The following is a 144,179-nucleotide window of genomic DNA, read 5'->3' on the forward strand; positions in this document are numbered from 1 at the left end:
GAAGCTTCTCTTTTCCTTACTCTCTGGCAATGGGATTGTAGGCTGGCACTAGACTGAGGTCTGGGAGGCCAGCATGGGACTGATCCAGACCCCTGAATGTGGGTGTCAGTGAGGAGGCCTACTTAATCTAGGGGCCTTGGGTACTAGATCAGTTTTTATCCCTGGCATACAAATGGACCTTGGGTGCCCATCCTACAATAAGGAATGTTGTCTCAGCCTGGACTCTTGGGGGAGGGCCTAGGTTCTGCCCTGAATGTAATGACATACTCTGGAGATCCCTCATAGAGGGCCTCACCCTCCATGGGGAACAGGGTAGGGATTGGATGGGGGTTGGGGTGCCTGGTGGGAGGGACAGTGTAGGAGGGGAGGGTGAGGGAGCTGGTATTGACATGTGAAGCAAGCTTGTTTCTAATTTAAATAAAAAAGTGTGGTACAGAACTAAATAGAGAATTCTCAATAGAGGAATCTAAAATGGCTGAAAGACACATAAGAATGTGCTCAAAATCCTTAGCTACCAGGGAAATGCAAATCAAAACAACTCTGAGATACCATCTTACTCCTGTCAGAATGACTAAAATAAAAAACACCAATGGCAGATTATGCTGGAGAGGAGGTGGAGAAAGGGGAACACTCCTCCACTGCTGGTGGGAGTGCCAATTCTTACAGCCACTTTGGAAACCAATATGGCAATTTCTCAGGAAAATGGGTATCAGCAATTCCACTCTTAGGCATATACCCAAAAGAAGTACATTCATTTTCTCCACCCACTCTCCAGTTGAGGGGCATCTAGGTTGCTTCCAGGTTCTGGCTATTACAAATAATGCTGCTAAAGACAAACATGGTATGTACTCACTCATACATGGTTTCTAGTCATGGATCAGAATAGTGCCAGTCTGCACTTCCACTGATAGAGAGTCTGGGAAACAGGAAAGAACCTAAAAGATATGCATATATGCATAGTACCCAAGAGAAGAGGATTGAGACAAGATCCTCTGAATGGATGGGGAACACGGTGAGGGGTGAGGGGGAGTGGGAGCTGGGAAGAAGAGAGGGGGAGAAGAGAAAGAGAGAGTAAGTCATGGGGGAACAGGAAGTTGAGTGGGTGGGAGTAGAATAGGAGGAAGAGGGAATCATAGGTTAGAAGACAGATCAGGCGCCAGAGTGACCTCTAGTGATCTAAAGGGATAACACCAATTGGCAAGCTAAGTAATAGTGGAGAGACCACCTCGAATGCCCATTCCTGATAATGAACTTGATGTCTATAACCATCTGGGAGCCTTCATCCAGTGACTGATGGAAGCAGAGGCAAACACACAATTAGACACTGAACTGAACCCAAGGAACCCAGTGTCAGAGAGAGAGGAGTGATGAGCAAATTGGCAAAGAATGGGCTGGCAAAACCAGCAGAGATAGCTGATCTGAACAGGGGAGAGCTCTTGGACCCCAGACTGACAGCGGGGAGGCTAACATGGGATTGATCTGGACCCCCCCAAATGTGAGTGTCAGCGAGAAGGCCTGGGCAACCTATGGGGCCTTGAGCAGTGGATCAGTGTCTATCCCTGGAATACAAACAGTCATCGTGTGCCCATAGCACAAAGAGGGATGCTCTCTCAGCCTGGACTCTTAGGGGAATGCCTGGACCCTACATGAAGTGAAATGACAGATTCTAGATATCCCCTAGAGTGGAAGGAATTGGCAATAGGGTGGGAGGCTGGGGGGGGAAGGGGAGTCCGGGAGGAGGGAAGGGAGGGGGAACTGGGATTGACATGTAAAACAAGCTATTTAAAATAAAAATAAAAATGATATAAAAATAAATAAATAAATAAAATTAAAATAATAAAAAAGGAAGTACATTCATACAACAAGGATATCTATTCAACCATGTTCATAACAGCATTATTTATAATAGCCAGAACCTATATTCATCCTAGATGCCCCTCGATGAAGAATGGATGGAGAAAATGTGATACATTTACACAATGAAATATTACTCAGTAGAGAAAAAGCAATGGAATCTTGAATTTCTCAGGTAAATGGATGGAACAAGAAGAAACCATCCTGAAAGAGGTAACCCAGTCACAAAAAGACAAACATGGTATGTAGTCACTCCTATATAGATTTTAGACATAGAGCAAAGGATTATCAGCCTACAGTCCACACTGCTAGAGAAACTAGGAAGAGTTTCTTAAGAGTCCCTAAGAGAGACATACATGATCCCCCGGGAAAGGAAAGGGACAAAATCTTTGACCTAATTGGGAGCATGGGGAGAAGGGAGAGGGACTTAGGACAAAGAGGAGGTGAGAGGAGGACATGAGAGAGCAGGAAGAGTGAGTTGGGGGAAGATTATAAGAGAACAAGAAAAGAAATACTATAATAGAGGGAGCCATTACAGATTTAAAGAGAAATCTGTCACTAGGGAAATGTTCAGAGGTCTACAAGGTTGATAGCAACTAACAATCTAAGCAATAGTTGAGAGGCTACCTTAAATGCCCTTCCCCAATAATGAGGTTGATGACTACCTTATATGCCATACTAGAGCCTTCATCCAGTAGCTGATGGAAGCAGAAGCAGACACCCACAGCTAAACACTGAGTTGATCTCTGGAATCCAGTTACACAGAGGGAAAAGTGATGAGCAAAGGGGGTCAAGACCAGGCTGGAGAAACCCACAGAAATTGCTGACCTGAGCAAGGGGGAGCTCATGGACCCCAGACTGATAGCTGGGAAACCAGCATAGAACTGATCCAGACCCCCTGAACGAGGATGTCAGTTTGAAGATCTGGTTAATCTATTGGGCCTCCGGTAGGGCATCAGTATTTATCTCTAGTACACAAATGGACTTTGGGAGCCCACTCCACATAGAGGGATACTCTCTCAGCCTAGACACATGGGGGAGGGTCTAGGCCCTGCTCCAAATGATATAACAGACTTTCAAGATCCCTCAAGGAAGGCCTCACCCTCCTTGGGGAGCAGAAAGGGGATGGGATAGGGCGTCTGTGGGGGGCAGGGGAAGAGGGGAGGGAGAGGGAACTGAGATTGACATGTAAAACAATCTTGTTTCTTATTTAAATTGAAATAAGGAGAAAATGTGCACCAAAAATTGTGAAATTATTAATGGAACAAAGAGGTAGCTTCTTCTTTGTGGACTAGCATCCTTATCAATTTTTAGAAGTCATTTTCTAAAATTAAATATTCTATGAGTTTTTTTCATTTTTACAAGATGATTAGGTTAAAATTTTTATCTATAAGCCCCACTTTTGATGTTTCACAGATATTCTAGTATCTCAACCAGATCTCATTAAAAACAAAAATGATATTCAGTGTCTATTAATCAATTGCATGGAACCACTTTATCCTCTGAATGTAAGATGTTGAAATGTATCTCTTAAGGATCAATATTGTTTCTAAGTAACTAAAGCTAAATCAATACTGGAGCCACACTTCACTTTGGTAACAGATCATTAGATTCTAGTGTTTCTGAATCTGTAGCTACAAATATAGACTGCCCAGAAAAGAGTTTTCAGAGTGAGAAATTTTCATATTTGTATTTTTAGATCTTGACTTATTTGCATATTTGTTATATGGTGAATCCCTTTTTAAAATGTTATTGCTGAGGAAAGGAAAATTTTCTTAGAGGAATTGCATTAGATGTTTGCTGTGTGTATATGTGTTTGGGGCATGGTAAAGTTCAAAGATCTTAGTATAGCCCTTATATATTCAAAATCATAGATAACAGGTTTTAGTTGTATTATGTATTATTGATTTCTACTTACTCATTTTGGTGTCAATGCACACTGGATTTAGGTAATCAACATGCATTTTTGTTAGACTTTTAAGTACATAAGACAGATTGTCGACTATAACATTGTTACATTTCATAGTCTTAGGAAACCCTAAAGGTATGTGTTTTAATTTCTTATTTGATGTTTGAATTAGTTCCTTGTATGGAATATGGGAGTCTTGGCAATTTAATTTAATCTTAGGTCGAATTAAATAACATATAGAATTTAGAAACAAGGTGGTTGAATTAGGTAGAAACCTGGCAGGCAACAGATGGACAGTTTCTTAAGACAAACTGAAGGAAAATTTAATTAAAGGATGGTTTACAGAGGTATGGGGAGCTAAAGGGATATTAACAAAAGAACCTGGATCACTGTAAATAGTATAGAACAATTCTTTGGGTCACAGGAGAAAGGGAAATCTAAGAAAGTAGCTTAGAGAGAAGATTTACTGATAGAAATGTGCCATTTGGTAGAGAAATACGATTATAGCCAACACTAGATTCTGTAGGTAGAAGTCCAGAGGAATAAATTGTCTTCTTTTATACCCTTTAAAAATACTTTTATTTCTTCTTTGAAAATTCCATATATTTATACAGTCTATTGATCATATCCATCTACCAGTACCTCCCTCCAACTACCCAGGCCCATCTCCCTCCCAACTTTATGTCTTATTTTTTATAGTTATTAATAGCTCACAGTCTCATTAACACTGCATACATGCACATGTGTGTCAGTAGCCACTGAGACATGAGCAAACAACCAGCTGCCATGTTCTCAAAGAAAGTGATTTTCTCTCTCTCAGTAGCCGTCAACTGCCAATAGTTCCTCTGATGAGGTGGAGCTTTGGAGGCTATGTCCTCATCCATGATGGAATTTTGACAGGCTTGATTTTGTACAGGTCTGGTGCATGTAACACCAGATGCTATGAGTTTATGCATGCAAATACTACATAATGTCCAGAAGTGTATATTTCACAGCTCTTCTCCTGATCAACTAGTTTTTACATTCATTCTTTTCCTCTTCCATGATGTTCCTGAGCCTTGATAGCAGGTAGTGGATATAGATAAAATATCTGCAGCCAAGCTCTCCAAGTTATTGATGATTGGTATGTTGACCACTTATGAGTCTCCGCATTAACCACTAACCCCTGTAGAAAGTTTCTTGGTAATATGGTTGCCTAAACAAGACCTGCATGACACCAACACCAGTGGATATGTCAATGCTGATGGAAGGAATTTCACAAGTGCTTATTCCTAGATGAAGATAGACAGGCAATCATTGGCTGCTGGGACAGGGTGAATCAGTAATCTCCAGGGGTTATGCACCTGATAGATTATCCAGTCCCAAATGGTCAGCACTAAATATATGTATATAAGAGTAACACTAATGAAGCTCAGTAGGTCTCACATATATGCATGTGCATCTTTCTCTCTCAGGCACACATGTGTGTGTAACAATAACAACTATAGAGGAATTGGTCCTGAATTTTAGAGGGACTGAGAGACACAGGAGGAGATAAAAGAGAAAGGCTGGAAATGTAAATGCAGTATTCATGTATGAAATTCTCAATAAATACAGAAATACGTTTAAGCAGAGAAGCTTTCCTGAATAAGATTTAGAGCAGAATTAAACTATGCATAAGAATATAAATATCTGGTATGCAATTTGACAGCATAACCATTTAGTAAAACAAAACTAAGTTCCTGCTAAGACCAGTGATCTTCCAGTCATGGGATTTTGAACATGTTTACATTATCTGTATGAATTCCCTCCTGTGTACTGGCCCCATATTGAATCATAAAACAGTCCATTTGTCCCACTATTAATTACATCAATGGACAGCATTGGAGCAAGTAAGATCATTGAAGTCTTTTCTACCCCAAAAGCCTACATAGCACCTCAGGCACTGTAAACTAGCAGGCAGGGAGAGTGTTTCTCAATTAGTTCTGAGTTGATTTCTGTATTCCTTGCAGTGAGTGTATACTATGGTTTTCAATCTTTTTCATTGCAATTTCTATACTATGTATTGGAAGACATAGATCAAGGTAACTCAGTTAATGCTGCACAGAGAAGTAAGTTTTGTAGAGCACATGTAGATTAGGAACCTGTTTTGAAAACATTAGCAAAAGATGTTTTACAGGGTGGTGGCTTATTTCTGCCTTGATTATTGCTGCATGTTTAGAGCACAATATTTAGTTTTGAACAGAAAACAACCATAGTGAACCAAATTCTTTCAAGGAAAGCAAAATACTATAATGAGAAAACTTCAAAGCATTACATATAAACTTCAGGGAAAATAGCACTTATTATTACTGCAGTAAGAAAAATTTTGACAGTCAATTATAACTTGGTAGTTAAGGATACAGTCAGTGAAGCAAGCTCCAAACTTGATACCTCTGTGACCCTGGGAATGCGATTTCTTTCAGCTTCCATTCACTTATTTGTAAAATTAAATATTCCCTTATAATATTCTGAATTTCTTTGATGTCTATTGTAATGATTCCCTGTCCATCCTTGATTCTGTTAATGTGGATCTTCTCTTTCTTCCTTTTGATTGTTGGGCCAAGAGTCTGTAAAATTTGCTTATTTTCTCAAATAACCCACAACTTCTTATATTCTTTATATTGTTTTGATTTCATTGATTTCTGCTCTTATTTTTATTATTTCTTGCCATTGACTGGGTTCTTACTTGGTTTGTTCCTTTTTTTCTCATTTTCCAGTTTTTATTTATTTATTTATTTATTTTATTTTAATTTTAAATAGCTTGTTTTACATGTCAATCCCAGTTCCCTCTCCCTCCCCTCCTCCCGCACTCCCCTTCCACCCTCCCTCCCACCCTATTGCCAAATCCTTCCACATAGGGGATGTCTAGAGTCTATCATTTTACTCTTGGTAGGGTCAAGGCACTCCCCTAAGAGTCCAGGCTGAGAGAGCATCCCTCTTTGTGCTATGGGCACACGAAGACTGTTTGTATACCAGGGATAGACACTGATCCACAGCTCAGAGCCCCATAGGTTGTCCAGGCCTTCTCACTGCAAACTCAGAATCAACACAACCAAAGACTGTAGACTGAAATCCCTAAAACCAGGAGCTAAAATAAATCTCTTCTTTATATCAGGGAATTTGTCAGAGCAATGTAAAGTTTCACTAACACACACAAAGGAAACCATTTTAGACACACTTCTATATCATAGTTTCCATTTTATCCTAGATGTGTTCAAATAAATGGCATGTTTTACAGAAATTCATGCTTGACCTTGTGTTAGAAGACCTTTAGGATTCACTTTAATTTTGATGTAGCTGTGATTCTTCACAAAATCATGCAAATTGCATTGCATTATAAGGATAACATTTGCTCAACCTCTGCCCTGGAGGATTGACTGCCTTGTGGAGTGCACATTGCCTACATGTCATTCTTAGGTTTCAGGAAGTACATGAAAGCATGTTTTTGAAATTACTTTGTGATTATATCATACTCCCCATCTCACCCCCATCGTCTTACAAACATCTTACTCCAATTCTGTTTTCTTTAATGAAAATTAATGAAACAATTTTAATAGTCTGATACTTAAGCCTGTAAACTTTATAGTTATAGCTTTGAGATTTAAGTTTAGCAATATGAACAATTTCTTGGAGCAAATTAATCTTTCTTTTTAAAAATAGTTCATAAACCATTTAATTGAAAATAAATAATGTATTATAGCACACACACAAACAATTAGAGACTAGTATTCCCCAAGGATATAGTCTCGATATTACAAATTCAAAGAGTGAAGCTTCATTGTGTTACAGGGTGCCAAAACTGAAGACTCAATCCTCACTGTTCTGCTCCTTGAATGTGAGATGCTTCTTCATGGGGAGGAGTGTTTTTTGTTTTCAATGCTTAAGTCAACAAGTTAAGTACAATATTATCCTTTGGTTACTCTAAATTTACAGTCCAGATTATTTTATTCTCTGTACTTGTGCATGTGAAAAATACAAGGACCTTTGATTAAAGGGAAAGATTCCTTTTATGAAACAAGAGGTTAATCTACTATGTACTATGCATGTTTTAAAGTCTTTCTGAGTAGTTTCTAAACCTAGCCTAAATGCATCAGGAACCATGGAACTGAGTCCAAGAAGGAGCTTTCTAAGGATCTAAGAATTTTCAACCTTTGGAGAAGAGTGCGTCATCACCTGTCCCACGCGGCATGACAAAAAGCTGGAAAATAAGGTGCATTTTTTACTTACATATCACCAGATACAATTTGTACCTTTTAAATATATTGTGTGCACATGGGGGTAGGTATGAGATCAGAGAACAGCTTTGTGGACTTGGTTCCCTCCTTCCTCATTTTGGGGTTCCAGGAATCAAAGTTATGTCATCCCTCAGGCTTACACAGTAAGCGTGTTTTTACCAGTTGCATCATCTCTCCAGCCCATAACTACTGAAGAACTAAAGGTTTTCAGAGTTTTAATAACTTAAATATTTAATACTTCACATAGCTTTTAACTCCTTACATGAGAGGTGCTAAATAAATTAAATGTTCTTTGTTGGAGAGAAAAAAAGGAAATCAAGTCCTTGTTATGCAGCCACTCCTCAGAAAGGGCCATCATCATTTGCAGTAGTAGAGGACTCATTTCACTTCCTAAAGTCAGTCCTTTCAAGTGGAAGTTACTTAAAATATAAGGAAAATGAAAAAGGAGATGCATGGCCAATGGAGATTACATCAAAACCCCAATGTAAAATATAATTAAGTGAAGTTATCCCAAAAGGAAGGAAACATTCTCTATTCTTACTCTTAAGGAGATAAATTGTACAACAAATTTTACATGGCCTGACACATTTTTCTCGCTTTAGTGTATGCAGATAAAAATAAAACCCATGTTGTCTAATCTGGGAAGTTATATAGTTAGAAATATATAATTCAATCCTTATGGACAGGTCACCAAGCTGAAATAAGTTAGCACAATCGTTTGCATTGGTTGTCTGTATACTGAGCAGGCCTTATTCCTTTTTTAAGCTTCTTTGCACATGGGAAACATGATAAGACATGTCATGCAACCGTTTTTTTTTTGCCACCCTTGACAAATCACACATGGTTCAATGGCATTCAAATTAACTTTTCAAAGCCTCTATTTTCACCACTGTAAAGTGGAAGCGATTATAACACCCATTTCCTGAGAAGGTCATTGTGATGCATATTGAGAATACTGCTCACAATGTTGCTAATGTGTAGCGAACTTTGAGTAAATATCACTTGTTATAATAGCACTTAACATCTGTTTTTCCTATTACAAGACTAATTTCCGACACAACTTAGGTGTGACTGATTTGCATATTTTACTTGATAGGAGCCCATATTTGCCTGTTAATTTTGGAAGGTAGGAGCCCATATTTGCCTGTTAATTTTGGAAGGTTTCTGTGAGATTGTTATATAAAATAAAAAGCAGGGTTTTTTTCCCTTTTGGAATGAGAAATTGTTTCCTCCAAGACCATTCCTATACTTACACAAGTCATACACAGCAGAAAATCAGTCTTCCAGCTGTATGGTGGTAACCTTGTCAACAAAGGGATTCTTATGCCACTTAGAAGCCAAGAATGCAGCTTATATTTGGATTTTCACTTGAATAAAGCTTCAGAAATTAGAATAGCCAGCTGCAAAAGGCCTGACTGCTCTTGATCTGTGGAACAAGAGCTTACAATAAAGAATAATAAGAGAGAGAGAAAAATACCACCTTTCCAGGCTTTGGCTATATAATGAAGGAAGTTTTCAAACTTTTTTTAGTGGCAAATAATTTCAATTAGCATTTTGAGGGGGCTGAATGTAAATACCCACTTCTCCCAGAAGCTGGAGCCTGTTGATTAACCATTGTATGAAGTGCTATAGCCTTCTATTTGGGGCGGAGAAATTGCACTACAGGCACTCTTGTTTGGCATTCTGTTCTAGCCCCAACTAGAAGCACTGAGTCTAATCTTCCCTGTTCACTTATTCATCCACCCACTCTAAAATGCAAATTGATTTTTAAGCATCTCAATGTGAGAATGACAAAGAAAATAGATGTGAGAGTACTGTGAAAGATTCATCCATGTTTTCCCATCTGGGTTTTAGCCTTGAATGGTCCTTGTCTTATGTGTCCGTCAATCTTAAGTCTTATGTATTCCAGAGTGACTGGTCACTTTAAATGGAACTATCAGTAAATAACATGACACTATTACATGAGGCACCTGTGAAAAAGCTTGTGAGACTAAATGGTAGGTAACTGTGTTAATAGATTTCCTTAGCTAGGGAACAGTGGAACATAATATGTATTTGCTTTGAGGCAGAGTGACTAAAATGAAGTACATGAGTTAGAGGAAAAACAGTATCAAGGATGAAGATGCAGGAAGGAAGAAAGGACAATTACACAATGCTTTTTAATTTAACCCATTTACAATTGCTCAAGTAAATATCTAAGGAAAAATGACTGAAAAATGAAGGAAGGTTTATTTCATCTTACAATTTTAGAGGCCTCGTTCCAAGATCCATTTGATTTCTTGCTTTGTGCATGGACTGAGGCATCTCACCTCCAAAGACTGATGCTGACTCTGGAATCTGCATCATGCTTTGGCTTCATTCTCAAAACTCTACCCTTTTACCCCCTCAGGAATTTGACCCAATAACATATTATGTGTTCTCTAAGATTTTCCCTTAAAATCTTGGTGGAAGCCTCCAGGATTCTGGCAAAATAACTTGAATTGTTGATCTGAAAGACTAGTATCACGTGCATGACCATGGTTTGCCACCTGTTTTAGCATTATCTGAGCTGTCTTAAACCATACCTTCAGTGGCCTCTGTGTTCCTGGATGGCTAAACCCAAGGAAACACTTGCTTAAGTAGTCCTGTATCATCAGGGTACCCCAGAGCTTTCTTATCAAAACAAATGATTTCAAATCAGTTTGCAACTTTCTGTCCTTAAAACTGAGATAAGAGTTACCTTGTGTATTCTTGTGCTAGGTTTTTGCATTGCAGCAATGTATATAGTATACATATATATGACCTATTTTCCCATTTCCCCATTCTTAAGGAGATTCAGTTCATCAAAGTGACTCATATAAACTTGGATGTTGTATTATTTTGATTTCAAATAATTATAGTTCCAGGAAAGTCTGTCATTGTAACAATTTGAGACAGAATGTGGTTTGTGTGTGTGATTGTGTGTTTGTGTGTTTTGTGTTATTTACTAATGTTAATGTTTCCACGGTGATAGAGAGTAGGCTTTTTTGAGAGATAAATTTAAAATGCTAAAGTGAACAGTTCCTGGTGAAATAGGAAATGATTGTGATTATTTTGTGTCAGTTTCCCATTATACATTAAACAGAAAGAAATTGTTCAACAACATGTGATGATGGTGTCTCTCTGTGATCCAAAAGATATCTGTTAATAGATATAACACTCCAATTGCAATTCTAAAAATATCCTCTGTCAACAACTTTTGAGGTTAATATCTAGTTATAATTCTATAAAACATGGTGGGGGTTTGTGCCTCCACAAATCTATATCTTTCCCTAAAGTGGACCATAGCCTTATAAGTCTTATCAATTTCTATTTCTGAGTCTATGAAACAAAGGAACAAAGTCAAAATTTGTATTACCCATTAAAAGCAAAAGGGATTGTGCATTTGTAGGGTGAGCTGAGTTGAAATTTCAGCTCCTTCCATTCAATTTTTTGGTTAACATAAAACTACTGTAAAATTAACATCTATTAATATATATATATATTGCCTCCTCTTAGAATCTTCTTAATTCAAACATAGATCAGGGGTTCTTACCCCTAGCCTGAAGATTAACTACAATGTAATGCCTATTTTTGTACAACCTATGAAATGACATTGATTTTCATGCATTTAAATGGTTTAAACAAAAGCAAGTGAAGAGTATTATTTTTGGAATGCAAAATTACATAAAATTCAAATTTAAGTATCCATAAATAAAGTCTTATTGGAACATATCCATGTTTATTTCTTTATGTAGACAATCTATGGTTTCATTGCTGTTACTGTGACAAAGCAGTGACGTATGATCTACAAAGCCTATACAACTACTTTTTCATCCTTTATGAAGTATACTGACCTCTGGCCTAGAAATCAGGCTTTTCATGTAGGTTTCCTTATGACTGATGGGAACCCTAGACAAGATGCTGAGTCAAATAGAAAGTAAGGAATGATTTACTTCTTACTATCTGACTCAAAACCGTGACTCTAATTTTTCTATAAAGCAAAGCAAAGCAAGAAATATAAAGAGATTTCTTTGATACTCAACTCTCCCCTACTCCCCGAATCTCTCTTTATTTCTATAAGTTCCATTATCTGCTATGTTGAAATGATAAGTTCAAAATATTCAGTTAATATGTTCCTGTCACTAGTGGTTTAATAAATCAACCCTGGAAATTGAACTATTAAAATTTCAAAACGTTCAACCGCCAAGTGGAGATGTAATAGAAGAAAGATGAGGGGGAAAGGAAATTACCGTATAAGAAATATTTACCCTTCATCATAGCCTCTGTATAACATTGCAGATTGAGATTCTATCATTTGTTACAGAATAATATAGAAAAGTAAATGGATTGCAGTGTAATTCTTTTCAAGTTGTCTTGGATGCTGTGGAGGTGAACTGAAGGGGTATGGGTCAAAGGATATTATAAGGAAATGGGATAAGACTTAAACACTCTAATCACCGAGGAAGCAAAGTGTGATCTTGGAAGTAAAATAGACTTAGGTTTGCCTTCTGGTCCTGGCATTGAGGAGCTGAGGGTACTTAATGGACTTTTCTTATTTCTAATCTGGAGATATTAAAGCTACTTCCTTTATGAAATTACTGGGAGATTTTAACATGTGTAAATGTGTAGCACAAGGGTTAAATGTACTTATTTTATTTTTATTGTTGGGACAGATACTTAATGAGAAAGTACTAGCTAAAAAAATCACTGCAAATCTCTTTCTTCCTTGTAAAGAAAGGAAATGAATGTAATAGGAAAGTTAAGAGACCTGTGATTTAATCTGGTTAATCACATTAACATCACAATAGGAAGATATTTATTTACAAGAACACCATGCAGATGTCATTATCCTCATTTTAAATATGAGGAATCTGAGACTAGAAAAAATTTGGCTGCTTGAGTTAGTTAACATAGTAATGAGGTCTAAACTTTGGCAGACTGACTATAGAGCTTTTATTTAAAAAAAAACAGTGAGAATACATTATGTTTCCAGAGACATAACAGGCCTGCAGTACATTTGCACAGATTCTGTATTGCACAACTCAAGAAATGTTCTATTTGTGTTGCTATATGAAGCAAATTGCCTGCAATCACATGTATTGGTTTGCTTTCTATTGCCATGATAAATATCACAACCAGACAACATTGGAATAAAAGGGTTTATTGTGGCTTACATTTCCATAGCATACTCCATCATTTAGGGAAGTCAGGTCAGAAACTTAAGGCAGGAACTGAGGCAGAGAACACTATTTACTGATTGATCCTCATGGCTTCCTCATACTGCTTTCTTTTAGGAAGAGGAAATTTCTAAGTTTTATTTTATGTTATTTTTACCTTTTATTATTATTGTTTATTTTTTCGTACAATATAATTTGATGTTGGGGCCCATAAAAATGGCTTCGTGTTATTGTGGCTTAAGGTCAGAGGTTCAAAACTATCCTTCTTCTTTCAAGGTTAAAGTTATAAGACCTAAAGTTCTAAGGCATGGCTTCTGTAGGATGTTTGGTCTTGGTCGTGGATGTCTTTTTTTTTTAAAGATTTGTTTATTTATTATGTATACAGTGTTCTGTCTGCATGTCTGCCTGCAGGCCAGAAAAGGGCACTAGATCTCATTATAGATGGTTGTGAGCCACCATGCGCTTGCTGGGAATTGAACTCAGGACCCCAGGAAGAGCAGTCAGTGCTCTTTACCTCTGAGCCATCTCGTGGATGTCTTATCTAAATAACAAGAGACTTTCTCTGATGTGTGATTACTCTTAACCCTCAAGGCCAGATAATCAGAGATTTAGTCTAAGGCATGGTTACCAAATGTTTGGAGAATTAAGGGAGAATCTATTAATTCCCTGTATCTTGATAAAGAAGTATTTTGCCATTTCTCCCCTTTTGGCTGGGGTATTTAATAATGTTGAAGAATAAACTTCAGGCATTCAGTATTCAGTTGATTGCCCTCCTGACTCTGGTCTCTCTCTCTCTCTCTCTCTCTCTCTCTCTCTCTCTCTCTCTCTCTCTCTCTCTCTCTCAGCATTTTTACCCTCGATTTTTCAATCCATACTTTCCCTCTCAGGTATGACTACAGGATTATACAGACTAGTGCCACAAAGTAGGACTACTACAGACGAGTACAATATTTTGATCATGATTTTCCCTCCTCACATTCTCCCATCTCCTTGCCACCTCATAAGTCAGCAAATATTAAGTTGTTTCTTTCACTCTAAAAATCATACGAAGCAAAGCCAAAAACGCTAAGACACAAAAAGTCCACATAAAAATGCAAAATAGAAAAACAAAAGCAAAACACCGATATGAGCATCTCTCATCTATCTGTCTGTCTGTCTGTCTATCCTCTATCAAATTCATGTTTCTTTGATGAAATTAATTTCAATAACCAATATGAACATGGCTTTGCAAAGATTTAGACCTGGTAGACTAGGAGAGAGGCCTTCTTTGTCTATCATGGTTTCTTGCTCAAGTTTCCCATATCTAAGGAAGCAGTTCATATCTGAAGCTGAGGCTAATGCAGCACAAAACCAAATGCCTATTTTTCAAACATTGCTAGGTGTAGGGTTATAGTTAACTGAATAGAGCTAAAGGCTCTTTTTTCTTCATTTGACTGGGATATGAGCTGTATAAAAATTAAGTGAAAATAACACCAGAGATGCGAAAGCAGTTAGTCAAGTAAGTTGAGTGTTTTCTATAGAAACCGATTTTTAATGAAGCAATTCATTAAACAAAGACTATATATGCTATCCATCTGTGAACTTAAAAGCACAAATTTTACAATTATATTGTGGTTATATAGGTTTGTACATACAAAATAGATATAGTTATTAGTGTGGTACTGTCAATGTATTGGAAAATCACATCTGTTCTACTCATGTGTTTTGCCTTGTGTCAGTTAACTGATAGTTTATGTAGGCAGAAAAGATAGATTAACGTGTTCTGCTCTGTTGTACTATACTCCTGTCTTCAAATTTTAATTGAAAATATGCATCACCATTAAATGAATGCTGTTAAAATACATAAAGCTTAAATATAGAGCATATATTCTTATTTCTTCTATTGTTACACATGATTTGATTTCTTTCTGTTTGCTTGCTGTGTTTCCTTTGATTTGTAAAAGATTTTAATTGTTTGTAAAAGTCACATATAACAGTAACAAAAATAATTACTAGTTCTCAGTAACTAATCATTTATACACAACAGTCTGCAACTCAGGCATATAGTGTTCAAATATCTCAGAATAAATTTACAAAAAATTCACTAGAATAACAAAATAACAAAAGTGATAAACAAAAGGCATAGGAGCATGTAAGAAATGTGCTAAAACTTATCATTTCCTCTTATTACTTGAACCATCACTATCTATCATAAAAGGTGGGTTGTTTCCCTGACTTCCTGAGAATAGAGCTATGATAGCCAGTTTGCTGAATGTTTGCAGGTCCTGGATATCATCTTATGTTCCAGTCGATGGTCTCATACCCTGTACATATAGACAGCATTAAATAGACCCAGTAGGTATTAAATTAAAAGAGAGAGAGAGCACATAAAATTGAGAAAAGTATGTGTGTGCTCTTCCCTTGAAAAGTCTATTTCTTTCACTGTCAACATTCCCTTGTTGCCTGTGGTTCTTTGTATGGGGTTGAGGCTTCAGGAGCTGTATTGTAGATGTATCATACACACACACAAGTAATATTATATATACTGAACAGGTTGTATTTGCATATTTAGGAATATACATATCAACAGTGAAAGAAAAAGAGGTCATGAATTTGAATGGGTGCAAAGTAGGAGTACCTGGGTTGGGAGGTTGGGGGAAGGAAAGGGAAAGGGGGAGATGAAGTAATTTTATTCTGAAATGGTGTGTGTGTGTGTGTATGTTGGAGGAGGAGGATATTGAGTAGTGTTTGTTTGTTCATTCTAAACCTTTTTAGTTATCAATTTTCCCCATCCTCAAGAAACAAAATGTTAATGGTCCTTAGCCTTTCTTCCTATGGAGATAGTCAATTTTGCATAATTGAGAAAAAGATAACCACTTGTTCATAACTAATTAAAGCTTGGGAATTCCTATAATTTTCCTGTGTTTTAAAATGATGTTTAGAGTCTGATTCTAGTCACACTGGTTTATTCACCATTGCTTTTTTCACCACAGACCTTCTGGTCTAAGATGATATTTCTCTCAGGCTTTATATGTTGCATAAAATCTGTTTCTCATCCACTCATTTCTGACTATCCCTGAATTATGTTCTATCATTTAAGTTCTAAGGCAAATTGTACTCCCTCTAAAAATCATCCCTGTCAACACCTTTGTGTTTTCTGTAGCCCAACAGAACGTTATACTTTAGTTATTTCAAAGGTTGACTGTGTTTTTGCTTGAGTTCTTGCACTGAGAACTAGAATCTCTGTGTGAATGAAACACGTTGAAGGATAATTTGAAAATGGAAAAAATTGTGAACATTTGTCTGAATAGTAGTACTCCTCATAGTCTGCCATGCATTATTCTTAATTCTTTCTTTTGATCTGTCCTAATGTTTTAAGTAAATACTGGATGTTGTATGTTGTATGTTCTTATACCATCTCACACCTGTCCATTTTCTTTGTTTTCAGTAGTCATTTCATGAAGTCCTCAAAGAAGTAATAAAATTAATTAAATTAATTTTATTAATTTATATGATTACAATCCCTGTGTTAAATACTGGAGATAAAATAAGGACCTTACTTGTCATGAAAACAAGTCATTCCAACTCCAGTACATTGAAAGAAGTACATTGTATAAAAGACCAAGACACAGAGAGGTCAACTTGCCTAGCTTTAAGGAATTAAGGAGGCCTTAGGGAAAGTGATGTGTAAGAAGAGAACTGGAGTATGAAAATTGTTCTGCCCAGAAATGAACCTTAGGGCATTAGTGTTAAAGGAATGTATGCAAAAAGTTCCAGAGGTGGGAGAAAATGACTTGTTATAGAAATTAAGTTTCCTCAACACTATACAATAAATGAACTTCAGGAGGAATCACCATACCTGACTTCAAGCTCTATTATAGAGCTATAGTCCTTAAAACAGCCTGGTATTGGCACAAAAATAGGCAGGCAGACCAATTGAACCGAATTGAAAACCCTGATTTTAAACCACACACCTATGAACACTTGATTTTTTACAAAGAAGCTAAAACTATACAATGGAAAAAAGAAAGCATCTTCAACAAATGGTGCTGGCATAACTGGGTACTGGTATGCAGAAGACTGCAGATAGATCCATGTTTATCGCCTTGTACAAAACTTAAGTCCAAATGGATCAAAGATCTCAAAATAAATCCAGCCACACTGAAACTTTTAGAAGAGAAAGTGGGAGATACTCTTCAACGAGTTGGTACAGGAGACCACTTCCTGAACATAACACCAGTGGCACAAACACTGAGATCGACAATTAACGAATGGGACCTCCTGAAACTAAAAAGCTTCTGTAAGGCAAAGGACACAGTCAAAAAGACAAAAAGGCAGTCCACAGAATGGGAAAAGATATTCACTAACCCCACATCTGACAGAGGGCTAATCTTCAAAATTTACAAAGAACTCAAGAAGCAAGTCTCCAAAACACCAAAGGATCCAATTAAAAGGTGGGGTACAGAACTAAACAGAGAATTCTTAATAGAGGAGGCTAAAATGGCCAAGAGACACTTAAGAAAGTGCTCAACATCCTTAGCCATCAGGGAAATGCAAATCAAAACAACTCTGAGATACCATCTTACTCCTGTCAGAATGGCTAAAATCAAAAACACCAAAGACAATTTATGATGGAGAGGATGTGGAGAGAGGGGAACACTCCTCCACTGCTGGTGGGAGTGCCAACTCGTATAGCCACTTTGGAAATCAGTATGGAAATTCCTCAGGAAAATGGGAATTAATCTACCACTAGACCCAGCAATTCCACTCTTAGGCATATATCCAAATGAGGCAAATTCCTACAACAAGGGCATCTACTCCACTATGTTCATAGCAGCATTATTTGTAATAGCCAGAACCTGGAAGCAACCTAGATGCCCCTCAACTGAAGAGTGGATAGAGAAAATGTGGTACATTTACACAATGGAGTATTACTTGGCAGAAAAAACAATGGAATCTTGAAATTCCCAGGTAAATGGATGGCACTGGAAGAAACTATCCTGATTGAATCAACCCAGTTGCAAAAAGACAAGCACGGTATGTACTCAATCATATATGGATTTTAGACATGAATCAGGATAGTACCAGTCTGCACTTCCACTGATAGTGAGTCTGGGAAACAGGAAAGAACCTAAAAGATATGCATAGTACCCAAGAGAAGAGGAATGAGGCAAGATCCTCTCAACAGATGGGCAACATGGCGAGGATTGGGGGTGAGTGGGAGCTGGGAAGAAGAGAGGGGGAGAAGAGGAAGAGAGAGTAGGTCATGGGGGAACAGGAAGGTTGACTGGGCAGGATAGAATGGGGGAAGAGGGAGTCATAGGTTAGAAGCCAGATCAGGCGTCAGTGTGACCTCTTCGTTATCTAAAGGGATGACACCAATTGGCAAGCTAAGCAATAGTGGAGAGACCACCTCGAATGCCCATTCCTGATAGTGAACTTGATGTCTATAACCATCTGGGAGCCTTCATCTGTGAGGAGCCGCCCTCGCTATCGCTATTGCCGTTAGAAGATGGCGCTGACATCTGCTGTCAGTTGGAGTTAACCGTTTAAGCTGTGCCTCTCCCGTGGTGTCATCTGGGGTGATGTGCAAACCACCAATCCCGGCTCTACACGTCTCACTCGGAGCTCCTAGGCTTATATAAGGGGCTGGGTTTCTTAGCTTGGGGTCTCCCTTTCAGAAGCTGATCATCTATCTCTCAAGATGCATTAAAGCTTTACTGCAGAAGGATCCGAGTGTTCTGCGTCGTTCTTGCTGGCGAGACGGTAGCGCGGGACATCTGGTGCCGAAACCCGGGAACTCTTCAACATCGCCGGCGCCGCGGGAGACCCCTCGGAAGACGGGGCGGATTCAGAACTGCAGGGACGTAAGTTCAGAGAGGTATGCTTTATCCTGAATACCCCCTTTCTCGACTTTGACCTTAGTTTGTCATCACCGTGGGACGGGTCAGTGGAGGCTTTGGTGCTAGTCCTGTTTGTCCTTCTCCTTCATCGTGGCTGGTGCTGTCAGTCTGGTGCTGTCAGTCTGGTGCTGTCAGTCTGGTGCTGTCAGTCTGGTGCTGTCAGTCTGGTGCTGTCAGTCTGGTGCTGTCAGTCTGGTAACGGAGTTGAGCGCCGTTTTTTAGATAAGCCGCCAGCGCGATGGGGTTGTCACAGTCAGTGGTTACTGCCCTACAGACTGTGCTAAAACAAAGAGATCTTAAAATTGCACCACGAACACTTCAAAATTTTGTGAAGGAGGTAGATAGAGTGGCACCATGGTATGCTTGTTCCGGGTCCCTCACTGTGGCCTCATGGAACAAGCTAGGTAAAGAACTAGACAGGAAGCATGCAGAAGGAGATCTCCACTTAGGTACCAAAGCCATTTGGAAGCTAGTTAAAAACTGCTTGGAGGATGAGGCCTGTCACCCTGCTATAGTAGAAAGTCAGGGAACCTTAGAGGAAGTTCAGGATAGCATGTCAGAAACTGAACGGAGTGAGAGAATGGGAGCTCGCAAAAGGAAAGACATGTCTAAGAAAAAAGGCCCTCCCCAAGAAGTTAAGAAAGGGGGAGAGAGAGAAGGGAGTGATCATTCACCCCCTAACAAATCTAAGAAAAAGAAAAAGCCAGAATCTAGTCTATACCCTACAGTAGAGCTAGAAGCCTTGGAGCTAGATAATTCTGATTCTGACACTCTGTATTCTAGCGAAGAAGGTGGTCTAGAGGAGGAGGTGGCACGGTATGAGGAAGAAAGATATCACCCTGATAGACACCGGCCACTGAAAACAAAAATGAATGTGAGGCCACCGCCTATAAATCCGGCGGGCTCACGCCCCTCAGCGCCTCCGCAGTATGAGCTTCGGCTGAATACTGGTACTGACTCCTTTTTACCTTTAGAGGAACGGAGAAAAATACAAGTAGCTTTTCCAGTATTCGAGAATGCGGAAGGCGGAAGAGTACATACCCCTGTAGATTACAATCAAATCAAAGAATTGGCTGAATCCGTTCGTAATTATGGGGTCAATGCTAACTTTACCACATTACAGGTGGAAAGGCTTGCTAATTTTGCCATGACTCCCACTGACTGGCAGACGACAGTGAAAGCAGTGCTTCCCAACATGGGACAATACATGGAATGGAAGGCTCTCTGGTATGATGCAGCCCAGGCGCAAGCTAGAGTTAATGCCACGGCTGAAGATGAGAATCAGAGGCAGTGGACATTTGAAATGCTGACAGGTCAGGGTCAACATGCCCTTAATCAAACCAACTACATCTGGGGTGTCTATGGTCAGGTGTCGGCCGCCGCTATTAAAGCATGGAAGGCCCTCACAAAAAGGGGAGAGTCCAGTGGACACCTTACAAAGATTGTCCAAGGACCCCAAGAGCCATTTTCAGACTTTGTGTCCAGAATGACAGAGGCCGCCAGTCGCATCTTTGGTGATTCAGAACAAGCTATGCCCCTGATTGAGCAACTTGTCTATGAACAAGCAACCCAGGAATGTCGAGCGGCTATCGCCCTCGCAAAAGCAAAGGTTTACAAGATTGGCTCAGAGTGTGCAGGGAGCTGGGGGGACCCCTAACCAATGCAGGACTAGCTGCCGCCATTTTACAAACGCACAGGCGTGGAGATTTATCTAATCGAAAAGCTTGTTTTAATTGTGGGAGAATGGGGCACCTTAAGAAAGATTGTCAAGCCCCTGAAAGAACAAGAGAATCGAAGCTTTGCCATCGTTGTGGTAAAGGTTATCATAGGGCTAGTGAGTGCAGGTCAGTCCGGGATATGAAAGGGAGGCTTCTGCCCCCTATTGAAGAACCCAAGGTACCCCAATCAAAAAACGGGTCACGGGGCCCATGGTCCCAGGGCCCTCAGAAATATGGGAACCAATTTCAGAAAAGCAATCAAGAGGAAGTAGAGGCTTCCGAGGAACCCCCGGAATGGACTTGCGTGCCGCCTCCGACTTCTTACTCATGCCCCAAATGAATGTTCAACCAGTCCCAGTCCATTCCCCTGGACCTTTGCCCCCTGCCACCATTGGGCTTATTCTGGGCCGTGGCTCCTTAACTTTACAGGGACTCATTATATATCCTGGAATTGTTGACCCGTATCATAAAGAGGAGATTCAAGTTCTCTGTTCTAGCCCTCGGGGTGTATTTTCTATAAAGCAGGGAGATAGAATTGCACAACTGGTGTTGCTGCCCTCCCTCGGGGATGGAGAAACCTACACTTTACAAAAAAGGGCTATGGGATCTTCTGGAAGTGATTCAGCCTATCTGGCTATACCCCTAAATGAGAGACCTACAATAAAATTGTTAATTAATGGAAAAGAATTTGAAGGGATAATGGATACGGGAGCAGACAAAAGCATTATTTCACTCCATTGGTGGCCGAAGTCTTGGCCCACTGTTGTTTCATCTCATTCTCTACAAGGTCTTGGATACCAGTCCTCTCCTGCCATCAGTGCCTCAGCCTTAACCTGGCGGAACGCTGAGGGCAAACAGGGATGTTTTACCCCCTATGTGTTGCCACTCCCTGTAAATTTATGGGGACGAGATGTGTTACAAGCCATGGGCATGACCCTAACTAATGAATACTCCCCCAGGCATCAGCCATTATGGCAAAGATGGGGTATACAAAGGGTAGAGGCTTGGGTAGGCAAGAACAAGGCAGAATAAAACCCATTACGCAACACGGAAATCGGGGTAGAAAAGGACTGGGTTTTATTTAGGGGCCGTTGAGGCTTCACGACCCATACCATGGAAAACAGAGGAGCCGTTATGGGTCTCTCAATGGCCTCTATCCTCTGAAAAATTAGAGGCTGTCACAAGATTAGTGCAAGAACAGGAACGGCTGGGGCATCTAGAGCCTTCTACCTCCCCATGGAATACACCAATTTTTGTTATTAAGAAGAAATCTGGGAAGTGGAGATTACTCCATGACCTGCGGGCCATTAACAATCAGATGCATCTTTTTGGCCCTGTTCAAAGAGGCCTTCCTTTGCTTTCTGCACTTCAAGATTGGAAGCTTATTATTATAGATATTAAGGATTGTTTCTTCTCTATTCCACTTTACCCACGGGATAGACCAAGGTTTGCCTTCACTATCCCTTCTCTTAATCATATGGAACCAGACAAGAGATTTCAGTGGAAGGTACTGCCGCAAGGCATGGCCAATAGCCCAACAATATGTCAGCTGTATGTGCAGGAGGCTTTGGAGCCAATTAGGAAGCAATTTACATCTTTAATCGTTATCCATTATATGGACGATATTCTTATTTGTCACAAAGAGTTAGATGTTTTACAAAAGGCTTTCCCCATGCTGGTGGCTGAATTAAAACAGTGGGGATTAGAGATTGCCTCAGAAAAGGTTCAAATTGCAGATACAGGGCTCTTTTTGGGCTCAATGATTACCCCCAAAAATATAGTTCCTCAGAAAATAGAAATTCGCAAAGACCACTTACAAACATTAAATGATTTTCAGAAACTTCTGGGAGATATAAATTGGTTGAGGCCCTTTTTAAAAATTCCATCTGCTGATCTAAAACCCCTCTTCGATCTCCTGGAGGGTGAGCCTCATATCTCCTCACCCAGAAAATTTACCCCTGCCGCCCACCGAGCCTTACAGATGGTGGAAGAGGCCTTACAGGAAGCACAATTACAACGTATTGAGGAGTCACTACCTTTTAATCTGTGTGTTTTTAAGACAGCTCAATTGCCAACTGCAGTCCTGTGGCAACATGGACCATTACTTTGGATTCATCCAAATGCTTCCCCTGCTAAGATTATTGACTGGTACCCTGATGCTGTTGCACAGCTCGCGCTCGCGGAATAAAAGCAGCTGTTACACATTTTGGCAGGGATCCTGATTCCTTGATTGTGCCTTATACTGCTGCACAAGTTCAGACCTTGGCAGCCACATCTAGTGATTGGGCAGTTTTAGTTACTTCCTTTTCAGGACAAATTGATAATCATTTTCCAAAGCATCCAATTTTACAGTTTGCCCTAAACCAGGCTATAGTGTTTCCACAAGTGACAGCTAAAGACCCACTCCCAGATGGGACTGTGGTGTACACTGATGGATCAAAAACTGGTATGGGAGCTTATGTGGTCAAGGATAGGGTTATATCTAAACAATATAATGAAACTTCACCTCAAGTTGTAGAATGTCTGATAGTACTGGAGGTTCTTGAGGCTTTTCCAGGACCCCTCAATATTGTATCAGATTCCTCTTATGTGGTTAATGCAGTTAATCTCCTTGAGATAGCTGGAATAATAAGATCCTCCAGCAGAGTTGCTAACATCTTTCAAAAGATACAAGCTGCCTTGTTAAATAGGAGATTTCCTGTTTTCATTACCCATGTCCGAGCACATTCTGGACTCCCAGGTCCCATGTCCTTAGGGAATGACTTAGCGGACAAGGCTACAAAGCTGGTGGCCGCTGCCTTGTCTACCCATGCACAAGCAGCAAAAGAATTCCATAAGCGCTTTCATGTGACGGCTGAGACCTTGCGCCGTCGTTTTGCTCTATCCAGGAAAGAGGCTAGGGAAATTGTTACTCAATGCCAGAATTGCTGCGAATTCTTACCTACTCCCCACATGGGAATAAACCCACGTGGCATTAGACCATTGCAGATGTGGCAGATGGATGTTACTCATATTCCCTCTTTTGGAAGGCTTCAATATGTTCATGTTTCTGTTGACACCTGTTCTGGCATAATGTTCGCCACACCCCTAACAGGGGAAAAGGCCTCATATGTGATTCAACATTGCCTTGAGGCCTGGAGTGCTTGGGGAAAACCCAGAATTTTAAAAACAGACAATGGACCAGCATATACCTCTCAAGAATTCCGACAGTTTTGTTGGCAAATGGATGTTACCCATCTAACTGGCCTACCTTATAACCCTCAAGGACAGGGCATTGTGGAACGTGCCCATCGTACACTCAAATCATATCTGATTAAACAAAAGGGGAGTATTGAGGATGTTCTACCCTCGGTACCAAGAGTTGCTGTATCCATGGCACTTTTTACCCTTAATTTCTTGAACTCTGATGCCCAAGGCCACACTGCGGCCGATCGCCACAGTTTAGAGCCTGATAGGCCAAAAGAAATGGTAAAATGGAAAGATGTCTTGACTGATCTCTGGAAAGGCCCGGATCCTATTCTTATAAGATCCAGGGGAGCTGTGTGTGTTTTTCCACAGGAGGAAGAAAACCCCCTGTGGATCCCTGAAAGACTCACTCGAAGAGCTCCTTCACAACTCCAGAATAAGAAGGATGGAGGCCAAGTGGGTGATGAAGACTCTCCTACTCGGGATGATGGTTCCTAGTATGATGGGAGAGTTACAGTGGGCCATCATGTCTACCTTCCCCTACCGATGCCAGTGATGCATAATGCCCAGGAGTTCCCTAGATTTTTCACAACTAATAGAGAGTTGGGGCTTGCCTTTTTGCCTTTAGATCCTCAGATACAGAGTTTTCAGGATGAGAGAACCTTGTCATTAGTAGGAAGCTTGTGCTTTACTGTGATTTCTTCATTAAAGGATAATTTTATTCATATGGATCCAGAAAGATCTAATGCTAATCCTTTTGAATTAATGGAAGCTGTACTGATTTTTCTCCTATGATAGTGAGAAGGGACAGATTACTTTTGATTGGAAAGGGGCATTAGGCAACAGTCTGAGTGAGGGACAGAGCTATGGATCATCTGATTGGTCCTCCTCCAATGTTAAGTATACCCCTTTTAAGAGAACTAATTATTCAGCTGCCCTTTATTTGGGTTGTGAGTAATGATACCTTAGGTAAGAATCAGAAAGAAATAAATTGCTCTGCTTAGAATTGTTTTTATGCATTATGCTGGGATGCTATTAAGCACCCTTTTGCTTTGGTAATGCGCATGCCTCGATTTGTTCCAGTTCCTGTTGAGACGCCAAGTAGTTTGAGTTTGTTTAGGGAAAAGCGAGATTTTTGGGATCTCTGCTATTATTGTGGGCCTGATAGCCACCGCCGCGGTTACTGCTTCGGTTACCGCCTCGGCCCTTGCACTTTCTGCCACTGTGCAGACAACTCAAACCATTAATGAACTATAGGCCACTGTGACCATGGTCCTAGATAAACAGGCCACTGCCAATTCTCAGATACAAGGAGGCCTGATGTTGGTAAACCAACAGATTAATTTGGTTCAGGAAGAATTGGATATATTGTGGCAGATGGCCCAATTGGGATGTGAACAAAAGTTGCCTGGCCTTTGTGTCACTTCAGTACAATATGAGAATTTTACAAGAGCAGCTAACCTGTCACAAGCTCTGTCTCAACATTTATTTCAGAATTGGACTTTTGAGTTTGAGCAGACACTCCGTGAGTTGAGAATGGCGATCCTGCAAGTGAATTCGACGCATCTGGATCTTTCTCTGATGGAAGGCCTCTCCTCCTGGATTTCATCTGCATTTTCTTATTTTAAGGAATGGGTGGGGGTAGGATCATTTAGCCTAGTTCTCTGCTGTGGAATAGTGTTGATGCTTTGGATGGTGTGTAAGCTCAGAGCCCAAACAAAAGAGACAAAGTGGTGGTGGCACAAGCACTTGCTGCCTTAGAACACGGAGCCTCCCCTGACATTTGGTTAACCATGTTAAAGCAATAGGTCGCTGGCCTCCCAGCTCTTGCACCCCACGAGGCTAGTCTCATTGCACGGGATAGAGTGGGTAGGCTTCAGCAGCCCAAGGAGTTGCAAGGCTAAGCACTGCACAGGAGAGGTCTGCGGTATAACGACTTTCTCCTGGGAGATAAGTCATCTTGCATGAAGGTTCTATGTCATGATCTCCTTCCCCCAGAAAAACGACATCGGACTGGTCAGGGCTCTCTCTGGGGATAAGACCCTGGAGAGGAGCTTTGTACATGTTCCGAATTTGCACATGGGGATTTGACCTCTATCTCCACTCCAAAGTTGTGGGTGTCCTATTGCTTCAAAAATAAATGAATAGGGGGAGATGTGAGGAGCCGCCCTCGCTATCGCTATTGCCGTTAGAAGATGGCGCTGACATCTGCTGTCAGTTGGAGTTAACCGTTAGAAGATGGCGCTGACATCTGCTGTCAGTTGGAGTTAACCGTTTAAGCTGTGCCTCTCCCGTGGCGTCATCTGGGGTGATGTGCAAACCACCAATCCCGGCTCTACACGTCTCACTCGGAGCTCCTAGGCTTATATAAGGGGCTGGGTTTCTTAGCTTGGGGTCTCCCTTTCAGAAGCTGATCATCTATCTCTCAAGATGCATTAAAGCTTTACTGCAGAAGGATCTGAGTGTTCTGCGTCGTTCTTGCTGGCGAGACGGTAGCGCGGGACATTCATCGAGTGACTGATGGAAGCAGAGGCAAACGCCCACAGATAAGCACTGAACTGAGCCCAAGGAACCCAGTGACAGAGAGAGAGGACCGATGAGCAAATTGACAAAGAATGAGCCGGGAAAACCAGCAGAGACAGCTGATCTGAATAGGGGAGAGCTCTTGAACCCCAGACCGACAGCAAGGAGGCCAGCATGGGACTGATCTGAACCCCCCGAATATGAGTGTCAGTGAGGAGGCCTGGGCTACCTATGGGGCCCTGAGCAGTGGATCAGTGTTTATCTCTGGAATACAAACAGACATCGTGTGCCCATAGCACAAAGAGGGATGCTCTCTCAGCCTGGACTCTTAGGGGAGTGCCTGGACCCTACCCTGAGTGAAATGACAGAATCTAGATATCTCCTATATGGAATGAATTGGCAATAGAGTGGGAGGCTGGGGGGGGCATGTGGGAGTGCGGGAGGAGGGGAGGGAGAGGGAACTGGGATTAACATGTAAAACAAGCTATTTAAAATTAAAATTAAAAACTAAAAAAATAGAAATTAAGTTTCCTCATCTCATTTGGAAAAAGACTGTGAAGGTGAGAACAGACGAACAGAGAAGTTAAAAAGGACAGACAGCAGGTTACTGGGCCAGATGCCATGGATAAAGAAATGGCCTCTTTGCTTCAGAGTAGTTTACATTAAATAGAATACAGAGAAGTAATGAGGATGTTTTGGCATGATATACAGGTACACATTAAGGTACCTCAAACAAATAGAGAGAGCACCCATCAGGTGTGAGTTTTATTGAAATTCAGGTACTAAATGAAAGTGCTTGCTTGTAGTCATTTCCCATTTTTTAATCTTAGCCAGAGGCAAAAAGAGTAAAAGAATGAAAGAAGGGTATCTTCTCTTTGTTTCCCTGATTTTCTCTTTGCAGTTATGCACAGTTGCTGAAATAAATTGATTGCATAAAACATAATCCCTCTTTTATTCTTCCAATAAGAAAGCAGTTCCTCAGCCAATTTATTAAATGCCTTGCAGTTTCTGCTCTTTTCTGATCAATATTTTAAAGGAGTCTTATGTAAAATGTAATTTACATTCAGGTGTTCCCTTAGCAACCATAACAAAATCAAATACATCTGCTTTCAGAATGAGTTCCTCTTTTGAAAAACCCTTGTAGTTACACAATCTTCTTTTATTAGCAGAAATGGCTTTCTAAATGGGCTACCATTTCTTTTTAAAGCAAAGTACTTTTAAAACCATGTTTAAATAGAACTTGCAGGGTTTTAAAATGGAGATGTGGAGTGCTTCTTTCCAAAATTTTACGCACTTTGATCAATTAGCCAATAAACTATCATTAGTGCCTGTAGGTATTACATTTAATGCTGTGGATATATAGGTCAAAAATATGTGATCCTTGGTTCCCCAAAAGCTTGTAACAGAACTAAACCTGAGAATAATCACAATATAAGATTTTAAAATGGTAATATAAGGATATCCCGTGTGTGGAAGGGATTGGGGATAGGGTGGGAGGCTGAGGGGGATGGTGGAGGGGTGCAGGAGGAGGAGAGGGAGAGGGATCTGGGATTCACATGTGAAGCAAGCTTGTTTCTAAAAATATGTAATAAAATATAATGAAAAAAAGATTTAAGATTGGTCATGTTCATTAAGCATCATATGAACTAACACAAAATGATCTTTAAGCCCTTTGGATTAATATAAGAAGTATCATCTGTTAGTTAATGATGGGTGATGTTGTAATTCAAGAAGAGAAGTCTAAAGATATAAAAAGTCCTTCATGCAGGAATTCTCACATTGTTATAGGAATGTCAAAAAAAATAACATGAAAATAACACAGGGAACTGCCAGAAATTAGGTGCTACATTAACTCAAGTAAGGTCATAAAAGGATTTTTGGATTTTAATTTTGTAGTGAATGAGATATTTTAATTAAAAATATTATTTTAGAGATCATAATATAATTACAACATTGTACTTTCTTTGTTCAAAAACACTCCCATATACCACTCCTTTCTCTCTTTCAAATTCATCGCCTCTTTTTTACTAATTGCTATTACATACATATTTGTGTTTTTAAAAATTTTATATGTGTACTTCGTTTATATTTACGAATGTACACATATATCCCTAAATATAAACTGATCAATCTGTTTAATGTTACTCAGTACCAATGGTTACAGCTATTAAACACACCCATACCTAAGGATCAGGGAATATTATGGAACAGGGGGCAGAAAGATTTTAAGAATCAAAAGTTAAAAAAAAAAAGCTGGGCGGTGGTGGCGCCCACCTTTAATCCCAGCACTTGGGAGGCAGAGGCAGGCGGATCTCTGTGAGTTCGAGGCCAGCCTGGTCTACAAGAGCTAGTTCCAGGACAGCCTCCAAAGCCACAGAGAAACCCTGTCTCGAAAAAACAACAACAACAACAAAAAAAGAATCAAAAGTTCAGAAGTCTCTTAGAAATGTCAGAAGCTACATCTTTAAAACCTCACCAACATGACTGCTAAACATGGGCTGAATAAGGATAATAATAGCTATGCCAAAGTGGATGGGTAAAAGTCCAGGAGGCCTCAATAAGAACTGCAGGAAACTAGGAAATGTTGAGCAAAAGACGTAGTCTTTCTCATGGAAGAGTACAACAATTGCTCATCCAATACCAAATGGTCAGCTCTGGATGTAATATTCTTGCCAAGGAAAACCTGGATGACTAAAATGACACAAAATGTCCAAAGACTACTGCCTTAAGATGGTATCTAATATATAATATTTTATTTAATACAGTTATCGTTGGCTTATATTCTTTGATCAAAATGCTATGTTTCATGAAAAGGCTTTCTTTCCTGTATATCATGTACTTTGGCTATTTAGATATTTAGTTACATCATTTTCTCTTCCTTTTCTTCCCTTCAATTCCTCACATATATTCCTCCTTGATATCTTTCTTTTCATATTTCATGCCCTCCCCTTCCTCCCTTTCCTAGCGCCACTAGTATCCTTCATTAGACCAAACTTCCTTCTGCTTTCATGTCATTCAATACACACACACATACACATACACTGTATTTTCTTTTTCTTTTACTCCAGCTTTAATTCTCCAATATACAGGATTTGGCTCAGTTACCCATGATTCTGTGCTGTCTTTCTTTACTCTTTACCCTTAAATGAAAGGCTGTAGCCTGGTTTTCTGTTCCATATCATTTTATGATCTTAATTGACACATATCAAAAATCTAAATTAGTTCAAATTCTCAAATTTACAATTTGGGTTAATTAATTGTCCTCCGTATGAGCTCTGTAAATTCATCTTCATGATTACTGTCATTTCTGTTTTGGGGTTTACCATATTTTCTTAGATACTAATTAGTACCATAAGTAGCAATCAAAGTACCCTCCCATAATGCATTCTGTAAGTAGTTTGCTCACTCCAAGCATATGGCATATATTTAAGGATTATTATATGTTTGACGATTCATATTGAGGGACTATGTTGTGTTTCACTATACCAATGTTATTCCATGATGGTAAGTTCACTTTATAATGCTCACTTGCCTCCAAAGTCTTCTTCTTTTGACATGATATTTTGACAATATTTTGATTTCTCTAACAGGTAGAATGATGAACCTTCATCTAATCTCTGTATCTAATAATTTAACTCCAAAATATGTAAAGTAGATTTGACCAAGTTCCAAGGGAAGTGTTACTAATATATAAACATAGTGAGATATTTACACAATTTTCTTGATAAATAATAAGATAACAATTTCAATAATAAAATCATAGAATTTATTTCATATAATAAACACTTCGACTCAATAGATACAGACAGTACCAAACTGGAACTAGTTCATCCTATGTGTATAATTCTTTCCAGCTTCATGTATGTGCTATTATGTTTACAGTTTAAAATTGGCCCTGGTCTTAACATCATGGAAATTGGGCCAATACTACCTTTCTAGGTACCAGATTTTTGGGTTTTGATGAGCCAGTTATTAAACATTTGCTACCACTGTGTATACAAAATAGTGCATCTATAATTTCTAGAGTATATATCTTTTAATTAAAGATAAAAATCTTTCTGTTACCTATATGCCAGTTATAAACTAAATATGAGTAACTTTCAATGGATTTAGCATATACTGACTATATTATCTGACACTGTTGAGTTCAAAATAACAAAGCAGCAAAATAATAATTATAAAATAATGATGTGTTTGTAAAACTAGCAGCATATTTTCAATCTGTAAATCAAATAGAAAAATAAACAATGAGATTTAATAATTTTATCTGAATAGTAAATATATTTTAATACTTGTTAGAAATATTTTTAAGCTAGGCATAGAGTTAAATTTAAAGACAGGCAGAAAAGTTAACATAACTGGATAGAAATAATCATTTCAAGAATTCAGAAAAGAGCAAGAAATTAAACTCAGGGAATAGAGTAAAAACTAAATAGTAAAGATCAGAAATGAAGTAGAAACAAATATACAAAAGAAAAATTCAATATTGCCAAAGTTGATTGTTTGAAATGACAAATGAAATGTTTAAACTTTTCTCAGTATTATACAAGAAGAAAATCAAGGAAGACATGAATAACAATGTAAATGGTGAAATAACTTATTTCAAAATATATTTAAGTATAAATCTCAATGAACAACATTTTATATTTTTTATTTATTTTTTTCATTTTATATACCAACCACATTTCCTCCTTCCCCCTCACTCTGCCACCTTCCCCTCCCTCAATTCCACATCCATTCCTCAGTAAGGGTAAGGCCTCCCATGGGGTGTCAACAAAGTTTGTCACATCAAGTTGAGGTAGGACCAAGCCCCTCCCCTCTGTTACTAGGCTGAGAAAGGTATCCTTCCATAGGGAATGGACTCCAAAAAGCCAGTTCAAGCACTATGAATAAATCCTGGTCACACTGTTTTGCTAGAAAAATTGATAACCTAGATATTATGGGCAAAGTTTTAGGAAAATTAAAGCTTGCCAATAATGGATTGAAATAGCAAAATATTATAAGCAGTCTTAGACTTGTAAACATATTTTTATTGGCTACTTACTATTTTGTGCTCTGATTTGTTTCACAAGTCTTTATATATATATATATATATACACATATATATGTGTATATATTATATGAACAAAAATGAGAATAAGGGAGCTTCACGTTTATAATTACGTATAACAACATAAAAATTATTAAAGTTTTTCACTTTAGGTGCCTTTAGAAAATATTCATTAAGACTTTAGAACTGTTTCTTAATTTTGATGATAGTTTAGTGATTACCCTGAGAAAATTTTAACGTATGTTGCTTTTCCCCTTTGATGACTCCTTGGGGGGTAAATTCCCTATAATGGAATTACTAGAAGACATATTATATATGATTTCTTTATTCTTTTTATGTATTTCCATGTTACTCTCTTGCAAGGCTAAATTGATTTACCATACCACTAGCAATGTTCAATCATACCCATTTTCTCAAAGCCCCAGCAGCAACTGTCTTTGTTCACTGGTGTTTTTATAGTTTAATAGATAAGCAGTGGAACTTCTAGGACATTTTAATTTGTATTCATTTAATTGCATTTGAAGCTTTATCCTCTTACATGATGATATCTTATTTCAGGTTCTCTTCATGAAAAGTCCCTGTTCATCATCTTTGTTAAATTATCAAATAGAATCTGAATATTAGCTTGATAGATGTGCATTCATTTTTTATTCAGCTTGGTTAGTGAACCCTTATAATTTACATTTTTCTCATGAATTTTCCCATTATAATGCTTTCTTTTGATATCCATTATATTGAGTTTCATAGCTTAACAGCCTTTTATTTTTAAGGCATTTGAATACATTTATCTTGTATGAGATGATATATTCCATTTGTTTAAATGTCAGAAATAACTCTCCCTATAGAGATGGAATAACATATACTATTCTGTAGTGAGTTAGCAGGCTTGCTATCCCTAAAATCCTTAAATCCTCATAGCTAGAAGCATTTAACCTCTAGTTGTACATAAAGCCTAGATTGGATTAATCATTCTTTTACTATCTCTTCTTTTCATCATCTTTGCAGTTATGTTTCTTTCTTGCTCAAGACTTTTTGACAAGGCCTCTGCATTGATCTTCCTGAGACTGCATTCCTGTCCACTGTTCTTTTGAGAACTTGAGTTGTGATTCTAAATTCAGGAATAGAAACTAGTACTGCAAAACCTGCTACCATAACCCTAGATACATGTACTCATCCAGATAATGGCTGTTTGCATTTAGCACTCACTGATTTTCCTCACCCATCTACTGGACTGACTACTAATACCTCTTACCCATTCCCTCTGCTTCCTTAAGGCTGACTGCTTTTCTAAACTGTCCTTTACAGTTCTTGTATGTTCTAGACGTTGGTCTGCATGTCTCAATTTTTTCATCCCTAGTTTGATAAATTCTATTTTGTTCCAGTCTAGGGAAAATCTTTAATTCTAAGGTCCTAGCTTGAGAAGCATGACTGCCTATGAATTTTAACTTTGAAAACTTTATTTCTGAGATAGTTACTTTTCATAACTTGTAATTTGTTCTATATATGTGTCATAAAGTATAGATTTTAGTTATTTATATATAGCCAATTTGATACTTATCATTATTCTATCCATGGATATATTTTTTATACTTTTACAATTCCTTTAATTATTATGAAAATAGTTTGATTTTACTTTTGCAAAGTCCACTTTGATATTCAGTCTCATTGAATTCTGGTATACTGTTAACAGAATTTGACCTCTATGGTTTATAGTTTATATTAGTGATTTTTGAGTATTCATGTTCATCCAGCCTTTTTATCAACAAGCAAGGTACACGTTCCCATTTACTTATATATGCCACTTTGTATTCATTGGAATCTAAATTTTCTTTAGGTCAAAAATTTAACTGATACATTGACATTTAATATTGCTAATAATTATTGTGAATGGCTGGGTGGTGGTGACACATGCCTTTAATCCTAGGGAGTCAGAGGTAGGTGGATCCTGGTAAGTTTGAGACCAGCCTGGTCTACAGTGTAAGTTCCATTATAGCTAAGGCTATTCCACAGAGAAACCCTGTCTTAAAATAACAGCTAAGTACTGATCTGAACTCCTGGAATCCAGTTTTAGAGTGGGAGGAGTGATGAGCAAAGTATTTAAGACCAGGCTGGAGAAACCCACAGAAACAGCTGACCTGAACAAAGGGGAGCTCATGGACCCTGCACTGACAGCTGGGAAGCCAGCATAAGCCCAAACCAGGCCCCTGAATGTGGGTGTCAGTTAGGAGGCCTAGGCAATCTATGGAGCCTCTGGTAGTAGAACAGTATTTATCCCTAGTATAAGAATGGACTTTGGGAGCCCTTCCCATAGAGGAATGCTCTCTTAGCCTAGATACATGGGGAAGAGCCTAGGCCCTGCCACAAATGATGTGACAGACATTGATAATCCCCCATGAAAGGCTTCACACTCCCTGGGGAGCAGAAGAGGGATGGGGTAGGGGGCATGAGATGATGGAAGGAGAGGGAACTGGGATTGATATGTAAAATAAGATTGTTTCAAATTTAAATTCAAAAAAGAAAAGAAAAAATAACAAAAATTGTTGTGAATGAATATTATTTTCTTTTCAGGTCATTAAGTCTATTTTATGCATTATTTCTATATAGGCATGATTTCATTTTATATTTGTGGATGTTATTGCAGAACTAATTAATTCATTGTATATTACCTATAATAATTTTGGATGCAGTTTCATTTTCTAGATACATATTTGTGTCATAGAAAAAACTATTTTTATTTGTATTTTCCTAAACATATCCACCATTCTTCTTTCTTATTAGTAACCATAGTCAATATTCCATTAAAAGATAGTGAGTGTTAAGAGAAAAAAAAGAGACTACAATATAATTGGCACATTATATTAGCCTTGTATTGTAGAAAAAAATTCTGGCATGACCTGGTCGCCCGCTTATTTGGCATACTGCACTTCTAAATAAGAAGCATGTCACACCACACCTCAGAAGTGGCATGAGTAGCCAGTAACTGGCAAATAGACAAGTCTGCTTTCTCCCAACAGTCTTTAATATGCTTTTTCTGCATAGAGACCTTGGTGGTAGGAGTGCTTACTATCCAATCTGAGGTAATGTGCTAACTATATAGGTGGTTGATCACTTGTAATAAAGCAGATGCTGTTCCCTGAAACTTTCCCCAAAGTGGTTTATCTCACCATCATTTACTGACCCATGGGCATTGCTGTCTCGATTGGGAATGCCTCATTAAGGATATTATTGTATTTGAGGAAAAAATAAAAGTTATCATCAAGATATTTTTTACAGTAAAAATTACACATCTGTAGATTGAACCCCCTTTTGTGGTTTGGATTTGAAGAATTCACCATCAAAGGATCATGTGCTGAAAACTCCAGTTGGTTGTTCCAGGTTTTGAGAAGTTACTAGATTATGGCCACTCTGATAGAATGATTGGATTGATAATTAGTTGGCATTGTTGGAAGGTGATGGAAAATTTCTGAATTGAGGCCTAGTTGGAGGGCATAGATGGCTCGGGCCATTGTCTTTGGGGCTGTGTCATATCTCAGGCTTTTCTCCCTTTTCCTCCTTCCCATTCCTCTTCATTCCTGCTTCCCGGCTGTTAAGCAGTGAGCAGCTCTGTTTTACTATCCCTTCAACGCTAAGATCGTCTATCTTATCCCAGATACAAAGCAGTGTAGCCAGTCTCTAAGGCTGAAACCATAGAGACAGGGAGCCAAAATAAGTATTATTAACATAATGTTAATGAGATATTTTAAAATTATTTTTAAAAGATTATAAGAAACATTGATAATTTGCAATGTCATTTCTTGATTAAAAATAATGTGTTTTTGCTAGGTGTTGGTGCCTCATGCCTTTAATCCCAGCACTCAGGTGGCAGAGGCAGGCAGATCTCTGAGTTCAAGGGGACCCTGGTCTACAGAGTGAGTTCCAGGACAACCTCCAAAGCAATACAGGGAAACACTGTCTCAAGAGACCAAAATACAAAAAAATAATTTACTTTCACTGCAAATATGGAAGGAACATGTTCAAAACTAGTACCAGTAATGTATTTTTGTAGAACTGTGACTGTAAGTACTCTATGAAATGAAGGATAGGTGAGTTGCTTTGGAATATTTACCACAGTGATGAAAATGTAACTAGTAGACCCTGTTAATTTTTTTTACTTGTGTAGGTACATTATTCTTGACTGTAAACTCAATAGTATAAGCAAATATCTAAAAGTTTTTCATTGTTTTTTTTTATTGAGACAGGGCTTCTCTGTAGATTTGGAGACTATTCTGGCACTCTGTAGCCCAGGCTGGCCTTGAACTCACAGAGATCCTCCTACCTCTGCCTCCTGAGTGCTGGGATTAAAGGTGTGCGCCGCCAATGCCCAGCTAAGTTTTGCATTTTGCATAACTATTTTCCCCCATTGCACTTTTTCCTTACTAACAGTCTCTGGCAACCACCTGTCTACTTTCTGCCACCATTAGTTTGTTTTATATAGCTCCTATGAAAGCAATGATGCAGCTTATGCTCTTTGTTACTTATCTTACTATAATGAACTCCAAATTCATCTATTTTGCCACAATTGACAGTATTTTCTGAGTTTTAAAAGGCCAAATAGCATTCACAGGCATGGACACAAACACATATACCCACATGACAACAGACAAAGTAAAATTTTTCTTTATCCATTCATCTGGTGGAAAATACTTAGGATGTTTACTTATCTTCATTATGATGTATAATGCTACACTGAGCAGAGTAGTTCATATCACTTCAACATACTGGTTTTGTTTCCTTTGGATGTTTTCTTAGTTACTTCCTCATTACTGTGATAAAATGCCTTTAGCAAAGCATGTTAGAGTGAAAGGATCTATTTTGGCTCATAACCACAGAGAAGTAGTGTCCATTGCAGCAGGGAAGAACTGGCAGGAAGCAGGAAAGGCATGATGGCAAGAGCAGGAGAATTTCTTGTCACATTGTATCCACACTCAGGAAGCCAAAACGAATGCATACAGTTGTTTACCTCCCTTTTCCAGCCTAGCTATGATACCAGCAAACAAACCTAAATCAAAACAATCAATATAATTCCCATGGGCACGCCTAGTTATGTGCCTGTCCACAAGAGATTCTAGATTCTGTTAAGCTGATAGTTTACAATAAAGATCACAGATTAATATTAAGGTATGGTTATATAGATTCATATAACAGTTGTTTTTACAACTATACATTTTATTAGTATATACTGATTCTACAACATATTTACCTTTATTTTCAATATGTACATAGTATATTTTCATCATATTCTCATTCATATCCCATTTTATTTATTCCAGGTTGATTTCATAACTTATTTACTGTAAGTAGGGTTGAATAGGGCTACTTTATGGTGACTTAAGTCCTTCCAATATATGTGTGGAATGTGATGGCTAGGTCATACAGGAATTCTGTTTATGTATTTTAAGAGAATTCCACACTGGTTTCCATTGTGGCTGGATTAATCTTTTATTCAACATCATTGCATGAGAGAAAACATGAATAAATGAATAATGGAAGGATCCTACTGCAGTATAATAAAGTCCATATATGACAAACCCATAGCCATCAGAATGCTGAATGGGGCAAAACCGAAAAAATTATTTAAGTCAGGAAAAGGAAGAGGGCACCTGTTCTCTCCACTTCTACACAAAATAGTTCTTGAATTCTTACATAGGTCAGTAAGTTAAGAAATCAAAATTAAAGATGATACAAATAGGGAAGCAAGAGTTAAATTACCCCCATTTTCAGATGTTGTGATCCTATATCTAGAAGACCTAAAGAAGTGATTGGAGAGAAATCTCATTGTTCAGGAACACTTATTGCTCTTTCAGCGGACTTTGGTTCTCTCCCCAGCATCCACATGATGTGGAGACTCACAACTCTCTGTAATTTCAGTTGCAGGGGATCCAGTGCTTTCTTCTGTCCTACACAGCTACCAGGCACACACATGGTGCGTGTGTACATGTTCCAGGCAAAATACTCAAACACATAAAACTAAAACTGCAGTATGATTTATATACCTAGAGACACTCTATTGGAGAAAAGTGATTTTACATTTCCCAGTAGGTAACAATCACAGTTAGCTTTCTTGGTGAGTATTGGGACTTTGTGTGTACTTTCCCATCTCTGTGCAGAAATTTTAAATGATTTGAACAAGACCCCACATACAGGGATAGTTGGCCAACACAAAACAGACTATTTTTTTGTGTGTGTGTTTTGTTATTTATTTATTTTTACTTTGCTTGTTTTTATTTTCATGAAATTTGTTGAGAGAGAGAGAGATGGAGAGAGACAGAAAAGGAGGGAGGGAAAGGGAGAGAAGAACTTGAAGTTGGGTGGAAAGGGAAAAGAGGAGTGTCTGGAAGGACTTGAGGGTGGGGAAACATGATCAAAATATATGGTAACAAATTTAAATAAAATAAATCAATGGAAAAAATCTTTTTAAAAATACCAAAAGACTGCACAAGAATATAATTAGTTTTCATATACAATTTTAACAAATTAGAATAATACAAAGTTTACATTAAAATGAATGTTTTCAATATTTTTACAAATAAAATAATAAGAAACCTATTGAGAAAGAAATTAGAAAAACAATTTGATAAATAATAGATTAAAAATAAAATATCTAGAAATAAAACTTAAAAGGGGTGGAAGGACTTAATAATGAAAATTACAGAGCATTCCAAGATTTATTTTTAGTTGTGCATATGTACCTGTGTGCAGGTATGTACATGTGAATGCTAGAGCTTACAGAGGACAGAAGAGGATGTTGAATGTCTTGAATTACAGATGGCTGTGAGCCACACAACATGAATGCTCGGAACTAAATGTGGATCCTCTGTAAGTGTGTTGCACTCACTTTTCACTTGAGTCATTTGTCTAGCCGATAAAATTTTTGTATTAACAGCATCAAGTCATGAAATCTTATGACTCTAGAGATTACCTCAAGTATTCTTGTGGTACCATTATAAATGTTAAGATTTGTTTCTTTCATTCCAGAAAAGTGCCATTAGAGAATCAAATACAATGTTATTATATCTGCAAATTGCTTTGGATAGAATCTATATTTTCATAATACTACCTCTTCCTAACCATGAATGGGAATAGCTTTTAATTATTTGTATATTCAATTTTATAGAATTTTATACATTTCAATATATAGGGATTTTTACTTTTTTGCTAAGTTTAATTCAACTTGTTTTATTTCTTCCAATAAAGTAATTGTAATTGCTTTTCTTAATTTGTTTTTGTATATTAGTATATGGAAATGCAACTGATTTTTATGTTAATTTTGTAACATGCCATTATCCCTAATTAATTTGTTAGCTTTTTGCCACAGAAAGCTTAGGATTTTCTATATATTTCATCATGTTACCTGCAAAGATAATTTTATTTCTTCCTTCCTAAAGTAGATGATTATTTTGGTTACCTAATTGTTCTCTCTAGGAATTCTAATATTCTGTTTAGTTAAAGTGGTGAATATTTTGTCTTGTTCCTGATATTAAAGGAAGAGCTTCACTATGTAATACTGAAAATTTTGTTACCTGTGGATATGGCACATATTGCTTTTATTAACTTGAGACTCATCCTAAATTTAAAGTATTATAAAAGGATATTGGATTTTTGTCATAATGTATTTTGTGCATTAATTGAGATGTTCTTATAATATTTATTTCTCATTCCATGAATGTGATATCTCCTGATTATTAATCAGATTATGTTGAAGCATTCTTACATCCCAGGGGAAATATCACTCGACTAAAGCACACAATTCTTTAAATGTGATGTTGGCTTTTATTCTGTAGCATTATATTTAAGGTTTTCATACCTGTATTCTTCAGGACCATTACATTGAAACAATTTTATATCATCCTTGACTGTTTGTGGAATCATGGTATGCTGGATTCATCAAATTTGGAAAATTCATCTCTCTTTATATGTTTTGGGGAAAATTGAAAACATTGCTGGTTAATCTGACTACTTACCATTGCTATGATAAAAACATCATGACCAAAGCAATTTATATAAATGTTTATTTGTAGACGAAAGTGTCTGTCCTGCCCAGTCCTGCAGTCACTCAGTCCCAAATAAACTCACAGAGGCTTATATTAATTATAAACTGCTTCGCTTATTATTCAGGCTTATTACTAATAAACTCTTACAACTTAAATTAATCCAAACTTCTTATCTATGTTTAACCATGAGACTTGGTACCTTTTCTCAGTAAGACATCTTGCTTCTTCTGCTGTCTGTCTGGCGACCTCAACTCTGCCTTTTCTCTTCCCAGAATCCTCCTAGTCTAGTGGCCCAACCTATACTTCCTGCCTGGCTACTGGCCAATCAGTGCTTTATTAAAGCAATAGACAATTTTTTACCGTATACAAGAGCATTATCTCACATCAGTTTAGAGGTCTAAAAATATGTCACCATCCTGGCTTGGAAGTGTGACAGGAGGAAGGCCTGTCAATTGGGGAATCAAGCTGAGAACTTATATTTTAATTGCAATAAGGGAGCAGAAAGATTAAAGTTGGAATGACCCAGGTCTTTTGAAACATCAAACCCTGTCCTCACCCTCAGTGATGTAGTTTTCCATCAAGGTCAAATCTAAATCTACCCAAACAGCGCCAGCAACTGGGGACCAAAGATTCAAATATCTAAGCCTATGAAGGACATCCTTATTCGAAGTAAAACAGTGATGCCTATTTAAATGATTGTGAGAATTTGTCAGTAAAGTCATTAAGATTTCTCAGGAATTACGTATACATCTATTTTCAAAGGAAGCATCTTTGAAGGATCCAATACTGGAAGCTCTTATTTGCATATTGATTTATATCACTTTCTAAACATTTTCTTAAAAATAGTGACTATTGCATAATTAGATTTTGGTAACTGCCAGGAAGTTCTAGACGACTCACTGAAATTTTTGCAATATTGGTAATTCGCACATTTGTAAGATTTACGTGGAAAATCCCTATTAAAATAGCTGAATTATGATGAAATTTGCAGAGTGACTCAGAGAAATAAGACATCTAAAATGCATATTTTGATCTTTTATTGATTGTTTGTTTTGTCCTTTAGCCCTACATCCTGTTAGTTGGTGGAGGTGTTGTACTCTGGCACATTGTGTTGAACTTTTATTTTGAATCATGTTGGTTTAAGAATAATTTTATTTTTGGATATCATTAGTGTCTATAAGCTGAGTTAATAAGTTGTTGCATTGATGTAAGCCTTACTGAGGTAAAGTAGAAATTTTGAGGCATACTCAGGAAAGAATATAGGAATAAACTCTTGATGAGTATGATCAAGGAGAATTATCTTACTGAATGAGGATTCCTTAGTGTTTTATATTTTTTTACATTTCAGAACTTTGGGGTAAATTTCTTTTTCATTTAAATAATATTAGAAGTTGTATTTTTTGGGTGTGTGTGTGTAAATGTCTGTATGTAGGTGTCAGAAGATAATTGGTGATAGTTGGTTCTTTCTTCTCTCCTTCTACTCTGTGCCTTCCATTTATTGAACTCAGGTTATTAGTCTTCGCAGCAAGTAACTGTACAAGATGAATTACTTCATTTACCTGCAGTTAATATTTAAATTGATTTCTTATTTTGTAAAAGAACAAGCAGACTTATAATAATAATAATATATTTATTCGACAATTTCATATATGTACATAATGAATTTTAGTCAGTTTTAAATGCTTTTGCCCTGTCATCCCCTTCCTTTTACCACCGAAGACCCTTTTTCCAATTCTCACTGATACATATACTCATATATCTGCATTTACGTACACAGTTTAATGCATGTGTATAGTAATATTATTGGTATTTTGTTCAAGTCAACTTAAAAATAATTTTTCATTCACCAAACCAACAAAAAGACTTAGAAAAGTTTTGCTACTACATATGCCTAGAGTGTTCTGTTTACTAGATTTACTTTATCCTGTAACATAATTTGCTCTTCTTTCATTTGTGGATTTTTTGTCATTTGAATTAGAAATATCCCCCCATAGATTCAAGTATTTGAACACTTTCTTGCAAATTGGTGACACTATCTTGAGGAGTTTATGGAGTCTTTAGGAAGTGGAGCTTTTCTGGAAGGAATATGTCACTGAGCGTGGACTTTGAGGGTTTACAGACTAACTGCACTTCCTGTTCTTTATCTTCTTGCTTTCTATGTGTAGATGAAAGACTGATGAGCTACTTTCTTCTTCCAGCCAACATGCTTGCCTTCTGTCATTCCCTCTGTGCCACTGTAATCTCTATAAGTCAGATAGCCATGAGCTAAGTAAATCCTTTCCTCACTAAGTTGCCTTTAGTCATGATATTTTATAATAAGAGTAGAAAATAACTAATACAATTTTTCATGTATTAGCTATATGAAACATATCTATAATTAACATCAAAATAGATGGCTCTGTGTGCAAAGATGTAAATGTTTCTGCTCTGTTAAATACAGAACCATACTTTCTTTCAAGAAAGAATTGAAATTTTATAAATTTGTTGGCTACAAACAGTCTTAATAACTATTCATTACCAAAGTTGCTATGTAAATTATTTTCTCTATACTCCAACTTTGAGTAACAGATGTTTTTCATTTTTGGAAATAATAAGTGGCAATAGCTATTTCCTTTTATGATTACTTTCTTGATTTGTAAATTCTTTCTTTCATTTATTTTTATTTGTGTATATGTGTGTACATCTCTTTGTTAGTATATGTGTGTGTGTGTGTGTGTGTGTGTGTGTGTGTGCGTTTGCGTGCGTGCGCGCATATGCAGGCCAGCAGAGTCCAGCAGAAGGTATCTGATACTCTGGAGCTAGAGTTTCAGGTAGTTGTAGGCCAGTCAATGTCGGGGCTGGGAAGTAAATCATAATCCCATGCAAGAGTAGCAAGCACTCTAAACAGCTGAGCTATGTCTATAAACCATGATCATTTCTTTATATATTCATTGATCATTTGCATTTCTGTTTCTATAAATTGACTGAGTAAAGGATATACCTGTTTTAACTTAGTTGTCATCTGCATTATAGAACTTAAGTTCTTTGATTATTCATTATTAGCTAAAAGCCTTTAAGATATCCTTTCCCTGAATGTTGCATGGTTTAACTTAGATTTTTATACTTCTTTGCAACTCATTTTTACATTGTGCTATCATCACATTTAAGATTCTATTCCTTATGGATTTTGTCTACATTTCAAAATAAAACAAGCCCTATTATAATCTTTAACATAATTTCTTTAGTATTTTAATAGTTGTTTTACTACTTTTTTATTTTAAGGTTTAATATATTTGAAATTTATGAGTGCATGCTTCCATGAGTATATAGCCATATGTCTATTTGATATTTAATTTTTCTAAACTCACATTTTTCATATTTTTGCTTTTGAACTTTTTCTTTTTTCTTTTATCACTATTTTACCTCATTCCTAGATTTTCTATTTCTGTATATGTGCTTGCTTTATGAAGAATACTCTACAAGACTATATATTTGTTTTGAGAGTTGATTTCACTATGTAACTCAGACTATCCTTGAATTTATTATATACCCCAGAAAGGCTTCAAACTCTTCAGAACATCCTTCCCTTCCCCTCAAGGGCTGAGATTATGGGCATGTGATACTACTGAACCTGTTTACATATTTAAATAGAATAAATTACTATTCAATATTTGTCAAATTTCACTATTTTTATTTGGGATACTCTAACTGTATAGAACAAATGATTCTTGCTCTCAAAGACTGGCAAGGACTAGAAAATTACCTTATGTCTGAACAAGAGGTCAAGGTTTCAGTATCAGAGATACATCCAAAGGAAAAGAAAATATTATATATTAATTTTAAATTCTAGATTGTTTTAATATTATCAATATCTTCTTAATATAAGTTGTATTACTCTCTTTTCTATATCAGTGAATTGAATTTAGGGTGATAAAAAATTTGTCTGAGGACAGCAGTCTGACTTCAACAAAATACAACCAATAAGGAGATAATAAATCTACATAATATCCGCACAAACACCACAAATTAACATTAAGCATAGTCTGTAGATGGAAGTTTCTGTCCTGCCCAGGCCCACAGCCCTCTAGTACAAAGTAAACACACAGATAACTTATATTAATTATAAATTGTTTGGCATATTGCTCAGGCTTATTACTAGCAAACTATTACAACTAAATTAACCCATAATTCTTATCTGTTTTTAGCCACATGGCTTCATGCCTTTTCTCAGTATGGTATTCTCATCTTGTGTTCTCTGCATCTGGCTGGTGACTATGTCTCTGCCTTTCCTCTTCCCAGAATTCTCTTTGTCTGGTCACTACACCTATACTTCCTGCCTGACTACTGGACAATCATTGTTTTATTAAGCCAGTATGAATGACAAATCCTTACATTGTACAAGAGCATTATCCCACATCAACAGTCTAGCCAACCTGACACAAAACCCATCTGTGCCAGCTACTTTTATGTCAACTTGACACAAGATAGAGGCATTTTGAAGGGGAGGTTCTCAATTGTGAAAACATCCCTACCAGACTGACCTACAAACAAGCCTGTGGTGCAGTTTCTTGACTGATCATTGAAATAGGATAGTCAAGATCACTGTGGATAATGTCACCCCTAGGTCTTGTCATCTCAGTGCTATACGATGATATATTTCCAATATCTCCTCATTTAAATGTATGACTCCATTCCCACTTCATGTCTCCATGCTAGAATTTTATCTGTTTGGAATCTATACAAACCCTCAAACATTGCAAGCTATTGTTAATATTCTTGTTTAACCTCTAGAACTTGATAGTAAGAGTCTGTTGCTGAAGATACCATAATCCTGTTTCATTAAACATGGAGAACTCAAGCTGGTCCTACTCTGGGAGCTTCATTCCTATGTTTTAGTGTTTCTAGTGCTGGAACATACACACTAGTAGAGGAAAAAAGTAATAATCAACCTGAAGCAGAAGGGAACCCTGTGGACTATAATAATGGCTGGCCTGGCAAGATGAGTGTACTTGTACAATAGTGGCATGAGCATCAAGGGAAAAACCAATGACTTTTTGATTGGGTTTAAGTCCATTCCATAACATGAAACTAATGCCTGGCACCATTATTGAGCCAAGAACAAATGACTAGGCAAATCATGGCCCCCTTGGAGAGAACCTATTATTTTGCTAAATGGGCATAGTTTTAAACTTATTCCTAATGTTAAATCACTATACCTATAGGTTAATGTATCTTTGAACCATATTCATATTCAGATAGGCTCTTTGTTGTAGTAGAGAGCAATTAACAAGAGACCCACAACTGATCAAGGTACAAAGAGTGAATTACTGTGGACACTAAGTCCTAAATGTATCCTTTATATCATGCCTCTTCCTCCCAAGACAAATGGATCATTATGTATACATATATATATATACATATATATACTATATATTACTGAACTCCACTCATCAAAATAAAACTTTGTTGGTTACCTGAAATGCAGTTTCCCTGAGACTAAGCATTTATTTTAGTCTATTTCTTGTTCAAAATTACTATCTCCCTAGTTTCATACCTTAAGATTCTTAAAATTACTTCACTTTTCACTTCCTTGTGTATGTATCCTTCCTTACAGAAATAACTAAGTTTTATCATCTCTACCTCTCCCTTATGTATAGTAAAATTTATGATATTCAGTTTCATATACCTGGATTTTCTTGTCTATAAATTCTACTAACTAGTTCTTGGAGTACTCTGTTCCATTATAATTCAAACCCCAAGTCATACTGTCAAATCATAATATGAACTGTGATGGAAATCAGAGGTCATGGTCCAGCATATATGGCTAAATCTATATTTACTTAAGAATTTCCACTGACATTTGGTTTGTTATTTTTGCTATTTTTAATAAATCTGTGATGAAACCTTAATTAACAATCTTTCTACAAAAATATGAACACAGGGAAGAATGGTCTAGTGAAAAATATTAGTTAGACTAGAATTAATTGAGATTTTTGTGGAATTTTTCATAATGTAATTGTCACCTTGCCACTATCTTATTTAATATCTGCTCTAATCCTTGTTGTGAAGTGAATTAAATAAATGATAAAGAAGTTCATTGTAATTCATTAGCTCTTATGAATTAGTGAGAATATAAACAAGTATGGTAATAAATCAAACTCCCTACTTCCTAAATGGAGGATAATTAATTTCAAGCACTATTCTTTTCTCTACACTATTTTGGCATCATATAGTATCTTGTTTTGAGTTCTGAGAAATCAGGAATGAAACTTAACACACATAAACCTAGCTCTATCTCTCTTAAGTGATTAGTTTCTATTAAGTGAAGTGATCTGTATCTATTTAAATTTAGCTCTTGATAAAGAAATTTATCATTATAATGGACAAAGAAAAACACCTCACTCTCCCTGGGGAGTGGATGGGTGGTTGGTGGAGTAAATGCTAGGACAGGGGAGGAGAGGGAACTGGGATTGATATGTAAATTAGAACTGCTTCTAATTTACATAAAATTTTATAATAAAAATGTAAAATACATTTATATATGGAGAAAAAAAAGAAAAATTCTCCCCAAAGAATCAGTTTGGAGTGATTGTTTCTGAAGACGACCTGCCTTAAATGGTGTCTTCTGTATGTTGTGTCTGCTATTCTTAGTGTTGTCCATAAAAAATCTTTCCTAACACTAAAGCGACTAAACATAAGGGTGAAGGCTCTATGCTGACAACAGCTCCACCTCTCTATGTTCAATGATATGTGTGTATGTTGTCCTCAGCAATGAAATAATGCCTAATTATATACTGCTATACTTATTGATTGGAGAATTGACATCCTCTGGTAGCAGATGGGAGCAGGTGCAGAGACTCACAGTCAGGCATTATATGGAGAGAATCTAAATTGGAGGTCTCCATCAGGTTCCTCCCCTTGGAGATCCACAGAAAATGGGGTGGAGTAGGAGTCTGAGGGGATGGAGGACATCAGAAGAGTATGGTCACTGAGTCAACTAAGCTAGGCACAGAGACTGAAGCAGCAAATACAGGTCCACTATGTTAGCTTAGTATTTTTATGGGACTCATAGCAGTGGGAACGGGTTTATGTCTGACTCTTGTCTGCTTTTCATACTCTTTTCTTTCTGTTGGGTTGCTTTTTAAAGTCTCAGTGTGTGGGCTTTTTGCCTTGTCTTATTTTGTTTTGTTGTGTTTGTTTGTTGTCTCCTTAGTTTTCTGAAGGGAGATAGAAGGGGAGTTTAATCTTCTTGAGAGGGAAGGTGGAGAGGAGCTGGGAGGAGTGAAGAGAGGAGAATTTGTAATCAGAATGTATTATATGAGAGAAGAATTAATTTTCAATTAAAAAAGAACATTCCTAGAAATTCTCCTAGAATAAGCCTGGTCCACAATTGCCATTCTTTTTGGCTCACAATTGTCTTACAACTTAGCACTGCCTTGTTATTTATGAAGTTGGATCCAATTCAGTAATTTAACAAGGATTGATTGAATGCACAGTACTTCCACAGAAAATCCTAGGAATTTTGGTGTATAGGAATATAGAGTAGGGTCTTTATACTCAATTTAGCTTTCCTTACCCAGAATAAATCTTATCTTGGTTGCTTTTCTAACACTGTTGCTTTACCGTGAAACCAGCTGCTCTAGTGAGATATGGATTCCCTCCTACGTTGTCCTTGAAAATGTCTCTTCTTATCCTGAGGTGCAGCAGAGTCAGAAAGTGGTCCCTAATTGTGGTTATGCCATTTTCCTAAAGAATATATATTTATTTCAATTCTTATCTCTGCAGTTCATACAATATCTAAAAATTCTGTTTGTGACAGAGTAGAGGGCAATAAAATTCTGAGATCTGAAAACAGATTAATCTTGGGTCTTTGAGTTTACTCTGGGTATCCTACCTTGGCAAAGCTACTTTATCTTTCTGAACATTAGTTGCCATCAGAAAAATGAGAAAAATATAAATTTCCTCAGAAGAGAACAATGAGGAATTAATTTGAATCGTGTTATTGTACAAGTAAGCTGCATACATGAAGGCTTCATAAATGATAACCATTGCATATGTATATCATTGCATACATTCAAGAAGAAAGTGATAATTTAGCTGGTAGATGTGAGGAGCAGGGAATACCAAGGAAATTAGTCAGTGTAACTTCCCATGCTTTTGATTCTTTTCCCATTCATTAACTTGATTTACAAATCTGTAGGGCCTCAAAACTCTATCTGAGTGGTGAAGCAATTCTAAGTATCTTTAGTCTCTATTTTGCAGTGGCTATCTCTATGCTAAATGTTGTAAATGATGAATTGTTGAAATAAGATAAATAACTCATTTTGAAGGGAAACAAGTAACACAGCTGACATTGGTCAGGAAATTTTTTTGGAATTATGTGGTCCTGGAAGTACACATGATTTAGGTGAGATACAATAGAGCAAAGGTGGGGATGATGGTAACTGATCAAGGTTTTTTAGGGAACTGTACATACTTCCTGCTTAGGCAGAAAATCGAGACTTTTCTTTTGATTAGGTGCTAAAACCATTCCATAGTTTTAGGTAACATACTTAAAAGTCAGGGGATGGAAGTGACAAAGAACAATAAAGTAGGAATGATGAGCATAGGGGTCAAGACTGTGCTGGTGAAACCCACAGAAACAGCTGACCTGACAAGGGGGAGCTCTTGGACCCCAGACTGATGGCTGAGAGGACAGCATGGGACTGATCCAGACCCCCTGAATGTGGGTGTCAGTGAGGAGGCCAAGGCCATCTATGGGGTCTTGGATAGTAGATCAGTGTTTACCTGGCATACAAATGGATTTTGGGTGCCCATCCCACAATGAGGGTTGCTGTCTCAGCCTGGAATCTTGGGGAAGGGCCTAGGCCCTGCCTTGAATGAAATGACAGACTCTGGATATCCCCCATGGAGGGCTTTACCATCCCTGGGGAGCAGGCTGGTGGGGTAGGTGGAAAGAGGGGAGGGAGAGGGTGCTGGGATTGACATGTGAAGCAACCTTGTTTCTAATTTAAATAAAAAAGCTAAAAGAACAACAAAATAAGCCAAGAGATTTCCTACTGATTCATATGTCCTTCAGGTTAGCTTCAAAGAAAGTTCAATGGGGACATGATAAATACCATCAACAGGCAACTTTATTAAGTAACTTTAAGCTAGAAGAGCTAGGACCAGTTGTTATAAAGAAGAGTAAATATAGTTTTAACTCGACAAGAAGGATAAATATGAACAAGGAAATATCCTTTAGTACTATAAAACATGACGACCTGAGTTTGAATCACCAGTACCCACAGGAGTTAAGACTGGGCTGTTTTAACCCACAGAAACAGCTGACATGAACAAGGGGGAGCTCTTGTACCCCAGATTGATGGCTGTGTGGAAAGCATGGGACTGACCCAGATCCCCTGAATGTGGGTGTCAGTGAGGAGACCTATGTAATCTATGGGGCCTTGGGTAGTATATATCTCTGGCGTACAAGTAGACTTTGGGTGCCCATCCCACAATGAGGGATGCTCTCTCAGCTGGGACTCTTGGGGGAGGGCCTAGGCCCTGCCCTGGATGAAATAACAGTCACTGGAGACCCACCATGGAGGGCCTTACCCTCCCTGGGGATCAGAATGGAGATTGGGTGGGAGACTGGGGGACCTCTTGGGGAGTGTTGGGGAAGAGGGGAGGGAGAGGGAGCTGGGGTTGACATGTGAAACAAGCTTGTTTCTAACTTAAATTAAAAAAATTAAAAACAAGAAAAGAAAAAAAAGGATTTTAAAAAAGATAGAATGACTGCCAGATGCCTGTAGCTGTATCCTTGAGGATATGAGTTACTTAGATCCTAAGGGATAACTGGCCAGACAGCCTCACCCAAATTAAAAGTTTGCAACTACTACCAGACCCTTCCCACCTCCAGACCCACCCAGTTATAGGTCTTTCTCACTTTTTTTTAGAAAACAAGCAGGGACACAAAACAGCAAACCAGAGTAAGAAATACAAAGTGTAAGAAATACATACAGAAAGACATATACATCCAGAATAACCCAAACCCTATAACAATACAAGATCAGAAGACATAATATACAAGTGAAAATTAGGTCTTATTCTTGAATCTTTAATCCATATTCCATTGATTTTTGCAAATGTTGGCACAGGAGTTTAATTTCATCTCTTCAAATGTGCATATCAATGTTCCCAGAATCATTTATTGAAAGGATTGTACCTTCAATATTTAAAAAAATTTAACTCAATTGATTGTAAGTTTGTGGATTTACTTCTATGTTCTCTATTCTGTTCCTTTCCTCTGTATATTTTTTCTCCTTTAGTTTTGATTTTTTTTATGTTTTGAGATAATTGGGTCTGACTCTATAGCCCACATTGGCTTGAAAGTCACTTGCGATCCAAGACACTGTGGCTTCAATGCCAATGTGTTCATTTCTCAACTTCCTGAGTACTGAGATTACAGCCATGATGGAGTCAAGTGATCATTGATGGATACCCCCTGAACTGTAAACTGAAGTAATTTTCCTCCTATAAGTTGAAGTTCATCATGTGTTTGTTAAAGTAATAGGAAGATAACCGATAGTAATTTCCTTTTTTCTATTTCCTTTCTTAATGTTCTGGCTAAGATTTGAGAAGTAGGTTGAAAAGGGATGAAGGGGGCATCTTTGTGTTTTTGTGGGTATTTATATGTGAGTATATGGGTTAATGAAGGCTAGCAAAGGTCAGTGGAGTCCCTGGAGCTAGAGTTACAGATTTGTGAAACTGGCTTCAGGCTAGGAACCAAATTCCAGACCTCTGCAAGAGTAGTACACACTCTTAATTGTGTAGCCATCTTTCCAGTCCCCAGGCATCTTGCTGCAGGTATTAGAGAGAAAGCTTTAAACTTTCCCATGTCTACTATGATGTTATCTCTTTGTTTAATATGTGTGACTTTTGTCATGTTGAATTATTCCTCTGTTATACAAAGTTTATTTAGTATTTTCATTTTTATGTGATAATGAAGTTTGTCAAATAATGTTTCTGTATTTATTGAGATAATCATAGATTATAATTTTCTTTTCATTCTTCTGAAGTATTTTACCATGTAAACATATGTTTTGCATTTGTTGGGCCATCTTTGGACATCTCTGGAGTGATCATGGTACAAAATTTTTTATAGTGCTATTGAAATTGATTTGCAAAAATTTTGTTGAGGATTTTTATACCGAAGTTCATCAAATATTTGTGATTATCCTTGTTTTCTTTGTCGTATTCTTATATGGTTGTGATATCTGGGAAATGCTTGCCTCATAGTATCTTTGGATTTATTAGAATAGTTTTTAAAATATTGATAATAATTTTTATTTAGGTGTTTTGAAGGACATTAGCACTGAACATATCCAGCCTTGACCTTTATTTGATGGGCTATGTATTAGTTACTTTTTTGTCTTTTATTATTAGTTTTTATTTTTAATTAATTTTTTATTTAAATTAAAAACAATCTTATTTTTCATACTAATACCGGTTCCCTCTCCATCATGTTCTCCCATTCTCCCCACCATCTCCCCATCAACTCCTCATGGAGGGTGAGGCTGATGGGGGATCATCAGAATCTGTCACATCATTTGAGGCAGGACCTAGGCCCTCCCCTGTATATCTAGGCTGAGACAGTATCCTTCTATGGGGAATGGGATCCCAAACACCATTTGTGCACTAGGGATAAATACTGGCTCCACTGCCAGAGGCCCAAAAGATATAATTACACCACTTTCCCCCTTCTCTTTCCTTCCTCTAGCTCCTCCCAAGTCTCCTCCCTCCAACTTCTTTTATGCCCTGTTGCCACTCTCAAATTGATAACATCATTTTCCCCGATTATTTTTTGTATTTGCACATGTATTTGTATGCACAAATATTTAAATACAAGCTTCTTAGTCCATTTTTGTTGTTTGTGTGCATATGGTTTCAAGGCTGACCACTTTGCATTAGCCAACCAATTAACATGGTCTACTTTGTATTGGTCAAGGAATTAAAGCTCATCACTGAAACAAGAAAACTCATCCTCTCTCGCAGCCATCAACTGCCTGTAATTCCCTGTCTGGAGGTTTGACCTCATGAGATTTTACCCCCTTTACATTAGCATGTCTATTTATATTTATATTGAACTTGTCAGATCTTTTTATGCAGTCTATTCTCCCTCCCTCCCTCCCTCCCTCCCTCCCTCCCTCTCTCTTTCTTTCCTTTTTTAATTTTGATTCTTCAAAACAGGGTTTCCCTGTGTAGCCCTGGCTGTCCTGGAACTCACTCCGTAGACCAGGCTGGTCTCAGACTCACAGAGATCCACCTGCCTCTGCCTCCCTGGTGCTGGGATTTAAGGTGTGTTCTGCTGCCACCACCACCATCCAACTGATTGTGCAGCCATTTCTAAATGACTTCAGTTATTCTGGCTCTTGCAGTCTTCCTGCTTCCATCTTCTGCCATGTTGCCTGAGCCACAGATGCAGAAGCTGTACTTGTATCTATCATGGATTTGCTCCCCACAATCCGTTGACCTCTGCACTGAGTGGCTTTCTTTGATGGTCTCCATTTGCTGTAAAGAGAAGCTTCTTTGATGAAGCTGCACTTCAATGTCTATATAAGATTTAGAAAGTTGTAAGAATTATTCTGGTCTAGCAAAGAGTTGGCAGGAGATCCTAATTTTTAAAGGTTTTTCCCTTTTATTAAAAAATAGATTTTTCTCATGTGATATATCTTGAATACTGCCTACCTTCCTTCTACTTCTCCTTGTTCCTCCTCACCTTCTGGCCCAACAGGATAAACTCTATTTCCATCTTTCATTAAAAAACAGGATTCTAAAAGATAATAACAAAATATAAGATAAAAGAATACACATTAGAATTGGGCAAAACAACAACAAAAACCCAAACAAACAGAAGAGCCCAAGAGAAAGTAAAAGAAACAGAGACCCACCCATTCACACACTCAGTAATCCTATAAATCCACGAAACTGGAAGCTATTATATATGTAAATGTATATGAATATGTATATGCATGTATACACACACATATACACACAGAGGGCATGATGCAATCACTTGCAGCCCTGTACATACTGCCTGTACATGCTTCGAACCTGGTCTGGCTTTATTTGTGAATGTTGTTATAGAAATTAACAGCAAACTGCCTTTTCTCTCCACAGTTAATCAGTTTCTCTGTCTCAGCACAGAATGATACCCAGTTCCTGGTTTAGTAGATATTTGTGAGATTTGTATTATTTCTCCTTACCACAAAACAGTATGGTTTTAATCCAGGTGTTTCAAGGCCAGTCATGGTTGGTGTGTTATAAATTATGAACCAGATGTGTACCTATGGAGCAGTGTCTTACCGTAAAGCTTCTTGTGCTCTAGGATAAGCCAATCTACTTCATCAGTCATTGACTTGTGGTCAGACTCTGTGGTATTCAGCCTTGCTTTGGGATTAATCATTGGAAATGGATTAATTTCATTCTTCTATACTATGTCTGTGGCTACAAGTGTAACAAAACATTGTCAAATGTGAAGCATACAACCTATCAAGACAACTAATGCTGTGGGGAAGGACCAAGTTCCATGATGTCAAGAGTTACTTACTGATGAGTTAAACTTGTGACCCAAGCATGTAACAACTAGCCACAGATGATGTCAGTTTGAATAAAAATCTAATAGTGTAGCCCTGTGCCTTTGCCTGGTCTTGTAACTGTTCCAGAGACTCTCTCTGCAGATAGTCTGGAGGATTAGAACCCTTAGAATCTACCAGTGTTTTGTTTCAGTCCATCATTAAGTTATTTAGGGCAATCACCTAAGATTAGTACCCTATCCTACTGCCAGAAATGGAGTCTTATTTCACACTATAATGCTAGAGAATGGGGTAGTGTTGACAAAAGCAATGTCCTGACTACCTTGGCTGAGAGAAGCTACATGCCATGTGATTCTCTCATCATCAAGAATCTTCACAGACTCAGTGGGACACTGAGACTATTATTCTAGCTGTCAGGCAATAGTGGAGACCAAAACATGAGTCCATCCCTCTATCTCTGCCTGTTGTCAGGACCGTTCGAGAATATGTCTGTGAAAATATACCTGGCAACAGTTGCCCAAAGTTAGAGATGGATAGTGGAAATAGTCCTTCGGCTACCGTGGCTTAATAAGTTGGGTCATGCTTCAGTCTCACAGATCCAGGGGCTTACATAGTCTCAAGAAGAGAATGTGAGTGTTGCTATCTCACCTCATATATAACAGTGATGGAGGATGAAACAAGAGCCTTCCCCACTGCTCCCAGGGTCTACCTGATACCATGAGAGGTTAAAACACTATCCTTGACCTCTGGCCTGTGTACAGGGCCTTTGACTACTAGTATTGAATCTCACCTCACTGAGATAAGCATGATACTCACTTTCACATGTGTGACCTGGATTTTATTCACTCTCTCTCCCCACACAGAGAAACTTCTCTTTCCAACATAAACCTCTTGGAATGGAATGAGGAGTACAGAAGCAACTCTTTCATTTCAGTCTTTGTCAGTGAGGCTAGTTTTTTCCCTTTTCTGGTTCTTTTTAAATTTTGAAATATTTTGTCAATATCTATTCATTGTATGTAATGCAGACTCTCATAAAGACAAATTAAGTTCATGATACACTTTGACCATACGCATCAATTTTTCTCCCCATACTGTCACGACCACCTTGACCAGCAAGGAAGACGCAATGCTAGGACTCTTCTTTAAGCAGTTTATTCAGGAACCTTGAACAATCTTCTTACCCCGGGGGAGTGCCCGCCCACAGCTTAAAGAGGCCCTTGGGCGGCCAACCCCAGTAAGACATGTGACAACAGCAGATAGGTTCACATACGAGGAAGCAAGCCTGATAGATAGGTTCACATACGAGGAAGCAAGCCTGATATCCAGCCTTGACCAAATAAGGAGTTGTTTATCATAGAGAGCACTTGCTGTCGTGCTAGCAGAAGGCTAAAGCCAGCACCGTCTTAAGGGTGCAGCACTTCGCAGCTCTCTACACCATACCATTAGTTTTCTTCCTTTGGTTTCTCTCTGCTTTTATTTCTTAGGTGTATAACAAAGCATGTACTGCAGTCCCTCATCTGGTTTTCTCCTCCCCTAAAGGTATCTTGGTATGTGCATAACTGTTCTACTTAGTGTGCTAGTGTCAGAGAATTGTGGTCATATTGCTCCACTTTTATCAGAGACTTTGACCTAATTTGGCATTTCTAGTTGATTCTGTAATTTAACATTGGAGAGAAGTTATCAATTTTCCAACAGATTCTCTAATTTCAGTTTGAAAGTGATAACAAGAGGTGTTGATGAACAATTTCACTGATTGTCTTATTTAACAACCCATACAGATGTGACAAATAAGGTTCAGTTGATTCTTGCTTTCCCTTTTCTCTTCTCTCTTTTTAAAATGAGATATTCTGTATAAGTCAATCAATGACTTCAATTTTGTTGTTCCAATACTTTTGCTGGCTGGTTTTCATAGTCTTATCCTTTTACTATATTTCTATATTCTCCCTTAGTCTTGATTTGGATTCTGAAAAGAATGCAATTTATTAAGATAAACTTAAAAAGGTATATGTTTCCTCCTTACAAAATGGTAAAAGAGTGCTGGAGAGATGGTTCAGAGACTAAGAGCACTTGTTGCTCTTGCAGAGGTCCCAGGTTCAATTTCCAGTCTCTAGATGATGGCTCAGAAATATGGATAACTCACTTCAGGCAATCTAACAGGCACACACATGGTCATATACATGCATGCAGATGAAACATTCATGTATATAAAATGAAACAACAAAACAGGAAAAGACTTCAGATACGACTGTCAGTATTTTCTATTTTTAAATAGATCCCACATATGAAAACACAGGTTCATAAAATTAATGAATAAGAAATTGCTTTTAATTAGATATGGTTTCATTTTTCCCAAGCCTCCAAGGAAGAAATTGGAGATGCAAGGGAGATAAGTTATTTGCCCCCAAACTGATAAGATATTTCTGAATTCTTGACACTACATTTTTTTCTTTTTGTAAAAAATGTTGATGACTTAAGAAATAAAATTCCACTTACATGAAGTAGCTACAGAAGCATATTGTGCAATATGAAAAACAAATGTCTATGAATGTATCCAAGAGTATATAGATTTGAGATCCCAGTCTAAAAGGAAAGTTTTCAAAATCTTTCTTTTTTTCTCCAAGGTACTTTTCAACTAAATATGTTGTGATTATTGCTTCCATATAGCTCCTTTATCTTCTTTTCTATTATTGTCAAATTGTGGTAAGATGATAAAAGATACACATGTCCAAATATCTACTTTTTGGTACTATTGATTGAGCACATTGATGTTCTGTTTCCCGAGAAGAAAAGCAGGCATTACTTTCTCATAACTCCCCTCCTGAAGCTAATGGATACTTTGTTCCTTTTAAATTGCAGATGGGCAGTTTGTCAGAGTGCCTTCTCTGGCTTTTAGTATTGGAAGAGTGTACAAAGTAAACTGAAAGATTAAGGGACTGTCAATCAGTGCATGGGACAGAAGTCTCCTATTTGCATCTGTGGTAGCATAAGCTGTAATCTTCATCTCTCATTGTTAAAGATGTAGACAATTTATAAAATGTTTCTGATATGCACTAGTAATGATACAAGTTTTGGGAGAAATTAAGTTTAGGCTTTCTGTTTTTCTCATATTTTGTGGGATGACAATACTTTAAATGCCTTTCTCCAGGCAGTTCTTTCTTTATATATTCATTACAGCTAAAACATGCTATGTAAATAGCTCACTTGTATATATTTTTCACATATGAAAAGAACACACACTGTGTTTGAACCCTAAGAGAGACATGTATGGATCTGCCTAGGAAGGGGAAGAAGAGAACATTTCCTCAGTAAATTGGGAGTATAGGATCAGGGTAGTGTAGAAGGGGAGGGGGAGGAGGGAAGGGGAGTGGGGGAAATATATAGCTTAACAAAAATAAATAAAAATAATTAACATAAAACTCTAATACTGAAACTGTGAGTTTTATTCAACTAGTAGAGCCATTTTTCTTTTCAATTAATGTTTTAATTTGTTTTGTTTTAGCTTGGATAACCTGTCAGTCTGTTGAGGTTACTTTCTGGAGGAGTATGCATGAAAGGCGACTCACAATGAGTGAAGGATTTAAACACGACCATCTCTTATCTCTGACAACAAATTCATATTTCTTAGTAGCAAGATAATCCATCTCTAGTCCTGAGAACAGGGTTTGGGATACCTAGCTCAGGGGTTGCAGACATTACCGCCCTGTGCTTTATGGGGCTTTTTGGTAGCAGTACAAGTCTGCTGTTCACACAGCTTCTGCTGTATGTAAACTTTTAAAAATCAACTTAATAGTTAGTACCCTCAGGAAACATTTGTATTTGTACATGGCAAGTTCATGGTTCAATCAGTTATGTGGAACCTCAGAGTTTTAACATTTACATTTCTGGACCTATTATAATTGATTAATTTTTCTTATATTGAAAATAGATTTCTCATATAATGTATTCTGCTTATGTTATCCCCTCTCCTAACACCTTCTAGTTCCTCCTCACTCCCTTTCCCATCCACATCTGTCCTGTACCTTTCTGTCTCTCCTTAGAAAACAAGCAGGCATCTAAGGGATAACAATAAAATAAAACAAAATACAGTACACTAGAACAAAAACAAACAAGTCAGAATGACCCAAACAAACAACCATGAGAAAAAGAGCCAAAAAAATCCTCAAGAAATGCATATAGATGTAGAAACACACATGCTTACAAAAAACAGGAATCCCATAAAAACATAAAACCAGAAGCCATAATATATATGTGAAGAACTTATAAGGTTGAAAAAAATGCCATGACTCAGAATTATGAGACAAAAAATCTCTAAAGATATCCTTGAGTTCATTTTGTATTGGCCACGTACTGCTAGACATGGGCCCTACCCTTAAGTGTGGTGTGTTTTCGATGTAACACTCCCTAAACTAATCTTTCATTTGAAAGTGTCTATCAATCGGAAATACGTTCTGGTTTAGGGGTGGGGACATGTGTTGACTTCTCTTTTCAGTTCTAGGACCCCATTTAGTGTAAAACAGTCTCTGTGAGTTCATATGTATGCCAGCCCTGTTTTGTCTAGAAGGCCTGATTTCTTGGTGTCCTCAATCCCCTCTGGCTCTTAGATTCTTTTTGTTTCCTCTTCTTCAGATTTCCCTGAGGGGAGGAATTCATTGGAGACACATCCCTTTTAGGACTTAGTGTTCCGAAGTCTCTCATTCTATGTGTTTTTTCTGGCTGTGGATCTCTGTATTTGCTCCCATTTGCTTTAGAAAGAAGTATCTCTGATGATGCCTGAACAAGGCATAGATCTGTTTCCCTGACCTGTGTAGCACTGGGTTCTCCTGGAATGCCTGTGGGAATTAGTGACTAGTTCAAGGGATTGTGTGATAAGAGAGGCTGTAGGAGAAGATCTGTGTCATTTTAAAAAATTCTACTTGAATAAGATTAAATTTTTCTTGACTCAGTTATGTATGTCCTTTAATGAATAAAAGAAAGAGCAATGCAGTAATATTGGACTGGCTGAGTGGAGATATGAGGTAGTTGTGTATGTTTAAATTGACCATTGTACTATACACAGCAGCCTTTCTGCAAAAGTCCTCTGTGGATGTGCTAATGTGTGTATATTGTGGGGCAGCAATGCATCTTGTATGGAAGTGATTCACAAAGATGGAAACTATAGCTGTGTAATGACAACAGCCCTATTGATACTCTAGACATGTTTTAATCGCTATTTATTTAGACGAGAAAGGAGTTCGAACTCCCTTTTCTCACAAATCAAACACTGTATTTAGGCCTGACAGCACCCTGACTTGAACCTCAGTGCTAAGAACTTTTGTTATTTGCTTACATTTCCTGGTTCTGGACAGGAAGCATCTTTTTGAATTTAAAACCTTTGGAGAGTGCTCATTTCAGTCTTTGCTTGCCATTTTGACATCACAGGCCTGCAGGTCTAAGTCTTGAATCTAACAGCTTTACAAGTTACAGATATACTGCAGATGTAGGTTTTCTTCCTACTCCTACCAATTGGGAAATTCTATCAAATATTCAGCATAGCTTTATGTATGTTGTTTAGATGTTGTTCTAAACGAATTCCCTTTTTACATTGCTGGGAAATGATTACACTATATATTTCTGCTTAAAATTTTCATTCAAAATGTGAGTGGGGGAGGGAAGAAATGATTTCAGCAAATATCACTAATATTTATGAATTTTATATTCTTGCAGTATAAAATAATCTCCAGCATTGTAAATATTTTCATCTTGTAGTCTGTTAGACCTAGCAGCATTTAAATTATACTTCCATGTGGCAAATCTTTCACTTCACCAACAGTCGTTGTTCCCTTTACTACTCCATGGCGAGATTTTGTTTTTCTCTGAGTTAATTCCTCTCTTTGTCAGGAATTCTTTATCCTCGTGTTAAGCAAATTTGCTTGGTTTAAAGTATACTGCCAACTTCTCAAGTTTTTCTTAGAAATGTAGATTTTGCACTGCTCTTATAGATATAAAAATCTGATTATCTGAGGGTAAGACTAGGTATGCAAACCCATAAGGGGAAGGAGAATAGCATATACCCCTCCTACATTAACACCATGTTCCCATACTAACACCACAAAATAAATCCAAATTATTTTTCTTACTGATTTTGATTAATATTTTCATTATATAAGAGTTGTCTTAATTTATGACATTTCCATGAATATATACAAAGTACTTAATTGGGATTTGTATTGACATTTGTTTGAATTTTTCTAGCCTTGATGTGATTAATTTCCATAGACAGTCAGCACTGCAACATGTTTGTATGGTGGAAAGAAGCTGACTCATTTCAGTTCAAGAATAAAAATAGGGAGACCTAATATCCACAGAGTTTTTATAGAACTTGTCCTCATGTTGTCATTGTTTTCTTCTCCATGTCTCTTTTAAATAAAGGGATTTGCTCTCTCCTGGCCCTTCCCAGAAATTGTTCATGCATTGAATAGGCAGATGGTGAGTTGAGCTTTTAGAGACACGAAAGGGCACATTCGTGCCTCAGCAATTTTCTCTAGCTTGGTAGCACAGATGCCTATTTGTGAGCTGGCATGCAGTAAACTTTTATTACTTCAGTCAAATGAAGTAATGGGGGTGGGGTTCAAGACAGTATTTCTCTGTGTGACTGCCCTGGCTGTATTGGAACTAGCATTGTAGGCCAGACTGACCTGCAGCTCATAGAGATCCACCTGCTTCTGCCTCCCAAATGCTGAGATTAAACTTGTACACCACCACTGCCTGACCAAATCTTAATTTCTAATACAGCTCTCTCTAATATTTTTGTTGCTATTCTTATAGAATGATTTTTTTCCTTTTTTTGAGTTCTTGAACTTGTTAACCTCCTCTTTTAGTATATCTGTTTACCTTCATTCACATAACCAAATCATATAATCAGATGAATTGAGTTTGAGTAGTTGTAAGACATTTTAGTACTATTTTGCTCAAAGTTTACATTGGCTGTTTGTTCTAAACTTATACTTACAAACTTTTTATACTAATGAATGTATACACATTATACATATTTTCTTTTTTCCAACATTTTACCTCCCTGTTTTAGTACAGTTTATAAAAAAAAGCTCAAATTTTTAATTTAATTGTCTTACTTTAAGCCTTGCCCATTCTGATTAAAATCTGTGTGAATTTGAGTAATTTCATCAATAATTTTGTATCTCAAGTTCTCATTTGTAAAATCTACCTGTCTTATTGTGTCCTTGAAATCATGAATGAGTAATTGCCTATAAAATACAGAATACCATGTGTCATGAAGTACCTTTTCAAAACTGCTGAATATTTATTATAATCTATCAGATACCAGAATATTTGGACAGGAAAGAAAAATAAGTATCCAATTATATACAGATAAAAACAGCAAAGTATGAGAGAAAAAATGTATTTTCAAAAGAATAAAATACCATTTAAAGTATGAAAAAGCCATGTTTGACATTTAAATCCTTGCATGGATGAAATACTGGCAAAGACTTACCTGAAGGAATGCTGACACATCAGGGAATCTAAATATTACGCTGGGGAGCTAGCTCATTTTGGTGAAATGACTACTGCGTAAGATGAGGACCTATGTTTGATACCCACATAAAAGTTCCATGTGGTATTTTGTGCTTGTAGCCCCATCACTGAGAAGGTAGACAGTTGAGTCTTGGGGACTGAGAGTCCAGCCAATTTAGCCAAATCGGTGAATTATAGGTTGAAGCTAGACATGCTGCCTTTAGAAAAGGAAAGTGGGGGGAGATAGATGGCTCCTGAAGAACAAAACCCCAATGAACCAGTGCTCCCTCAGAAATAAAGTATAAAACATCAATATTCATCACGCAAGAAAAATAAGACTTGATTTTAAATTAAACATAATATTTAATATTCACAAAGGATGTAAAAGAAAATAAAATATCCCTCAGCAAATGAATTACAATTTAACTGTTGAAAGGAATAAAATACTTATAAATGCTACAAAGAAATTTTGAAGCATTATTCTTTGTGAAAGAACCTATGTAAAAAGGTTACATGTGGTGTTCTTTTAGTTCTATGAAGCATAGATAGGCAAAACCATAGAGACAAGGCAAGGAGCAGAAGGTGTGATGGTAACAAAAATTTGAATACTTTGTGGAAGGCAGAACTTGGGGACCATGAACTAGACTATTTAGCAGAAGATATCTGTGAGCAAAGTTCTAAAGGTTCTTCGGACTTATTGCAAAATATAAGAAGACAAAATAATTAAAGCTTCCATTTATAAACAGAAAAGAAGCAGATCTTAAATACTCATAAAATTCTCAGCCTAGCCGTTACCTTCCCAGCTGTGTCTAAAGAGGGACCCATGCATAACTTTGGCCTTTGCTTTAGTGGAAACAACTGATAAACCTCAGTAGCACACTGATTGTGGAAACATGACTTTTGCCACCCATATTACAAAGGATGTCCAGAGAAACCTCAGGATTCAGGCTAGAGATATGGTATATAGGTATGGATACTAGCAGACCTGCCAGTGCTCAGTGGACCTGTGGAGTCAGATGACTACAAAGACACTTTAAAGTTTAGTGTTGTGTGGAGTCATAAGAGCTGTCTTCCTCCTCACCTACTAAAAGTCCCAGAGGAATAAAGGCTATGTGTGAGTATAACCTAGGAAATCGTCAGACATGTGAGTCTAATATAAGAGAAATGCTGCATGGGCTGAGATCAGTGAAGGCATAACTCAGAGTTGCCAGATACCTCACAGGCCCAACATTTCTGGTAGACAGGACATAGGATCAAAATATTTAGAATTAAGCCTAACAGTTAAATGCAATCTGTATTGTAGTGTATTGAATGTACTTAAATTGTGGTTCTTAATTTAATTTCACATTTCACCCCTATGGATTGTATATTTGTCCCATTGTCCACTATATTTTAGGAACACATCCAATATTATTGAAAGTTCACAGCTTGAAAGATGAGTTACCATGGAATGAAATATTCCTGGAGTCTCATCCAGTTCTGCTTTGAATGATAATCAGATTAAATGTTGGCCTTGAAGTTTATGATGAGATGAATCATGACTTCTGACAATTTGGGGATATAATGGCTGGGCAACATTTATTTATGTAAGAAGATATCATCATGTTTGACCATAGGGATAGTTTTATTTCTGAATATTTTAAGTTAAGGATAATTTATTTGTTATATATATATATATATATACACATATTATTTTTAAATTTAAATTAGAAACAAGGTTGATTTACATGTCAATTCCAGGTCCCTCTCCCTTTCACTCTCCTCCTTCCTTGCCCTCCCACCAACCCCACCAATATCCCTTTATTCCCCTAGGGAGGGTGAGGCCCTCCATGGGGGTGTCCATAGTCTGTCATTTCATCCAGGTCAGGGTTTAGACCCTCCGCCAAGAGTCCAGGGTGAGAGTACATCTCTCACTGTTGGATGCGAGTCCAAAGTCCATTTGTATACCTGAGATAAATACTGATCTACTCCCCAAGGCTCAATAGATTACCTAGGCCTCCTCACTGACACCCACATTCAGGGGGTCTTTATCAGTCCCATGCTAGATTCCCAGGTTTCAGTCTGGGATTGAAGAGCTAACCCTTGGCAGGACAGCTGTTTCTGGCGGTTAAACCAGCTCAGTCTTAATCCCTTTGGTCATCAGTCCTCCCGCTCTGTCACTGGATTTCTTGAGTTCAGCTCAGGCTTAGCCGTGGGAGTCTATCTCTGCTTCCATCAGCCACTGAATGAAGGTTTTGTTTCTCAGACTCTCTGGCCATGGGATTGTGGGCTGGCACTGCCCAGAACTATGTTTAAAATCCATATATGAGAGAGTACATGCCATGTTTCTCTTTTTGTGACTGTGTTACCTCACTAAGGATGGTTTCATCTAGTGCAATCCATTTGCCTGCAAACTTCAGGATTCCATTTTTTTCTGCTTAATAGTACTCCATTGTGTAAATGTACCACATTTTTTCTATCCACTCTTCGATTGAGGGGCATCTAGGTGCTTCCAAGTTCTGCTGCTATGAACATAGTGGAACAGACATCCTTGTTGTATTGTAAAGAGAAGCTTTTTCCTTGAGAGGAGCCTTCCCGCCAGCCTGGTTCTAGATCTGCATCAGTCCCAAATAAACACACAGGAGGCTTTATTCATTATGAAGCTGTTGGCCTTGCTTGTTTCTTACTGGCTAGCTCTGACTTAAGTAATAACTCCATAATTGTTAATCTAAGTATTTCTCTTACCGGAGAATATTTACAGGCTTCCTACCCCATGGCGGTTACATCTTGCCCTCTTGTGTATCTCCTACCCAGAGTCCTTCTGGACTCCTAGTCCCTCCTATCTAGATTCCCTATTGGCCAGAGAGTGCTTTATTGACAAATACACAGGACTTCCCCAACATCTCCTCTTTTCTGTTTAAACAAAAAGAAAGGTCTTAACTTTAACATAGTCAAATTATATATAACAGAACAGTTATCAAGTAAGAACACAGTTACATTTTTTCTATCAACATTTAGTAAGATTTAAAGAAAATATCATCTATCTCATTCTTGTGAGTCCAAAGTCCTATATGTAGCTTATCTTTTATCATAACTAAGGAATACTATAATTATAACTATCTGTCTTCAACTCCATCAAAGACCACAGAAGGATAATATATAAACACTAGGATTGATAGAGACATCTTACTGCCTGGACAGTCACCCGAAGTTCCACTGTAACGTTAGGGCATCTATCTTCAGCCCATAGGCCACAATGTATCCAGAAGATTTCTCAGCCAAGCAGGAAATTTCAAAACTGTCCATCTGCATCAGCAGTCTGTCAGTCATTTTTCTGTGTCCTGCAGACAGTCCCGTAGACTCTTCCATGAAGCAGGAACCCTGTTAGACTGAGTTCAGCAGTCACTTTTCTGTGGGTCCTGCATGTCCAGATTATACAACAACAGTCAAACAGTCTAGGCAAGAGCAGTTTCTTGCCAAAATGGCTAATCTTGCCATGTTGAAAGCTAACTCCATAACGAGTTTCTTTAATGCCCATCTCAGACGTAATTGGTGCTGCCAGGAGCAGACATTTCTCATTGTCAAGAAAAACCCTAAACCATTTTAAATGTCATTTTCTGAAGGTCTTTGAAAGGTTTGAAGACTATCTATATTAAATATATTTCTGTATATCTAGAAAACCTAACTTACCTAACTATAAATTCTATTATAAGTAACTATCTATAGTCTGTATTCAATTATGCATTACATTTTAAAAGATTAGTATAAGTACAATACTTAATCAAGAGGAGAAATATACACATTACAAAATTGACCTTGAATTTGTATCAATAAATGAAAAACCATACCCATACCATAATTCCCCTTTTTACCATTAAAAAAGATATCGGCTGTTATCATTATAAACAACCCCATTTAAATAAAAACAAAGATTTATAAACAAGATGAGAATTAGGACGTCACTCATTCCAAACTGCTTCATGATGGAAGGGGGCGCTGTTCATACCATGGGGATCATGACAAAACTCAGAAACCTGTATAAGTCCATATTTTCGGGGTCTGTAAGACTGCATCATCTTCGCTGTTTCAGTTGTTGGAACACCTGGTCCACTGCTTCCGGTGGTCTTGGTTTGTCAAACCACAGAAGCCTGGAAGGAATCCTCAGCTTTTCATTTTCTGTAGAAACATACATAAAAACTCCTTTTCCAAGTAAAATATCCTTATACTTAAATTTTGAAGTCAAGGCATTTTTAAAAGATATAAGTTGAATTAATTCAGCAGCATTTATAATCAAGTGTACTTTTGTAGTTGTTTCTTCCTTAGTAATGAAAAAACTGAAAAACACAATAGCATACAGTATCCAGACTCTCTGTGTATTTTCCATCTTTACGTGGCTTATTTATTTATTATTACTTTATTTATTTTACTTTTATTTATTTTCTTTGAGACAGGATTTCTCTTTGGACATCTGCCTGCCTCTGCCACCACAAGGCCAGCTTTTGTATTTATTTACCACTTTGTCGTTTCATTTTCTCTCTCAATCTCACGTATATTTTTAAACACACTGTAAACCTTTGGAAATCTGCCTGCCTCTGACTCTGCAGCAATTCCTACTGGAGTGTGCCACCACAGCCGGATTTTCTATTTATTTACCACTTTGCCATTTCTTTCTGTCTCTCAATTTTATGTATATTTCTAAACACACTGTAAACCTTTAGAGGTTTTGCTCATCCAAGTCGGACTTTACTGTAAATCTTTACAGTTTTCTGGCCACGTGTCTTTTATGTAAAACCGCGGCTGTTTTAAACTGCCATTTCCAAGATGGCGGGCATAAGCGTGACTCCAGCTTACCGCCTCAGTCCATGCTGACATCCAGCAAAAGCTGCCACTTCCAGCTGTACGTAAACACCTTTCAATCGTTAGCAGAGTCTCTTAAAACAACCTTGCTGTTTTTTTTTCTTTTTATGCCGAGTCAGGAAGACTCCAGTAAGTGAGCCATGTGAATCTCGGCTTGTAGCTTGCAAAACAGAGCCCACCTGAGAAAATGCTGCTACCAAAAATCTGTGCTTCTCTCCGTTCTTCTGTTTCTAAAATTCCTTTAAATCGTTTGTTATTTTGCATGGAAATCCAATCCCGCTCTGACACCATTCTGTAAAGAGAAGCTTTTTCCTTGAAAGGAGCCTTCCCGCCAGCCTGGTTCTAGAGCTGCATCAGTCCCAAATAAACACACAGGAGGCTTTATTCATTATGAAGCTGTTGGCCTTGCTTGTTTCTTACTGGCTAGCTCTGACTTAAGTAATTACCCCATAATTGTTAATCTAAGTATTTCTCTTACCAGAGAATATTTACGGGCTTCCTACCCCATGGCGGTTACATCTTGCCCTCTTGTGTTTCTCCTACCCAGAGTCCTTCTGGACTCCTAGTCCCTCCTATCTAGATTCCCTATTGGCCAGAGAGTGCTTTATTGACAAATGCACAGGACTTCCCCAACATTGTATGAATGGGCATCTTTTGGATATATGCTTAAGAGTGGAGTTGCTGGGTCTTGTGGTAGGTTTATTCCCATTTTTCTGAGGAATCTCCATACTGATTTCCAAAGTGGCTGAACCAGTTGGCACTCCCACTAGCAGTGGAGGAGTGTTCCCCTTTCACCACATCCTCTCCAGCATAAATTGTCATTGGTGTTTTTGATTTTAGCCATTCTAACAGGAGTGACATGGTATCTCAGAGTTGTTTTGATTTGCATTTTCCAGATGGCTAAGGATGTTGATCGATTTGTCAAGTGCCTCTCAGCCATTTTAGACTCCTCTATTGAAAATTCTCTATTTAGTTCTGCAGCCCACTTTTTAATTGGATCCTTTGGTGTTTTGGAGACTTGATTCTTGAGTTCTTTGTAAATTTTGGAGATCAGCTCTCTGTCAGATGCGGAATTAGTGAATATTTTTTCCCATTCTGTGGGCTGCCTTTTGTCTTGCTGACTGTGTCCTTTGCCTTACAGAAGCTTCTCAGATTCAAGAAGTCCCATTTATTAATTTTTGATCTCACTGTCTGTGCTACGGGTGTTATGTTCAGGAAGCTGCCTCCTGTAACAATTCTTTCAAGGGTACCACCCACTTTCTCTTCTAAGAGGTTCAGTGTGGCTGGATTTATGTTGAGGTCTTGATCCATTTGGACTTAAGTTTTGTGCATGGTGATAGACATGAATCAATCTGCATTCTTCTACATGCCAGCACCATTTGTTGAAGATGCTTTCTTTTTTCCATTGTATATTTTTAGCTTCTTTGTCAAAGATCAGATGTTCATACATGTATGGCTTAATATCAGGGTTTTCAATTCGAATCCTTTGGTCTATCTGTCTATTTTTGTGCCAATACCAAGCTGTTTTCAGGACTATAGTTCTATAACAGAGCTTGAAGTCAGGGATGATGATGCCTCTGGATGTTGCCTTGTTGAACAGGGTTATTTTGACTATCCTGGATCTTTTGTTTATCCATACAAAACTGATTATTTTTCTTTCAACATCTGTGAAAAATTGTGCTGGTATTTTAATGGGGATTGCATTGAATCTGTAGATTGCTTTTGGCAGGATTGCCATTTTTACTACATTGATCCTACCTATCCAAGAGCATGGGAGAATTTTCCAGTTAAGTCACAAATAAAACCAACAAGTACTTGTCACAAATTAATTGGTTTATTGCAACAAATACAATACAAAAAGTCTAAGCAAAAAAAGTTTAAGCAAAAATGAGCAAATGGAAATACATACAAATATAATTATAGAGAGAATTTTAGTGATAAACCAGTCACTGGTAATCCATGGACTAAATTGTCCAATGGCTTTGTAATGGACCAGCCACCTGCTCTCACAGTGGTGCAATGGGATTAACTGATTATAAGGAACCACCACTAAAGTGAAAGCCAAACTATGCCTTTTCAATTTACATGTTGGTTTTTCTCACATAGTTTTTTTTAACATTTTTTATTTTAAATAGCTTGTTTTACATGTCAATCCCAGTTCCCTCTCCCTCCCCTCCTCCCGCACCCCCTCCATCCCCCACATCCTCCCACCCTATTGCCAATTCCTTCACCATAGTGGATATCTAGAGTCTATCATTTCATTCAAGGTAGGGTCCAGGCACTTCCCTAAGAGCCCAGGCAGAGAGATCAACCCTCTTTGTGTTATGCACACACGATGTCTGTTAGTATTCTAGGGATAAACACTGATCCACTGCTCAGGACCCCATAGTTAGCCCAGGCCTCCTCATTGACTCTCACATTCAGGGGGTCTGGATTGGTCCCATGCTGGCCTCCCAGCTGTCGGTCTGGGGTCCAAGAGCTCTCTCCTGTTCGGATCAGCTGTCTCTGCTGGTTTTGCCAGTCCATTCTTTGCCAATTTGCTCTTTGCTCCTCTCTCTCTGTCACTGGGTTCCTTGGGTTCTATTGGAAAGGTAACGAATCCCCCAGGAATCTACTTATACATTTCATAAGTGTATAAGTGAATACCCTTGTGCCTTTTGTCCTTAGATCACATATGCACCCTTGAAATCAAGAGAAGCCCTTACTAGACCCAGAATCTGCTTGTGACTTTGTTACAGACTTCCCAATTTCCAAAGCCCTGACAAATTAATTTCTACGTCTAATATATCTTGTCACGGCAACAGAAACAATCTTGCATGCACTCATTTCCCACTTCTCTTGCTTAGCTTCCTTTTGGTCTTTATTTAGGAGGTAAAATACCACTAGAAGTCACTCAACACATTTCAATTATGTTTGTTCTATCTTTAAAGAGTCTCCTAAATAGTCTGTATTTTTTTGTTAAAGTTATCTGAACACATTCATGTTTTATGCTGGCACAGTAAGCCATAAAATCAGAGACTACATCTCTATTTTCTGTCTCCTGTCCTGCCCTTCCCTCTTGTAAAAAAATGCATGTATTCAGTGGACACTGCTGTGTCAGATGTAGTGTTGGTTGCTAGGGCTATCAGAAATGATGATGAAAAGAAACAATGCCTATCCATGGATTGACCCTACTTGTTACAGGGACATAGTAAACAAGAAAACAGGTCTGTGAAAAAATTCATCTCTTTGATTGTTTTCAAAACAATATTTTGAGGCAATATCCCTGCAGTGTTAGAAGAAAATAAAATAAGGACAATCAGGTGGGTTAGTTCAGGTTAGGAGCTGAAACAAAAGTATGATTTAGAAGTGAGTTTTGTTAGGTGAAAGGTACGGCCGCTGTTGAAGTCATGACCTATCTTTGTGATGGGAGAGCATTAGAAAAGGATGGCACACTGTGTCAGAACCAGCATTACCAGTCTTTACAGGGAAAATGGAGCTTTACTTTCAAAACTCAGAGAAGACTTTCATTAAGGAGGATGACTCAAAGGAAAAGAGGCTGGGAGAGTTGCTATGAGCAACATGATGGGAGGGAGGCACAGTGAGGAAAGTGAGCCTTCAGAGAAGCTCCAAGAAGAAAGGAGAACTTCTGAATTTACAGGACTCATAGGAAGGCACACACCATTGGATTAATTTGATGTCTTTTATAGGATAAAAAGCATAGAGATACTGGATACTGGGTTGGACCATAAAGTAGAGACTGTTCAGTTACAGCACAGAATGGCATGTGACTCTGTCCTAAAAGAGAGAGCTAAAGCAGGGCATGGCTTGATTTCTTCAGGCTGTGGGATTTCATCTATGAGAATGTCTAGGAAATATTTTACAAGACCTGACCTCAAACTTCTGACATGTACCTGGTTGTTTTTTGCATTCCCATATTGTCTATGCCATTTTCATGTGTTTCATCAGGATAAAAAGCACTCTAGCTGTATACTAGTATTCTAGCTCAGCTATGCAATAGTCAATACATGAAATGGCAATGTATGTTATGCCTTATCCTTCTTGCTTTGGCTATCTAAGGATCAATATGGATGTTAATATATCAAATCTTGAAGTGTTTTTATAATCAAAACTAAATAATACCTTGTATATTTGTAGATTGTGTCTATTTACTTCTTAGTAGTCTTAATGTTGATGTTTCCTTGGTAGTTGTGATTTTCTTTTTGGAGGAACAGTGATAAGAAAAATCCTCAAATGAGTTACTCATGAGCACACATCATCTCACACCATAATTATCTGGTCCTTACTAGAACATGCAATCTTTTCTTCCCTACCTCCTCTGCCTTGGAAATCAGTAGTGAAGTGTCATGGTAATTATATGTAGCATAAATTGTCATCCTGATAAAGGCAATAAGTAACATTTACTCTCCTAATTGCAAAGAAATGTTAAAAGCTACCTATTTTGATTAAAATCACCCTTCAAAATTCTGCTAGTATCTGAAATGTGAAGTAGCCCAGGGAAAATGAAGTTCAGAAGAGAAGGTGGAAGGGTTCTGTGAGTTGCATAACAATGGCCTCTTTTCTTCCCAGAGCTCACCATAAATGATTAAAAATCACCCCTCAGGGTCTTGGCTTGAATTTCCTACTTGTAGCAGCAGGTTTCTGTGTAAAAGAACAGCTGCCCATCTGCTAGAAAAATGAAAAGAAATAAATCAGACTTATCTACTGATGTTGAAGCTATCTTTACCTCTGTTTGTGTGTCACTATTGTTTCTATCCTGGTTGCCGCAAAAATAAAAGTAAAAATATCCTGAAACTGTATTAACCTTTGAATTGACAGTGATTTCATTAATATTAAAAATCAATCTTAAAACTGTTACATGAGTAATGCATGTGAATTTTCTGCAATTATAATTGAGAGAGAGGGAAAATGGAAGTTATGTTCATCAGGCATTAATAACCAATGATAACATTTTGGTGTATGAGCATGTGATGCTTGTATTGGTAACAAATACTGGATTGGCTATGGTTTGTAACATAACTTTATTCTCTCAATGTTACATCATGAGTAGTTTTTATTTTGCATGTTAGTCACTTTTATGTAACTATGACAAAATTACCTGAGAAAATCTTAAAGGAATAAAGGTATGTTTTTGGCTCATGGTTTCAGAATGGTGTAGAGCACAGTTGCTTGACACATCCATGTACCTGGACTGAAATTTTGGTGGAAGAGCTTCTATTTTGTTGGTTATTTTTTTGTGCTTTGGGGATTAAAACTAGTGCCTTGCACACTCCAGTTAAGTGCTCTGCCAGAGAAAGTTTTTTAATCTCATGGTAGACAGGATGCAGAGAAGTATGGGAACAGAGAAAGAGACAGGACCAGACACAGCCACAGTGACCTCTTTCTTGACTTTTTGGTTGTGAACTTTATCCTTTAATGGCCAAGCCATTTCTCCAGCCCAATTTACTTCTTCTAACTAGGCCTCTTCTCCTAGAGTTTCTGCAACATTCCCAAATGATGACAACAACTAGGTACCAGACATTGTAAACATGATCCTATGGATGCCATTTCATACGGAAACTATAATATTCTAGAACTTGGTCCCCAATGGTTATTTTATATTCCAAGATCCATTTAGTCTATCCCAAAATCTGTCGTTTTAACAGTTTCAACATTGTTCAAAAGCCTGAGTTCTCCAAAACTCAAGCAAACTATTAGTTATAAGCCCCTTTAGAATCAAAAAGAGAATTACATGCTTCAAATATACAATGATGTAAACAATTTCCTTTCAAAGTGGAACAATAGAATCATAAAAAAGTAGGAAGCTGATCAGAGTAAAAACAAACCCCAGCAAGACAAATATGAAATCTTATAAACTTGTATCTATCATCTGAAATGGTGGTAATATGTTGTAGACTCAAATAAGTTTGAGTAGCCCTACATATATTATTTTTCCTTTACAATCTATAGGATCTCACACTTGGGCTGACTTCACTTGGAGCCTGTGGCTTTTTTGGATGGATATTTCACATTTTGTTCATTTCTAACTTCTTAGATTTTGCATTTCAATTTAGGATCCATTCACACAGTTTCATCCGTCATATACTCAGGATTCATTGCAGGGCATCTGATGCTGTTAATAGATTACCTGACCTCCTAGACAATCCTATGAAATCCAAGTGGAGGCGCTAATGACTATGCAACACATATTTTTCATGCCACTTATATTTTTCACACCTGAATAACCATGTAGACAATGCCAGGATCAGCTACCAATTTGAGCATTAGGTGGGACTTCTTGAACTAGAGCAGCAGAGTTTGGAGTTCTAGGGAAACAACTTCCTTAGGGGCCCAGTGTGATCAAGGCACACAGAGGCATTATTCTTCCATTGTAAAATAATTCTTGGCTTGTTACTAAGTAACTCGGGCTAGCATCCTAGTCATGGCAGTTCTACCTCAACCTCTCAAGTACTGAGATTACAGATGTGCACCACCAGACCCTGTGATCTTTCTGATGATTTAACTTTGTCAACCCTTTGGGCCAGGCGTAGATTTGACCAGTCCTATTCCTGAGATGTGCTCAAAGAATCTTTCCTATTACTCTTATACAAAGTGTTTGACTCTCACAAATCATACCTTCCTTGGAACTAACTTTACTCAGGATTATTTTTTTTGATCAGACTCCAAGATGTTAAATCTTATTCCTATGCCTTCTTTTGGTCATTTCCACTCTGTACTTGATTAAAAGAAGCCTGAGATAATCATGCCACCACCTGAATGATGGACTGCCATAAAATTTCTTCTGTGAGACTAGTTATTCCATTGCTTTTATACTTCATCTGCCATAAAGTCTAAGAAAATGCAGGAAATATGGACAGATTATTTGCCATGATGTAAGATACATTGCTAGTCTCATTCCCAGTACAGTCTCACTTCCATCTCAAACCTTATTTGCCCATGCAGTCTTTACTGTCTTCATACTGTCTGTATTTTTGTATGTGCTCCTGCTAGACAAACCCATTACATTTTGCATGCAGCATTTTAGAACATCTCTACATAATTTCTCCAAATGTTTCTGAATTCATCCCACTTACCACTTACAAAACTTTCAGATCCATACTGTCAGGCAGTCACAGCAATGATCCTATTTTTTGTGGTTCCTATTTTCTATATAACTATTTTCTGTATAACTATGGGTAAATGACCAAAAAGAACAACTCTAAGGAGAAAGATTTACTTTTGTCTCACATTTGCAAGGTGTGCAGAATGAGGTTGCCTGACCTCATGCACTTGTGAAGAACATTAGGATAGTTAGATTGGGTGGCAAATGACCCTCTTTACTTCACAGTAGACAGGAAGCAAAAAAGTGAATACAAAAAGGGTGCATAGCGAAGTACAGTACCAATGGCATGCCCACAGTAATTTATTTCTTTCAAATAAGATTTACCTCCTAAATGTTCCCAACATAGAACTCCAGGAATGTAAGCTTTTCAACATGTGAGAATCTCTAAATGCTATACATTTCATATTCAAACAACAATGCTCATCAGTAAATGAGTACAATATAATTTTTAGTATGTTTGTGTGTATGGTGTGTGCTTATGTGTGTGTAAGTACAGGAGCAAGAGTGCCGTGGTGTGTGTGTGTGTGTGTGTGTGTATGTGTGTATGTGTGTGTGTGTGTGTGTGTGTGTGTGTGTGTGTGTGTGAAGGTCAGAAGACAACCTTTTGATGTCAGTCCTTACCTTTGTACCTTGTTTGAGAGATGGATATTTGTTGTCTGCTGCTTATACCAGGCCTGTGACTTTCTGGGGTTCTCCTGCCTCTGCCTCCCATATCCCTGCAGAAGTACTGGGATTGACCGTGTATGCTACTGTGCTTGGCTTTGTGTAGGTCCTAGGGATTCAAACTTAGATACTCATAGTTGAGTGACAAGAAATATACTCACTATGCCATTTCCACAGCTCTAGCATAATAAATCTTTTAATATTCATATGCTACTATCTACTTCAAAATTTTGTTTTATGAGATATTTGGGTTTCTATTTTAGTGGTTATTTTTAAATTTCCTTATGTACATTCATATTAATTTTAACAACTATATGTCAATCTGGATAGGTTAGGTTATGCTGTGATAACATTCTGAAATTTCTGTGCCTTAAAACAGTGCTTTCTTTATTGTTACTGTCACAATTCCGTTGCATGTACATTGAATATGCTTATTAAGTCTAGACTCAAACTTGCTGAGGATCCTTTACTGCCCTCTCAACACGTTCTCTCATGAATACACTGGCAGGGAATGAGAATAAAATGATTTGCTTGCTGGCTTTTAAGTGCTCCTGCCTAGAAATGAAATATTCATGCTCATATTCACTGCCCCCAACTCCTCAGAGGAGTAGAGGGAGTCAAGTGTTACCATTTACCTCAAGGGAAAGAGAAGCAGGCCTTCTCTCCCATGTTGCTAAATGCTGAATTAAATGCTCAAATAGCTGTTAGGGCATGTATAGTTCATAAATGCTTGTGTTACATGTTGCAAAATGCTTTCCAGGAGGATTATACCATTTCACATTCAAACTGTGGTAATTAAGTAATGTCCTACAGTCTTTCTCTTCAGTTTACACATTTTAAACTGTTAGTGGTAATTTTATGAGCAATCCTGGCATTTTTAATGTTTTAATTAACATTCCTTTTTATTATAAGAGTATGACCATTTCAACATACTCACAGGAACTAGTTACTTGGTCTTGATGGCTTTGAGGAATGCCATGAAAGTGTGAGTTTTTATTTATAAAACAGTACAACAGGAAAATATCTCTTAAAATTGTACTTACTGTTGATGTGGTGTCCTTCTGAAACCATTTTCCCCCTTTTACATTCTGGGTACAACTGAGTTTATGAACAGAGTTACATTTTGAATGAATGCAGCTTTTTAAAGAGGACATGATAAGTCATTTGAAAAGTATTTCCACGTGATAATTGAAAAAGTAGATTTTCACCTTATACTCAGACTTTATGAACATGGTATTGTTATTAATCATTTCATACAGAAGCCTCATGTTCTTTATAGTACTGTAAGTTAGAAGGTTAGCTCTTTGATGCAGTGACTTACCAGCTCACAGACACAGGATTTAAAGATAATGACATTAGTTGATTAGTGCTTTTTGATGTGGTAGACTGTAAATGGATCAGCTTGAGTTCCAAATCAGAGTTTAAGGTTAGTGACCTATATTAAAGCAACCTCAAGATTTTTTCATTCCAGGGGAGCATGTGAAGAATGTTCTTATCCTTTTTCTTATTTAACTTTTCAACTTTGGGGCCCCCAAATCCTTATACATATTCTAGCATCTCATATGCATACTTAAAATAGAATTACGTCTAGGTAAATTGGACTTCTGGGAAAATTGTACCATTTTTCCTGTACCTCCCAACCCTGGAGCAGACTCAAGAGAGGAGAGATAAAAGCCCTTTGCCTACTAGGATCATGGCATTACTGCTTATCTTGACCTGCTTTATTTGCCTAAACAGTGTATCCTTGATTCTTTGTTTGCTCTACTTAAACTTTTTTTTATTTTTCTTGTTTATTTATTTATTTATTTTTTGAGACAGGGTTTCTCTGTGTAGCTTTGGAGCCTATCCTGGCACTATCTTTTTAGACCATGTTGGCCTGGAACTCACAGAAATCTTCCTGCCTCTAATTGAACTCTTGTTCGGCTGTGTTTTGACTGAATTCCTCTGACTGAATTCTTCTCTTTCTGGAGTAGAATTAAGATTACAATTGCACTTATCCAGAAGAAACTGGGGACCTCCACATAGGAATTCTAGGAACTTATAAATTGTAAAGCTAGTGTCTGTTTTCTTTGGCTTCCCAATGTGTGTGATCGACTTCTTGGCATGCATGTAGGAGCCTACTAGATATGTATGGTAGCATATCTTTGTTCATAGTGGTAAATTCCAAAAGTTATAGTAGAAGACAAGAATCCCACAGAAACCTCACATACACACATTTTCCCTCTGTGTATATAACTCTGATGAAACTCTATAAATAAGGGCCTGAAAGAAAGGAACACAATAACTAATAATGAAGTAGAAAAATTATAACCATTTACAGATGATTTCTAATTTACAATACTCTCACTTCCTGTGTTTGGATTTTGTAATGGCATGAAAGTGATACACATTTAATAGAAGACATGGTTTTATCCTTCTCTCATACAATAGATCCTGACCACAGCCTCCCCTCCTTGCACTCCTTCCAGATACCTTCTATTTCTTCTCTCCTGAAGATAAACTCTTTCTCCATTTCCCTGCAGAAAAGAGCAGACCTCTTAGTGATATCAACCAAATACAGTATAACAAGATGGAGTGAGACTAGGCACAAACCCTCATATCAAGACTGATTTAGGCAATCCAATAGGAGGAAAAGGGTTCAAAGAGCAGGCAAAAGATACATAGATACCACATTCTCACTGATAGGAGTCCCACAAAATGCCAAACTAACAATCATAACATTTGCAGAGGACGTAGCATAGACCCATACAGGCACTATGATTGCTGCTTCAGTCTTTGTGAGCTCCTATAAGTCCGGCTTAACTGATTCTATGGGTTGTGTTCTCTCAGTATCCTCAACCATTTAGAAATCATATTTTGAACTTTTTTTTGTTTCTTTTTCCAGATGAGTGATATGTGCTAGGTTACCTCTTTGTGATGTTGAATAGCACCACCAAGCCATAGCTCCCTGTTATCCACTAAATCATGAAGAGAAACAACTGATTATCTATAGTGTATCATGTTCCAGAATTATTAGATGTAAAAAATAAATACATTACATCAGCTATTCAGCATTTTATTATCACATAGGCTTGTGTAAATGACTTTTCTCAGCTGGAAGCTAATGTAAATGTTCTGAGTTCACATAACAGGCAATGAACTAAGGAGGAAAATCTACTCAGACGAGGGACAGCAATGATGTATAGTTTGGGAGGCTGGGTAGAACAAAAATGGAAGAAGGGAAAGCTCATTTGAACATGCACTCCTCTTAGATAGTTGCATTGTATTTGCTACTGCCATAACTAATAAATACAAAATTGGGGTTTCTTCAATGCTTGAATACTGAATTGCATGAATTACTCATCAGTGTGCTCCTGAGTGAGATTCCATCATTGGCCCCTCATGTTCTGAATCTTTCAGTCTTAATGGACCGAGCAGTCATGATTTTCTGGATTTGCAGCTTGAAGAGGACCGTTATTGGACAGCCATCTAATAACTCCTGTCTTATAACATATCCATTGGTTCTGTTCATTCAGAAAATCACAAGTTACAGGCCATAATTTTTTGCAGTTTTAAGTACAACAGCAAGAGTATTACTACATGTTCATATTTTCATGTACAGAGGATTTGTTCTTACCATAAATAATACCCACCTTAGTACTTTTTGTTTTCCTTGTTAAGCTAAGGGATTTCATGTTTTACCTTAAAGGAAACACTTTATGCCTTTTCTTGGAATAGTTAAATTGCCAGCATCTCTGTTTTATACTGTAAAACAAGGATCATTTGGATATGAGTGGAGTAAGACTGTGAGAGCCACCCTGATTACTAAGACAACTACTAAATGAGCAATGGGCACATAACCTATATAGCATGAATATGCTCATCCTTATTAGGTTAGAATTGGACAGTGCCAAAGTTCACTATGTTAATCAGAACAGTATATAATGCAAATATTATTCTTACCCGAATTCCATATTAATATTTTCAGACTTCTATTGATTGCACACAACTGAAAATAAAAGAAAAAATACTGTAAATGTATATGGTTTTAATATATGATATCACATAAAATTGGAAGCAAACTTATTTCTATTGAGTCTTTTCCATGCATCTTATATCATTCATTTAGGTAGGGGTATTATTTGGTAATGTACTTTTTTGTTAGGATTTTAAAAGTAATTCACAGCATTGTTGAAGGCAAGACAAAGCAAAGACTATAGAATATTTCTCTGTGTTGCTGTAGATGAGGAGTTGTGCTGATTTGTTTGCTCTAAGCTGAGAGAGAGTGTAGTCATTTTTACTTCCAAAGTTCCTTTAGACAAAATAAGATTTGATAGTGCCCATGGAGAGTAAAGACTTTCAGTCTCTGATGTAGCATTTTTGGAATACTGTGTTAGCTGTCTGTGGCCTTAGAGTTTGAGTGTATCCTCATGAGCCACGGTAAACTCTGCCACTTTTGCGATATTTTTGGAAGAGCTCAAGGTTGAAAAGTGACCTGAATTATCAGATGTTGAGATGTGTTTTAACAGAGAGACAAATGTATGCTCAGAAAGAAAGAGTTTATTTGAACTTCCTTATATTTGTGGATATTTTGCTGCAGTTTCCTTTATTATATGCATATATTGTAGAGTTGACCCAAAGTGATAAGAGCTGAAAGCTAGACATAAAGAAAAGTTTTAAAAGATCACTCTTTTTGCAACTTATTGATGTGGCATGAACTGTTCATGGATGGCTTTTATTACATCATATCTAATACTAAATCTGTCAGTTTAAGTGAAACATAAATGAGAGAGCTGGCATTGTGTGTCAACAGAAACAGCATAAATTAATATGTGAGGTTTCATATTAGGACTTTTTAACTGATGAGAAATAAAATATTGGAATATATATTTTCAGTGAGATTTGGCCATTTCTATCTGTGTTTTCGTGAAAGATATTACAAATTTAGTTACATAGTCATCTGCTAACAAACAGGAGTCTCTGTCAGTTGACTTCTGAGAGTCCCACTGGTTATGTGACTCTATTTTCTGCAGCTTTCTGTATTCCTCCTTCAAACTATCATTAGATCTGTGTTATTTTTATTTAGACCTCAGGTATTTCTCTACTTTTAGTGACTAAGAAGAAATCATAATGGGATGCTGAATTAATTGTATTTGTCAATAAGTTCACATATTTTATTGAGTTTTAGTAAATATTTGGTATTTTTGTAGAAATCAAAATAAGAGATTTTATTCTTGCCCTTTACGGTATTTGAGTCTATTTGAACAACATGATGAAATATCACACTTGAATCAACTAGAAAGCAACCAAGGATACTTTCAGTTATTGCTCAATTTGATAACACAAAGCAGATTTTATATACATGTATTTTTTCTTCATTAAGGGTCTCTGAAGAGTTGTTATACCTAAGAAGTTCTCAGATATAGAATTGCTACACACCATATAGATGGATACACCTTATTATTTTCAATAAAGGACATCATTTGAGAGTGGTACCAACTTAAAATTAATAATATTTTAGGAATTTGTGACTTTTAAAAAAACAAACTTGCAAATTTGTCTTTAATTCTCCCCTTGGATTTGTATACAATTTTCTTATAGAATCTACTCTTGCTGTTAAGGAAGTTGTGTTGTCTTTGTTACATTATGATTTCTATGAACATGTCTTAGTATACATGGGTCTGATACTTCAGTGAGCGATTCACTTGAAATATGGATGACCACTGGGGCAGCTCTCTAAAATAAACAATAATCTGGCACATTAACATATCAAATACTAGAATACTATTATGATAAAATTTAGAAGTGATTCTATATGAAAAAATATATAGTAATCTTTTGGTAAACATAGTGAAAATATGTTCAGATTTAAAATTAATATTTTAAATTCCCAACTTTAGACTACTTCAGTCTTGGGATTAGTATTGTTGTAAATGATTTCGTCAACTCATGTGTACATTATAATGTTCCACAAAATTAAAGCTGTAGTTCTTTTAAAATCAAGGCTACTCTAGACCAACTCATATACAGATGGAATAAATATGTTTTTAAATGTTAAACCAAGTTAGACAAAAATGTTTGTATTATAATTGTTATACTTTCCTGTAGTTTTGTCATATGTATAAACTGTTTTGACATAATGTGCTTGTCTGAGAATTTCTGTGTTTTTAATAAATATTTTAGCCTACCTATACACTATATGTATTTCATTGTTTTCAAATATATCATTTTTTCTGAAGTATTATTGAATTTATCAAAGAGTCATTGAAGGGAATTGGGGAAACTTCTTGATTAAGAATAAATTTATCAATGGTTTATATAGGGATAGACTGTATATGCATACACACCCATATTTGTCCTGGCTACCACTTGGTGTACCTACTATGTAATATGCATTTTGAAATCAAGTCTTTTAAAACATCTTTTGACCATTTCTCCCTCAAAATTTACCTTGTTTCTAGTAATTTGTCAGTAAGTTATTATTTTAGTTTGGTTTCCTATTGTTGTGGTAAGATAATCCGCAAAAGCAACTTAAGTAAGAAGGGATTTATTCTGGTTCATAGTTATAGGTTAGAATCCAGAACGGGATGGGGTGGAAATCAAGGGGATAAGAGCCAGAAACATCTAAGTACACCACATCCACTGTCAATAGCATAGAACAATGAATTAGTACATGCATGCTAGTATCAAGTTTGCCTTCTCCATTTTATGTGGTTCAGTATCTCCTGGCCAGCAGATAGTACAAACCACAATTAAGATGGGTTCCCACATGAATTTACTTAAGACAATGCCTCACAGTCGTTATCAGCATCCAACCGTAATCTTGACAATGTCTCACAGATATGGTATAAGGTCTGCCACCTCAGTGTCAAGTTCACAATTAATATGAAGTATCTGTTGGTTGACTATCATCATTACTACCTTAAAACAGTCTTAAAGTCATGTTATGATTCTAATGTATGCTTATAAAAATTGGCTAAGCAATTATAACTTTTAAGTTAGTCCTTTATGGGTTTGGAATATAATAAAATATAATTTTGTAGATAATACCCATGTATGTGGTCATGTAGAAAATTAAAATTAAATTTTTAATGCATAGGTCTTTTCTGAATTGCTCCTAAGTTTATTACATACTCCTTATGCTTATATTTTGAGGAATTAAAGAAGAAATATTATTAACTATAAGAAAAATATCCTAAAGAAAACAATTTGTAAAAAATGGTTCTATTTCTGACTAGGAATATTTTAAACTAAATTTTACCTGATTATCACAATAACCAGATATGACCTTTCATTTTAAAATTAAATGGTTATTCCCATCACATATTTATGTTAAGTCAATTGGAACAATTTTGGGAATACGTATTTGAGTTTATTCCTGGTAGTGATATGGATAAATTTAGGCATTGTAATTACTATTTAGAAATCAAAGTCAGAAGTATCTAACTATTAAATTTAAAATTAATACTAATATTCTGTTGTGAACTAGCTTAAGCACTAGAAAGTTGACTTGTCCTAAAGTCATGTATTGTGGTGGTGAAAGGTGTCCTTTTTTGTTACTTACATAAACAAGACACTGTAAGTGGAATGCTTGAATTGGAAATACTAGAAAAGAAGCAGTTTTATAGCTTTTATGAGCATTCAGTGTCTTAGACTTTTAGGATTTAAAAAATCTGTACTATTTTAAATGATTGTTAAACAACCATTTGAACAATAATATTTCCATGCATTCTGTATGTTGATTTTTACCTTAGCATCTTGGGATAAACTCTGGTTTCTGGAGTTAGACAGTGCCTGCATTGTTCTGCATTGACTCAAAAACAGTAAAAAGAACCCTGTATGGTTGATGTAAGACTACTCTTTTCTTGGTCTATGGGCCTTGATACTCACTCACTTATCAGAGTAACAATGCTATTTTATGGAACTTGACACCTTCATGAGTAGGATCGAAATGGTTACAAATATACTGTATTTCTGGTAAAATGTCCATTTCTTATCTATTTCTACATACATATTTTCACAAACATCCCTACTTACCAAATTATTTGCATTGAGAATATTGGGACCCATCTATTGGGTGATTATAAAGGTTTTATATGTCTTTATTTTGCATTCAGTTTGATTTCTTACAAAGTCATTATAATCCATAATTTAGCTCTAACTTTATAGTTAGAGCTAGCATCTCTATATTTTACCTTGCTTTCATGTGTCTGTATGTGCTATGTATGTTTGTGTGTGTATGTATGTATGTGCACACAGATTTAGAGTCCTGAAGTTTATATGAGAAATATTCCTCAATAGTTCTTCTACATTATCTTTGAGGCAGGGTCCCATTATCAAACCCTGAGCTCCTTCATTTGGGCTAGTCTAGCTAGCCATCTTGTTGCATGGATCCCCTGTCTCTGCCTTTGGGGGCTGAAATTACAATTAGGCTGTCATGCCCATTTGTAATTAGTTTGTAAGGGTTTGGGGATCTAAACTTAGGTCCTTTTACTTATAACTTTAAAAATTATCATTATGAAATGAACTGAGAAATCTTATTTCCCCAAAGATGACTGTAAAAGCTAACTGTAAACTGCCACACAAAATCCAGTAGATTCTGTGTGACAAATTCTACAGACTGAGGCGATAACTTCTAAAGAAGGAGGTCTCCTGGAAATGGTTGTGGAACATGCAGCCAGAGAAAAAATTGAGTTGTAGTTCTCATTGCAATCTCTGTTCATCAATTCTTTTCTGATATTAAGGAAATGTTCCCGAAAGCCTATGTTGATATCTCAAACAAAAGATATAAATGAGAAACGGTCTCCTGAGACGTGATCACTGACCACAATCTAGTCTCCAGGAAAACCAGCACTTTTTGAATCATTCATGTCATTCACATAAATAAATATTAATAGTATTGATAAAAACTTTCCCAACAATAAAATTTCATATGGCTGTACATGTGTGATCAAGAGTGGTTTTAATGTTTGTTAAAGAAAGCTTTTTTCATAAGAAAGCTTTCTAATAAGAAAAACATCAAAATGGGTCAATATTTCAAAGACTCACAAAAACTAGGTAACAGCTATCAAACAATTGTGAACTACGTAACAGATGTCAAACAATAACTGACAATAAAATTTTATTAACCTGATCTTAGAAATAGGCAGTTAGCTACGGTTAGCCCTGAATGATTTCTGATCTAATGTTGGAAAAGTTGTGTGTTTGTGCCTAGTGATGATGACGTCATTTGGGTATTGCTTCACTGAACACAACTCCTAAGATGATATTTGTTTTCATTACAAAAAGCCTTGCTTGAGAACTTAAAAATACACTCAGATTCAAACTGCATCTGTTTGTTTTTTGTCACCACCAAATCCTTACTCACCTAATCTTCAAGAACCCTCATCCCAGGGACCTTCATACCCAGTTGGAGTGGTCCATGGCATTAAACTATTAATGATTCTACTCAACTATAACTCCCTTTTTTCTAACAGTATTAGTTCTGTTCAGTTTTAGTTTTGCTATAGAAAAAATGTTATTATTGATCTGCAAGACACACATCTATTCTATTGTGTATTAAATCATACCTTTCTTGCTTGCTCAAGGATACTTCTCCGAATGCTGTTCCATCTCTTCTTTAACTTTTATTCACTTTACTTGGATATTATAGGAAAATGATTTTACATATCTTTAAATTAGTTTTGGTATTATGGGAACCTGGAGATATAGGCTAGTGGTAAATGTTTGCCTAGAATAAGTGATGCCCTGAGTTTGATATTTATTATTATAATATATAAGCAATGCACACACACACACACACACACACCACATTCTAAGGGAATAGAGATCTGAATAACTTTAGTCTGTAAATATAGTGGGCTGGTAGACTTACAAAAGTATTGTTTTGTTACTCAAAATGCAAGCAATTGGTTCAGAGTACCAAATGCTGCTATAAACAATAGGTTAGCAGCTTTTGAAGTAAAACATTGTATTGTTAAAATTACATCACAAGTAACATATAAAGCTACCTAACTGGGAATATGAAGTTGCCCAAGAGGAAAGTGTTCTTTTGTAAAGAGGAATGTTTGTGCTCGCTGTCTTAATTATACACTATTAATAATGATGAAATAAATGGGAATATTGTACACATACAAAACCACTTAGGAAATGTTCTTACCATGATAAATTCAATCAGAATTTAATTAGACCTCCAGATAATAATTATATAATAAGTACAGGAAATAAGGTACAAATTTTAAAATAGCACAAGGAAAAACTTGAAATTTAGAATGTGGAGAAATAAGTCCATATTCTTCACAATACCAGTGTCATCAATATGGTAATAACAATATTAAAAAACACAAATGGTTGCAAAAATGAATCACAGTATGAAATAAATTTCATCCATTTTATAAACAATTCAAAATAACTGTTTTTATTTAATTTTAATTTTTATTGAAAATAGATTTTTTGATACAATATATTCTGATCATGGTCTCACCTTCCCTATCTACTTCCAGAACCTCTCCAACTCCCCACATACCCAAATCCACACCCTTTCTTTCTCTCATTAAAAACAAACAGGCAATTGACAAACAAATGAATAGAACAAAACAAACAGGAAAAAAAGCCAAATTTAAAGCACAAGGTACACATACAGAATCCTACAAAACCCACAAAATCAGAAAACATATAAGCAAAATCCCTGTGATGTAAACAAACAAATAAACAAACAAAAATGGCCAAAGAGAGCATTCTGAGGCAAAACAAAAAAACCCTCCAAAAATGCATTGAGTTTGTTCTGTGTTGGCCTTGTACTGCTGGACAGGGAAACTGCCCTTAATTGTGGCTTGCATGCATAATGAGACTCTGTTGGAGAAAACTAAATTTTCCTTTGACAGCAATTGCAAGTTCAATATAGCTTCTGGGTTAGTGATGAGTGCTTGTTTCCACTTCCCCTCTCATCTCTAGGATCACATCTGACTGAGGCCTGTGCAGGTCCTGTACATGCTGCCACAGCCTCTGTGAGTTTATATGTGTCTGTAGAAAGAGCTTTCCTCAGTACCTTCTATAACTACTGGCTCTTACAAGCTTTCTGCCTCCTCTTGGACAGAATTCCTGAGCCCTGAGTGGAAGGTTTTGATACAGACATTGCATTTAGGACTGAGTGTTCCAAGGTCTCTCACTCTCTGAACATTGTCCAGTTATGAGGAAGCTTCTCTGATGATGACTAAGCAAGATACTGATCTGTGAGTATAACAGAACATTGCATTTTGCTATGGTCCTTTAGCAGAATGGTAGCATTTGGCTTTCCCATAAGTTCTTTGCCTATCTAGTTTTACGTTCTTGGTCACCTGAGCAGTGTCAGGCATGCTTTACACTTCATGGAGTAGAACTTAAAACAAGTCAGATATTGGTTGGTCATCCCCAAAGGCGTTATGCCACTATAGTGCCATAGTATCATGCAGGCAGATCACCATTGTAGATCAAAGGGTTTGTTGCTGGGTTGGTGTTTACCTTTCTCCTCCTGTAGCAAGCATAGTAACTTCCAGTACCATGAACACTTGTCAGTAGAGTTGAAGGCTCTAAGTAAGCACCAGCTTGACTTCTCTGTGTTCAATGAGTTAATTAGGCATTGTATTTATCAACAGAGTCTAAGCATCAGTTTGTGGAGAGTTTTCAGTCCAATAGCCTTTGCAATAGCCTAGGTTGTTTGGGAGTTTCCATGGGAATTCCACTTTGACCAACAACGCAATTAGATGTAACTCATTCCTAAAATATTTGGTGGTGAAAGATGTCTAGTTAGGGTTTTGTCTCCCATATTATTTGTCTCCCACATTATTCCATTTGTATTTCTTTCATATATGAATATATTTAAAATTTTACTGTAGTGTGTTTCCATATGACACATCAAATGACCCTTCGTGGTAGCTGCTTTTCCTATTATTTATTTCCTCATTCTCTTCTTCCCTCCCCCCTTATTTGATCCTTCTATTCTAAGTCCACCTACCCCTGTCACCTTCCATCCATAACTATCTGTGATAGTTTCAATGAGAATGGCCACACTAGGTTCATTCTTAGTCTCCAATTGATGAACTGTTTAAGAGGATTAAGACGTGTGCCTTTGTTGCTGCCTGAAAGTTAGGATGTAAGATCTTAGCTACTTATTCAGCACCATGCTGACTTATCTGCCTCAATGCTCTCTGCCATGATGATAATTGACTAAGACACTGAAATTGTAAGCATCCCAATTAAATGCTTTATTTTATAAGGATTTTCTTGGTAATGGTGTTGCAGCAATAGAACACAAAGTTCCCCTTTCTTAGGAGGAGATCCTTCCTTCCCCATTAGTCCCTTACTCTATACCTAACTTCTGTGGTTATATGAATTGTAACTGTTTATAGAATACTTGAAGCTAATGTCTATATACAAGTGAACAGATACCTATGAAATATTCTTACTAGGAAATATTCTTGTAGTAGTTCTTTTTCATTGGAACCAACAGCCCTCAAATAATGGTATGGAGGTGTATCATTATTTATAAAAGTTTGATCTTAGCTTAGGTTTGTTCCTAATTAGTTCTTATAAGTTAAATTAACCCATATTTTTAATTTACGTTCTTCCATGAGGCTTGTTACCTCATCTCTGTACTGTCCATTCTGCTTCCTCTGTACTGGCTGGAAACTCCAGCTTTCTTCTTCCCACAGTTTTCTCACTGCTTGGAAGTCCAATCTACACAATCCTGCCATTCAGCTTTTTATTACACCAGTCACAGCAATACATCATACAGTATACAAATATCCCACAACATTCCATCAGAATTTAATCAGTCTTCTAGATTGTAATGTTATATGTATAGGACATAAAGTACAAATTTTAAAATACCACAAAGAAAAAATCAAGTAGGTTATAGATAAATATATCCATATTCTTAAAATATATCAGTATGGTAAAATGGTAGTCAATACATTAAAGACCCAAAAATAAACCACAGTGTGAAATAGATTGCATTTATTGTATAAACATCATAATAATTGTTACAAAATATATTATGCACTGTTGGATAAAAGTCCTGATTCGATTTAATTTTAGTGAACATTGAATTTTGGGGAATTTTTCTTCTCCAAATGTTTTGTTGTTGTTGTTGTTGTTGTTTCGAAACAGGGTTTCTCTGCATTGTTTTGGAGGCTGTCCTGGAACTCACTCTGTAGTCAGGCTGACCTTGAATTCACAGAGATCTGCCTTCCTCTACCTCATAAGTGCTGGGAATAAAGGTGTGCACCACCAATGCCTGGCTCTTCTCCAGGCTTTTATTGGTGTTCTTTTAACTTTGAAATACGTAGTTGGAGGTTTTAAGTCATAATTGACAATATATAGATAATTGAGGTCAACACCAATAAAATTTTCAATATTTATACTATTAAAGGGTAAATTTTAGGCAAAAACTTCAACAAATAGTATATGATAGAATGATAAGTGGTATGTACAATTGTAAAGCAGAAATGTGGAATCAGGATTACTACAGATGATGTCTTGCCTTTTAAATAGCATGCTCAAGCAGGTCTTTGTCAAGGAAGTGAGACTTCAACAAGGACCTGCAGTTACCTAGGTAAACATCTAGGCAGAAGTACCAGCAGTTGGCAAGGAGGTAGTCTGACTGAAACAGAATAAAAAAGAGAAAGAACATAGTTAGGAAATGGACTTCTAAAATTAATGAGCAACATGAATGTGTAACAGGGATTTTTAAGCCCTTTTAAGGATTTTTGTTTCTTTCTCTCATCAAGATGACAATGCTCAAAATTATTTAGTTCAAAAATGACATTACTGACTTAAGTCTTCATGACAGTACTCTAATTATTGCAACAAGAACATGAAAAGGTTGTAAACAACAAGAACTTTTAGGATGATATATCAACAATCTGGGGAAGACATAGTGGTAGCTTGTTTTTAAGGACAGTGGTCTCTCATTTCCCAGGAGAACATGTATTTCAGACAGATGCCTTGCTGAACTGGGAAAAGGAAACCTGCCAAGAGGCACAATGGTGAGAAGCTAGGCAATAGTGAATGAAACTATACTATCACAGATTGGTATGGCAAGAGTTCGTGAATTTCCTGTGAGTTGGTTATGAGGGGGAAGAAGTTAGACTTAAAATGTCTTGCTTAATACACTGTCCCTACACATTAACCATTATGTAAAGTGGACTGTACGGTAATGGGAGTGGTAGAAGATACTGCACAGGGGGCAGATCTGCCACATTAAGGAAGTAGAGGTATTTGTACCAGTTCCTAAAGGAATAAAAACTAAACACATAAAATCATTTTCCTTATTCATCACACTTGATGCTTGCAGAGTTAAAATATCCGTGATTAGTGTTAGCCAGTAATAGAAACAACAACAACAAAAATAGTAACATCCAGCAAATACAGCGAATAGCTAGGAAAGCTGATCACTCTACCCTGTCTGCCAACACTTTAGATGCTGAACCTTGAGTGGAGAGTGAGGAGGAACAATGGGACTCTACTATCAATCCCTCTACCACACACTTTTAGAAAGAAAGACAAGTGAAATTTAATCAATATTTTCACATTTCATTCTAAACCCTGGGGCCATAATCCTGGTCTGTCTGAGGAGTCCTGTGTTGAAGGTTCAAAAAGAGCAGAAAATTGAAACTGAATATACCATTGGGATTTTAAATGGATTAACCTGTAACAACTGAAAGTGACTAGATATATTTGACATCTGACAAGGAGACAGCAGGGCCCCAAACAGGAATTCTCATTAGTATTAGGAATGTAGTGATTGGAGAAAGAAAAATAAATCTACTTGGTATAAAATACTTAAGAAATGATTCACACAGAGACTATATACTATGTGTAATACACTTTATACACATTATCACGTTGAATCTTCCTTAGAAACCTGGTTTTGTTTTATCTCTTACAGAAAGAAAATAAAATATACCCCGAGACATAGGAGGTTTAAATAGCATGTTCTCTCTCACCTACATACCAAGTAGTAGGGACAGGATTCAAACCCAGGCAGTATGATTTAGACCCTTTTACCTGAATCATTATGTTCAGTAGAACAGTGGAATGAAAAATCAGGATGCCATTGTTAGTAAATACTTTAATATGCAGCTGGTTATTTATGGTGTTTCTCCATTAGTTCCTGCCATCTTTAGTCTACAGAGTAAAATTTGCCTTATCCCGCTGGGTACATATAAGAAAAGAAAGACTTGGAGAAATGGAAACTAATTTGCAAAGCGTAACATTAATATATTACCAGCTATGTGTTTCTGTTGCCTTGCGATTAAGTCAAAAAATGAAAAAGAAAAAAAAAACAGATGATTAAGGAAATGGAAAGGATTAGGGTCTCTCCAGGCTTTTCCCTAATCACAGCTCTCACCCATGGAAGATCAGATCAGAAATCTTTTGCTTTTCTAGCTGAAGACATTAAATGGCAGAATGGGCATTTTGGGATGCCTCATGTACTCAGCAGCAGCCTTCTTCTCTGTAGACATTTCCATACAGTATCTGACTTTGAACTCTCTTTTTTTATATCATTTTTATTTTAATTTTAAATAGCTTGTTTTACATGTCAATCCCAGTTCCCTCGCCCTCCCCTCCTCCCGCACTCCCCTTCCCCCTCACCCTCCCACCCTATTGCCAAATCCTTCCACATAGGGGATATCTAGAGTCTGTCATTTTACTCTGGGTAGGGTACAGGCACTCCCCTAAGAGTCCAGGCTGAGAAAGCATCCCTCTTTGTGCTATGGGCACACGAAGACTGTTTGTATACCAGGGATAGACACTGATCCACAGCTCAGGGCCCCATAGGTTGCCCAGGCCTTCTCGCTGACACTCCCATTGGGGGGTCCAGATCAGTCCCATGCTGGCCTCCCCACTGTAGGTCTGGGGTCCAAGAGCTCCCCCTTGTTCAGATCAGCTGTCTCTGCTGGTTTTGCCAGCCCATTCTTTGCCAATTTGCTCATCACTCCTCTCTCTCTGTCACTGGGTTCCTTGGGTTCAGTTCAGTGATTAATTGTGTGTTTGCCTCTGCTTCCATCAGTCACAGGATGAAGGCTCCAGGATGGTTATAGACATCAAGTTCATTATCAGGAATGGGCATTCGAGGTGGTCTCTCCACTATTGCTTAGCTTGCCAATTGGTGTTATCCCTTTAGATCACTCGAGGTCACTCTGGTGCCTGATCTGTATTCGATCCTATGATTCCCTCTTCCCCCTATTCTACCCCCACCCCCTCAACTTCCTGGTCCCCCATGACCAACTCTCTTCCTCTTCACCCCCTCTCTTCTTCCCAGGTCACACTGCCCCCCACCCCTCGCCGTGTTCCCCATCCATTCAGAGGATCTTGTCTCCAACCTCTTCTCTTGGGTACTATGCATATATGCATATCTTTTAGGTTCTTTCCTGTTTCCAAGACTCTCTATCAGTGGAAGGGAAGACTGGCACTATCCTGATCCATGTCTAAAATCCATATATGAGTGAGTACATACCATGTTTGTCTTTTTGCGACTGGGTTACCTCACTCAGGATGGTTTCTTCCAGTGCTATCCATTTCCCTGCGCATTTCAAGATTCCATTGTTTTTTTCAGCTGAGTAATACTCCATTGTGTAAATGTACCACATTTTCTCTATCCACTCTTCAGTTGAAGGTCATCTAGGTTGCTTCCAGGTTCTGGCTATTACAAATAATGCTGCTATGAACATAGTGGAGCAGATGCCCTTGTTGTATGAACTTGCCTCACTTGGATATATGCCTAAGAGTGGAATTGCTGGGTCTAGTGGTAGATTAATTCCCATTTTCCTGAGGAATCTCCATACTGATTTCCAAAGAGGCTGTATGAGTCGGCACTCCCACCAGCAGTGGAGGAGTGTTCCTCTCTCTCCACATCTTTTCCAACATAAATTGTCTTCGGTGTCTTTGATTCTAGCCATTCTGACAGGAGTAAGATGGTATCTCAGAGTTGTTTTGATTTGCATTTCCCTGATGGATAAGGATGGTGAGCACTTCCTTAAGTGTCTCTTGGCCATTTTAGCCTCCTCTACTGAGAATTCTCTATTTAGCTCTGTACCCCACCTTTTAATTGGATCCTTTGGTGTTTTGGAGACTTGTTTCTTGAGTTCTTTGTAAATTTTGGAGATTAGCCCTCTGTCAGATGTAGGGTTAGTGAATATCTTTTCCCATTCTGTGGCCTGCCTTTTTGTCTTTTTGACTGTGTCCTTTGCCTTACAGAAGCTTTTTAGTTTCGGAAGTTCCCATTTGTTAATTGTCGATCTCAGTGTCTGTGCCACTGGTGTTATGTTTAGGAAGTGGTCTCCTGTACCAACTCGTTGAAGAGTATCTCCCACTTTCTCTTCTAAAAGTTTTAGTGTGGCTGGATTTATGTTGAGATCTTTGATCCATTTGGACTTAAGTTTTGTACAAGGCAATAAACATGGATCTATCTGCAGTCTTCTGCATACCAGTACCCAGTTATGCCAGCACCATTTGTTGAAGATGCTTTCTTTTTTCCATTGTACAGTTTTAGCTTCTTTGTCAAAAATCAAGTGTTCATAGGTGTGTGGGTTAAAATTAGGGCTTTCGATTCGGTTCCTTTGGTCTACCTGCCTATTTTTGTGCCAATACCAAGCTGTTTTCAGGACAATAGCTCTATAATAGAGCTTGAAGTCAGGTATGGTGATGCCTCCTGAAGTTCCTTTATTGTATAGGGATGTTTTGGCTATCCTGGGCCTTTTGTTTTTCCATATAAAGTTGATTAATGTTCTTTCCAGGTCCTTGAAGAATTGTGATGGAATTTTGATAGGGATTGCATTGAATCTGTAGACTGCTTTTGGCAAGATTGCCATTTTTATTATGTTGATCCTACCAATCCAAGAGCATGGGAGATCTTTCCATTTTCTGGTATCTTCTTTGATTTCTTTCTTTCAAGACACAAAGTTCTTGATATACAGGTCTTTAACTTCCTCGGTTAACATTATCCCCAGATATTTGATGCTGTTTTTGGCTATTGTAAAGGGTGATGTTTCTCTGATTTCTTTCTCAATCACTTCATCATATGTATATAATAGGGCCACTGATTTTTTTGAGTTTACCTTGTATCCTGCCACATTGCTGAAGGTGTTTTTCAGCTCTAGGAGTAACCTTGCGGAGTTTTTTGGGTCACTTATGTAAACTATCATATCATCTGCAAATAGTGAAAGTTTGACTTCTTCTTTTCCTATTTGTATGCCCTTTATCTCCTTTTGTTGTCTTATTGCTGTAGTTGGAACTTCAAGTACAATATTGAAGAGATATGGAGATAGTGGACAGCCTTGTCTTGTTCCTGATTTTAGAGGAATTGTTTGAGTTTCTCTCCATTTAGTTTGATGTTAGCTGTTGGTTTACTGTATATTGCTTTTATTATATTCAGGTACGTTCCTGTTATCCCTGATCTCTCTAGGACCTTTATCATGAAGGGGTGCTGGATTTTGTCAAAGGCGTTTTCAGCATCTAGTGAGATGATCATGTGGTTTTTCTTTCGCAGATTGTTAATATGGTGGATTACATTGATAGATTTTCTAATGTTGAACCATCCCTGCATTCCTGGGATGAAGCCAACTTGATCATGGTGCATGATTTTTCTGATGTGTTCTTGAATCCAGTTTGTGAGTATTTTTTGAGTATTTTTGCATCAATGTTCATGAGGGAAATTGGTCTATAGTTCTCTTTCTTAGTTGTGTCTTTGTGTGGCTTGGGTATCAAGGTAATTGTAGCCCTGTAGAAAGAGTTTGGCAGTGAGCTTCCTGATTCTATTGTGTGGAATACTTTGAGGAGTATTGGAATTAGCTCTTCTTTGAATTTCTGGTAGAATTCTGCACTGAAGCCATCTGGGCCTGGGCTTTTTTTGTTTGGGAGACTTTTGATGAATGCTTCTATTTCATTAGGGGTTATAGGTCTGTTTAGATTGTTTATCTGTTCTTGATTTAGTTTTGGCAAGTGAAATCTATCCAGGAAATTGTCCATTTCCTTTAAATTTTCAAATTTTGTGGAGTACAGATTTTCAAAGTATGCCCTGATGATTCTCTGGATTTCCTCAGAGTCTGTTGTTATGTCCCCTTTTTCATCCCTGATTTTGTTAATTAGCATGCTCTCTCTCTCTCTGTCTTTTGGTTAGTTTGGACAGAGGTTTATCTATTTTGTTGATTTTCTCAAAGAACCAACTCTTTGTTTCATTGATTCTTCTCAGTGTTTTTCTGGTTTCTACTTGATTGATTTCAGCCCTCAATTTGATTATTTGCTGGCGTCTGCTCCTCCTGGGGGAGTTTGCTTCTTTTTGTTCTAGAACATTCAGCTGTGTTATTAATTCTCTAGTATGACTGTTCTCCAGTTTTTTCATGTGGGCACTTAGTGCTATAAACTTTCCTCTCAGCACTGCTTTCAAAGTGTCCCATAAGTTTGTGTATGTTGTGTCTTCATTCTCATTGAAATCGAGGAAGTCTTTAATTTCTTTTTTATTTGTTCCTTTACCCAGGGATGGTGCAATTGTGCATTGTTCAATCTCCATGAGTTTGTAGGGTTTCTGCGATTTGTGTTATTGTTGAATTCTAATGTTAATGCATGGTGGTCTGATAAGATGCAGGGGGTTATTCCAATTTTTTGTATCTGTGGAGATTTGCTGTTTCCTATTATGTGGTCAATTTTAGAGAAGTTTCCATGTGGTGCCGAGAAGAAGGTATATCCCTTTGTATTTGGGTGAATGTTCTATAGATGTCTGTTAAACCCAGTTGGGTCATAACTTCTATTAGTTCTTTTGTTTCTTTGTTAAGTTTCTGTCTGGAGGTCCTGTCTAGCGGTGTGAGCAGAGTCTTGAAGTCTCCTACTATTAGTGTGTGAGATTTTATGTGCATTTTGAGCTTTAGTAATGTTTCTTTCACGAATGTAGGTGCCTTTGTATTTGGGGTGTAGATGTTTAAAATTGAGACTTCGTCTTGATGTATTTTTCCTTTGATGAATATGAAGTGTCCTTCTTCATCTCTTTTGATTGATTTTAATTTGAAGTCTAATTTGTTAGATATTAGGATTGCTATACCGGGTTGTTTCTTGGGACCTTTTGATTGGAAGATCTTTTCCCAACCCTTTACTCTGAGATAACGTCTGTCTTTGATGTTGAGATGTGTTTCTTGTATGCAGCAGAAGGAAGGGTTCTGTCTTCGTGTCCATTCTGCTAGTCTGTGTCTTTTTATAGGCAAGTTGATGCTGTTGACATTGAGGGATATTAATGACCATTGCTTGGTGATCCTTGTTTGTGCTTGATTTATTGTCAGTGAAGTTATTTTGTGTAGTTTCTCCTCCCTTTTTCTTTTGGTGTTTTGTAAAGTGTGATTATATATTGCCTGTGTCTTTGTGAATGTAGTTATCTTCCTTGGCTCTAGGTTTTCCTTCTAGCATTTTCTGTAGAGCTGGATTCATGGATACATATTGTTTAAATCTGGCTTTGTCATGGAATATTTTGTTTTCTCCATCTATGGTAATTGAGAGCTTTGCTGGATATAGTAGTCTGGGCTGGTATCCTTGTTCCCTTAGCGTTTGTAGGACATCTGTCCAGGATCTTCTGGCTTTCATCGTTTCCATTGAGAAGTCAGGTGTAATTCGGATAGGTCTGCCTTTGTATTTTACTTGGCCTTTTTCTTTAGCTGCTCTTAATATTTTCTCTTTACTCTGTAGGTTTGATGTTTTGATTATTATATGGTGAGGTGACTTCTTTTTCTGGTCGAGCCTATTTGGTGTTCTGTAAGATTCTTGTACTTTTATAGGCATATCTTTCTTTAGGTTAGGGAAGTATTGTTCTATGATTTTGTTGAATATGTTTTCTGTACCTTTAAGTTGAATTTCTTCACCTTCTTCTATACCTATTATTCTCATGTTTGGCTTCTTCACGGGGTCCCATATTTCCTGGATATTTTGTTTTAAGGTTTTGTTGGTTTTGAGATTTTCTTTGGTTGACGACTCTATATCCTCTAATGAGTCTTTAACACCTGAGATTCTCTCTTCTATCTCTTGTATTCTATTGGTGATACTTGCATCTGTAGTTCCTGATCGTTTACCCAACTTTTCTATTTCCAGCATCCCTTCATTCTGTGTTTTCTTTATCGTTTCTATTTCAGCTTTCAATCCTTCAACTGTTTGAGTTGTTTCCTTAATTTTTTTGGTTGTTTTTTCTTGGTGTTCTTTAGATTCTTTGAGATATTTGTTTATTTCTTGAATTTTTCCCCCATTTCATGGATTTGTTTGTTTGTTTTTTCTTCTATTTCTTTAAGGGATTTCCTCGTTTCTTCTTTGAGGGTCTCCATCATCTTCATGAAGTAATTTTTAAGGTCTGTCTCCTCTTCTTCGTCTATGTAGTGCTTTTCGGGTCTTGCTGGTGTTGGATCCCTGGATTCTGGTGGGGTCATGTTGGTGTTTCTATTGCTGAGTGATCTCTTATTCTGTCTTCTTCCCATCTCTTCTTTCAGTGGGTGCTGGTGGGGTCTTTCTGTCTCCACTGGTCTCCTTCCTTCCTGCAGCTAAAGTTGGGGCGGCTGAAGCTGGACTCGCTGGGGTTGGGGTCTTGGAGGGGCTGATGTCTTTCCTGTGTGGGCGGGTCTTCTGGATGCCAGGAGCGGCCTGGAAGAACAAGGAGATGGGTGATGGGCAGGCGGTCCCTGCCGGAGACCCAATCTCACCTGAAGCTGGACTCGCTGGGGTTGTGGTCTTCTCTCCTTTTTTTTTTTTTTTAAATAGGTCCCAAGCTTCACTTTCTCCTTGCATGCAGTTAATTGGCTAGTGATTTGTCTACACTTACTTACAATTAGTAATCTGTTATCTCACAATAGAGTTGTTTGGCCTTTGTAAACAAATTGTATTTATTGGACCAACTCATTGATTAATGATAGGAAAAACAGATTTCTTGCACGTGTTTTCTCTTTTCCTTGCTAATTTTAGTGTGAAGGTATAATCACTGTATCCTAGAGCCTTTTGGTTAGCTATATGAAGTAGAAAGTACTTTCCAAGAAGAGTATCTTAGAGAGATATACAGATACTAGGATTTCACTGAATCCCAAGAATGTTCAGTTAGTTCTGCTCTATTGATCAGCAGGACACCGTGGCCCCCTTTTTTTTTAGCACCTCTGTTACTTTGCCTATACACATGGATCATCAGTCACAGTTGACACCCATCCCTTCCTGTGAAATTACAGAATTTGCTCCAGTATTAGTAGGCAAAGATATCATTGATTTCTGTCAAAGGATGGCATAAGCACAGTGTCAGTAAATGTTCACTGTGGAATGAACAATCTTCAAAAACAAAATGGAATACATTAACCACATTTTGTTTAAATCCTCATACCTTTTCATATCGCTATGTTTTTTCTCTACAAGGGCAATAAGGGAGGCTGGAGAGATGAATCTGTGATTAAAGGTACATATTGCTCTTATAGAGACCCAGGTTTGGTTCCTCACACAGTGGCTCACAGGCATCTGTATATGTAGTTCCATGGGGCTTGATGCCCTCTTCTGGCTTACATAGGCACCAAGAATACATGTGGTACACATACACGTGTGGAGTCAAAACACAATAAATAAATCAATCTAAAAGTAGTTTTTTAAAATAGCAATTAGTGCTTTATTATTGAGCCATATCTCCAGCCCATGTAAAATTTAATTTATCTCGGTATATTTAGATATTTTACACTATATTGTAGCTACCATAACTAATGATTTAGAGAGTTTTCTTATAGTAAGAATCCTCAGTATAGATTTATTTTTCATAGTTATGTTGCTGTATCTCAAGATTCATTTCTTTAACAATTATGAAGTATATGTGTCTTACATTTCTTTTAATATTGCTTTTCCATATTCTCTTTTCTTCCTTCTTTAACGACAGAAATATGCTAGCCTCATCTACTATATCATCCCTTTTATGAATGTCTGTACAGATTTGATATTTTGTTTTTGCTACATTATGTGCTATTTCTTAGTTTCCAGTTTACTAAACATGTCTTCTTATTGAAACTGCTCAGTGATTTAGTTTTTTTAATTTTAATTACACACTCTTATTTGTAGAAATTTGATTTATTCTTTCTGAACATTTTAAAGCCTTTTATTTCCTACTAATACACTGATGCTATTGCAATATAAATACAAAATGTCCTCAGTAGGCTCAGGTATTTGAACCTTGTCCTTAGCTGGTGGCTCCTGTTCAGGGAAGGATTATATAGCCTTAAGAGGTAGAATATTTCTGGAGGGAGTACTTACTTGGTGGGGGTCCTGCTTTGAGGTTTTGTTGTCTGGCTCTACTTTTTTACTCATTGATTCCTGGGTGGGTTACCCAGTTTCAGACAGATCTCAGCAGCCATGCCTGCTATGATAAATGTTCTTCCTATGGAACAGTGAGCAAAAATAACATCCACTTTCCCCATAAGGTTTTTTTTTGTTGTTGTTTTATTTTGGTTAATGTATTTTATTACAGTTTTTAGAAATGAAATTAGGACCACATTTAGGTACAGAATAGTGGTCTACAAGAGAAATAGACAAAATTTTTAGGAAAGGGAAATAGAATAGATAGCTATGGCAGGATCGTAGGTGGAAGGACACTGTATTGGGAGAATCAAGTAGGGAGGGAGAGGGAAGAGGAGGAGGAGGGAGGAAATACAAGGACAGAGCTTTGAGAACTTACCTCATACTGGATTGCCTTGCCCAGCCTTAATAAAAGGGCAGGTACTTAGTCTTACTGCAATTTGATATGCTATACTTTGTTAGTAGCCATGGGAGGCCTGCCCCTTTCTGAATAGCAACAAAAGAAGAGTGGGTTAGGAGGTAGGGCAGAGGGGAGGCAGGAGGAAGGTAAAGGAGGAGATGAGGGAAGGGGAAATGGTCAGGATATAAAATAAATTAATTAAAAGTTAGAACAAAAAATTAAAGGGCATTGGAGGGATTGTATGGAAACCTACTACATTAGAAGCTTCCTAAAATATCTGCACATATGAAGGCAATACAAAGGAAAGAGCCAAATAATAGGAGAGATGAGCCCCAACTGGACATCTCTTGTCATCTAATGAAGCATTTAGTACTGAGATTGGGTTTCATCAATTACATTGCTATTGGCCAGAGGAGTCCCTTGGGAACCTTCAAACAACCCACACTATTACCAAGGCAATAGGTTGCTCTACAAAGTGATGACAATGTCCTATTGCTGAATACAACACCTAAACAATTCACTTAACATGGAGAAGTTGATCTGGCGCCTACATAGAGTCTCCATCCCTACTGACTAGTGTCTTTGTTACCAAAGTAGAAATGTAAAGACTAACCCAGTCACAAATCCTTTGATCTAAGATGATGTCCTGTTTGTAAGATATACTGGTGCAATAGTGACACAAAGATTGTATCCAATCAAAACCTAATTTATCTTAAAAGCCCACTACACCAAATAGAACCCATACCCGGTCCTGCTTGGGTAAACAAAAAACTGAGAATAGATAGCTCAGGGACCTAGACTAATACCAAATACTACTATTCTAAAAAGATGTAGCAATAAAATGACTCCCTATGTCATTCTGCTATATTCATACATAAATGCTTTGCTCAGTCATCATCAGAGCTTTCACTTGCAGCATATGGGAACAAATACAGATACCATCAGTCAGACATTATGAAGAGAGTGAGAGACCCTGAAACACCAAATGGGATATTTCCATGAAATCTCTCCCCTCCGAGGGCTATTTGTCTCTGAATTTGCAACATTCTAACCTCTCCACATCATTGAAGCACCAATCAGTCAATGAGCCTTTGAAGTCATAGCTTCTTTCCAGGAATTTTCATTCTCAGGATATTGAATTTAAAATTACATGTCAAGCTCACAACTGCCTATATCTACAGTTCCAGAGGATCTGATGCCCTCTTCTAGCCTCAGGGGAGGGGGCCACCAGGCACATATTGGTATATGTACCTGGGTACAGGAAAGACATTCATGCATAGAAAATAATTCAAGCATGAAATTAAATGCTAAATAAAAGTTAATTGTAAACTGAAGATGTGAAAAGCTTCTTGGATGAAGCAGGTCCAAACTTTGGGTGGATCTTAAATGGGAAGCTTATGTTAACAGAGAATTTGATATCTTAAATATCACCATAAATATGTTAAATCCAGGCAGTCTTGAATTATTGAATATATTTACTTGAAATGGCCAAGTTAATTAGCTTTATAAAAATTCAGTTGCCATCCATTAAAAACCTCTTTACAAAGATAGTAGTATGGCAATAATTACAATTTTTAAAAAAATAGACAAAAGGAAGAAATCTGAAGTAATTCTGTAGAATAATTATTTACATAGGAAAATTAATAATAATGAATTTGTTCATGTTATGTTTTCAAAACATTATATAACAACACATTGAGTCTACATTTAAAATACTGTAAAGCAAAAAATTCTATAAATTATGTACTAACCTATTTCATAACTTAGTATATTACAAGCAAATTTCCATGACATTTAATATTATTCATCAGTATTGTTTCAATGGTTGTAAAAAATGTAGTATACTTTCTGTGAATACTCAATTCTGATATTTAAATGGCTTTTAAATTTTCACTATTACAAATAATATTGTATGTTACTTCTGTATAATATGGTCTTTTGCATACAAATAGTACTTTTCTTGAGAGAACTTCAATAAGATAAGGTTTATATATCCAACAACATACAATTGATGTTTTGATGCATACTGCTGAATTTACTTCAAGAAACATTTCAGCACTATTTACTCCTACTACTGGTACCCATAGTGTACAGTTTTCACATATACAATCACTTGGGATATTGATAATACATATGGTATTTTAACCATTAGAAAGAAGAAATTGTGTTTTCGTCTCAACTTTCATTCACATGCTTTCTACTGATTTGAGATATTTGGGTTTGCATTAGAAATTTTACTTCTCTCCAGTCCTAGTCTTTAATCTTTTTCTATTCTTTTAATCCCCTCCAGTCCTGGTTTTTAACTTTTTCTGTTCTTTTAATCCCCTTTATTGAAAACATTTATGCTGTTCTTTCTACTTGGCATGCACTGCTCTGTGTATTGGAGAAGGCAGTTTGTGCCTGAAAATAAATTTAAATAAACAAGGTAGTAAGTTGATATATTATAGTCTATTGATAATGAGTGCTAAGATGAGAAACAAAGCAAGTGAGAAAGTAGAAAGTGGTGAAATGTATGGTCTTATTTTAGTTAGGGTAGTCAAAGGAGTTCACATGAGTGAGACACATGAGTGAGGATCTAAATAAATGTGGGCAACCAAGTATTCATGTATAAATGTAGGAAAAATATTATTATAGGCAGGAAACACAAATAATTTAGCCCACGTGTTTGAAATTTTATTAATATCACCACAAATATATGAAGGTGTGGACCACCTATAACTTTTCTTTCTAGTCAATTTAATTTTAAGAGTAATGGCAGGAGATTAAAGTGAGCTTTTTTTCTTCTTAACAATACTTATATGGTAATTAGAATTTTAAGGACATGTAATGGGATGTAACTGTTTCCAGTTAAATTTAGTACAATGATGACAGTTTTATTTACTTAGTTTTGAGTACCATGTTATTATGAGGAAATTATTTTTGTGAAAGTGCTGAATAATCATAAACTCTTTATTGCTTTGTACACTCTCAAATGATGGAAACTATTTCTTTTCATGAAAATATAGAAGATACATAATGGCCTGTAAGAAGGTTTAACAGAAGCTAATGCACAACCAAATTTTATTTTTCAGAATTGCTGACAGTAACTTCATTTATAAGAAAATGGCTGGCAAATGGAACAAGAGACAGAAGTACACTGATTTGTGAAAGGATTTCACAGAAATTATCACTGGAATTATTCAGACAGTATGTCGTGGTGTTAATTTCACATTGGATGGCAGATGGCAGTGAACTTCCACATATAGTGTAGTTAAAACTTCAAATTTCAGGCTGTTTAAATGCTGCCCTTTCCCCATCTGATTTCTCTTCACAAGGATGCCTATGATCTTTGTACCACTCCACCATTCATTTTCAATTTTGTCTTCTTACCTAGCTCCGTTTTTTCCTATATTACTTTTAAGTGATTTATTTTGGCATTCTGTACTTCCTTCCATCTATTTCTCTATTGTATCTAATAGTTCTTTAAGGATGAGGAGATCAAATGTAATTTTCTTCCTTTGTTTTGCCTCCCAATTCATTTACAACAAAACTGTCAAATTTTAAGTTAATACTCATATTAAATGAATGAAAAAAATAGAAAATATTAGTCAATATATTTTTTCATTAATGAACACACATATATATATACATATCTATAACACACACATATATATATATATATACATATATATATACACACACACATAGGCAAATAAATGAATCAACATTGTAGGATGAAAAAGAACCACAGATGGTAAAGCCAATGACTTCTCCCCAAGATGATTAAAAAAATTCATATAATGTATTTTGATTATTGTAGAGGGCATGAGGTCTCTGTGCTCACAGATGAGCACTAGGGAAAACAGGAATGTAAAAATACACAAGGTTTCCTATTTTTAAAAGTGATCACAGTCTGAAAACATGATCCAAAATAAACCTAGCATGCCTGTAAGTTTATTTTCTCAAGTATTTTGTTATTGTGACAGAAACATTCCTGATATAAATCCTTTTGAAAAGCTCTTTTTTCCTTCAATGTTTATGCAGAATTATTTACAACTGCCTACATATAGAAGTAACCTTTCGATTAACAATGAATAGGTTAAGAAACGCAAATTTAAATACAAAGAAATGCTTTTCAGCCTTAAAAATTTTGGATTCATGCTGTAATGACAAAACAGATTACCTGAATAAAAGGTATTTTATTTAAAAAGGTACCCAGACACAGAAGGACAAAAATTTCTTGATAACAGTTATATAAAGAACATATGAAAGTTAATTATTTAGAAAGAAAGAAAGAGTACAGAATGAGAGAGAATAGAAATAGAAATGTGGAAATTTTGGTCAAAAAGTAAAAAGTTGTAGTTAAGTCAGATGAATAAATCTAGGCATCTAATTTGTGTCTTTGACTATAGTTAATACTGTATTCTTTAGAAAGAGAATACAGTTAAGGTGACAGCACAGCAAAAAAATAATATTATGAGAATAAGGATACAATCATTTCCTTGGTTGTGATACTCATCGTTTATAAGAATATATGTATATATGTAAATTATACACATATATAACTTACATGAAAATGTATACATATATTATATAAGCAGAGAGATACTTAAAAACATTTTGTATAAATTAAATATATACAATTTATGGGAAAATAATGATAATGAAAAAACATGACAATGAATTTGTAGTCTATACAAGCTCAGGCATCTTCAGGGTGGTATGGTCATAGGCTGTACTCCCATTTCAATGTTGATCTCTGTCACTGAGAGCCAAATTAATCCTAACTGATTATAATCGCTTCAAATATACTACTAAGACATGAATGTGAACGACTTGAACTAAAATCATTGGTTTTAAAGAACCTGAGACTAGACTGGTCGTGAGCCTCAGAGAAAAACTACTGCTATTACTATGCTAAAGGAACAGAGCAACAAGATGACTCCTAATGACATACTGCTTTACATATTCTAGATCAGATCATGGCTCAACACTCATCAGAGAAGCTTCTGGCAGGAGATGATAATTAACAAAGTAGTCAACAACTGGATAATGAGCAAGAATGAGAGTCTTTTGAGCGCTCATTCATAAATGGGATATGTTTATCAAACCCCTCCCCTCAAGGCTCAGTGCTGTATGTGTCAGAGGAGGCAAAAAGATTGTTAGAGCCAAATATGGTAAATGACTTCAAGAAAATGGTGTATTCTAGACAACACAACTGATACACATAAGAATTCACAGATACTGTGACAATGGGCACAAGACCTGCAGAGGTTTAAACCACATAATATCCTAGCTCTGAGAAGGAAAAATGGCCACAAAGTTTCAATTATAACTAAGAAGCTATTTGTAGTTGAGCCTACAGAGAAATAGAAAAGTAGTTTTCTCTAATGGAGTATCACTGGGTATGTTAACCACACTCAGGCTCAGGAATAGTTAGCCAACACAACATGGATTTTATGCTATTTTGTGGAATTCTTGATTCATTTTACTTTCTTTTGGCATTTTATGTTTTATTTCATTTTGTTTTGTTCGTTTTGATTTTCACTTGGAAGAGGTTGTCGTTTGTTCTTCCATGTTTTCAGAGAAAGAAAGAACATGAAGTTGGGTGGGTAGGGTTTGGGAAAGGTCTGGGAGGAGTTGGAGGAGAGAAGAGATTATGATGTCAGGGGTGTTTATGACCAGTGGGGCCAGCTGAACGTCAGTCCCCATGAGGCAGTAAGTAGCTGGTGCTGCTTTAAACTTACAGGTCTTAGGCCCAGAAAGCTTATTTTAGGCATATTTAAGTGCAATGTAATTTTGGAGAAAAGTTTCCTGGTGATAACTTAATCCCATATGTAAAATAAAGCTTAAAAACCCTTATGTGCAATAAAGCAATCTCTTCAAAGTACATATGACCTATTCCATCAAGATGGATTCTATTGACTAAGAACTAATGCTCAAGATGAGGGTCTAGAGATAATGACTGAGATAAACTAAAAGTCTGAAGATGTCAGGTGTGGCATGGCCCTACAGTATAGAAGCCACCAGCCTAATAACCACCCTCACTTTCATTTGTATAGTTCATCTTCAGTTTTACCAGTCAAATCAATTTGTCCTACGCATATAATCTTGGGCATGTGGCCTCCCACTGGGGTGTGTCAGTACACCAGCAAATATATTCTTTTACTTTGTGGTCAAAATTTTTAATAAATGTTTTCATACAATATATTCTGATAGATCTTCCTCCACTTTCCCTTCTGCCCAAATCCATACTCTTCTCCCTTCTGTCTCCTATTAGAATGCATTCGTCTAAAAAACAATAATGAAAAAATAAAATTAAGTAAAATAAAAACACACCCAACAGGTTCTTAAACTCTCTATGCAGTGTTGTTTATTTAGGGGTAGTACTTCCTGCTTGCCTCCTCCCCCCATGTTGTAATTAGGGTTGGCTCGAACTCTTGTGCATGCTGACATAACTGTTGCAAGGTCATGTATTGATCTGCTCTGTTGTCTTTGTAGTTACTATTTCCTCGTAAATATCAATACCTCTGATTCTTAAAGTCTTTATTCTTCCATAGTGATCTCTGAGCATTTGATGGATATGCCATGATATCCATTTTAGGGCTAAGCATTCCACAGTATCTCATTCTCAGAACCCTGATAATTTGTGAATATCTATGCTAATTACTGTCTACTGAAAATAGGAGCTTTACTTATGGAGGTTGACTCATTAATCTATAGGTATAGTGAGAAGTCATATAAAAGTTGTTTTCTACTGTATTTAGCAGAAGAATTGGGTCTTTGTCCTATTTATTTGTAGGTTCTTGGTCCACCAAACAAACAAGATATCAGTTTCAACCTGTGGCATAGGCATGTCCCAATTTTCTTCTTGCCACTATTGCATCAAGTTTTAGGATTAAGATTGATTATTAGTTTTATCCTCCAGATCATGCATAGTGTCTGTAAGCACTATGAAAGCTAGCTGGTAGGGATGAAGCTTCTAGTTCAGTACTAGCTTGAGATCTCTCTGTTCTACGACTCAAATATGTAGCATCTTTTGCAAGAGGATCTTATAGTCAAGTTGTGGAGGATAAACACAAATATTAGCGATAACTTATGTCTGTAGGCCTATGGGGCCTCAGTGGCAAACATCTCCAAAAGAAGTAACCTATTGCTGACCCTGGGCTTTTTATTTGTTATCCTGTGGTTTTGTAGTAGGGGCATTGTCAGTTCATTAAAGGGTAACTCCAGTTTAACTCTCTCAATCCAGAGAAAACACACACAATCCCACACCCACCTCTGTCAGGAATATTCTGCAGTAGTAGTAATAGGTCGGTTTCCATATGACATTTGCAAATGATCTTTTGTGCTTTATTCTCTTGCTTTCAACCTTCGGAAGCTCAGTATGACATGAAAAGATCATGTCGTTGATGGAGTCTGTTCACCAGTGATCAGGGGTGTGTGTTGGGGATTAAGAGTCTAAATAACATTTTCAATGATATCCATCAAATGACCCATCTTCCACTATACCACAGGCTCAGAACCTATCCTGTAACACATAGATTTTAGGAAATGATTTAAAATTCAAATTATACCACACTGATTTTATTTTCTTTGGGTATATGTAATTTGTCTCTGATTTATGATGAACCTACTTACAATGCTTTGACATGGTGATTACATAAAAGTAATAAGCAAAGTGGAAATCATACTTTGTTTAAATTTGGAATTTTTAGCTCCTTCCTTGATAGAAACATGTGATGTGATACTCTCTCACAGTTTCTTTCTAAGTATGCAAATGCACTATTAGTGCATAAAGCTAAGCAATGACATTATGTAAGTTGACTGTATTAAGTGAATGCCAATTTATAGTTTATGATGGAATTTTCTGGGATATAATACCCTTGTAAATTCAGAAGTATCTGTACCCAGAAATGCTGTTTTCAATCAAATAATAATTTCAGATTTTTTAGGAACATGCATTTTAATTTCCATATAAAAATGTCAATTTATATTTTATCAGTAGTGACCCAATTTTACTTTTCTCTACCTTATTATCAATACTCATATTATTTTTATAATAACAGCACTAATTGGTAAGACTTCATATTTACTGTTTTCTTCTTTTTGATAATGTTAGTAAAATAATTGCTCAAATCTCATTCTTGGAGATTATTGGTATTGTAAAGTATCTTTTTTCCTTTTTTTGTTTTTTTGAGATAGGGTTTCTCTGTATTGTTTTGGTGGCTATCCTGGAACTTGCTCTGTAGACCAGGCTGGCCTCAAACTCACAGAGATCTGCTTGCCTCTGCCTCCTGAGTGCTGGGATTAAAGGTTTGTGCCACCACCACCTGGCTATGAATCTTAATGCTGATTTTGCATGTTTATTTTATATCCTATAACTGAAGTGCTTTATTAGTTTCTGCTCCCATTATTATTATTATTATTTTTATTTATCATCATCATAGTTTAGGACTTTCTACATATAGGATAACAGTATCTGAAAACAGATATTTTTACTGTTTTCCAGTTCAGATATGCTTTATTCTTTTATTTATATGGTCTCATTTGCATTTCTAGTAAAATCTTAAAGTATAAGTTGCAAAACTCAACAAATTTGACTTCATTTAATCTTGGAGGATGATATCCACACTGACTATGTTGTTAACTGTGAGCTTCTCATAAATAATTATTGACATTTAACTTTTGCACCTTTGTTTTGAGATGTTTTATCATGAATCAGTTGTTTTACCTTGTCAAATGCTTTGTCACCATCTCTTGAAATCATTATGATATTTTTGTTTTTTTTATTTCATTTAAAATAGAAACGAGTTTGCTTGGCATGTCAATCCCAGCTCTCTGACCCTCCCCTCCTCCCCTGCTCCCCACCAACCTCCCCAACCTCCCTACCCCATTCCCCATCCATTCCCCAGGGAGAATGAGGCCCTCCATGGGATATCTTCAAAGTCTGTCAAATTATCCGGGCCAGGGTCTGGGACCTCCCTGTATGTCCAGACTGAGAGAGTATCCCTCCATGTGGAATGAGCTCCCAAAGTCCATTTGTACTCCAGGGCTAAATATGGGTCTGTTATCCAAGGCCCCATAGATTGCCGAGGCCTCCTCACTTACACCCACATTCAGGGTATCTGGGTCAGTCCCAGGCCTATCAGTCACTAATCTGGTGTCCAAGTACACCCCTCTTTTCAGGTCATCTGCCTCTTTTTAATATAGTATGATAATGGCATGTAAAAGAAGAAAGACTAGCTCTTAGTGTTGATTATCCAAGTGTATGCCTGATTTATTCAGAAGTTTTGGCTGTTCTGATACAGTTCTATAATCTAAAAGATGTACAATCTAAGAGACCAGGAATAAGGCTGTCCTCTATATTAATTGAAAAGCACAGCAAATATGGTATAAAAATGAATGAGGAGCTTTTGTCTTAATTTTCAATGTCTTGTTGCTTTTAGTTCACAACTTTAAACCTGGTCAACACATTCCAAGCATACATAAATTGTTCTGAGTCAGGATATGAATGGGTCACACAAAATATTAGGCAACATGGTGTCCATATCATATTAAGATTGATTAAACTGATTTTTTCTTAAATATGAAATAATTCTGAATAGGTTTGGGTATACAGTATGTAAGCAGATGAGTACATAGTTGCATATGATCTCAAAACACATTGTTGACTTGGTTACAGGTTGGGTAAAAATTTGGTTTGTAAAGGCAAACTTAAACAGTATTTATTAGAAAAAAGAATTCCTACAGTATACTACATCAACTGCATTGATACCGAACAAACCTTGCATCTCTATTTGTAATATCTACCTGGCTTTAGTATGAACATGATGCCTTCTTTATAAAATCATTTAGGAGTGTTTCCTCTGCTTTTAGTTTTTGAAAGACTTCAAGAAATACTGGAATTTGTACCCTACTTTTTAATTGGATTATTTGGTGTTTTGGTGACTAGCTTCATGAGTTCTTTGTATATTATGGAAATCAGCCCTCTGTCAGATGTGGGGTTGGTGAATATCTTTTCCCATTATGTGGGCTACCATTTTGTCTTGTTGACTGTGTCCTTTGCCTTCCAGAAGATTCTTAACTTCAGGAGACCCCATTGATTAATTGTTGATCTCAGTGTCTGTGCTGTTGGTGTTATGTTCAGGAAGCAGTCTCCTGTCCCAAATCATTCAAGGGTCCTTCCAAGTGTGTCTTCTAAGATGTTCACTGAGGCTGAATTTTTGTTGAGGCCTTCGATCCATTTGGACATACGTTTTGTGCATGTTGATAGGTATAGATCTATCTGCAATCTTCTACATGCCAGCATCCAGTTATGCCAGCACCATTTGTTGAAGATGCTTTCTTTTTTCCATTGTATGATTTTAGCTTCTTTGTTAAAAATCAGGTGTTCTTAGGTGTGTGAACTAATATCAGGGTTTGGGTCTTCAATTCAATTCCATTGGTCTACCTGTCTGTTTTTGTGGCAATACCAAGCTGTTTTCATTACTATAGCTCTGTAGGAGAGCTTGAAATCAGGGATGGTCATGTCTCTAGAAGTTCCTTTATTGCTCAGGGTTATTTCTACTATCCTCAGCTATTATTTTCTATACTTTCATAGTATTGTAATTTACTTCTCACTATACTCTCATTGCATAAATATTATCTCAGATTAAAGCAGAACCTGGCATGTGTCAAGGCTCAATAAGTTCTAACTATTCTTACTCTTATTTTTAGCACAATCTCTCCCACGTTGAAAAAGACTAACTTTTGTAAATATAAAGAAATACTGTGTGGGAGAAATAGTGATTGGACCTTCTAAGTGGGACACTGACACTTATACTTCTTCCCTATAAACAAGTGCAAACAATTATGGAGATGCTCCTATGGTTAGGCTAGTCTAAATTATATTAAAACTGTAACAAATTGTCATGATTACTTAGTTAATGATCAAAAGAGTCATACAAATTTTATAAGGTAAATGAGACAGAATTATGACAGAAGATAAACCACGAAGTTTCTGTTGATATACATTTTTGCCCACAGCACTTCTTCTCAAATCAGACAATAGTTATTTGGAAATAGGGAAGTAGCTGTTGGATTTTGGAGGATAGAAAATATATATTATGTAATTATATCTTTAGAAAGTTTGAAGGATTTTCCTACTGGTCTCTTATGAGCATCTCCAGCAAATGAACTTTATGCTAGTGCAGACTTAATGTTGTAAAGGGAAGCCTTCCCGCCAGCCTAGTTCCAGAGCTGCATCAGTCCCAAATAAACACACAGGAAGCTATATTAATTATGAAGCTGTTGGCCTTGCTTGTTTCTTACTGGCTAGCTCTGACTTAAGTAATTACCCCATAATTGTTAATCTAAGTATGTCTCTTACCGGAGAAGTTTCCGGGCTTCCTACCCTATGGCGTTACATCTTTACTCTCTGTGTTTCTCCTATCCAGATTCCTCCTGGACTCCTAGTTCCACCTATCTAACTTCCCTATTGGCCAACAGTGCTTTATTGACATATACACAGGACTTCCCCTTCATCTCCTCTTTTCTGTCTCAACAAAAAGAAAGGACTTAACTTTAACATAGTCAAATTATATATAACAGAACAGTTATCAAGCAAGAACACAGTTACAATATTTTAGCAAGATTTAAAGAAAATATCATCCATCCCATCCTTGTGAGTCCAAAGTTCTATATGTAGCTTATCTTTTATCATACCTAAGGAAAACTATAATTATAACTATCTGCCTTCAACTCTATCAAAGACCACAGAAAGATAATATATACACACTAGGATTGACAGAGACATCTTGCACCCTAGACAGTCAACCGAAGTTCCTCTGTAATGTCGGGAAATCCATCCTCAGCCCACTAGGCCACAGTGTGTCTGGAACATTTCTCAGCAAAGCAGGAAATTTCAAACTGTCCATCTGCATCCGCAGTCTGTCAGTCATTTTCTGTGTCCTGCAGGAAGTCTCATAGACTCTTCCATGAAGCAGGAACCCTGTAGGACTGTTTGAGTTCAGTAGTCACTTTCCTGTGGGTCCTGTATGTCCAGTTTATACAGCAACAGCCAAACAGTCTAGGCAAGGGAAGTTTCTTGCCCAAATGGCTAATCTTGCCATGTTGAAAGCAAACTCCATAACAAGTTTCTTTGAGGCCCATCTTCCTCTCAGACGTAATTGGTGCTGCCAGGAACAGACATTTCTCATTGTCAAGAACAACCTAAAATATTTTAAATGCCATTTTCTGAAGGTCTTTGAAAAGTTTGAAGACTATCTCAAATATATTTCTGTATATCTTGAAAACCTAATTTACCTAACTATAAGTTCTGACTATTATAAGTAATTATATATAGTCTGTATAGAATTATACATTATGTTTTAAAAGATCAGTATAAGCACAATACTTAATCAAGAGGAGAAATACACATCACAAAATTGACCTTGAATTTGTCTCAATAAATGAAAAACCATACCAATACAAAGTATTCATTTCCATACCAGAATCCCCCTTTTCCTTTAAAAAGAGATTAGTTGTGATCATTAACCAATTATAAACAATCTCATTTAAATGAAAACAAAGATTTATAAACAAGATGGGAATTAGGACGTCGCTCATTCCAAACTGCTTCGTGCTAGAAGGGGGCGCTGTTCATACCATGGGGATAATGACAAAACTCAGAAACCCGTATAAGTTCTTATTTTCTTGGTCTGTAAAGCTGTATCATCTTAGCTGTTTCAGATGTTGAATCACTTGGGCCACTGCTTCCGGGGGTCTTGGTTCATCAAACCTCAGAAGCCTGGAAGGAATCCTCAGCTTTTCACTTTCTTTTTTTTTTTATTTGAGAATTTTTTTTATTCTTTTTTTTAAAATTTAGATAAGAAACAAGGTTGCTTCACAAGTCACTTTCTGTAGAAACATAAACAAAATCTCCTTTCCCAAGTAACATATCCTTATACTTAAATTTTTAAGTCAAGGCATTTTCGAAAGATATAAGTTGAATTAATTCAGCAGCATTTATAATCAAGTGCACTTTAGCAGTTGTTCCTTCCTGAGCAATCAAAAAACTGAAAAACACAATAGCGTACAGTATCCAGACTCTGTGTATTTTCCATCTTTACGTGGCTTATTTATTTATCTATTATTACTTTATTTCTTTTACTTTTATTTATTTTTCTATGAGTCAGGGTTTCTCTTTGGAAATCCACTATATATAGCTATAAATGATCATAGACTATATAGTTTATGGCTGTAGTTCAAACCCAGTGTTTTGAGCTTTTAAAATTTCATTCTGTGCTAAAGCAGTGAATGTTGATATCACCTTGAAGGCTTGGAGGTACAACTGGTACCTTTGTAACTGGGACCTTTGAAATCTGCCATTTTGTTGATTTCCTACTTGTTTTGTTCTAAATGCCAAAGAAATGATTGATTTGAAATCATATCAACTTGTATTTCTTACTGAACTAAGTAATGGCCTCAAGAATTTTTGTTCATTTTCCTTGAATCAGATGATTCCAACACACTGATAATGAATATATATTTCATTAGGAAACATGAACAAACATATTCATGTCAGGCAGGGTATCAATGACAGAACAAAGAAACAATTCCATCCAAAAATAGCTTGGTGAACCAATGATTTTATTGGAATTACATACAGATCCATGAGTGAAGGGATTCCTACAGTAACATAGGTAAACCACACATTGTCTTATCAAAAATAGTGGTAGCTAAGTTATTCTGTGTTGTGACATTATTCTTAGGGAGGAAACAACAAACATTTACTCACCCCAGATAGAGGGCTGACTAAAGTAATTTTGTGATCAGAGTTCATATTGGTCAACTGATGAGTGTACTGTGGTTACCTAATTGAGTGCAGATGTATATGTAGGGGTTTAGAGGACTTGAATGCAACTGAATAATTGAACTCCCACCCTAGTGTGAGTGACAGCTCATGAAATCTGGAACACTGAACTCTGCAAGAATTGCTTACAACTCAGTATATCATAGAATCTCCTACTCTCAAAAGTACTTTCTGCTTATAAACCCTTTAAGTTAGGAACATTATGATCTATTAAGTTTCAGGGACTTCCTAAGATCTGGGAGTTATTTACTTCCTCAGTCTTAATGAGGTTTTTGTATAACTTCCCGAGTTTTTTCTTTTTCGGTTTTACGAGACAGGGTTTCTCTGTTTTGGAGGCTGTAGGTCCAGCCTGGCCTCAAACTCACAGAGATCTGCCTGCCTTTGCCTCCCGAGTGCTGGGATTAAAGGCGTGCGCCACCAACGCCCGGCTAACTTCCCGATTTTTAATAAGCTTTCCTCTAGGATAGAATTTTCAATGGAACAAAATTGCTATACAACATATTTTCTGAGGACAGTAGCCTACAAAATCTAGAATAGTTTATCAAACATCTCTGCTCATTTCCCAAGGGAGAATGTAAATTTTTTATTTAAAAATTTAAGAATGTGAGCCATTATTTTCCTAAGTCACTATTTTTTACCAGTTTTATTTAATCTTTCAATGATATGGTTTCTTCACAAATAAAACTTTTATTTTTATTTTTATTTTTTTGGTTTTTCCAGACAGGGTTTCTCTGTGGCTTTGGAGATTGTCCTGGAACTAGCTCTTGTAGACCAGGCCGGCCTCGAACTCACAGAGATCCACCTGCCTCTGCCTCCCGAGTGCTGGGATTAAAGGCGTATGCCACCAATGCCCAGCAAAAATGAAATTTTACTACTACTGTTCAGGAAGTTGTTAAATGCAAGATATATCTCATATGTTGTCATGATTCCGAGAGTCTTGGAATGGACTAAAGAAATACATGATAATACTCTTTTCATGGGGCTGTTTATTTTGTGTGCACCATTTATAGGAATATATTTGTGCTAGTATTATGAGTGTTCTTTTGAAAGATGAAATGTTATATTAGCACAGCATACCCTGGAGTAAGGCGATCTGTAACTGATTATATTTTATTTCTGATATATTCCAAGAACAGTAGGCCATGAATCAATACCGACTCATATGCATCAGTAAGATCATTAAAATTTTATAACAATGCAGTGGTACTTCATAAAGTATTTGGTAAGAGAAATATTCAGTATGTATTTACTAAAGGAATGAAATAATATGGCTAACTCAAATATTTACTGAGCTCTAACTAGTGATTTTCACTTTGTAGTTTCTCTTTTATTTATCAAAACATGATAGCTATGAATTAAAGCTTTTAAAATTTATATATTCTTTGAGAATTTCACACAGTATATTTTATCATAGTCTGTCCTGTGCCCCAACATTACACCTTTTTACGTTTTAGTACTAAATAAAGAAATTAATTACAGGACTTTAAAAGAAATAGTTAAATTGCAAGATACAAGTAGAACCATCTGGCCTATCTGATGCCCTAAGTCAGTCGGCATACTTGAGAGCATGCATTGAATGTATACATATATCTACAAGATTTGCAACTGTATTAGCTATTTGTTAAGGTTAAGGCTATTATAATGTTATTATTTCATTAAAATCTTCTCTTTGGTATGACATAAGAAAATAGAAAAATAAAGCAATTATAATTATTCCTAATAATTTTACTCTAAATATTGTGCTTAAATACACATTGATATTTATATACTAATGTATTTACATATTTAAATATCTTACCACAAAAGGTATGGCTTATGAAACATATTTATCATTTATATTTAAGATATTTATATTTGCTATTCTTATTGTTGCTATTGTATATTGTTTGATGTGTATGAAGTAGTAAATTGTATGCCAAATGAGTTGAAGTTAGAGATCAGTTTTGCGAATCAGGTATCTCTAACCACCTTTCCATAAGTTCCAGGGAACTACTCAGGTTGTCAGGCTTATGTGATGTGAAGAAAAACCACTGAGAAGAAGCTGCATCTGGCTTTGAATGCAAACGCCTGAAAGGAAAGTGTCTGCAGAGACTGACTGACTGATTAGATTTTCAGTCCAGTGGAGTGGTTGCATTGTTGCAAGTGTAGAGGCTAATGACCTTATCTTAGACTATATTCTGGCCTTTCAGATATTCCTTGCCCCAACTCACCCTGCATTGTAACTAAAGTCTTATGGCAATAGATTAAAAATCTTTTAGAGTCTATTAATAGCCAACTAGCTTCTACCAATCCAAAAGATAAGAATGCCATCAGATAGCATCTTGAGGCTATAGAAAAACTTCCCCCATCTTGATGTATGTCCCTCTGTAGTATACACACTAACATATTTTAAAATTGCCTTAATTTGTGACTTTCTCTGTTCTGTAAAACTATAAAATCATTGTGAAACTACTTCTACATAGGAACAAGGGATATCCTAAGTCTCTATTTCCTGGCCATAGTTATTCTAAATGGCTCCACAATGAACTGTCTCTTATTCCTTTAAGCTGAGAACTGTGGTTTCTCCTTTGACAGTGACAAGCAATTTTACCCACTGAGCCATCTTGTCAGCCCCACTAATATAATTTAAAAATTATTGTTCCATCAAGCGATTACAGAATAACAACAAATTGCTCTGTTGTGTGTCATTTATATCAAACATTTAAAAATTATGCTTATTGACTATTCCAAGGACATAGAACATAGTGATACATGGAAAATTGTATTGATGGAAATTTTTGTTCTTTTGAAAATTTTCTTTTAAAATTATGCACAAACACAAATGTGACATTTTTTGTAGTGTGTTATATAAAGCTTATGGAAAGTCATTCTTTTAGCTAGCATCCTGCACTAGTCCGGAAAGATTAAACCAAACCAGAAAACTATTTGTGCTAGATGCCAGGAAATACAAGTGATCCTGAAACCAGTCAGTTTTCATAAACAAACTGAAATTCATGAAGAATGTTCTCTTTCTCTTCTGCTTCACTTTAAAGATTTCTGTCTATAAAGCCAACCTCCTCAGCTAATGAAATTACTTCTTTTTTATGGGATAACATGTTGCCTAATTTTAGAATCCCCAAATAAATGTTAATTAGAATTTTTTGTTGTGAAAAAATTGTCTTTGGACAGTTTTTCGCAACCACAAAGGAATCTCAAAAGCACTTTTGATGAATCTTAGTGACCTTTTAGGAATGCCAAAAGAGCCCTGCTCTTCCCTTTTGATGTCCCCACTGCTGTCTTCAAAGAGCACCCAGGGTATGAATGAGTTCCTTCGGTTGAAACTTGCTTTCTTTGCATTGAACTTCCTGATGTCCCTTCTTTTGAATCTAGGATTAGTTTATGCCATGACATTTGGAGTTTGTTTTGGCTGATGAATTAATAGCAGGGATTGTGCCTTTTAATGTAATGGTGGCATTTAGGATTGGTGGCAGTTACTGTGGGACATATTTGATTTTAGATTTTGGATAGTTAGTCATCAGATTTGTGTTTTCTTTTTATTGTCTGATTTTCTTGGGCATTTAGGTAATGGAGAACCATTTGCTAAGTTGGTCTAGTCACATCTCAGTGCCAAACCCATAACCTGAGTGAGGGAAACAGGTTTGTAATTGTTATAGAATTATTTGAATTTGACATTAGGTTCTGGTTACACCCCTACCCCCAGCTTCATGAAAATTTCCATGCAATGAAAGATCACTGTGAAATATTACTGAATCCAAACTTACATAACTTTCTTAGCTCTTCATTTTGACTTGGAGAGTACAAATTCAATGTAAAATTGCAATCTTAAAACCAAAACCAAAACCAAAGTTGAGTACCCAGTTTCCAACAATGCTAAACTTTTATATGCATATATATGGATTAGGTTTCAAATTTGAAGTTATTTACAAAATGGCTGAATATTAATAGAAATAAGGGGCAATCATGGTCATTATTATGTGATGTGTTCCAGATGAACAAAACTGTTCAGTTAGGAAGTGTATTTGCAAATTGGAATTCCTGAATATATGATGTTTCAAAAAACTCCTTATAGGTAAATATAACTCATAAATAAATAATTGATAAAAATATAAACATTTTAACCTTTTTGTTTAGCTATCATCCTATTCTGAAAGTCAAAAGAAAATAGATAACATATTAATAAAAGTTAGGCCTTTGGGCAAAGCATTTTGGGTTCTTTTTCAGAACTTTCTATGCTGAGTCCAGACATAGCCGTCATTTTATGGGGCAACACTCTGAACTCAGAAATCTAGATAAGAAACAAACTAAGTTCCTCTTTTTTAGTAGATGGGGACAGTTATAAAATTTTCAACTGATCAAAGTGCAGAGAGTAAGTATCCATGGGGTGACCAGGCCCTATTGTTACAATTACAACATCTACAAATAAGTCCCAGGAAACATCACAAAACAATTGGAATGATTCTAAAAGCTAGAAGACTATGATGACTGGTTCAAGTCAGTGTTGTCTATATACAACAGGAAAGCTATACTCAGGAAATCTCAACAATATACTTTCCTGAAGATCTGTACAATGAATATACCAGTTGATATTCCAGTATAGATGGGGAAAATCTCACAGAGTTCCACACTAGTTGAAAAGCTATAGGTAAATAAAGGCTGCTGAGAAAGGGAGAATCAATAAATTCCAATAACAAGACCCATAACAAGCCCCTTAATCCCAAGTGGTCAGCCCTAAACAAATACAAATATGAGCAACACAAAATGAACTCATTGGGATACACACACACACACACACACACAATTATATATGTTTGTATATAAATAAACAAGTTATGAATTTGACAGAGAATGGGGAGGCACCAAGAGAATTAGAGGGGACAGAGAGAGGGTTACAAAATTATTTGAACAGAATTTACATGTAGGAAGTTCTAAAATGTATATTTAAAAATTAAATTGAAAAGAAAATAAAGGCTATCAAATAAAATTGGTCTGTAAAGTAAAGCTTTATAGCACTTAGCTGGCTATTTTCAAATGTTGTGATAAGTTTTCCTCTATAAAGGAATATCAATAGGAATTTTTTCAATAGGAGAAAACATGGGTCTAGATAAGCCTCATATTTGTCTATTTTGTTTTAGTTGGTCATCTTATCTGTGTTCTTCTTTATATTGGAAAACAAAGGTACTTACTCCTGAAATCTAAGTTTTATGTCTTTGGAATATAAATTTGTCATTTTATTTTATCTATCACATGTCACCTTTGTATTAGTTCATTGGGATCTTATAAGACTATGTAGAACTGTGTATTTTACTTTTGAGGAAAAAATTTATTTTGTAGAGTTGTGTAGTTTCCATTCTATAACATTAGAACATGTTTGACAGGTGACTTTTAGCTACCGTATAAGTTAGCAAGTGACACCATAGCAAGAGAGCATAAAGACAGGTGAGAGATTGCATTGTGAAATAGAAAACCAGAGAAGGCCATAAACCACCAGTGTTACTTTTCCAAGAAACTTTTCAGGTAGAAAATAAACATTAACTGATGTATAAAAGTTTTAAGCATGTGCACATTGATGCCTCATTTGTATACAGTATACAAAATTTGATATCTTTCTCTACAGTGCAGAGAATTGTATATGGACCTGTTAATCAACAAGAAAACTATATAAAGAGAAAACATGTCTCTAAGGATTATAAACTCGTTATCTTGAGAATACTAGTATGAATGGTTTACAGTGCTTTCTAGCCTTCATTAGATGTTAAGATTAATAATTGAAAATTTTAATTATTTACTAAGAAACACATTAGTGAGAGAAACGACTCTGTGTGAGAGGAATAAAATAATTTTGTCTAGATGGTACGGTTGATTGTTTCACAGTGAGAAGGAAGAATAAAAGACAAATAAATTGAAATAAAATTGTAGGACTGTAAAAAGAAATCCATTTCATGTATATCAAGTAGACTAAACCTTAGAAACTTTGAGATTTGTTATATTATTTGTTGAAAAAATATACATTCCACACACAGTTTTACAATTTAAAATACAATCCCTATTAATTCCAGACTATATTGCTCTGTCAGTTATGTGTGTAGTTTAAATCCAGATTCCAAACTCTATGGTTCTTAAATTTCTTTTCTTTTCTTTTTTTTTTTTGAGACAGGGTTTTGCTGTATTGTCTGGGAGGCTGTCCTGGAACTTGCTTTGTAGACCAGGCTGTCCTCAAACTCACAGAGATCCACCTGCCTCTGCCTCCTGAGTGCTGGGATTAAAGGCATGAGCCACCAACGCCCGGCTCTCTTAAGTTTCTTATGGGGACTCTTTACTTTTCTCAAGATTATCAAAATTTTAAGTATTCTCTCCAAAAATATTTGGGGAAGTTGTGGTCAAAGGGAAGAAGTAGATCATTCTATTTCCCTAATGTTAGGAACTAAACTTCTAATTATGAGTAATTTGGGGTGTTTTTGTAAACTTCTGCCTGTTATTCTTTTAAAAAAATTCAGATATTTTGTTTCTTTTTAGTTACTATATTAACTCCCTTTTTCTGCTTCTGTTTCTGTAATCCCCATATTATTATTATTTAAATATTTATTTAAGTTTTAATGCACATTGGTGTTTTGACTGTATATATTCTGTATAAGGCAGTTGGATCCCCTCTAACTGGAGTTACACACAGTTGTGAGCTGCCGTGTTTGTATTGGGAACTGAATCCGGGTCCTCTGAAAGATCAGTAGGCGCTCTTAACTGCTGAGCCATATCTCCAGCCCTATTATTATTGTTATTAGTCACCTATATTTATTTATTCATTCATTCATTCATTTACTTATTTTTCAATTAACACTTCAATGATCAACTCCAACAGTTTGGAGAAACATATTGTTGTATATGTATGAGTATGATCTGTGAATATGGAATTTGTAGATCTGCTTCTAGTTTACTTTCTCTGCTGAATCCATAACTCATTATTTGCATTCCTATTTCTAAATTGAGCTAGAACTTTTACTAATGTGTTAGATATCATCAGTATAGTGTATACAAATCGTATTAGTATATTTGTCTCATGTTTAAAGTGGGTTAAATAATGTTTCACATACCCATTTTATTTGATTTATCTTGTCCATAGTTCTTTGATTTATGAATGAGAAGATATGTATGTGTGATTCTAAAATATAATTCAGTAGAATTCCCATAGTTAATACAAATCCTCTTTAAGAAAGAGCTGAGTTTTAATTTTCATGGATCTTGAGTTCATCTTGCTTCATCTTATTTGAAATATCTTATTGGAGTTGATGGAGTTGCAAATCAAGCTTCCTTTAGTAATAGAAATGACCTCAGTTCATTAGACAGATTTTTATGTTAATGTGCATTATTTATAAAAGATTCACTTTGAGAAATTCAATTTACAGCATGAATAGTTCAATTTCCAGGTATGGTATGATCTGGGATATAGTTTAATTACAGTTAAGAAGTGTCATTGAATCATTGAAGCATTTGAATAGCAAAATCCAAGAAATAAAAACATGTAGAGTCCTTCCGTTAAAATTCATAAAATATATTTAATAACTAGCAAGTAAAAGTGATATTTCCATACTTCCACATTCTATATTTTAAGTTGAATTGATAACATTCTTTCCTGTTGGCTTATTGACTTTTGTAGGCACCTTGTTATCTTAGCAGGAAAAAGCTATCTAGAAGTTTCATTTTCTATAATAACATACTTAGGTGTACTATAAGAATGATTTTAAATATATTTCTTCCTTGTAAACCATACATTAAAGAAAATGCTACCAACTGTGGGTTCTGTGCTTTGAATCATGCAGTGTATTACTCTTTGTTTAGACTTAGAGTTACATTTATGATTCCAGATGGTAGTGGTTATAAGAGGCAATTTGCCAAAGTGTGCCTAATTAGTATTCATTTAATGTGCACAAATGTCAAAGGACTTCAGCTTTCTACTTTCCTTTAATGTTTCCTTTCAGATGCTCCCCATGCATACTTTGTGCTAATTCATTTTTCCTGGCATGCACACTTTTCTGTCAAATCTTTCCTATTCAGACTTCTGCTTACACCAATTCCTGGCACTTAGTATAGGCCAGAAATGCATCAATCGGGGTAAAATCACCAAATTGTTCCCTATCCACAAGAACTGGTTTGCTGATTGCAGTTATCTCAGTTAGGAGCCTTAGAGGATTTGAGACTTTATATGCAGTATTAAATCTACTTGGCCACACACAGTATTGTAATTATTAAAGCCTACCATTTGTCACATTGCATAAGAAGAAAATGTGTATATTTTTGAGATGCATGTGTTCCAGCCTCACAAGACAATTATTGGCAAGTTTTGTCCACTCAAGCTATTTTTATAAATAATATAATTAGTCATGTTTGAGTTTATTATTTGTGTATTTAAAGTTGTTGGCTAGCTTAAGAACATATGAAAAATATACTTCTGATAAAAGCTATCGTATCATCTTGGTAGTATGTCAAAAACAAATTATGAGATGTTTATCTTACTTTGAAAGTATCAGTGAGAGTATCAGAATCTCTAGGTGTGTTATCATGGAACCCACTCTATGTATTCTTGTGTTATGTGACTGAGAATGAAAATAACAAAAGCATTTCCACAGGGTAGTAATATAATATTTAGATGACAAGAGCATGTAGAATTAAGTTTCCCCACTTGATTTTTTATAAAGAAGCAACTTATTAAACCGTCTCTTTTTGCTAACAAGGACAGAATTCTCATATTACCTGTTGTAATATGCTCTGGAGGTTAGTAGTTACTTCCTTTGCAAAGGAGATACTTTACTATGTAAAAATGATAGCAAGTGAGCCATTGATTCCTTCAGCCTGTTGGACAACTGCCCTGTAGAATAAATTTATTGCTAAGTTTCATCACCTCTCTACCGTTAATTGATTCAGGTTTGGCATCTATGAATGTCTCTTGGTTTTTTTTTGGCCCAATAAAGCAGAATATTGATTTTAAAGCTCCTTTAAATGATTAAATTTCATTAGCAGAAATATCTTTAAAATTATTGTCTTGTGAAACAATAAGCTTTATTATGAGTCATGGTACATTCTATGAGTCAGTCAAGATCTCAACAGGAAACAGATGGAACATTTATAGTACAATAATTTGAGTGAGGTTTATTCACAAAATAATTATTCACAACGATTTGGACTGTGTTCATGGGAACAACAGGATTTAGCATAAGTCCCATTGGAGGTTGACATATTTTCCTGAACTATTAAAGGGATTAAAAGAAGGAATGAATATGTTGGAACCCAAGAAAATGTATTTAAGAAAAGCCAACCCAGAGAAGTAAATAACTTTTTGGTGTTTTCCATTTTCATCTTCTGCAGTTACTCTTCATTGGCTGAATCCATAGCCTAGAGAAGTGTAGTGATGTAGCCTATATAGGCCAGCCTATTGAGGAAGAAAGTTAGATAGAGAGGATAATTGAGTCAGTCCAATGCTATATACCTTCAGGTCACACGTTTTTATGCTGTTACAACCTTATTCCATATGTTATTTCTTTTAATTCCTATAAAACTACAGAAGAGTATTTTATTTGACAATTTTACTGATGGAAGGTTAACTATTATAATGTATTTAATTTGACTAGAGTCACAAAAGTTATCAATTCACTCAATTATATTTATAAAATACTATTATTAGCTTGCATTCTTTGAAATATTCTTGAGTTTAGTCTTATCCTAAGAGCTAGTTGCTATTATTATTCCCCATGGACAAGTGAGGAAATGGATTATAGAAGTTCAGAATATGTAATTGTGGAGCTAATATACAGAAGCAGGTTCAGACAGAAGAACCCCTGGCTGTCTGACCTCACATTTGTTTGCTAAATTGCTTTATCACATTTTTATTATTTATTCTTTCTTTTATATTATGAAGATTTAGTCAACACAAAGTATAGACTTGTTCTCTCCTATCATTACTACAGTTTAAATAAACGAATAAAGTACATGTAAAAACATTGTTCTAGCTCTTCAGATATTTCTCAAAGAAAAAGAAGGAGTTCTCAAAGAAAAAAAGGAATTTTCCAAGAAAAAGAATTTCAAAGTAAAAGGAATTCTTTGGTTCATGTTTGTGATTAGAGCTTTCAGGTCTTGTGTTAACCAGAATTTTCTTGGAATATCTGTTGTTTACGTGATAAGATGATCATATTTTGTGGGGTAATTGAAGAGAAAATATTTAACCTAAATCATACTCTCAGAAATAGACCTCAAATAACCACATGATAATTTTGAAATGTGCCCTTCAATATGATTTTATATAATTACACAAGTATCATGGTAAGTGACTTCATATATCAAAATTTGTATTTTGATGGCACAAATGACATATACTGATTTTAAAAAGTCACAGGTGAATATCAAGTAAAATATAAAACAATCATTATTAAAATATAGAGACAGAGACTATTTACTTTTCAGTTTGCTTTTCCTGGAATATTAACATATACATTATGTTATTTAGATTAAGTTAAAAAGCTAATGAGATAAAACAAAAGCGATAAATTCTCATTGGAAGAGAAGGCAAAAGATTTTATTAAGCAAAATCAATAAATATATAGAACTAATGTGATTAAACAAGTATATTTTCTCACTGACTGGTTGTCTAGATTATTTTATATATATGTATGAGTACACATATACCTAAAACACTTTGTAGAAGTAGAATCACAATGTGTGTGTTGTTTTGTGACTATTATACGTGTGTGTTTGTGTGTGTGTGTGTGTGTGTATGAAAATAATCATTACTCTTCCTCTGCTATGTGATTTTCCACCTCTAAGTTTCCTACAATATAAGAACTTAATTTAATGATAAGGGACTTAAAATATAATTTTAAAATAAAATATATTTATTATATTTTGTATATTATTTCTGCAATGATTCATCGCTAGTTTGTAGATTATCCAAACAACAGCATTACATCAATTTGGACAAATAAATAAAAGATAAAATGTGATTGGAAGAATATCTCTTAAAATAATGCATATTTTCAATTAGAATTAATGCTTGTGGGTGAATTTATATTTTTTTAATTTAAATTAGAAACATACATGCTTCAAATGTCAATCCCAGATCCCCCACCTTCTCCCTCCCAGTGCCACTCCCACCCTCACCCCCAGCCCAATCCAAACATCTTTCCCAAAGGAAGGTGAGGCCCTCCTTGGGGGATCTCCAAAGTCTGTCATTTCATCCAGGGCAGGACCTAGGCACTTCCCCATGTGTCCAGGCTGAGACAGCATCCCTCCATGTGGAATGGGCTCCCAAAGTTCATTTTTATGCCATGGTGAACACAAATCTACCACCCAAGGCCCCAGAGATTTCTGAGGCTTCCTCACTGAAACTACATTCATGGAGTTTGGATCAGTCTCCTGTTGGCCTCTTAGCCATCAGTATGGGGTTCAAGAGCTCCCCTTGTCCAGTTAGCTGTCTTTGTGGGTTTCACCATCATGGTCTTAACCCCTTTGCTCATCACTCCTCCATCTCTGTCACTGGGTTCCAGGGGTCAGTCAGTTCAGTGTTTAGCTGTGAGTATCTGTCTCTGCCTCCATCAGTCACTTGATGAAGGTTCTAGGATGTCATATAAGGAAGTTCTCAACCTTATCATCAGGTAGGTATAATTAATGTAGTCTTTCCACTATTACTTAGTTTTCCAGTTGGTGTTATAGTTGTAGATCTCTGGAAATCTCACTAGTGTCAGCTCTCTCCTCAAAGCTATAATGACTTCAACTATTATGGTATCTCTTATCCTGCTCTCCTCTATTCTTAGCCTGACTCAACCTTCCTGCTCCTCCATGTCTTCTTTTACCCTACCCTCCTCTTAACCCCCTCTCATTTTCCTGGTTCCCTCTCCTCTCCGCCATGGTCCCAATCTGCTCAGGATCTTGCCTCTTTCCACTTCTCTGGGGTAAAATACATATCTCTTGGGAACCTCCCTGTTTCCCAGACTCACTGGGCCTGGGATTGTAGGCTGGCACTCCCCCCATCCACGTCTAAAATCCATAGATGAGTGAGTACATACCATGGATGTCTTTTTGTGACTGGGTTACCTCACTCAGGATGGTTTCTTCTAGTGCTGTCCATTTGCATGCAAATTTCAAGATTCCATTGGTTTTTTCCCACTGAGTAGTACTCCATTGTGCAAATGTACCACATTTTCTCTATCCAAGCATCTAGGTTACTTACAGGATCTAGGTATTACAAATAATGCTGCTGTGAACATAGTGGAACAGACATCCTTGTATGAATGGGCATCTTTTGGGTATATGCCTAAGAGTGGAATTACTGGGTCTTGTGGTAGACTGATTCCAATTTTCCTGAGGAATTTTCATACTGATTTCCAAAGTGACTGTACAAGTTTATACTGCCACCAGCAATGGATGAGTGTTACCCTTTCTCTACATCCTCTCCAGCATAAGCTGTCATTGGTGTTTTTGATTTTAGACATTCTGACAGGAGTAAGATGATATCTCAGGGTTGTTTTGATTTGCATTTCCCTAATGGCTAAGGATGTTGAGCACTTTCTCAAATGTCTCATAGCATGTTCAACAAATGGTGCTGGCATAACTGGATGCCTGCACGTAGAAGAATCCGGATAGATCCATATTTATCATCATGCACAAAACCTAAGTCCAAATGGATCAAAGACCTCAACATCAGTTCAGCCACACTGAATTTCCTGAAGGACAAACTGGGAAGTACCCTTGAACGAATTGGTACAGGAAACTGCTTCCTGAACATAACACCAGTAGCACAGACACTGATATCGACAATTAATAAATGGGACTTCCTGAAACTTAGTAGCTTCTATAAGGCAAAGGAAACAGTCAGCAAGACGAAAAGGCAACCCACAGATTGGGAAAAGATATTCACTAACCCCACATCTGACAGAGGACTGATCTCCAAAATTTACAAAGAACTCAAGAAGCTATTCTCCAAAATAATAAAGGACCCAATTAAAAAATGGCGGACTGAACTAAATAGAGAATTCTTAATAGAAGAGACTAAAAGTGAATTTATATTTTAGAATGAGGCAAGATTTATAATTTTCCTTCATATCTGAATTTTAAACACAGAGTAATTGTTATCATGCACAATTAATTGAAATTGAAGTGAATTTCACTTTATCAATATTTCTTAACTTTTTGGATTTATTTTGACTTATATGTCAAGAATCACATGCTGATTTGTCATCCAAAATCATTTTTGAATGTTTTTTTGGTGAGTAATTCAGTTAGGTCCTTCTTCAGTTTTGTTTTGAGCAAGGACTTAGTAACCAGTTAAGTTTTAGAAAGACATGACTTACCTATTTGTAACATGAGTCCTAAGAGATCAAATAATAAAAGCCTGGAGTCAGATATTAGTGGGTGAAAGCTGAAAGATCAGAGAAGCAGAGGAGCCAGTTCTTACCTCTATTAAATCCTCAGACTGAAAAAAGCCGGAGCTCCTATCTTAACCAGCCATATCAATTCCTCTCTCTGCCCAGCCCTTTTATTTCCTATCTGTCTGTACAAACCTCCAAGCCTGTATATGTAACTAGTGGCTAGCTCTGCTCTATGATCTTCAAGCAAGCTGTATTTGGTAGAGTATAAACAACATATCACCACAGCTATTACTCACTCATTTTTATCTAATTCTTTAATGTAGTTTCAAATTATTTGTTTGGTACATCACAGATTTTCCCATCATGTGACAATGATTTTACAATAAAATTGCTGATGACCAAGAAATATGCTTTTGTGTTTGATGAAGTTACAGAAAGGAATTGTGCTGGGAGCTGAACAAAGCATCTGTGGATTTCAGGTATGACATCAGTTAGACAGCTGTTAGAAAAGAATGCATATGGAATTGGGAAAATTTTAATATACTTCAACAAATATCTGCTCATTAACTTCATTGGAATCCATATATTGCTATTCCTTTCTTTCTTCTTACACATTTATAACATGTTTAATAATATAGATTATTTGTTTATATTCCCTGCCTGACATGATTTTAGGTATGTAATAGGATCACAATAAATAGTGCATTAATGTTATTTGTTTTTCAGTTTTTGAAAATTTCGTACATAATTACTAGATTTACATAATAGTACCCCTCCATTTTTCTCTGTCCAGTTTCTCCCTTCTTTTTCCTAATTATCAAATTAATGTCTTATTGGGATCATTAATATTGCTCATATGTGTCTATAGCTGACTTCTTAAGGTTGGATAACCTATAAAGGGCTAACATGCCAATAAACTCCTCTTGGGAGAAGATCATTTCTCCCTTTCTCAACAATCATTAATTATGTATAACTCTTCTTTTCAGGGTGAAGCCTTGTAAGAATTCCTTTATTTACATTGGCATACCAATTAGTATTGTCATTATTTTAGGTCTTCTTTAGATAAGCATATTGCTGTGATTTCCTGGGTTCAGTTCTTTTATCATATATAAAGGACACTGCTTCTCGGCTCTTACAATCTTTCTATTCCCTCTTCCATGGTATTCCCTGTAAATTTATGTAGGGGGATTAAATTGTATACTTATCACCTGTGGCTAGGTACCTCATGATCAGTTCTTGCATTCAACCGATTTGTAGTTATTGCATTAACCTTAATAACTGCTTGAGGCTCTTGTCTTGTTTCTATAAAATAAAAACCAAGCTACACAGAGTCATTTATCATCTAATGGTAAGGACGTCTTCTGAGGAATGTGTTCTTAATAATTGGCCATTGTGTGACTAGAACAGCCCCAGGTAGTAGATACCCTGTTTTATATCATATAAATTAGGTATATAATTTTCCTAGACTGAAAACTTGTAAAGCATGTTGCTTTACTGAATAGTATACACAATGTCAATTATTTAGGTATCAAAAAACAGGCAAATTACAACCAAAACATTATATGACTGGAATTTTCAGCTCCATTATAATCTTACAAGACCAATGCTATCTCTACACTCTATGATTGACCAAAATATTACCATAGTATAAGCAAGGTGTGGTGGAACAGCTTTAGTCTGAGTACTTAGGAAATGCACAGAGTGATGTCTGTTAGTTCAACTCCAGTCTGGTCTACAAAGTGAGTTCTAAACTAGCCATGGTACACATTGAGGCCCTGTCTCATAAAATAATACACCAATACAGTGCAAATGATTTTATAAAATGATTGGAAGAAAAACTTATAGACATTTCAGGAGATCAAATGTTTTTTTAACAGAAATGTAGTAATATGTTTTGAATGTGAAATGTCTACTACAGGCTTAGGTTTCTGAACTATTGGTCACCAGTTGGTAGCAATGACTGAAAAGGTTATGCAAGCTTTAGGAGGTATAGCCTTGTGGAAGGAGTAAGTGACTCATGTCAGGTTTTGAGACTTTATTGCCTCACTCCACTTCCTCTTTATTCTCTTGCTTCTTGACTACTGAAGCAATGTGAATGGCTGGTTCATGCTCTTACCACAATGCCTTCCCCAACATATGGTCTGTTTCCCCTATGAAACAATAAACCCAAATATACCCCATCTCCTTATGTTGTTTTTCTCTGGGTATTTTCAGAAAAAGAACTATTACACACAAAAAGAGATGTATATGCTATAATCAATCAAGAACATTTTCTAGATACAAATCATAGTGAAAATTTCCCATTCTTTTGGGGTACTAGGATTAGAGCCCCACTATCAAACATGTACTAGCTAGACATGTACACTAACACTGTTCTGTGAATCAGGAAACGTATCACTAATGCCCAAGGGTATGGAAGTGAATATTAGTTACCATAAAGAGACAGAGACAGGCAAATCCCTAGAGCTCCCTGGTAAGGCAGTGCAGCTGTGCCAGAGCCTCTACATGCAAACAAGCACACCTGCAAGTACTCTTTCTTCTTATTTTGTTATTTAAATTAGAAGCAAGCTTGTTTAACAAGTCAACTCCAGTTCCCTATCCCTCCCCTCCTGACCTGTCACCCACTAAATCCCTATCCCATCTAATTTCTGCTCCCCAGGGAGGGTGAGACCTTCCATGGGGGATCTTCAAAGTCTGTCATATCGTTTGGAATAGGGCCTTGGCCCTCCCCCATGTGTCTATGCTGAGAGAGTAGAGTATTCCTCTATGTGGAATGGGCTCCCAAAGTCCTTTGGTATGCTAGGGATAAATACTGATCTACTACCGAGGCCCCATAGGTTGCTGAGGCCTCCTAACTGACACCCACATTCAGGGGGTCTGGATCAGTTCTATACTGGTTTCCCAGCTATCAGTCTTGGGTCCACGTGCTCACCCTTGTTCAGGTCAGCTATTTCTGTGTGTTTCTCCAGCATAGCCTTGACCCCTTTGCTTAACACTCCTCCCTCTCTGCAACTGGATTCTAGGAGTTCAGTTCAGTGTTTAGCTGTGGGTGTCTGCCTCTGCTTCCATCAGCTACTGGATGGAGGCTCTAGGATAGCATGTAAATTAGTCCTTAATCTCATTATTGGGGAAGGGCATTTAAGGTAGCCACTCCACTTTTGCTTTGATTGTTAGTTGGTGTCATCCTTGTAGATCGGTGGACATTTCCCTAGTACCAGATTTCTCTTTAAACCTATAATGGCTCCCTCTATTATGGTATCTCTTATCTGTTTTCCTCTATTCTTCCCCTGAATCAACCTTTCTGCTCCCTCATATACTCCTCTCGCTTCCTCTTCTCCCCTTCTCATTCTCCTAGCTCCCTCTCCCCTCCTCCATGCTCCCAATTTTCTCAGAAGATCTTGTCCCTTTCCCCTTCTCCAGGGGACCATGGATGTCTCTCTTAGGGTTCTAATCATTTCCTAGCTTCTCTGGCAGTGTGAATTGTAGGCTCATAATCCCTTTTTCTCTGTCTAAAATCCATATATGAGTGAGTACATACCATGTTTGTCTTTTTGTGGTAGGGTACCTCGTTCAGAATGGTTTATTCTAGTTCCATCCATTTGCCTGCAAATTTCAAGATTCCATTAGTTTTTTTTCCTGCTGAGTAGTATTCCATTGTGTAAATGTACAATATTTTCTCTATACATTCTTCAGTGAGGGGCTTCTAGGTTGCTTCCAGGTTCTGGATATTACAAATAATGCTTCTATGAACATAGTTTAACAGACATTCTTGTATGAATGTGCATCTTTTGGGTAAATGCCTAAGAGTACAATTGCTGGATCTTGTGGTAGACTCATTACCACTTTTCTGAGGAATCTCCATACTGATTTCCCAAGTGGCTGTGTGAGTTCGCACTCCCACAAGCAGTGGAGGAGTGTTCCCCTTTCTCCACATCCTCTCTAGAATAAACTGTCATTGGTGTTTTTTATTTTAGCTATTCTGACAGGAATAAAATGGATTCTCAGAGTTGTTTTGATTTGCATTTCCCTGATGGCTAAGGATGTTGAGCACTTTCTTAAGTGTCTATCAACTATTTTAGAGTCCTTTATTGAGAATTCTCTATTTAGTTCTATACCCTACCTTTTAATTAGACTATTTGGTGTTTTGGAGCCTGGCTTCTTGTGTTCTTTGAATATTTTGGCAATCAGTCCTCTGTCAGATGTGGGGTTGGTGAAGATCTTTTCCATTCTGTGGACTGCCTTTTTTGTCCTGTTGACTGTGACCTTTTACTTACAGAAGCTTCTAAGTTTCAGGAGGTCCCATTTGTTAATTGTTGATCTCTTGTTGCTACTGGAGTTATGTTCAAGAAGTGGTCTCCTGTACCAATTAATTCAAGGGTACCTCCCACTTTCACTTCTAAGTGGTTCAGTGTGACTGGATTTATGTTGAGGTCTTTGATCCATTTGAACTTAAGTTTTGTGCTTGGCGATAGATATGGTTCTATCTGCAGTTTTCTGCATGCCAATATCCATTTATTCCAGCACCATTTGTTGAAGATGCTTTCTTTTTTCCATTTTGTAATGTACTCTTTACACACACACACACACACACACACACACACACACACACACACACTGAGCCACATAACCATTCCATGTTTCACTTTTTTGGCAGTGAAATGATTTATAATTGCAGGCATTTTATTTTTATTTTTACATTTCAATTGTACTTGGATTCTAGAGTCACCCTTCTGTCTGTCACTTAGGCTTTAGGCTTTTCCCCTTAGCTTTCCTGAGTATCTCCAGTTTCTTTGATTTCTGCTTTTCAAATATAGTATTTATAACATATATTATATAATACTTAATCTTCTATACTATTTATTTGAACTTGTGTAAAAAGGTTTTTTAGATTCTTGATTCGAATTGAGGGTAGAAAATTCATTGAATGTGTTAAGTTCTTTGTTAATTTGTTCATTCAATTTAATGCTCCTCTATTGTTTACTATACTTTGAAGGTCAGAAAAATGAAGTGCTTAGAAGTGTTAAGTCCTAAACTACAAATAACTTGATTGAAACTCTGACTGATTAGTGCCTCCTCCTTCTTTTGTTTTAAATTGACTTTAATCTTCTGTAAAAATTGTCCACTTTATTACCCATTAGAAGGGAATATTCTATTGCTTACAAGAAGAGGGGATCAACAATGGCCTTGATTGCATAGTCATTTAGAAACTATAAAATTACAAAATACAAATTTGTGTCTGCCACAGATTTTGGTCATTGTAACTAAAGCTTCATTAGGTTGCTGCTACTATTAAATTTTCAGCATGATGAAGACTTCCATCCTAATGTAAAAGCTAATAACATTGAGGCAATTTCCCCTCTATTATTTCCACTAAATATAATTTGTGTTTGTTAGTTTAGAAACATTTCCCACGTTGTATCTTCTTCCATGAGACACAATATCCTCCAGAATTTGAAGTCAGGAAAATGATCTAACCTTTATGGCATTAAGAATTTCTAGATCTTTAAGTTTTTGCTATATATACTTCATTTTGTCCCTTTTATTAAAAAAGCAATTATCAAAATACTTCGTTTGAATGTTAAAAGTTGCCTTAATTTTAAACTGTTTTGATAGTAAATTAGTATGTATTTGAGACTAATTAAAGGTAAAATATGTACTATATAATGACAGTAAGCTTAAAATGAATTACATTGCTTCTGAACCCACCCTTAAAAATGATTCCTTGAAATCATAGACCTCTTAAGATAATTTTGGTCTCATAGGTTTAGCTCTATCTGGCGCAATAATAACACATGATAAATGGTTGTTAAATAGTTATATTAAAGTATAATGACTTTGTATTACTATAGCCCATTATATGTTTCGTGTGTGTGTGTGTGTGTGTGTGTGTGCGTGTATGTAATATCAGTTTTGTTTCTGAGACTTAGCTACCTTGAATTGATAAAATTTTAGTCGCATATTATTTTATATATCAGATTAAACGCATGGTATTATTAGTGAAAATTTATATATATACTTTCCACATGTGTATATTCATGTATGTATGTATATTTATATATCTTTGATGTTTATATGGTTCAGAATATCAAGACTACGGCCTCAGATATATTAAATTACTTGTTTCATGACTAAATCCAAGAAAAATACCATACCTGAGTTGGAATATTCTTTGGATGCCTTTAGGAGAACTTGTAGCAAACTCGTATTTTGATAGGCAAATGGAATTCCATTCTCTAGGAAGAAAAATATCCTTTTCAATATATTTGTTAATTTCAAGGTTGTATGTTCAAACTAGGCCACTTCTATCTCTAGTTTCCTCTTTCTACTAAACTTTCCATCCTCTTCAAATTTTACCTTCTAAGGATGTCCTCAATTCTCAGTGCTAGCCTGAACAAGATGTTGATTCAAGTCTTTTTATTTGATGCTTCCCTCACTTTTAAGCTCTCTCTCCCTCATCTCTTTCCTCTCTCCACCCTTTTCCCTTCTTTCTTTCCATCTTCATCCCATTTGCCATCTCTCTCCTCTCCTCTCTCTTCCCTTTGTTCTCTCTTTTCCCTCTACTCCCTCTTCTCTCTGTCCTGCCTTCCTCTTCCACTCTTTTGTCTCCCCCGTGTGCTCTTCTAAGAATATTAGTGATTGAGCATGCCCCAGGCACCCTGGCCCCAAAAGTCATGGCATACCTAAGTACACTGGAAGGAGCCTGTGCAAACGATCTTGGATTGGCCATGATGGGAATTTATAGTGTCCTTGGGACACTAACAGCGTTATTCATCTGCATGCATACACATTGCTCTTTGTATATGTGATGGAGATTAAATTACATTTATTTCAATGAGAAGAAAGTTTTCATTGTAGCTATCCTAATAACTAAATTTGTACATTCTTCATAAGAGACTGATAACTGCCAATGGTGCTGTTTCACTTCATGCATATTTTTCTTTCCTCTTTAGAAAACTCAGTTTTAGAATGCTTATAAGATAATGGATTTATGACAGCTTAATACATGTGTGTCATACCCACCCCTCCATCAGCTTTCTCTGTCATTTCCCTCACTTCCAATATATCCTCCAATTTCTATCCATTTCCGTACTCTTTTCCATTTCCATGATTTCTATCATGCTCCCTAGTTTTATGATAACACATGTCTATTTGAAAAATAGAACAAATCAAATTTATCTTATCATACTGTTCTATGTAGAACAATGCATAGCGGTGTTTTATACTGAACCTGTTAGGATTAATGCATTTACTAAGGAAGGGCAATCTACTTCTAACAGATGCTTGAAAACTGTCTGATGCTGTTAAATTCCTTCGTTATTCTTCTTTCATTATAAGCTTCTGAAAGTAGGGGATGCCACAGGACATTAAAGAAGATGGTGATGAGAAAAAAAGAGAATTTGCTACAGTAAGTTTTAATTTTAAGGGCATTTCAATGTGATGTATATAAATGGTTTATTGAATTCATTTCCTGATAATGTTTCTGAATTTCCTCCTTAAGAAGAGCTTTAATTTTGTAGCATCAACTCTCACTCCTACATTAGACTTATAGTTACTTTTAATACAAGTTAAGATGAGAAAAGGCAAAAAGGTGATAAAATGTACTTGCTTGTTTAACCTTTACCTCAGGAACATATGGTTCTATTTAAATTTTTTATTAAAAACACATTTTGGTAAAATAGAACTAGTTGAAAGGGTGACATTTTCAAATCATTTATTGGTAAAATTCATTTGTTATATAACATAATGAAAAAGATCCCCTTTCTTTACATAAGTCAAGCTCGAGGTATCTCCTGTAAGGTTATATTCAGTTGCTCTCAGCACAATTGCTGCACACTTAAGGTTTCTAATAACCACAGAAGCATCTGGACAGGACTGAGACTGGGATCTCTTATTATTATATATACTAAAACTATATAATCTCCCTCTTCTATTATATAAACAACTGTTATCCCGAATAAAATTAATTTTAAGGTATGTAGATTCATTGATGTCTGTATCATATATATACATATACATATGTATATATATATATTAGATTCTTCTCCCATACAATACATCAGCACCAAAATTTCCCCTCCCTCTACTCCTTCCACCTCCCCTCACACATCCCTTTTCCCACAGATCTACTCTTCCACTCCTCTTCCTTTTCCTTACAGAAAAGAGCAGCCTTCCAAGAGACAATAGCCAATCATGACAAAAGAAGATACAATAAGACAAGACAAAAGCCCTCCTATCAAGGCAGGGTAAGGCAACCCAATAGGAGATTAAGAGTCCCAATAGCAGGCAAAAGTGTTAAAGACACACCTGCTTCCACTGTTAGGAGTACCATGAAGACACCAAGCTAACAGATGGCTGTATCTTAAGAGAAAAACAACCTTGCATTGTTGACTCTCTGAAACTGTCTTATTTTCTTTAAACTTTCACTTGCTCGCTTCATCTGTTTTCTCTATACTTAACTCATTTTCTTTCCTCTTCCCGAGATTTGAGTTCCATATAGTATGTTTTGCTTATATTCACCGCAATTCATCCTTTTTTGTAGCATTTTGTGAGTAGCAGCATGAATAGCTCCATATTCATTTCTTTAACAATTTAATCATTTGTCATTACTTTATGTATGTATTATGAATGCCTTCCAAACTCGTGTTCCTGGTATGAAAATTTTCTGTAGTTAACAGTAGGTAAACCTTATAATTTTGCTAAATTTCCTGAATAATTTCTCCTTTTGAATGCTGTTGAAAATGAAAAATTTTGTTTTAATTATATATATGTATACATATATATGTATATGTTTTATTTAAATTAGAAACATGCTTGCTTCACATGTCAATCCCAGCTCCCTCTCCCACCCCTCCTCCATTGTCCCTCCATCAGCCCCCCAACCCCCCACCCAATCCCCACACCATTCCCCAGGGAGGGTAAGGCCCTCCTTGGGGGGATCTCCAGAGTCTGTCATTTCATCCAGGGCAGGACCTAGGCCCTTACCCATGTTTCCAGGCTGAGAGAGCATCCCTCCATATGGAATGGGCTCCCAAAGTTCATTCATTCACCATGGTAAACACTGATCTACTACGCAAGGCCTCAGAGATTTCTGAGGCCTCCTCACTGACACTACATTCATGGAGTCTGGATCAGTCCTCTGCTGGCCTCTCAGCCATCAGTTTGTTGTTCAAGAGCTCCCATTTGTCCAGTCAGCTGTTTGTGTGGGTTTCACCAGCACAGTCTTGACCACTTTGTTCATCACTCCTTCATCTCTGTCACTGGGCTCCAGGAGTTCAGTGTTTTGCTATGCATATCTGCCTCTGCTTCCATCAGTCACTGGATGAAGGTTCTAGGATGGCATATAAGGTAGTAATCAATCTTATCATCAGAGAGGGCCTATTAAGGTAGTCTCTCCGCTATTGCTTAGTTTGCCAGTTGATCCATTTGGACTTAAGTTTTGTGTGTGGCGATAGATGTGGATCTATCTGCAATCTTCTACATGCCAATATCCAGTTATGCCAACACCATTTTTTCAAGAGGAGAGAGCTGACACTAGTGAGATTTCCATAGAAATATTATTTTAATTTTAAGATTCATTTGTAATGCATAAAATCAAAATTGTTATATTTCATTTTTTGTTCATCTCATTTTTGCTTGTTCTAGTATTTGTATGTTCCCTTGCATAAGTTTATGCTGCCTACAAATATTTACTTTTACTTCCTGGCTAATTTGGATACTTGGAATTTATTTATTCATTTTTCTTGCCTAGTTACCCTGGCAATTAGGATCTCTAGTACAATGGTGTGTAAACTAGGCAAAACAGACATAATTTTCTTTGACATACTAGGGGAAATATTTTAATTCTCACACCAATAAGTACCGTAATAGCTAACTTCTTCATTCACCAGAACGTTGATAACCTTCTCAAGGGTGTATCTGCATGAGTTTTTCTGAAACCCCCTCAAAAGTCTCTCCCCAAACCCTGACATCTAGCCCAGGCACCACATCAAGTGCCTTAACCTAGACTGATCACTCTTTCCTGGTCTATAACCAACCTCCAGGTTTCTTCTAGGACCCATACTGCCTGCCTCACATCCACAGGTCCCTCCCCTGCTACATTGTATGTCTCTACCAAGCCATATCCTGCAATCCTTGTCCAGGTTATAGTTGGTTGAATCTGTCTAAATATACCCTTAATATAAACTCTCCACACCCCACATCTACCCACATAGTCAAGACATTAACCAGGATTCACAAAATACATACCAGCCTAGTCTCATATATCTTCCTGACTTCATTCCACATAATCCATATCTAACCTCTAGGACCAATGTGTTCAGCACATCCTCTCTTCTGCCTCAAACTACTCTAACCATGTCAGATACAGAAACAATGAAAAAAATCTACATACTCTGATGTCATCACAAAAATCCAAACAATATGAAGTTTCAAGCATTATCTCCCACACAAAATCAATGGTTCTTTGAAAAATGTTTGCCAATGAGATTTTCCTAGATAAGCCTTAGGACACAGAATTTAAAAGAATGATCATCAACTTTATCAAAGAATTCAAGGAGTTTAAAGAAACAGCTCAAGGAAATTAAAGAGAAAGTACCTCAGAAAAATAAATGCCCAAGTGATGGCCAAGAAAACACAAACATAAGACTACTGAAAATGACAAAGACACTCCAGAATTTTAAATGGAGTTCAATAAAGAGACAGAAACATTGAAAAGGACTCATGCTGAAATGAAGACAGAATTGAAAAACACAACAACATAACTAGAAAACTCAAGGAGAGTCTTACAAGTAGAATGGATTAAGCAGAAGATAGAATATTTAGACTGGAAGTAAAAGAGAGGACCTAGATTAAATATGCAAAGAATATGAGACATTGAAAAATAGAAAATACCCGGGCGTTGGTGACACACACCTTTAATCCCAGTTCTCCAGAGGCAGAGGCAGTCAGATCTCTGTGAGTTCGAGACCTGGCTGGTCTACAAGAGCTAGTTCCAGGACATCCTCCAAAGTCACAGAGAAACCCTGTCTCGAAATACCAAAAATTAAAAAATAAAAATAGAAAATAGAAGAAATTTGAGGCATCATGAAAGAAAACCCCTCCAAATTGTAGTCAGAGAATGAAGAATCCCAAGTCTAGACTGTTGACTATTCACCAAGATTATAGAAGAAAACTTTACCAAACTCAGGAAAGACAAACCCATGAAAATATAAGAAGCACACAAAATAGCAAAATAAACAACACCAGAAGAAAAAATACCAATGGCATAGCATAGTTAAAATACTATGTATACAGAAAAAGAAAGTATACTGAAAGCTGCAACAATAACAACAATCTGAGAAAAAACAAACAAACAAAAAGGTACATATAAAGAAATCCCCATTACAATAACAGTTGATTTCTCAGTGGAAATTTTGAAAGTCAAAATATCCTGGAGCAATGCGTTCTACATTTTAAAATACTACAGTGACCAACCTAAATATACCCAGCAAGATTCTCTCATAGTTGACAGAGAAAAAAGAATTTCCATAATATAAAAACCCTAACTTTTTATGGCTAACAAACCTAGGATAAAGAAAACATGGGAAGCAGTATTTGGAAATTAAGAGAGGAATGAGCATAGCCAAGAGACTTCAGAAAGAAATATTAAGCCCTAATTCCTTATTGTAGTTCAAAGCTACATAAGTCTGATCATCAATTTTCTTCTCTGATACTGCGCATAGCAACTTGAAGCACTATCGAAGGTAGCCAGTGGTGGTGAAATTTCCAGGTCAGTACCTGACCTCTACCTCGTAAAGTATTTGTGCTCCCTCTTCTGTGATGGTCCCTGAGCACTGGATGGAAGGGTGTGAAATAGATGCCCCATTCGGGACTGAGTGTTTTATAGACAATTATCTTCTGTGCTTTGACTATGGTGAGTTTCTGCATTAACCTCCAATAATTGAACAAGAAACTTCCATAAAAAAGTCTGAGACCATCACTAATCTAAAGGAGTAGCAATACAGATTTAGAAGGCTGTTTGATATTGTGTCAATTTAGCAAAATAATAGTAATAAGTTCTATCCATTTTTAAAATAGTTTTTATTTTCATTTTTGAGATTAAAATTTTCTAATTTCTCCCCTTCTCTTTCTCCTTCTAAATCATCCCATGTACACCCTTGCTCTCTGTCAAGTTCATGTTCTTTTTCCAATTGTTTCTACATTTATATTCCTAATATGTAAATAAAACCTACTCAGTTCATATCAACTTACTTGTATATATAATTCCTTAGAATCAGTGATAGTAGTTTCATTTTTGGTAGGAATTCGTCTGTTTCATACAGGTTCTCTGATTTATTTATATATGATGGCTCATAATATACCCTTGCCCCATTTAAGTAAACAGAATATGCAGTAGTATCACATGTTTATTCATTATCTTTGCAATTTGTGTCACCTACCTTTTTGAGATTCAGTCTAGTCAAACAGGGATGACATTGCTTATTTTTCTACGATTTTGTCTAGTCTAAAGTTAGTTATTGCTAATTTAAAATAACCCAAATTTTTTTTCTCTTTAACTAGTACCCACTCTTATTTTATTTCACTGCTTATGTGACCTGTGGGTTTAGTATGCACTTGGACTTGTAGTTTTATAAAGTGGATGCTTAGTTTTGTAAGGTTTTTAAGGTTAATAGCACGGGACTTTACTATTTTACATGTTTTGGTGAAGATATTGCTATTTAATCATGATGTTCTCAGACTCAGTTTTTCTGTTTGTGCTTCCTTAGTGAGAACATTTTTTATTATTGACTCTTGGGGGGAGGGTCTAGGCCCTGCCCTGGATAAAATGACAGTTACTGGAGATCCACAATGGAGGGCCTCACCCTCCTTGGTGATCAGAGTGGAGATTGGGTGGGGGACTGGGGGACCTGGTGGGGAGGGCCGGGCAGGAGGGGAGGGAGAGGGAGCTGGGATTGACATGTGAAACAACATTGTTTCTAACCTAAATAAAAAATAAAATAAAAAGGAAAAATAGTCAAAAAGAAAATAGACACTACAAGAGAAACCACAGAAGTACAAAAAATTCGATGTTTTGTTTCAAAATGACACTCTAGAGATCCCCTATGGAGGGCCTTACCTTCCCTGATGAATGGAGTGGTATTGGGTGGGAGATTTGGGGGGCTGGGAGAGGTAGTGGGCATGGAGGGGAGGGAGCAGGGAGTGACATGGGAAGCAAGCTTGTTTCTAATTTAAATATACAATGAAAAAGTGTAAAAATTCAATTTTAAAAAATTTATCTTCAACTCTAGTTACAATTTATAACATTTTCTTTTATTTTGATATTTTAATATAATCATAACATCACTTCTCTTCCCTTCCTCAATCCAAACCCTTCCATATAACCCCTTCCTGCTTTCCTTTAAATTCTTGTCCCCTTTTCATTCATTGTTATCGTGTGCACATATGTATGTATATATGTATACACCTGTTCAGTCCATATAATGTTATTTGTATGTATCTTTTCAGGGCTGACCATTTGGTTTTGGTTCAATAAGTCTTCACTTGGGAAGGGCACCCTTCCTTTTCCCAGATTTGCTAATTTGCCTGTAGTTCTCTGTGGGTTTATGCCCTGTGAATATTATAGCAGATCCTATGGTGCTTATAGTCTTTACATCCCTTCTTCTGCAATATTCCCTTAGCATTAGGTATGAATGTGCTTTGTACATGTATGCCTTGGGCTAGGGCTCTATAACTCTGAGTATTTATTGGTTGTGGTTTTCTGTAGGGGTCTCTGTTATAAACTAGGAAGTAAATTGAATATATTGATCACACAGTATAATATTTTCACATATGTATACATTGTAAAGTGATTTGCCGTGATCAAGCTAATAGCATTTCTGAAATCTGTAGTTAGAATATTTAAGACTTTCTTAGAAAATTTCAAGTATATATAATATATTCTAGTAACATATATGAGATCACAAGAAATTATTATACTTTAGGAATGAAGATGATCCCATTACTGTCAAACATAAACAGAATGATCTTCGGAACAGACTTTTCCTAAAACAAACAAGAATATGTACCTTTCTATTGCAAAGGAGCATTCTATTGCTATGTGTAATATGTAATTGATACACAAATTTGCTTTTCTGGTTTGAGGACTGATTTTTTTCTGTTGGCATACAATAGCCCAAAGTGACTGATCAAAAAGACTATCACATAATTCTTTTTCTACTTTTTTTCTGGTTTCGAGTTTTTTCCTTATTGGTATCTCTGAGGTTTATAATTAACATCTAGGTTCATCATAATCAAGTTCAGATTAGTAATGATGCCATTTTATTTGTACACAAATATTTCCTGCTGTGTCTCGTGCTGTACTTTAGTTGGTAGAGCACTTGCCTAACATGCCCACATCCCTGGGGTCACTCTACACTATAAATCTTTTTCTGCGTTTTAGAAGTGGAGACAGGAGGATCAAATTCTGTTCAAGGTACTTCTCAGTTACATAGAAAATTCAAAGCCAGTCTAAACTAAGTAAGATACTGTTTTAAAACAGAACAAGACAGTAAGATGAAAAAAATTAAACAAAACAAAATCACTTCTGTATCGCTTGCTTTTCTTTCCTTATCTTTTCTTTGTGGTTTTGTTATCATACAAGTGCCATTTTGTACATTTCACGCATATTTACACAACAAAGTATTGCTTTGTATATTAACTAATAATCTTTTATATGTAATTTTAATTTGTATTCAAAATAGAGTTTTTTCATAATTTGATCTGATGATGGTTCCCCTCTCCCAAATCCTCCCAGATACTCCCTGTTTCCCTAAGCATCCATATCCAAATCATTAGATAGCAAACCAACAAAACACACACACACGTGCATGCACACAATCATAATTGGACCAAACAATTGTTATGATAAAGCACATGGGATATGTTGGCAGATTCCATGACAAGAAAGGGTAACCAAGGTCAGGGACAAACATGCCAGGCAGACAGAACTTAGTGAGAAGATTAATAAGAAATGGAATAAGGGGAAAGGAAAAAGAGCTAAAGAGACACAGAGACAGAATGAGGCTAGAGAAGGAGAGGGAGGTAGGAATAGTCCTATCTGTCTCAGTGGAACAGAAGGAAAGTGAGAGGGAATGAGAACATAAGTAGGCAGGGGTCTTTCTTTTAAAGGGTCCTTTGCACATCTGTACAGACTACACAACCTGGGAACCCTGGACTGACCAGGGTACTGCCTGAGTACATTTTGCCAGGTGACAAAGGCAGGCCAGGCCAGCATAATGCTTGAATCCTTAGAACAACAATGAAAATATTGCCAAAGAAAAAGCACAAGAAACGCATACAGATGCAGAGACATACACAAACATATAGAGCTCCTGTAAAAACACAAGATTGGAAACCATAATATATATGTAAAAGACCTGTAGAGTTAAAAATCAGGAACAAACAAAACAAACAAACAAAAACCCAAAACTCAGTCAATATGAGAAGGAAACACTTTGTTTTGTGTTGGGTATCTACTTGTGGACATACAGCCTGCCCTTAAGTGTGATTTGATTACCCAGTGAGACTCCATTGGAGAAAACTAATTTTTCCTTTCCAAGTGGATACCAACTGAAGATAACTTTTGTGCTAGGAATTGGGGCTTGTTTCCACTTTACCTCTAAGCCCTGGGAACCAAACTGACTTATACCTGTGCCCTGTGCATGCTTCCACAATCTCTGTGAGTTCATGTACGTGTCAGTCCTGTTGTGTCTAGAAGGCCTTGTTTCCTTAGTGTCCTCTATTCCTACTGGCTCTTAAATTTTTTTCAGTTTCTACAAACTTCCATAAGCCCTTATGGCAGCAAGCTCCAAGGTCTCACTTATTGCACATTGTCCACTGATAGATCTTTGAATTTGTTCCCATCTACTGCATGAGAATGTATCTAATGATGGCTGGGCAAGACACTGAACTATAATTATGGCAGAATCTTGTTAGGAGTCATTTTATTGCTATATTCCTTCATTGTAACTGTTTTATTTGGTTTTCTCCTAGGTCCAGGATTTATCTGGTTCTTGGCCACCTGATACTGTTAGGCATGGGCTCTATCTCTGGAAGTGGGCCTTAATTAAGCCAGATAATAGTGACCCCCATAGATTTTGTTCCACCATTTTTCACCAGTTCACTATGGAGGTAGGTCATGTCATAACTAGATTGAAAAGCTTGTAGCTAGGTTGATGTTTACCTTTCTCTTCTGGTACTGTGCATTATAACTTCCAGTACCATGAACATTATTCAGGAGGGGTGAAGTCTCTATGTAGGCACCAGCCTGACTTCTTCATCTTCAAAGAGTTATCTATGTGTTGTCATTAGCAATAGGGTCTTACCATCAGTTTGTGGAGAACAATAAATAGCCTTGGTGACAGCTTGGGCCTTTAGTTTTAGCTCTCCTTCCCTGTATTGCCTCCCTTACCATTTCTCCCCTCCCCATCTCTTTTTAATTCTCCTGTTCCAGTACACTCTGCTCAGTTTGTCATATAATTGCCTAATGACTTGCATGGTTTCTGGTCATCAGTGTACTAATTTTATTTATCTACTGAGAATCCCTTGTATATAACAAGTCAGTCTTCCCTTGCTACTTGTAAGATTTCTCTTTTTATCTTTGGATAATTTGATGGTCTCTATTTGGACCTCACTGAATTTCTCATATGAACAAACAATTTATTTCCTTCAGTTGATAAACATGTCAGCCAGTAGTTCTTCAGTAACACTTTCTGCTCATTTTTTTAATTCCTACTTCCCAGGGACCTATGTTCTGATTTTATTGAAATGTTTAAGTGTGTTCCTTAAGGTCTCTTAGGTTTTATTGGTTGTTGTTGTAGTTGTAATTCATCTTGTTCTACTTTTAAATCTGTTTGTCAAATGTGATAAGTTTCATTAGTATATCCTTAGGTTTACCAATTTCTTTCCCACGACAATTTTGTGTCAAGTTCTATTTATCATTTTTCACTTTAGTTATGACACTGATTATCTCCATCTTTCCTATTTGAATCTTCTTTATAAAGATAATATATTTACTCTAGTGAAAACTTCATATTTTTCTCTAAGTTCTTCAAACATAGTTTCTTTAGTTCTTTGAACACATTTAAGTACCTGCTCTCTGTTTTTAGGTCTTGTCCTTTTTGTAGATAGTATATATTCACTACATTTTAATTTATAAGTGTATTCTTCTGCATGCCCTGTGATTTCATAAAGAATTGTAAATTTTGTATAAATCATTTGCCAAATTTGAGAGTTTTGTTATTGCTGCCAGTTTCTTCCTTTTCTGAATTACTTTTGATATGTTTTTCTTCTGTGAACATTAAAATTTCTCTACTGCTAATTATGTTGCCACCTATGCTGATAGAGATGTCTTTTTGGATGCATGTGACTACTAAGATAGCCTTTCAATTCTGAGAGTCTCTGTGTTGTTATGAAATGCTGTAAATGCAAGCCAGTGAATTAATTTTCCCTTATTGTAGTCTATTATTTGCTTGTAAATTCTCAAGTTTAGCCAGGGATTAGAGATCAAGGATTATTTTTTCAATTAATTAATTTTTTTCTGTGCATATCTTCCTTTAAATTTATCCCAACAAATAGTTCCATATGGGCCATGCAATGCAGTTCTTTCACTTCAAGTGTGACTGTTTTTATAAGGCAGAACTAAAATTCAGAAATGGATATTAACATGGAGAAAGCACTTATCTGGGCAGAATTAATTTGAATAATTAGAATTGTTTCAAGGGAAGGATGGATTACTTTGTCAAACAAGAACTTTCCTAGATAATTTATATGGGATACCACATAATATATCCTTTGTGATCTATTGTAAGGTAAATGTATTGTAAAGTCTATTACAATTATAAATTTCCCTAAATCTGCATTACTTTGCTGTATCATAAATACTCAAAATTCTACTTCTAGTATGTTTTCAGGAATATATTTGTGACCATTTGTAATAGTGTATACGCTAGCAGTATATTTTCAAGGAATTATGAGGTATGTATATTTGATAGTAGTGCAAATGGGTGTGCTTTTTCTGTACAGACACATCTTGTTGTCCTTATGGACATAACGAGTGCAACGATGGCTACCAGAGACTTGAATGGGATGGATTCAGAATGGACAGGGAGACATTGACAAAAGATTATAAAGTGACAATGAAATAGAAGTGATAATTTCTGGCATTGTATTTCACAAAAGGGTTACTATAGTTGACAATAATAATGAAAAGTGGTGTTTTGGATCATTTCACCATATTTTTCTTACTTTTAACATTTGTGTTATGTATAGGCTAATTTGTATTAGAATGATAAATTTTCATCTCAGGGTTACATATTACCTTAAAATAGTATAAATTAAATAGTATCAAAATTAAGGAAATTTTAGGAAGTTGATGCCAGTAAGTATTTTTGTAATGGAAACAAGTAAGGAATAATTGTTTCTCATTCAATTATACCTATTCCCAAGATGATATTTTTATGTACAAGGCTATGGTGTTGAAGTTCATATCATTTAAAATAATCCATGCTTTTTCCATGTGTTATTTAAACCTGTATATACATGGAATGTCACCTCAAATACAATATGAGTTTATTTCATGGTACTGAAATCTAGAAGATGTAGCAGGCTTTCTCTGGGCTGCCAATCAGTTCCCAAATATAGACACAGAGACTTACTATTGATTATGAATGCTCATCCTTAGTTTTGGCTTGTTTCTGGCTAGCTTTTTAAACTTAAATTAATCTGTTTGCCTTCATCTATTTCTTGCCTCTGAACTTTTCTACCTTTCTTTCATTCTGTGTGTTTTACTTTTTTGCTTCCTCCATGTCTGGCTGGCTGGAGGCTGCCTAACTAGTTGGCCCCTGGCATGTTCTCATTTTTCTCCCTTGTTCTTGCCTCTTCTGAGACTATATTCCTCCTCCTACTTATTGTCTCTGCCTGCCAGCCCTCCTATGCCTCCTCTGCCTAGCTATTAACCATTCAGCTATTTATTAGACCTATCAGGTGCCTTTTGGCAGGCAAGGTAAAACAACAACACATTCTTTACATAATTAAAGATCATAAACAAATGTAACATATTTTTACATGGGTAAAGTAATATTCAGCAATGAGAAGACACAAATAATAATATAATACTGGTTTTGTTAAATAACCAGCTAGTTGAAAATTTATGCAATTCTCAAGTTATAGTTAATATATGTTTAAAGAGAACAATAAGAAATAAGCAACATATTTACTCAGTTCTGAGACAAAAGATTGAGTTGAAAAATTTTAGTACACATTATACTTGTTCTTATTCATTTTGCTAGCCATAAAATGAAACAATAACAACAAATCCCCAAAACACTCAACCAACCAAGAGACAAACAAACATCTGTTCTTTTAAAGCCAAAAATAAAATGAGAATACAGTTAGGTCCTTTTCTAAAGTCCTGAAGTCTTTCTGTTCATTTGAGAGCTTCCCTTTGCTTAATAATCCTCCTGTGAGCAAGAGGAAAACTATGATGAAGAGAAGCAATCACTAGTGTAGTTAGATAGAGGTTTGCAACTGGACTTAACAGATAAAGAAATATTCTGGAAAAATTAAGCTAAAAATAAGAACTGTGTTCTCTGACATTATAGAAAAAAGTTGTTTTAGGTGCCTGAATATTTTTTTCCTCATTAAAATAAAACAATACAAAAATATAGTAGAAAGCGAAATTCCCATTCATCCGTGCTACTCAGTTACCCCTCTTCTCTATAAAAGCATGTTCTTGCAGTATATTTATACGAGTTTGCAAGAATAAAAATAATTTGCTTATATATATGTACAGCTTATTATGTAGTGTCCTTAGTACTTAGCATTTTAATTATGAAATAGTTATTTGACCATATGTACTATACTATGATGGCCAATGATGTGACTGAGATAACAACTAAGATCAGTGTTGGATGGCCTACAAAATATGGATAACTTGAATAAAGCAATGATTCTTGTCTCAGATGGGCGAGAGTTGTATAGTATAAGATTTCATTATGCTACTAGGAATGGCGTA

The sequence above is a fragment of the Mesocricetus auratus genome, unplaced genomic scaffold (genome assembly GCF_017639785.1).
Source record: "Mesocricetus auratus isolate SY011 unplaced genomic scaffold, BCM_Maur_2.0 Super-Scaffold_100003, whole genome shotgun sequence".
NCBI lineage: Eukaryota > Metazoa > Chordata > Mammalia > Rodentia > Cricetidae > Mesocricetus > Mesocricetus auratus.